This window comes from Anguilla anguilla, chromosome 2 (genome assembly GCF_013347855.1).
Source record: "Anguilla anguilla isolate fAngAng1 chromosome 2, fAngAng1.pri, whole genome shotgun sequence".
Classification (NCBI taxonomy): Eukaryota; Metazoa; Chordata; class Actinopteri; order Anguilliformes; family Anguillidae; genus Anguilla; species Anguilla anguilla.
This window is the reverse complement of record NC_049202.1, coordinates 16,452,035-16,583,999: the sequence shown is the minus strand read 5'-3', so window position 1 is coordinate 16,583,999 and position 131,965 is coordinate 16,452,035. Positions and strand designations below refer to the sequence as shown.

The following is a 131,965-nucleotide window of genomic DNA, read 5'->3' as shown; positions in this document are numbered from 1 at the left end:
ATGTTTTGTGCCTGTTAATTGTCTCGCTAATTAGATTATTGGTTTTGCTCAGTAAGCAGGTGTCTTCTCGTTTCAGTGATTGTGTCTGCATGTGTATTCTCTTTTAGTGATTGTCTGCATGTGTTTTTCCGTGTATTTAAGCTCCTGCTATTTTTCGGGTTCAGTGCCGGGTTTTCATGTTTGTCCTAGTCACTAATCCCCCGTGTCTAGCATCTTTCCTCATGTTGCCTTGTTGCTGTTTTTTTGTTTTTACTGTGTAATGAATTCAGTAAAGACGTATTATTTTACTTTCCTCTGCTTCCGTGTTGATCTCTGGGCCTGAGTTCTAGACCTTTCTGTGAGCCCTGACACACATTCATTGTTTAATTTCAAATCCAATGTGCTGGAGTCAAAAAACTAAAATTGTGTCACTATCCAAATACTTATGGACTGTACTGGATTATATGTATTTAGAAATGTAATTAATGTAAAAGAAGCAACCACTCAATTAGAATGCATTGCTCTAGAAATACAGTGCCGTGAAAAAGCATTTGCCCCCTTAAACTTGACTAGTTGCGCCACCTTTAGCAGCAATAACTGTACACTTCCTGTACAACTAAACACTTCCTATAATTTGTTATCAGTCTTTCACATCGCTGTGGATGAATTTTTGCCCACTCCTGGGTTCATGTCAGAACTTTGTCAAGGCAAACGAGGCTTTTGCATTTTAGATAACTGTCTTGCTGCATAACCCTATTACACTTCAGCTTCTGCTCGCAGACAGATTACCAGATATTCTCCTTAAAAATGTTCTGTTACAGAGCAGAATTCATGCTTCCTTCAATAATGGCCAGTTGTTCAGATCCCAAAGCATCCCCACACCATCACACTTCTATCACCATCACCATGTTTCTGTCCATAGAACATTATCCCAAAAGGCATGGGGATCATTCAGGTGTTCTTGAGAGGCTGCAGTTATTTTAATGTTCTTCTTGGATCTTTTGTGACTTCCTGGATGGGTTGTTACTGTGCCCTAGAGAAGTTGTGGTAGGTTAGCCACTTCTTGGAAGATTCACCACAGCTCCAAATGTTCTGCATCTGCTCTCACTATGGTTTGGTGGAGTCCAAGAGCCTTGGAAATTACTTTGTAACCTCATCCAGACTGATATATTTCACCAACTTTTTTTCTCATCACTTCTGGAATTTCCTTTGATAATGGCATAGGGTGCTTGTAGAAACTTTGTGGTGATTACTTCACTCTGATGGTAAAGTTCCGAGTGCGACATAGCTCAGGAGGTAAAAGCAGTCAGAGGCGTGTCGAAGTGTCCCTGAGCAAGACACCTAACCCCTAATTGCTCCCAACAAGCTGATTGCTACCTTGCATGGCAGCCTTTCACCATTGGTGTGTGAGTGTGTGAGTGAATGGGTGAATGAGAGGCATCAATTGTAAAGCGCTTTGGATAAAAGCACTATATAAATGCAGTCCATTAAGGTTCCATATGAGTCAGTGCGTTTACATGCACAGTTGAAATCGATCTATATTAATAGCTCGATTTGGCCAAAAATGAGATTTAATTGGATTATTGTCGTTGTCCCAATATACATGACTCAGAAAGAATCGATTTATTGACTGGAGGTGTGTCTGACGAAGGCTTCTTATAAATCCTGCTTCTTCCAATTTTGTTGCAACTTTTTTGAATAGTTCGCCATTCCGCGTTTTTCTTCCATCCATGTATTTTACGATATTTAACTCCTTTAGTTGCGATAGCATTAAGTTGGTCTCCTTGTCCGTCCAGAAATGTGTTTTTTTTTTTCGCCATGGGAGGGCAAAACGGAGCTTTATAATGTCACCAGCAGTGTATGTGCATGAGCTCGACAATGCATTTTTCACAGAAAAGGTTGTTTGTTGCCTTTTTTTAGTTCATTACAGTGGTGATAGAAGTGACAATAATTAAGTGGTACTGTGCTGTTAGCCTTTATTGATCGCCGTACAAGATTAATGTGAAGTAGCTAGCACAATCGGACAGCACTAACCCATAAAGATGTACTTTGAATGGTACTTGCTCAATCGAACGGTAAATGTGAAAAACATTCGATTATAGTCAGTGGCATCGAAATTTTCTGTCGCACCCTCAATAAACGGCAAAAGTCCCAGTATAAGATTGAATTAAATCTTTTAAAGTTATATATTTTCTGAAACGTTATTGATTCCGCTTGGCCACAGTAGTTGCTATGTAAATTACGAAACATGCGCAGAACGCCTAGGCCAATTTTTGGCCTATTGAAGCGTACACATGCCATAGTAAATCGACTCCCAATCGCATTATCTAGGTATGTTAGTCCAACTTAGAAAAATTTGAAGTAGTACGATTTCAGTCGGACTACAATGTTTACATGATTTTTAAAATTCCAGTTTTAGCCGGACTAATGCAATAAATTGACTTTTCAAGCATCATGTAAACCCACCGAGTGAGGTTTAGATTCAGCACGGCTGGCTGTGTTCAATCAGCTGAAACTAATCATTAAGTTTGGTTAATTGGTAGATTGAGTAGCTAAGGGGGCAATTACTTTTTCCACATCAGTGATATGGGTGTTTGATAACTTTTTTCATTAAATAAATGAAATTGTTTAAAATTCAGTGTGACACGTGCAATAATAGAGGAAATCAGGATGGGTGAAAACATTTTTCCACAGCACTGTACATTAGAAAGAAAATACACTGCTAATTGAAAAAATGGAAATTTGAGAATAGATAATTTCCCCTGCTTACTTGTCAGGCAGTGATTCAGTGGACTGCTGGATCATAATTAGACAGTAGTTCCTCATGAAATGGACAGATTACAATAAAAATAACCCTATCTAGAAGGTAGAATGTGAATGGGAGGCAATTAGCTTTATGAACGCTATATTAGAGGTCTGATTTGGCATTCAAATAATTTGAATTTCTTTGCACTGTTTCTTTGCATTTTGGAGCAATAATATTTTCTCTTCTCTTCTGCTTTTACCTGAGTATGCCCTTGAGGAGTGGGTTGTGTATGGTAATTCTGTGGGGGACGATGCCTAGTATTGGTTTTGATATAAATTTAAATTTTAACGCTGTGATGTATGGTATATTCCAAGAAAACATGTCAGATACACATAGAGACTTTTATTGGATGCTGATATGTACAGTGGTGGCAAAGTTGTGGTGGTCGAGGTGTAAGTTGATTGTTAACCAGGTGAACATCTCCAGCGACAACTTTGGACATAGAACAAAAGAAACATACACTGTGGAACCTAATCAAATTGTAAATGTAATATTAATACCATTTTGTAAATGGGTAATTCTGCATACATACCCACAGCAAAGTACAAAAGAAACATACACCGTGGAACCTAATCAAATTGTAAATTTTATTATGTAACATTAATGTGCATTTTAAATATATATATATATATATATATATATATATATTTTTTGTATACCATTTTGTAAATGGGTAATTCTGCATACAGACCCACAGCAAAGTAATCAGTACCACTTTAACAATTTCCCCTTAAACGGGAAACCCTGATGAGGTCAGTTTCATTAACTTCCTCAAATTTTTTTTTTTTAGCTGGTGATGGTTATCCACAGCAATTGACTCTCCAAACACAATGAGTCACCGTCACGTCATATCTTGAAAATGCGCCTTTAATCAGGGCACCGGGTAGTGACAGCACTAGCTGTCTGCGTTTCAAAGCAGGCAGATTTGGAGGGAATAATAATCATCACATTTTTTTCTCTGCTTTAAAACAGAAACTAGGAAGCAATGAATTCTGTTTCCTGAATTACAATGGGGGAAAAAACTGGGAACCAGCTGAACTGAGGGAATTACATTTGTTGAGCTTCCCTGTTGATGGACCAACTGTGTGTTTTATTTCCTTCTGCAAAGGTATATAATGTAATGTAGTCTTTTCTGCCCCTGAAATCCATTGCTTCTCAATGGACGGAAACAGCTCCCCCAATGCACTTTGATTCACTCTATATTTTTCCAAGAGTGAGAAACAAAGTTGCACCACACATCATTAAACTAATCGCCCTTTAGTAAGCCACTTTAGTTTTAATGATTTGCCAGCACCAGCGCAAACAAACTAGCTTTCCTTGAAACTAAGCATGCATAACTATGAGTTATTCACGTAGGAATGGTTTGGATACATCCAGAGGATCATCAGACCCTACACACCAGCCAGACCTCAGACGCTTGGCACCTCCCCCTCTTCGTGTCTGTACTTCCCGCTCGCGTCTGCTGTCTGTCCTGGCCCCTCGCTGGTGGAATGACCTTCCTGTGGTGATCAGAACAGCAGAGAATCTGACTACCTTCAAGCGCAGACTAAAGACTCATCCCTTTCAGGCTGCACCTCTCCCCACCCCTCCCTAGCCTCTAGTGTAGCTCAATCTACCTATTTAGGCTAATGCGATCACGTTAGTTTTTATTTGGCAGGATTGTTTTTGTCTGATTCTGATTAGGCAAATGTGATTTCAGTGCTAGTTTGTACTTGGCAGGATTGTTTGTTTGTTTGCTGAACAGGTTACCCTACTGGGTTGGAGTCTTGATCTATGTGGTCACTTCTGGCACTACGATCTTTACTTCACTCTAGTGTGTTTTTTCTGCACCTCTGCACCTTGAACTGATGCACTTGTTGTACATCATTCTGGATAAGAGCGTCTGCTAAATGCCTGTAATGTAATGTAATGATTGTCAAAAAAATGTTGACATGTCTTTATATTGACACGTTTTGACATACTGTCTTTGTCAAATTGATAATGATAATTTGACAATGACGATATAAAGAAACACGTCAGTTTGTACAGAAAATTTGCATATTTGAAAATGCAATGTTGCAGTCTGTTCTTGGGAGTTGCTGTCCTCAGTAAATGGAACATCATTTCAACCTTTAGTTAGGTTTGGAATTGTTCAAACCATAATTAATTCAGTTTATGATTGATTTTCGTCATTTGATTCTGCACCCAACTCCCAAACTGTTCTCAAACTGTGGCCACAAAAAGAGAACTCAGTTCAGAAAATATTGAACAAAAAAGAACAAAGACAGAACGGTGTTGGGTGTCACTTCAACAGAAACTCAGAGACAGCTGTGGTCTCGGGATGTGGTTTTGTCTTCTACTCATAATGCGCTTTTTGATACCCATTGTAAATTCCATTTTTGGGTGCAGAGGAAGTCACATCATGGCTCATTCAAACAGTTTAACCACATCCCTAACGGCATTGCTACCTTAAGAGTTTAAGGTAGTGTATTCAGTTCCCTGTAAAGTCACTTACAAATGTGATGCACGCAAATGTGCGTTTACCTCTTGAAAACAAAATAAAGTTCTTCCACAGAATCTTTTAAACTCTCCACTTTAAATTTGTCTAAATATATGTACTTTCACAAAGGTCTTTGGAAGTTATAAACATTGCCTAACTAGACCCCTGTAAAAAACCTTGTTTTTAATATTATCTTCTGGAAACAAGAAATGTTCCGCTTTGTGCCATGTGCTCAACACATTTGTGGCACATTTTGGTTTTAGTTATTTTGCATGAAATTAGGCACCAACCCCAAACACCCCTCCAGTTTTTTAAGTAAGACTTCTCTTTGAAATTGTAAGGAGCATTTGACATTCTTGACCCCATCTTCAAAGATTGTTTCAGGAAAGTGACATCCTGGCCTAATGACATTTTTTCAAAGATATTACTCACTTTTTATTAAAAACAAAAATTACTCACATCTGATATTTACCTTAAAGTGGCTGATTCATACATTCAGATAATTGCCATTGTTTTCAGGACACATTGTATTCAGGTGCATATGTACACTATTTAGCTTTCTTGTTATGATTTTGAATAAACATCACTGATAGTCCACAAATACTATTCTTGTTCTTCATTACAGTTAATAATTCCTAAATATTAAAAAAAAAAAAAAGATTTACAAATGACTATTCTAGTGTATGCTATAGCAGTGTGTTCATGCAGGTAAATAATTAATAATAATTAAACACAATATTTGTTTCAGATGGTTGGTGATGTTTTCTACATATGAATAGATGCATTCATTTTTTTTTTTTAATGTGTTTTTAGTGGTTCAAGCAGCAAAGCTACTGGAACCCTATTAGAATACTTCTTCTACATTTTATTATTCAGAAATTCTAACCCCACGTTCACACAGCAAGCGATTCATCAACCAGTTGCCGGAAGTCCATTCATTCTCTATGAAGCTGTGAGATGGCCAGCGACCCAAGAAATGTTGCCCACGGTTTATCTTTTTGGGTTATAACCTGTCAGCAGCCAATCAGAGTTACAGGCTTTCTATTTCTCCGACCAATGTGACACCATTCTGTAGCTAGCTGCTAACTTGCGAGTGATAAAACCATGTTGAAATGTCGCACTTGTATAATGTTCATGATTTGAATGCACTGTGAAGATTCAGTCGCTTTTCTGTTAGATTGTAAGATTTCAGTTTCCAATCAACCCCATTGTATTGCTGCACTGCCAGCTTCATCTTTGCACTAGGCCTACCATACAGGCCGTTCTACACTTGCTTTAGCCAACTGGTTAGCTTACAATGCTTTAGCCAGCAGGATAATAGTGGGAACACTGTCCAAACCATTTCTACATTAATAACTCATAGTTATGCATGCTTAGTGTTGTTTCTAATAAGATGTTGATATGTAAACATGACACCAGTTCTGGAACCGATGTGTTTTGATCTGTTCCCACAGCATTCAAAGGTGAACCATCTTTGGTATAAAATATTATATTAGTCCATTCTCACTATATGAGTCATGCTGAAGGCTACTTGTGTCTAGATAAAAACTAAGTACATAAAAGTTCTCTGTCTTGTTCGTTAGCTGCAAAAGAATTTGACATTCCGTCTAATTCCATTACTGATCAGCCTCCAGTCAAACAGCTGAAGCATGTAACCCAGACAAATATGGGAATAAGGGCTGGTGTGTGGCACCAAGACAGTGGGAGAAATGGTGTAAATTTAGATGTTTGCTCAGAGGCTGAGATCGGGGAGGGATGCTTAGAGCTTCAGGATGTGTCACCTTTCCTTTTCCATGGACCTCCCCCTCCTATCCCATGGCTCATAGTACTAATTCCCATAGGGGAAGGAGTCATACACTATCTACCCCCCCCCCCCCCCAATAAAAAAACAGACTGAGATCAAGAGCACAGGCCATGAGTCATATGCACAAGATTTTTATTTTCCTGTAGAGAGAGAGAGATGGAGAGAGAGAGAGAGAGAGAGGAGGGGAGGTCATTAAAAGATGGTACGGAATAAGACCTCTGCAGCCACCCCCACTACACTGTCTCCACCCAGATCTAAAATTCTAAGCTAAACTGAAAAATCTCAGGGCCTAGAAACCACAAGCTTGATGATTGTGCACTTATTAGCTGTCTAGACTGCTAAGTACACTATATTTGACCATGGTAACATTGACCCTTCAGCAATTTAGCCAGCTAAACAGCTGTGGGTGTATAACCACTACAGTCATCACAATTTACGTGGTCACCATTTACATCATGACAAAATCAGCCAGTTCGTACTTTTTCAGTTTTTTAAATTTGTGCTTGAAATCCAGCCAATGAAACATCATTGCTGTTCTGGGTTTGGAAAGGGTTAAATGTTGTATAGAAAAGGGATATATTCACATTAGGACTTAATTATGTGAGTCCAACATGTCACTGACTGTTCTTCCCACACAAATTGAATAATGTAAAAAAAAAAAACAGTGTTAGGTTGGTCGTCAGTTAAAATAATGTGCAATATACAAACATTTTAAAACAGGCATTTCAGATCATACCTGTCTGAAAGTCAGATATCACCCTCCAGTCTATATGATAAAATATATGATAAAAATGTTTTCATTGTAGAATGGGGGGTGGGGTATTGGTAGGCATATGGTGACTTTGTGGGAATTGGGTCTACTGGCTATATTCTGTAATGAATTTTCTTCTCCCAGAGCATAATTCAAACAAATACATTTGGGCAATTTAAAGGCATGTGCAATTCAATCAACCCCTCTGGATAAATCTGTCTCCTTATATCAAAAAAGACTACTTTGAGTACATTATCTCAATATGACCACCTGAAGTAGGAGCTTGTACCTATAAAAATTATTTTCATGGAGGGATTGACACACATGGTTTTGATTGAATAGCTACACAACTCTCAGCAACTCTTAAAATACCCACCTTTTTGTGCTGAAAGCTGTCTGAGTCCAACATTTTAAAGCTAAACTGTATCCGAATTTCTCTGTAGAACATAAAGATGTCAACCCATGAGAACACAGAATGTTGCAAACACAACATGAAATTTCCACCATCCATATCATTTAAAAACAAAAAAACGAGAACAAAGTGAGGACAAAGTGAACTCAGCTTGCGTTCATTACAAACATCGCTTGTTTTAATGTTTTAATCAAACAAAGCTTAAAAGCATAAAGGTTTGCATTGTGATTTAATAGCAGCAATAGCAACAACCATTGTGTCAAAAATATATTTTAATATTTTTGTTTATGAATCTACAGTTTAATTCTGACAGTTCAGGTAAATTCCAACAAAGTTAATATGGCAGAAAAAAAAGAAAAAAAAAAACTTCAAAAACAACTTTGGGGGTCCTATCATTGCAGTTGGCCTAATATAGAAAGAAATGTTCAATTTTATATCAATTTTCCCGTAATTGCTTGTCAAAGGTAACTTATTTATGTGATCTTCAGGAAGCGGAGGAAGGCTAATGTAATGACTAATCATTTAACAAGGTATAAACTGCAGTATATGGACTGTATGTATGAGGTCTGCCAGAACGTTGAACTCCTTAATCATTATTCAACATATCAGAACACCACATTTTTTATTCACCATCAATTGATTTACTGTATGGTATAGTGAAACAATATTTGAATAGCTAATTCCACTGTTAGCAGTTTAAATAGCATTTAATCTGAACAATTTATTTTGACTTACCAATATTTGTTCTCCCCTCTTCATTATTACATAAAAACAATTTTGTACACACTATATGCCCAAAATATAAAAGGCACAACTGGGAAATACATTATTTATAGCTTTATTCCTAACATGCTGCATGAATATAGTATTATGATATCACTCTATTCATTAAATTATTTGTAAACGTCTTTCTTTTATATTTTATCAATTGTATTAAATGGATTTTTAGCATTTTGAAACAGACAAACAGATTTTTCACAATGGGTGAGTTCACTTATGCTTTTAAAAACAAGCATCCCAAGCATCCCAATTTTCAATTTTCCGCACCTTTTCCTGTTTATTGGATTTTTTCTGCTCTTAAAGAGTTCTAAGGTTTGTTGATTGTATCCTAAACTTCTATACTTAAATCTGGCTTGCTGGAATTCCGTTTTCCTTTAAACAGGCTGAATGTGTTTGATCGAATCTAGGGGCTGTATTACCATGAGGTAGCGGGGGAGAGGGCCTAGCTCCTTCTGGAGTGGATTCATACAATCAAATGGCACAGAAACTTCAATTCCACCTCAGGGGATTTTGTTTCGGTACGCCCCCACAAGTGAGAGAGGAAGTTGGCATGATGGCTGGGATGACTAAATTATGCTCGTCAGTCTGTCGGTCTGTCAGGGGGAAAGCTACTGCTCCTAATAACACTATAGCCCTCTGTGGAAGGATTCATGTAGAACTGGAAGTGCTCTGAGTTTGAAGCACTATAATGTATTTCCATTGTGATTTAGGAGGCTGATGTTGTGGGTTGTTGTATATTTTTTTCTTACCTTCCTCACAAAATATTACACCTTTGCCTTCGTAGCTTGGAATAAAGTTTCTATATGATGCACTTATGAAACTGAAGGGCATAGCCTCATTTCCAAGAAAGTCAAGGTTTCTGTACGTTTACAGAACATGTGAACAATCCGCAACAGAATCTCTGCGTCCACTCACACACATTTATGCTGTTAAACCGCAAACAAATGCCATTTAAAGCAACAGCTGGTCTATTGAAGAGAAATGAATCTGGATAAGCGGGTGTTCTTACCGCAAATGACGTAAGGCATATGACATCTGCCAAAAAACAGCATATTATACCAGCAAAAAAAAGGTATAATATGAAAAGTATGACGTGTACGTAGAACACCTACAGTGGATTTGAGGGGGAGAAATGGAAAGAAAGAAACGGCCTACTCCAAAATAGGCAACTGACATTTCTGTTTCTTGCCATTTCCTCTTACTAAGGGGGGGGGGGGGGGGGGGGGGTGTCTGTTTAATGTGGTATGCTCAGTAAAAATATTTTATCTTATTTATCTTGTCTTATCTTAAATCTTTAAAAATTATTAAAATGATTAAACATTTCTAATTAGAAATCTGAATTTGAAACTAGAGGTGATTGAAAATTTCTGTTGGCTACATGTTTGGCAAGTCTCAAAATTAACAAATTAAAACAAATAAAACCCACCCAGCTGGCTTTTCATCCCGTATAGGGAGTGGGCGGTTGCGAAGACCTCCCTGAGGCAGGTGTGTGGGGGTGGGGATGGGGAGTGTGTGGGGAGACACAGGTGAATCATGTCACTCGTACTTCAAAAATAGAGTGCTAATTTTAGCCGGGCTTTTATTCTGTGGACATCAGGCATGAGCAGACCAGATGGGTTTGAGGCCCCTCCTTGTCTCCAGTGTGGCAGGGCTACTGAAATGTGAAATGGAAGTTCATTGTTTCAAAGTAATTACACTATAGGTGCTACAGCAGTGTTAAACGCAAATATTATAAATAGCTTAAATGTCCTACAGTACGGAGTTTGCTGTCTGAATAACAATATGCCTGAATAAGCATTTTCTTTCCTCCAGAATTCTGTTAATAAAGGTTACCCAGTACAAAAATCATTTTTAAAAATCTTAAATTAGAAGTACTTTCACATAGAGTGCTTATGTAACTATAATCCTTTTTCACATTATGATTTCTGAAAACTGTCATTTATTTTCTTACTTTGTTCTGCACCAAAAGTCGCAAAACTCTGCCTTCCTAATAAACTAATAAACTATGACAGTTAGATATGCCCATTTCTCACCTAATTAAAAGTCAGCCTTCAGACAGCTGTTACCTTATCCAGGAGCTGTGCTTGTACTTGACGTTTTCAAAGATCACAGACATTGTCAGCCCATCCAGGCTAGAACTTTATTTGTAAGGTATTTATTTTAAAAGCAGAATTGCTCCTGTAACAAATGTATTACTGTCTCCTGCTTGTGGTGTGCTACAACCTTTGCTGTTTATCAAAAGTTTTGTTGTCAGTTTTGTTTTTCATAGTTGGAACATTGAACTGAGAAACTGCAAAAGAACCTTTTAAAAAATTCAGCAAAATTGCACTCTCTGAATTTAAAGTGCATTGTATTTGGAGCTCTCCTTTCCTAAGAACAGAAAAAAACCTTGGAATTTCCAGCCATACACCTGTATTTCATGTTATGAAGAGAGAAAAAACACAACTTTCACACAACTAATTTGGCATCTACTGATCCACTATAGGTTGGTCAGGAAAAATATTTTTTATAATGATTTATAGCAAGCAAAATATTTATAATAATGTGCAGTCTCACCAACCTGTACTGGATCAGCAGATACCAAATTAGTTGTGTTAAGTTATATAATTAAGTTTAGCCATACAAGATGTAGATGATGATGATTATAATAATAATAACAATAATAATAATAACAATTATTATTATTATTATTATTATTATTATTATTATTAAAGCTGACATTCCCTTGGTTACTCAGAAGGTCAAATGAGTGCCTTAAAACTGTTCAATCAAATGTCAAAAAAAATTTGTTTAAATTTTTCAATTAGTTAGTTCACTAGAATTTATGATATGCTAACGTGTACTGCAGAGTATTCAGAAAGTGAATTATCATAAAGCAGATGATTCTACTAAGCTCTTTGGTCTTTAACCACCATGTGCAGATAGATAAGTCTCATAATCATTTTGGGAACATTCGTGCTTGCCATACATCCTTTCACATTCAACCAAAACCTTGTCATTTGTTTACCTTATTGGGAAATGCCACGGTGGCTGCAACATTGTGTTTTGTGTAAAAAAAAGACAATTCAGGAAGCACCTGCAAAGCAAAGGGAAGCCTCCATTGTGTCTAGGTTGTGTGGTAATTTTCGTGGAATTTACAGTTTAATCAGGAAGTCGCTGGATGGTATGCGAGCATTTGTAATGCATACAGGTCCTCATCGTCGCACAGAAAGCCCCAAGACAATGACTTTTCTACTGGGAGCCCATATAGCACAGGTCATAGGAAAAACATCTCTTGGAATGTGGTTGTGTGTGCATTTCTTCTCTATCTGTGTGTGTGTGTATGCATGTATATGTGTGTGTGTGTGTGTGTGTGTACGCATTTTCTCTTCACATGAAACAGCTAAACACCATCTGTTCAGGCCGCTAAAGCTGAGTCTTGAAAGCCTGGCCAGGAAGTGCTCAAATGCAAAATGAGAAGCCAACAGAGGGGAAAGGTGGCTCTGCTTATGTATCTTCACATAGTACTGCAAGGCCAGAGATACTAATCCCATGTGGAATGCTTCTAAATAACAAGCTAGCATACTGCACCAGTATAAAATGCATGCAAAGGACATTCGCTGTCACAGAGAAGACGTTGTTTTCATAGTCCTGAGATAAGATGCACTTGCAACAAAAAATGTTTCTAAGCTGCACTTGGTGTCATTACCATGAAAAAATACTTTTCAAAACAATTTTAGGTTCCCTGTCTTATTTTTAGGTTCACACACACACGCACGCACGCGCGCACACACACGTTGTGCATTTAAGAGTCATTCCACATCCAGAACATTCAAGACAGTCTATTCAATAGACATTTAATATACTCATTAAATAGCTCAAATTGGCAGAGGAACTTTTTCAGTGTTAGCCTCAGTAATAAAGACCCTACGAGAACAAAGAAGCCTACCATAGTTTACGAGTTCCCAAGGTTGTTGATGGGGCATCCTCACGCGGATTTTAATTCCAACCATAACTGCATTTTCTGAAGTATAATGAGCTGTTAATCGCGTCCAATAAAGCATTAAGGGCTTTAATCCGTCAAATCAATTCTCAATCAATGGTCTCATTGTCTGGAAATGTGGAAAACGAAGAATTGAAAGAAAACACATGTACCGAGAGACAAACCTGCATTGTGTCAAATCCGCTTAAGCAAAATTATATTCCATTAGCCTAATTATTTTCAACAATTAAGCCTAATTCATAGATTGTTTGCAACTAAAACTAGCATACACGAGAGTATTCCCTGTAATCCCCATACCTATTTGAAAATAAGGACGCTGGAAGAGAATTCAAATTTTATTAATGAAAAAGTCGTGGAGTTGAATCCATTGTTTCGCACAGACATGCACACCATCTCAGCTCTCTTCCTCTGTTCCACACCTTCTCAATTTCCCAGCCTGAGATTGAACCGAAACTGTTCCTAAATCTTAAAATTCTACTTCACGGTTTCTTTGTAACCCGCAAGCTAGTCTACCCTATTTTCATGTTTCCAATTCCAACAAACGTAACATACAGCGGAAGACATCACTGAACTTGCTTGCCTTGCAGGAACCTGTCGCTTAAGTCAGTTAGCGAATTATCAGATATAAACCATCGGATAGCCACATAATGTCTAAGGGAGACGGAAGGAGATAGGCTATCAGTTTCTTTAACCCTGGTGACGTCAATCTAAATGCACACATTGCAATGTACAATCACGTTTTTTTTTTTTCTTTTTTTTTCTCAATCTCCTTTCAGTTATTTTTTAATGTAGTCATAAAAAGAAAGCACTTTGCAAGCAAAAGTGGTTTGCTTGAAGGCAGGCTTACCATAAAGCCAGCGGTTACTGCTTGAGACCTGTCTTAAAATTGTATGCCATTTGCTAAGGGTTTTTGAGTTTATTCTCCATACACAGATCACTGGCCATTCAAGCGAAACCCTGGTTTGTTGTGACTAATGTGTGTTTGATTCAAACCTACTCATCCTCGCTAAGGCGGAGGCAAAGTAGCACTGTCAACAGTGGTGTAGGCGGTCTTACCTAAATCATACCTTGTCAGAGTCCTTATATGGTTCGTGATGTCACAAGCCGGAGGTTCCGTTCATATAAAATAGATAGAACGGAATCCCCTCAGACGCAATGTAGGCACAGACAAACTCAGGACTTTTGCACACTCTGCTCTTCACCGCATGTAATTTATCGGAACAAAGCAGGCTACATTTAATTTTCTCTCAGCGTTACAACACCTTTGGCAGATAAACAAAATGAAGGTCTCAAGCATAGACTGCCGCCGCCTAAGGAAAATCATTCGGAAGGAATGTGGAAGCTGCCTCATTGTGGATTGTCGACCGTACTTTTCTTTCTCGAACTCCGGCATTAAAGGTTCAGTAAATGTGAACTTGAACTCGGTTGTTGTCCGAAGATCCCGGGGTGGACCGGTACCTATTCAATTTGTCATCCCAGACGAAAGAGCCCAGTATCGACTTCGAGAAGGTAGCATCTCGACTGTTGTTGCTTTGGACGACAGGACATCACATTGGCAAAAACTGAAAAAGGACAGTGTCGCACAGATCGTTATAAATACGCTTTCACATCTAGCAAGTGGAGCAAACATTTGTTTTCTTAAAGGTGGGTATCAGTTTAAAATATTATTATCATGAATTGCAGCCTAATGTGAATAGTTAAAACTTGTAATGCTTTGTAGACTATTTGTGCTGTCCTGATATAGATTTAACGTAACTGTACAGAACATAATATAACATTTTCTTAAACGATAATAAAACGTACTCTATATATTTTCAGAGTATTCGAACACTTTTTTTGTGATATGCGTAACATGGCTCGGTTAGTGGTCTGTATTAGATCATCTTGCTTGTTGTAACAACCTACGTGAATAATTGTCCTAGGGATATTTCACCAGAGATAAACTTTAAGTGCGTCAACGTCACAGAAATGAGTCAGACCCGGAGATGTCTAGTTGTATTTAGGCTATATGACAGCCTAGCTTAGTTTAAATGCCATTCGAAGGCCCAATTTATTTTGTCATAGCTACTCTGTTAGTATTTGTATGTCTTTGGGACCCATTGACTACTTCTGCCGCTCTCTTGTACTAATAGTAAATTACATAGTGATTTTTATTCTTATTATTCCTTCGCTTGACAGGTGGATACGAGAACTTCCATTCCCAGTACCCTGAACTTTGCACGGAGATGAAGCCAATCCCACATAGCGGAACTGAAAACGAGAAAATAGCGAGCAACATCCACTGTGAGAAACTGAGCGCCCATCATAAACCGGATTACGATCAGGTACGGAGAAGAGTCGCTGTGACTTCCTTACTTCTGCACGCTATAACAGTTTCCCCTTTAACTGCTTCCTCTGTGGCAGTTGGTTATAGCTACTAGCTATAGTCCTTATAAATGTGACAGAGTAGCACAATTCTAGGTGGGCATATGGAGAAACTGTTCTCGGTAAAATAATTTTTAACAGCAAAGCCTTTGTTGCTTTGGCTCGTATGCGGACACTGCGCTTGTGAATAGGCGTATGTTCGCGTTTCCCTTTTTGTTTTAATTTTGCATGTGTAAAGTTTATCTTGAACGGATTTTGTCTTAGTTTTGCTTTTGTTTCCCAACTCTTATTAATCTATACTTTGTTTCTTAATTGTTCTATTGCTAATGACTAATACGATCCATTAGTCATATCACTCATCCATATTGCAATTACTGATAGTAACAGTAGAAATTGGAAATTAGAAATGACGATTACCATTGGCATTTTTGTACAGGGATTTCTGCTTGAGAATGAATCGCACAACTGAAAAAGGTTTAGACTGCATTTAACCGTAACACAGTTGATCTGAAGGTGTAGGCCTTAATTTATTTTTTGTTGGTCCACTCCAGAATAAGCTCGTATTAGCATGTGTGAATGTGCGTAGCACCATGACGTGATTTTAAAATGTATGATAGAAACAGCAAATTTCCAGAATTTAAAATTAAGAACTGCATCTAGGTCATGCATTAAAGATAAGACATAAGATGTGCATAGGCTGCACTTCAGTGAGGTGGTTTGATAGAGCAGACGAAAATGTGTCTTCTTTATTTGAACATTGTGCGCACACGCATATACACATGCACGCATGTACCTACACACACACACACACACCCACACACAGGCTACACAAAGACTTTTACTCTATCCTAGATTCCGGCAATACCCCACCCACATAAAAATGTCCGTCCAGATGTTTCCAAAATGTTCCTATTTAGATTGTAACCTAGCCAAGCTTTTAACATCGTGCACATCACAATTTTTCCTTTCATCTGCCATTTACCCATGAATTATCTTGTAAGCATCCTGCTTGAATCTTGCCTTTTTTAGAAACAGAGTAATATAGATAGAGGGAGACCTTTTGTTTCCAAACCCTTGGGGTGCTCCTCCTTTCTGTCTGTAAATATTTGATGTGCGGTGGGTTCCATGCTGCCCAAAAGCCCATGATCCCCCATCAAAGGAATGACCAGTCAAAGATACAAGTTCAAAGCTACTCACCTGGCTTCTGAGTTACTGTACCTCAGGGAGGACCATCTATGATCACCAAAATCATTCTCTTTTAATGACTGTTATGGAAAAGTGTACATGTGATAAGCTTTCTAATTTGTGGAGAGGTTTCTTTTCTTTGCATCCATCAATTACTGAGGATTTTTGGCTGGACCGCAACAGCTGGGCCAGCCCTACAAATGCAAATGCCTGACTGAGTGACTGAGTGATGAAGTTATGCCATTGGTTGGCCGAGTTATGAAGTTACACCATTGGTCGGCCGGATCAAGTTTGTTAGGTCTAGCCATATGCTAGTTTTTGACCTGGTCTTGTTTTTTACCTACAAGATCTCACATTTGTCATCTCAGCATCTTATGCTAAGCACAGAGGCTAACAATTCTTTTCTTCTTTTCTGTTTTTCAGGGCAAGCCTGTGGAGATTCTCCCTTTCCTTTACCTTGGCAGTGCCTACCACGCCTCCCGACAGGACTATCTGAGTGACCTTCAGATCACAGCATTGCTCAACGTCTCCCGGAGGGACACACAGCAATCCAAAGGCCACTTCCATTATAAGTGGATCCCGGTGGAGGACAGTCACATGGCCGACATCAGCTCCCATTTCCAGGAGGCTATTGAATTTATCGGTAAGTGCATCCCTCTTGGACCTATCCTTGTTAACTGAGGTAATCTTTGGGGCTGCACAGATATCCATCCCGCCACAAATGTAAAGGAACACCTTGTTTGTGGTGGTATGGTTAATTTGTAGTCCTATATGCCTGTCTCTTCACAAAAAGTTGAGACATTTTGTGATATGTTGTAGTAAAGTTAGGCCATTGGGATGTAACACTGACTAATGCTGTGCATTATATCTGTGTAAGTACTTGAGTACTTAAATAAGTAAGTACTTAAATAAGGCTGAATTGTGTAATTACAACGAGAATGAAAACTAAATGCTGTGTGTGACTTTGACCTGTACATGAAGGAAACCAACAGAATGCCGGCTGGAAGAAATTTTCTACTTCAATTTCAGTACCAAACCAAATGATAGAAAGCCATTCCCTTAATAATACAGAACAGTCATAGATAAGATGATTCCTTTTAGAACATCTAACACTTTAAAATAAGACCTTGTTTACCCATCCCTTGATGTGAATCTAAAACAGGCCAAGTTCCCAGCCTAATCTTTCTGGTGAAACTATTTTCACATATCCTGGTGGAATGAAATAGCTGTCATTCAGAAAAAAAGGCCTTGCATTCCTTTTTAGAAAAAAAAGGCTTAATGAAGCTGTCACTGCCTATTCATTGCGGAGCCTCATTACTCACTGTGTTACTGTGTTAAATTGCGTTCCCTTAGAATGTTGATGGGTTTTGGAAAGATTGTTTATATATTGCAGGAGGTTGCATGGTTGCCTGAAAGAAATTAAGCAGAGGGATTTAATCAAAAATAAATTTTAAACAAAATTTTTAAACAAAATAAATGCACACTATGGGCTATTTATATATAGCAGCCATGCACGTGCACTACTCCACATTTATATTGCAGTCTCCCTGTTGTCTTTGAGGAGATTCAGACTGCAACCAGAAATCCTGTGACTGTAGACATTTGCCACATGTGACAGGAGCGTACATAATTTGTGCAATAAAACTGTATTCGCACAAAGAAATGCATGGAGGGGACATGACTGCAAATCAGCCCAAGTGTCCGCTCCTCCAATGACATGCTGTGCAATGCACACGATACACAGTAAATTGATGCGCCGTGCCAAATAAGCAATCCTCTGTGGAGGATGATACAGCAATACGGAGGGGCATATCGAATCATTAAAAACCCGCAAGTGCGGTCAGGTGAATGTAGGCACGCCATTAAGGGCCGCTCGCTAGCACTCCTCCAGCTTCTCCTCTGCACACGGGAGAATCACACGTCTGTGATTCATTCTGTGAGTAGTTTTCAAGGATCTGCGCTGTCAGAGCGATATTGGGGTCGGTCTTCTCACACTTCAGACGCGGGTTCTGGCTGCGCCGCTTCGGTGCGAATAAGCAGCGGCTCGATAACAGTAATGAAAAAAAGAGTCCCTTTCACACGACAGAGGCGGCGGCAGCGGCGCGCTCCGTGAGCAGCTGTGCACTGAGTCACAGCTGGCGTAAGCGAGCCCCGCGGATAGTGGGCGGGAGGCGGGGAGGACGGCGGGGCGGCGGGGTGATGACCGAACCGCGAGGCTCTCTGATGCGTCCGAGTGGGAAGCGGGGATGTGCTGGTGGAGGAGGCGAGGAGTGGATATCTCATCCTGCTGTTACAACCCAGTGTGCTTTCTAAAATGAAATTGTCGATCAAAAAAATCAATCAATCTTTATTTGAAAAGCTCATTTCGTACAACTGAATTCAATGCGCTTTACATTGTAAAAAAATCACATTGTACACAATGTGTATAAACATTTGCATTGTTAAAAAAAATAGTGACAAGTGGTAAACCTAAATAATACCTATAATAATAATAATAATAATAATAATAATAATAATAATAGTAATTTATGTAGTGCATTTCATACACAAATGCAACCTCATTTACTTTACAAAAAAGGGAATAAAAACAAAAACGAAAGATGTACTACAAGGCAAACATATTTCTGCTGTAATACCCAGTCCTTTGAAAAACACCATCAGCTTAAGGTTTCCTTGACTGTTTTGAGTTTTGTGGAAAGTGAAACTAAATCCAAAAATGAGGAATCTCCCTTCACAAAGCTTTCTGTTTTTGTCTTACAGATTTTGTGAAGCAAGAAGGTGGGAAGGTACTGGTCCACTGCGAGGCAGGCATCTCCAGATCTCCCACCATATGCATGGCCTACATTATGAAGACCAAGAGCCTGCAGCTGGAGGAGGCCTTCGACTTCATCAAGCAGCGACGGGCCCTCATCTCCCCGAACTTTGGATTCATGGGCCAGCTGCTCCAGTTCGAATCGGAGGTCCTCTCCTCCACACCCCCGGCCACTCCCGCCCCCTGCAACCAGGAAACCGCTTCCCTCTTCACTAAGGAGTTTACCCTCGGCAAGAACTACGAATCCTCCATGTTCAACTTCCCTACCTCCTTTCTAAGCCCCATACCAATTCAGTCGCCAGTTCGTCAATTTCAATTAAACCCAATTACTGCACTGCCTTAAACGTTCTGTTTGATGTCCTAAATTATTTGATTACTTGAAGAAAATAAAGAAAAGGAAACAGTGACATACACCTCTTCAGTGGAGTATAAAAGAGGTGGGATTTCCTGTAAAAAAGGGAAAAAGAAAAGCAATCAGAAAACAATTAAAGACAGGATTCATTTTGTCACTTCTGTTTCCCGGAAGTGTTTACTACTGATGCTGTTGCCTTTGATTTGCATAGTAAACTACAGCACAGCAATTATACTGTAATGTCTGCCTTACATTGATAATGTGGTGTTTGCCTTTTCTCAATGCCTGAACGGGAATTCTTAATTTATTTATCATGTTTTTTAATAAACATATTTCTCTGGAAATATACATAAACCTTGTTCTTGTGTTTTTGACATTTTATAAGTCGGAACATACATTATTGAAAATGTAGGTACAACAATATTTATGATGTTTTCTAACTCAGGTTCTAAATTGACAAGTAATGCTCCAATACCACCACAAATGAATCACCAAATAAAATAATTGACCACAATAATGTACTTATTTGCAAATCATCATCAGGTACATAGCTTCTTTCATTATTTATTGTATGTTTTTATTTATTTTTTTTTTACAATTTTAGCATTGCCAATTCATACACAGTGAATTATGACTATTACAGTAGAGACACACAGCATATTCTTGCAACTACAGTACAGTAGATATATGTGAATAGATAGCAGATGAGAACAACACTGAAGTCACATGAGGTAGGTAGCTAGCTAGCTTGATTGAGCATCATCAGTTTTAACAACAAATGAGACTGCTTTTCATAAACATACCACTCTCAAACAAGTGATGCATGCATTTCTTCATAGAAAATATAAGTAATTATTTAAAGGCATACTTTTTTTGCGGCCTTGTGTTTGCAGCCTTTAATGTGTGAGAACAATGTATGGTAGCTCCTCCGTAGTGCAGCTATTTTGTGGTTTTTCTCATTCGGTAGTTAGAACTTGGATGTAAACACAGAATCGTGTGTAAAATAAGTAACAGGCTATAGGTACATTATTGCTATCTAATACATTTATAAAGTGAATGAATATCCTATTCAAATATTAGCCTCTTTGTTTTCTCAAATACAACAAAACGTGTATATGTTCATGGCTATGGTTAATTGGTACTTAATGCAAATTATAGCTACCTTATTGGACCTGTGTTCCATAGTTGTTCCAACGTCCTTTGGTATGAAGTTATTGTGCGTTGCTTCAGATAAAGCCGCTGCCAAATAAAATGTTATGTAATATTACACTGTTATATTCCTGAGGTATATAGTTCGAAATAAGTAATTGAAATATTTCAATATTTCAAGTTATGCTGTGTTTTGTCATCAGTGAACCCTGATGAGGACGGGAGTCTTTGTATACAGCTTTGTTAGCTTTGTTAGTGAAGCTGGCTACACGTAGCTAACTAGCATGCATACTGTATCAAATTCAGTTCGGGAACTGAAATAAATGCAGGTGAACTACTGATGCCTAGGCAGTTCTGCTGCATTTTATCATCAGCGAATCCTGATAAGGATTGTCGTCTTTGTTTGCAACTTTTGTTACCTTTCCTGATACCACGAGGAAAAGCGATTCCAAGGTTGACTGTAGTTATTGAACGAGCCCTGTCAGCTTGTCTTTTTTGCTTTGCTGTATCGATGATTCTTAACATCCATCACTGCAGCAGCAAACAATCTGATACCAAATGTAACCACGCCCACCCCTCCCCACACAGAAAAGAGTGCCACACCCAGAAACATCCCAAACACATTTTAGAATAACAAATACAGGTAGAAGGTGCAAGAATTTGGCAAAAAGAAAGTAAAGACATAGATTGCCAGTGCATCATAGATATGACTTTGCATGGTTATTTTATAATATTTTCAAGTAATAAAAATCCTGCATAGTCTGCCTTTAAGTGGGATTAATAAATTGTCAGAAAAACTAAAAATAACACTACTCAGCCCCCTCAGGGTCTAATTTCGCACAGCTTGCAGGGAAACACAAGCCTTTCACTCATCACTCAAATGCAGGATACTGGAAGTGAAGAAAATTGCTGCGGTAAAGAGCTGCTTAATCTCTGGTTGATTAGACTCCTTGATCTGACTCACTCATGTGTTCTGATGGGAAAATTCATTCGCACCTAGCATGAAAAAAATCTGGCTGAAATATCAAGAGAGAATGCATACTGATATAGCCTTTATTTATATATGTTATGATAACTAGAATGACTCATTTTTCATAATGACAGCACAACACATCAAATCTATTTTCATTTGCTTAGCTATTAACACAATTTGTCACATAGCCACAGATCATAATTAGCCATGATTCAGACTGCAAGAGTCTATAAGGGACCTTCTGCATCTATGACTTCTGAAATGGTAACATACAATACAAGGACACACTGTAGAACATGAATGTAAAACTTCATGTCAGTTAGGCTGATGGTTCATGAACTGATTTTTCACAGTTTTCTTTTCCAAAAAGAAAAGAAAATGTAGATGGCTGAAAATCAAATATGGTGAATGAATGGAAAATTTGGTCCAGGTAAGATTACTGCCCAATGTAACAACTTGCAAGACTCTTGATCAAATGTTACTGACTTTTTACAATTAATAATTCGCTAGGTATAGCACCATCTTCAGTTCATATTTGGCACTTTGTTGATGTTATTCTGACATACAAGCACACAGTTTCAGTTGTTGATGTTAGGAATTGATTGGACTTTAGTGGGAGTGGGAGTAAAGTGAAAGTGAATGTGGTCTTGAAAATGTGATGTTGAGTCAGCTTTTCAAAGAAGAAGTAGAAGAAAGAGAAAAGGAAACTCTACTCACTCTTGATCTGGGCTCAATGAATTGTCAACCCCAGGGGATTTTGAGTTTTCTAGTAGCTGGAGATTAAGATGAAGACTCTCCCTCCCCGCTCTGTCTTCCTTTAAAGGACAAACGGCACGTTGTCCGCCAGCTGAAGTCCTGGTTCAAGGCCATGGAAGCGGGGAAGGAGCAGTCGAGCAGAGAGATGTGAGAGCAGGTCAAGCGGAGGGCCAGGCTGGAGCTGCAGGCCAAGGACCTGCAGCATGAGCTGGCAGGGAAGAGGAAGCAGAGGGTACGGAAGCCTCTGCCTGCGTCATCATCGCTCTGCGGTGGATCAAACGAAGCGGGATGGAAAAAAAAAATCTCTCACACTGCATAGTGTTTAAAACGGGAGTGTGAGTACGTTACCCTATACTAATAAGACAGCATTGGAGGTCATAGATTGGATCAGTGCCATTGACAGGTTAGACGTTTTGATTGGCCTATAAATTCTCCCAGCAGCTCATTTCGAACTTGTCACTTTAATTCAATGCTGCCTGCCTGGGAGCTGCTTGGAAATGTTTTTATATTTTATTTTATTAGATTTGCAATTCATTTGCATAATGTTGATATATTACATTTTCTTTTCTGAAACCGCAAAAGCTTAAAATATTGCATGTACTTACAAATAGTTAGAAAATGTCTTCTTTGCTTCTCAGCACCACAAGCTATTGTTGGCTGGACCGCAACAGCGAGGCCAGCCCTACAAACGCAAATGTCTGTGACTGACTGAGTGAGTGACTGAGTGAGTGATGAAGCTACACCATTGGTAGGCCGAGTTATGAAGTCACATGTGTGTTAGGTCCAGCCATATACTAGGTTTTAACCTGGTCTTGTTTTAGCTTTGCACTGCTCAGGATCCCACCAGGTCTAGGGTACTCTGTCATGGGCCAATATTTTACACATTCATTTACAAATTAAACACTGTCTCTGAGAAGTTTGACAATCCTTCTGGTGTCTAAACAGTGATTGTTTTGTTTTAGAATATGTAGCCATTTTGGAAGGTATAACTTGCTCTTTTTTGCAAGTATATCTGGCTGCATGATGCCTGATCTATCTAAATTTAGATTGGAAGAGCTGGAATAAATAAAAAAAAAACAAACAAAAAAAAAAAAACAATCACCCTATTGAAATGATACAGTAATATCATATATTTTAAATGCTAACCATTGTTTGGTCTCACAGAATAAAATGGGGAATGGTTCATAATCGAATCCTACGTCAAAATCTAAAAAAATATATATATTAAAAAAAAATCAATATATTGAGTATATATATGTATATATATATATATATATATTTTTTTTTTTTTAATTCTTGAAAAAACTGCAATATTACTATATTACTGGCACGTCCTGAACACTGACGGCTGGTTTTAGCGCCTCATCCTTATTTTAACATGACACGCTGGGTTAAAAAAGACAAGCCACTGGGGTACCGGCTAAGCTTATCTCGCACTCCTCTTCCGCGGCTACCTGTGGAGGGGAGCGAAGGCGGAGCAGCGGGTGCTGGCTGCCGAGCGGGAGGATTTGGAGAAGGAGCAGCAGCTTCCCAGAGCGGCCACCGGGAAGGTCAGGACTTCCGCTCGGCGGCAGCCCCGCGGAGGATTAGCGCGCCTTATGTTACTAGCGGGGCTCGCGAGCCCAGAGCCACTCTGCTCACTTTAATCCCGAATCCCTGGGCGGATTGCAACGCTAAAAGAAGCGGCGGTTGACTGCGCGCTGCGTTGGTCCCGAATTGACGGAGGGCGCTGCGAGGATTCAAGTGGGTCTACTGATTGGGAATTCCGAACCGAGGCTGAAAAAGGCTGAACGGGGTCTTCATTTACTTGGCACGGTGCTGTGCTGAAGGTCTGCATCAAGTCAATCTTATGAGGGAGAAAGAGCTACCTTGTGCACGGTGACGAGAAGAGAATGTGCTGAGCCACGGCTCAGTAAGTCTTGTAATTAACACCCACTTCATCTGAGGCACGTCTGTTTGATCTCTGAGGAGGGTGCAGTATGTTCAGTCCTTGGGTCATCACCCACTCACAGTCAGTCGTGTGTCTGATTCATGCGGCTCACCCTGCTCCCCGCTGAACGCTGCATCGACTGCAGGGTATTTCTGCTGATCTACAAAACTTGAAATGGTTCATAGGCTGCTTGTTCCTCCCACAGCAGTTCAGCTGCAACGAGGCTGGCCTTGTCTTTCCCTGAGGTGAGACATGTCTATGAGGGTATATCCTTTAGTAGCACTACTTGTCACTCCTTCTGTGGTGTTGGGGGCTTTTCTAAATGACTCTTTCGTCATTGCCTCCACCCTGCCCACATCTGTCGCCACCTGCTGCTCCCCATCACCGCCACCTGGCCCCACCCATCATCTGAGCCACATCATAAACCCTATAAAACTGACTGACATGTTGGTCACCAGTCGGCACCCTGAGCCGACCAGAGGAGGATGGATTTCCCCCTTGAGCCTGGTTCCTTCCAAGGTTTCTTCCCATCTGCCACAGGGAGATTTTCCTTGCCACTGTTGCCTTAGGCTTGCTCCTGTGGGGGTTTAGGCCAGGGTTGTCTGTAAAGCGTATTGTGACAACTGATGTAAAATACACTATACAAATAAAATTTGATTTGATTGATTGAATGAAAGCATTTTTTTATTGTTTTCAGCTGGTCTAAAACTTTCTACAGTTCCATTGCAAATCTGACGTGTTTCTCTGTGATCTTAAATTCTGTTTTCAGTATGCTTTTGTTATTCCTTTTTTATAGAAGAGCACTACCCAGAAATTGTTCTCATTGCTGCCATTGCTGTTATGATGACTGTAATGCAACCAGAGTAAAACAAGTCCCCTCAATAATAATAATAATAATAATAATAATAATAATAATAATAATAATAATAAAACAGTGCTTTTCTAAAAACTGCACGCACTGCAAAGACAAATTATAAATAAAAATTGATGTATAAATGAATAAAAATTCTAAATGGCGACTAATGAGTCCTGGTGTGCTGAATGGCCTGTTCATTATCAGACGTCTCAAGTCACAGTGTTTCACCTTTTGTTTGATGAAGAAGATATCATTAATGACAGACTGATATCTCATATTTATCTACCCGGTGATGAATAAGAGGTTAGAAGGGGTGCAGTGTGCTCTGCTTTTCTGGAACACAAACAGGCGCACACAGATAATGTCAGGTTCTGTTCTGCTAAAGAGGATTAGCGGCTGTCAGGTCAGCAGAGGGCGGCTGCGTGAGTCACCGGCGCCATCCGCCATTAGTGACTGACTGAGGAGCTGACTCTCTGACGAGAGGGGTTGTATGGACACAAGTGTGTGTGTGTGTGTGTGTGTGACAGAGAGAGAATGTGTGTGAGTGTGTGTGCATGTGTGTGAGAGAGAAAGAGAGTGTATATATGTGAGTGTGTGAGTGTGTGTGATAGAGAGAGAGACTGTGTGTGTGTGTGTGTGTGTGAGAGAGAGAGATAGAGTGTGTCCGTGTGTGAGAGAGAGCCAAAGAGAGAGGGTATGTGTGTGAGTGTGTGTGTGACAGAAAGAGAGGGTGTGAGTGTGTGTGCGACAGTGAGAGAGTATGTGTGCGTGCATGTGTGTGTGTGCGTGTGTGTGTACTCACATGTGAATGTCCAAGTAAGTTAATGTGGGTTTGTTAGGTCGGCTCCCTAATCTGTTTTTCTGGTGACTCACATCAGCTAACCCTTTTTACTGCAAATTCAGGAATTCTTGGAAATTCACCACCAGGTCATCTACCTAACCTCATAAAACATCATTGTGTTTTCTGCAAAAAGGCATGCGATGCCCCTGTTCACCTATTGTACTTACTAAGGAGATGTACGTTTTTTTGGAATGGGATTGAGCATAGGGAAACAGCAGTGGGCTTTATGAAACTAGTAAACAGGCTGTGCGTGTATGCTGATGGGTGGACACTCCCTTTAGGCCGGAAACGCAGGGAAAACAAGTTCGATCAGCTGATAAATTGGAGGGAGCATATCTTGATCAGCTCCCTCCAAGTCCAAGGTGTCCATAGCATGTATTTTGGGAGAAAGGTGCCGAAAGAGAACCAGCATTCTGGAAAAAAAGAATCCGCCCTCTTATTTTGTCATGCATTCAGTTAGCAGGAGTCATATCCTGGGCGTTTATAATATTTCCCACATATTATGCTAACCTGATTACAGTGAGAGACTGGGATATTTAATACAATAAATACCTTAACCTTTAAGTCCAAAGACGCAATTATTTACAAACAAGACCCATTAATGTTGAATAAGAAATACCGTACTGTAGAAGCCCTGCGTATACTTTACACATGGCCAGGAACATTTGAAAGCTTTCGCTTCGTAGATATTTCGCAGAAAATTCCACAAAGGCACTGCTGTCACAGTCACTGAGTCAACATCAAATAGTCAAATTGGGATACAATGGAAGCACGCTCTTAATCAACCACACACTGGTGCACTCGCGCTTGCGTGATGTGTGATGTGGCTTGAGCTTCATACCGTGGGCTGCAGATCATTATCGGTTCAATGGGCCTCTATTATCACTCCTCAGTCTGCCGCTTCTGTTGAAAAGAAGAACGCCTTTCTTTTTTGTGACAATAGCAAAGGCTTTGTTCTCCATATCATGATTTCAATATAATTTATCCTTGCTGTGTTACACATTATCTGAGTCTGATTTGTATGTCCTAATTTATGCTGCAGCGTACTGCATTCAAGTAATACGTCTTTTTGTGAATCAGCATCGGACGAGTAGTAGTTTTGGGTTACTATTCTCCGAAAAGGTATTCTCTGCATGTAAATGAAAACAGTTAGAAGAAATGAACAAAGAAATCTTTAATAAGCTGTACGCGTTGCACACACAGGATATCTGTAATACATTTTCAAGTGCCCACTAGATAACACAGCAAAGATTAATGAGATGTTTATTTTGCTCAAGAAATGTGGGTCAATTTCCATCTATTATCTTGAGAAAAACAGTAATAATATGAACTAATTATAGCTCATTTTATCAACAGCAGTTTATTCAGAGGGATATAATGATATTATTTTATTTTTTCATTATTTTATTACCTCAGAGGAAGCTTATCTGAATAAAATCCATGTGCAGCAAAATGTCCAGTGTTCATTCAGTTCTAACAGAGTGCATGTACACTGTAAGTTATCACTGAAGATTTTACTCTGCAGAAGCTTCTGGAGCAAGTTAAACAGGTGAATTCTAAAGGTCCAGTTGTTGACAGGAGGTATTTGCCAGCTGAGGGCATGATGAGGTTAATGATTAGGTTAATGATTCTCCTGCTTTTTTTCGTGCAGGATCTGAAAGAGTTGGGGCAGCCAGATGGGGGCGCTGTCGCCACAGTCACCACCTGTAGAGCCTGAGAGCATTGCACACTCAAACCCCGCCATTTATCGTCTCTATTTTATTTTAGCTGCATCTTTTTGTACGCAACAAATGAGCAAAGATTTCTGGAAGCATTTCTTTCAGACAATTCAAAAAAACGTAAATGGTAACAAAGTGTATTTGAATGAGGTAATACCTTAGAGAAGTACCAGTTTCTCACACTTAAGCAGGTGTGGCAGATGGACAAATAGGTAGCACCTTAAGCAAGCAAACTCGGTCATGTGTCACTGGCTTTTTGTTAAAAGCAACACTTGAATCAATTTTGTCCAAGGTTCATTTTGGGAGGAAGGAACTGTCTGACATATATTATATGTCAATAAATAAATAAATTAAGCATTAGTTCATCTGACTGATTTGTCTTGTGATGTCAATATGAGATGTTCATTCTTGCAGAGACTGCTCTGGAATAATGTGACCTTAAAACGGTAAATAATCTCATTAAATATGTCCATAAAAAAACAACAGCTTGTCACAGTTCAGGGGTTGGAATTATGGTTGGGCTGAAAACAACCATATGGAGGGGGGCAATTTTTTTTTAACACTGCCTTGGAGACAAACCAGACACTTACTTGCTTTCGCTGAAGCCAGTAACACTCTATATCCAACCCCTACCCTGGAGTACCCCCCACCCCCCCAACACTCCCCCCCACCCAGGCCACCACACGCCACAGCCCTCCCACAGGGTGAGTCACTGCTTGTTATCTGGGAGAGGGTGTGCGGAACTGCCGAGTCGGTATCTCCCGCTCCTTTTCACGCACCGCACGAAGGTTGCCACGATAACCTTTAATCAAGGGTTATTCACTGGTAAGGATGTAGCCGCGGGAGGACCTGCCAATTTCACACCTTCTTCTCTGGCGCTGACGCTGTTCCAGACAATGTATAATTAACTGAAAACATGTATTAAACACGGGCCCGCCTATATTGTTTGCATTGCCTGCCACAAGCGTGTGTACCGTCTCATGTGATAAGTAAGGCATTTGATCGTTTTTTTTTGTTCATGTTTTTCACACGAAAAGAATTTTGTGTGAATTCTGAAGCTGGTTCTGTTCGTGAATGAAGGAGACAATCAGGAAGACCAGTCCTAGGAAGTTGGGGAGAGCACGGTGGAGTGCAAGAGGGGCTCAGGCTTCCACAACAGTATGTTCAGTATGTTCCACAACAGTATGTTCAGGATGGAACGCTACTGAACATACTGCATAAATGTAACAGTCTTTAAATTTTTAGCCTTTACAAGTAGTCCTTTACATTAAGGCTGCACATGTTCTTTGCTTTGCTTTCTTATTGTGGAATAAAGGTATAATTGTGAAATTCATGTGCATGTCATTTGGAAAACAAATCTTGTTTAACACCACCTTTCTTAAAGATAGCTTGCCCAACAGATGGCGCCAGTTCAGTTATTTACATGCTCCAATCTAAGCTTTGGGAGGTAAAAACTAACTCACAAATTAATTTGCAATAATAAGGGACCATTTTTTAAATCTGAATAGAGTCAGATCTCCTATCCAGAATAGTTACTGTATATAAGAATAAGAATAAGATTATTATTATTTATGTGCCACTTACAAAATAGGTTATATGATCATTACAGTAAAAAATAACATAAAATCTGAAAAGGTGTGTATGTTTTAAATGTGCGATGTCATGTTATATGGCCATACAGAAATATCATTCACACCCAGTATCAGAGCTGCCAAAAGGTTACTTGACATGAATTGTAAAAATGGGTCCATAATCAGTATTCATGCCAAGGTTGAGATTTGCTGCATTTATGGATATTTATTTTTGGTCTTATTGTGTTCATTTCCCTTTAGGCTGCCAAAGTAATGTTTTTTCACACTTTAACTAGAAGTTAAGAAACTCTGTTGTCAGTGACATGATAATAATTGCGCACAATAACAACCTTAATTTTGCTCTTTTCGTACAGGAACCTTCGTGGGGAGTGATGAGCTCCTGTGACGCCAGCGCCGCGTGCGATCGCGCGCTCGCACAATGGAAGATTCTGGAAATCTACGTCACGCGCCGGCACCTGGAGGAATTAAAATACATTTAGGGGATGGTAACATCTGCTATTATTCTTAGCTATTACTCACAAGCACTGCGCCATTTGCTTTTCTGTGGGCTTAAAGGTCAGTTTGACTCACTGGGTAAATCAAAAGTGCAGGCCATTGTGCCATTCCCTATTATTTTTCTGTGCCATTTAGACATTGTTGGAGGGAGCATTAATATTATATCTGTCACCAACAGGGCCATAGCGGTGCTTCAGACTCCTGTCATTGCAATATTAAAGGCAACACCCACAACGGTATGAGTCAGTTTATTAAATATTCAGACTTTTTCCATTTTGCCCCAGGCTTCTATATAACTGCGGCATGCGTGTTTTTTCTTTTTTTTTTTTTTTTTTTTGTGTCCTTCACTCTGTATGAATGTGGTTGGGTTTATGGTGATCTGTGTGCAAGTTAATTGGTTGTGGGACAGGTGCCAGTACGTGATCAGGTTTACACTGCTTCCTCTGTCCTTGCCCTGTGGTCTGGCTGGACAGTGGCAGGGAACCAAGTTCTCAGTTACACAGGGAGCTGCTGAATGAGGTCTGCTAAATAAATGTAATGAATGGCGAACAGTTGCAGCCGTCCAGCAGTTCCCTATCGGTGACCCCTCCCTGCAAATGGCAGATTTATAGGTCCTCTCTTGACCTCAGTGAAATGGGGGGGCCACCCTCTAGTGTAGAGGCATTATGAGAACCCCCCCCCCCACCCCCCAAAAAATGCTCTTGAATTTGCAAGTATTCAAGTGCTCTCACAGCCATGTTAAATTGGTACATCAAATCATGCCTCAGGATGTCCGTGGTTACATTTACTCTATTGTAAAACTTTATTGCTGAGTGTCCCTTCTTTATGTGTTGCTGAAGGGTGCTAACAGAACAACAATTCCTATAAATGCCGTAGGTATGTTGCTGCCTGAATGGGTATGTTGCTGAGAATGCCTGCATGTGAATCATCATTACCCTCTACATATTTTTCCCTGTATGAACTCTGTGTGGGAAGTGGCAGCATTCATCTACAAACCAGCGCATTGCATGGCTCCCTCTTTTTTTAAGCCCACCCTGTGAGGCCATTTGTCTGTTACATGACTACTGCGGCAATGCCAAGCAAGTATTAGGCAAACTCTCGCCGTGGCACCAAAGCCCCGCCCCTTTCTGCCCTGCCCCTCCCTGCTCTGAGAGAGCCCGAAAGCAGGGGAGAGAAAATGGACGTCCCATTCCCAAGATACAGAGCCACATTAGACCTCCAGCGCTGCACCAGCTTAGCAACAAATTACTCTGAAGCAGAGAAAACCCAAACATGTATCCCTGCCCAGCTGAAAGAACACATTAAACCGGTCTAATTGTTATGGTAAGCCAGGGTAATAACTTCACACATGCCTGTTTAAACCCAGTGCCAAATAAACAGTAATTCTTTTTTTGTGAATGCCCTTGCTCATGAATGACATTCCCAGCTGTACTGTACTGTTTCTAGAAAACTGATCTTATGAAAAAGAAGGCTGTGGACCACTTAACACTATGTAAAGGGGGCCTTCAGCCAATTACCTAATTCCACACTAATTTGTATGGATGTATTTTGCCTATATTTTGTTAATAGATTTATTTTTTGCGCTGAATAATTGTGATTGAATGATGATATGCATTGGTCGCATACTTCTTCCAAGAGCAGATTTATCACAATACATTGCAACCAAAATGTTAGGTGTTCAGGCTAAACATGTGTACATTTACATATCATATAATATACAAACTCATTCCCTAAACATGAATGAATAAATAAATAAATTAATTAATTAATTCAGAGTACTCAATTTACAGTGATTTATCCAAATGGATAAAGTATAAATCAGAGAAAATATTGGGTCAGACATACAATAATTAGCACACACCAAGTCCGGAGCCTTCAAAGGTATTACTTTTAGTTTTGCGTGTCCAAAAAATGAAATATGTATATATTTCAATATATGCTGTATATTTTGGTCATGAATAATTCCAGAAAATTTGGAATGTGGAATATCCATTTGTATTTTTATCATGTGTGCCCATTGCTGCCAAGCACAGAATCTCAAAATTGTTGTGACAGCCTCTGCTTCTTTTTCCACTCCCCAGCGTGTGACTCAAAGCTCTGTGACTCAGACGCTGAGTTGGGGGAGGACGCGTCATGTCAAAGGTGTGGAGGCAGGCTGTGGGTGCACGACCGACCAAGAGGAGTCACTGCTGAGCGAACGGGGCACGGTTGTCCAGCTGAATGGAATCCCTCCCTCGGCAACGCTGCAACGGAGTACGCTGCCACCCACAGTCAGTTCTGGTGCAGTTTGGATTTGATGTCACTGACTGTGGCTTCCGTCCACACGGATAATGTTACAGAATGAGTCACCCAGTAGCACAATGCTTGCGGTTCCTGATCGATTTATTCTCCTCCCACCCCCAAAAAAAACCCCTACATATTTCAATAAGCGTTATGCTAGCCAATATAAATGTGCAGAAAAGTGCACCAGCAATTAATCCTGTGTCCTGTTACTATTCCTTACATTCCCTGTCTTATTTATTTCTTCCTTTTTACCATTTGTCTCATATCCCTTCCTATTTGGAAGGCCCGGTTGCACATGTAAGCCAGCGGCATTGCTGCACTGTCCTCCATTAATTCTGGGAGCACATGAGCATGACGCATCCTCTGCTAAGTGTGTGACTACTGGCCAACCATCACTCCATTTCATTCTTTAGCATTAGCAGCATCTTTAGCAGCAGCAATGCAGAGACAGGCTGCAGATGCCCTGTTGACCAGAGGACACTCAGGTGTGTGATGAAGAGGGACACCCCGCCAACTGTTTCCCTCCCTCCCAGGGTGGCCCTGGGTCATTCTTTGGGTCTCCTCACCACCGGTATGGTCAGGAATTAATTTGAACAGTGGGATGTGTCCCTGCATCAACACCCAGTGTATTAGAAAGACAAGCCAACCAGAAGCCTTGAGCTGGACTGTTTTGCTGCTACTTACTAAGCACCAACAGTACACAAGAACCAGTGCTTAAGCTGGACATGCTATGCAGGGGCCCCGCAGCATTTCTAATTATGACACAAACTGCAGTAAAAATACCCTCAGCAGCAAGCAATAAACCTTATAATTAGTCGCACGGTGAAACTTAGTACCATTTGCGTAACGGTGTGTCACGTGGCGCCGCATCAATGTGTACTTTCACCATTGCATGAGAATATCGATTCAGAAAATAGACCCTTTGTGACACATTTGTTTGGCTCTGGCCGTGTCATTTCAATGCCATCTGCTTGCTGGCTGGCTAAAAATAGAATAGGGATTGTTATTTGGAGCCTCAGAAATGTGTGCACTGGGGCTCCTGTGGTTGTCAGCAAGGAATTTTGTCAGATGTTTCATGAACTTTGCCATTATTCATTTAAACAAATGGCGTGTAGATGTAAGGTAATGGCCTTGTAGAGGAACACAGGAAAACGTTTCATTTGCATAGATACTTATACTACTTTGGAAGGAAAAATATAATATTGTAGTAGTATGTTTCTATAATGCTTCTTCCAATGTGAAAGACCTTCCACCCATTTTTGTATATAATCTGAAAATATAATCCTATCAATGAAAATGGATTAAAGTAATTTTTTTCTCTTTAGTGAGTAACACCTTCAGGCAAACATTTCTACTCAAAATAGATATTTAACCATCTTGAATTATATATTAAATTCAAAAAGGGAGCTTGTAGCAAAATAAACAAAGTTTGTGTATTGTGATTTTATGAATAAGGGGTGTGAGAAACAGAGAATATGAATACCAATGCACAGAAACCATGATAACAAGTCAGGTAAACCCCAGAGAGTGTCTGTGCATCTTAAGCTCCCTGCATGCATGCAGTAGTTATTAGCCTTACCTACCAGAATCCTTAATATGACCTGAGGCAGACACTCCAATCGAACAGTTTTTCACAGGTTATTTCTGCATCACATGCTTTAAGTCCTTTGTTTCCACAAAATATGCTTTTATTTGTAGTATATTTCACTTAATCAAGATTGATGATGTGAATGTATCTTGTGAGGCTGCAAATGTAATTTAATTAAAAAAAAAGAAAGTGTAATATGAAATTCTTCTGATCTTCTGATCAAAACTTGGCAAATAGCAAGTTAAATAAATCTGTCTGCCAAATAAATGTTATGTAATGACTGGATCATATCATAATGCTTTCATTGTAAGACACATTTTTAAAGATTTTAGTTCAAGATGATGTGAACTACAGGGAGATCTTGGAATCTGAGTTCTGCAACACCCCTACGCCAGAACATGTTTCTCAGCAATAAGGTTTTGCCAGAGGTTTGTCCACTGTTTTTGGAAGGAGGCCGACATTTAGGTAATTTTGTCAGCAATTTCCTGTTCAAACAATATTACAAGCACAATATGCCTTTTTTGTATCAAAGGTTGTGCTTTTCTAGGGTATTTTCTTCTTAACATACCTTTTTGAAAGCCAAATTTATTGTTTATCATTAAAATGTGCCATAAGTGCCTAAGTGAGATATTTTTTTCCCTTGGTCATTTTTGTTTCAGGCTAAAGAGACCATAAAACGTGAGTACAAGTCAATTAATGAGCACTGACAACTAGACACTATGCACTCGTAATTAAATCAGCTCAACAGGTTGGTTGTACATAATAGAATTGAAAGGCCAGCAGTTGTTGGTTATGTGTTTGCACTTATAACGACTCTTCCCACTAAGTGATTTATAGAATGAGTCCAGGTTTTTGGCACACAGATGTGTAACCTCAGACAAATGGCCACCACAACATGTTAAGTATCTGACACTGTGTGCTGGGGACTAGTTTCAAGCCATACAGCTGCTAAATTGATCAGCAGTTACTGAGTGACTAATGGCACTTCTCACACCGTGATTTCACTGAGCTCGACAGTGGATGGTGACTGATGGGGTCGGAGTGGGGGGGGGGGGGGGGGGGGTCGACAAGCTCTTCTCTCCTGAGTGTGAGTGTCCTGGAAACTCTCAGTCGGTTAAGTGCCTTTCAACCTGTTTCCTGTCATTCCCGTTAAATTGCAGGTTTTCCCTTTGAAGAGGGCTTCTCTTGGTCTTTTTACTTTTCCTGTCGAAGAAGGGAAAGTGAGTGGACGGGAGGTGGGCGGGGGAGGGAAGGGCAGTAAGGGAAGGGGGGGGGGGGAGGGTGGGTTGCTACTGGCATCGCTGCTGTTGGTCCTGCACAGAAGTTGAAGTTAGCCAAAGTTTCCTGTGACCGCCACAGGCTGTTTCACCGGCGTTCTCCCCAGGAGAGTCCCCCCCTCGGGATTTATCAGTGGTCTTATACGGCGAAGGCAATTCGGACTATTTCTGGTGCTCTCGAGTGGGCTGGACGCGGAAATATTCTTTTCTATCATGAATCACGCCTGGGAGAAGAGTGTTTTCGAGGGTCACGTCGACGGCGTCCAGAACGAGCTAAGTAAAATGTCTGGCAAAGCACAGATGGATCTTTCAGGGGCAAAAGCTCTTTCGGAAAACATACAGAGGTAAGGATATGTCAGGCACACTTCAAACGGTCAATGGGTTTCACGTACTTAATGCAAACAAAAGAGCGAACATGTTCCTAACATTATATTTAGGACTACCACAAAACTATTATGGCATTCATAAATATGGACACTTTTTTGTTGAATATTATGCCATTGAAAGGGTCTTTCTCCCTCAATAACACTGCCCACATGCCTGTACCCAGCCCAGAAATACATTTAAATGTTAAGAATTCCAATATATAGCAAAGAAATTCATCAATAAACACCTGTCAAATAGGGACAAGCCTCAATCTACAAGGCAAGAAACAAAGCTCTTTCACTATCAGGGCTGTCCAAAACATGATGCAGGTACAATGTATAGAATATGTTATTCAGTTAACATTCACTGGGAATATACAATTGCAAAGGAAATTCATCAGCTATGTTTTGCCTTTAATTGTATGTATTTGTATTATATTCCCGATGGTAGTCAGACACTGCTCACGTACTTTGAGTGGATTGAGTACATGATCTACTTTGCTGAGATTTACATGGATGTATGACCAGATAAAGGAGACCCAGTCTACTCAATTCTGATAGAAGTGTTGGTCATGTGCAGAAGGACATGCCCTGTGTAGTTCACATTCACTGTTGTTATTTTTCATTATTATTTTCTCACCAAAACATCCTGTTTGATATCATTTTTCAAATAAAGTTATATGTATGAGCTTATGTCAGATTAATTCACAATGAAGTTGCATTTTGCTAAAGCAACAACACAAAGCAAGTGATCGTGATCCCATAATCCAAAGATTAAACAGTTTACCCAAATACAGTCAATATTCTGTTTAGCAGTTTTACAGCTTATGATGTGAAACATTTAATTTACATTGAACAAAGTGAGCCACTGTTCATTTACAAGTGGTGATGCAGTAAGGATAATTAAAATATTCCTTTATTCTGAAATAATGTGTGTACCTTTCTCTGCTAATAAATAGAATATTTTGAAAGTTTGCTTTTGAAAAAAAGAACAAACTATTTACTGCTTGGCTGAGCAGACCATTAAATGGATAGCATTTTCTCGTATACAGTAGTCATCACTTTAGACATCAAGTAGACATGCATTTAGTAGAAACACTTCCATTAATTTGTGTGCATAAAACATGTAGTGTATAAACTGGAAATATTTAACAAGGATTCCATCCAATGGATTGAGCAATTTTTAAACTAAGATATTTACAGATTTTTCTATAACTACACAAGTTACTTTACTTTGCTAAAAACAAAATATTCAGTAATGATTGTCTGCAATATTTAATACAAATATAGCAGTATTTGTAAAGTCATTATTGAGTATCAACACTTTTTAAAGAGGTGAATCACAGGAGAAGAGATACATCTGAGTGAGATTGTAGAACTTCTGTATGAATTTCAAAGAATTTCTTCATAATTTGACACACACATTAATATATAGTTTTCTTATCTGATAAACAAGAGGATACATGGCATTTTACTCAATACTACCATTGCGTATTTAAAAAAACATTTTGTATGTATCGTGTTTAAACATAAGTGTTAGGCTATGACGGAGGGGGTTAATACATTTGAATTAAGTGTTGAAGTTTGTTAAGTTTGTATCTATGGCATAGTTTGTAAAATTGCAATATTGTCTAGTGTTTCTTTGTAACGGGAAGAATGTAAATATTGGGTTTTTTATATATTATTGGAGCCACCCGTTTTTATGAGTAGTTACATCATGGTGTGTTATTGTATTTTGTGTTGGAATTTCTTGGATGTTAGGAATTAATTAGTAAATGTGGAGCACTATTTACCTTGATTTGTGAGAAACACATTTTGCACTATTTTTTTTTTTTTTGTCACTCTTGCAGTGTGTGGCATAAAAGGAAACATGCAATACAACACACTGAACTGTCCACAATAAAATATATTTACCATATTATTATGAAGCTCAACTAATGTATCCTTCATAAAGGAATAATATAATCTGTAATTTGTTGTTTGACTAAGTTAGCTTTTAATTAGAATAACAGAGAGATAAAATCCAGCAGCTAAAATATAAGAATATAAATTTTACTAAATTGAGAGTTTATCTAGATAATAATGGTGTGTTCCTAAATTCCGTCTAAAAGATTATATCCAGCTGTGCTAGCAATACTAGAAGGGGATTAAAGACAGTAGCCCATATGAATGTTGAATTCATATACGTATTGATGAATGCTAACTTTGTATATTGTAGTGCACATTGCATGTAATTCCTTTGCGTATATTGCGTGCAATTGAAACAGAATGACCGTGGAGTTTACAGTAGGTAGGAGCTGTTAGCATTATGAAGTCAAGACATAACAAGAGTTTAGTTCAGTCTATGATATATCGATTTATGATTGAACATAATTTATAAAATCTTTAGGTTGTTTAATAATGGGATTTTTGGGTATGCAGGGAAGTTGTTTTTTTGTTTTATAAATTTTTTTAACAAAATCGTCAAAATCTTACTCTGACCTAAACATTTACTGTGGGTGCTGGATATGCACTCTTTTAATTGACTTATTTTGGTCAGTTGTGCACAGTAATTACATTCATAATTGTTTGTCTGACTTTTGGCAAACAATTTAGATTTTGGCAAGCAGTGGGTAAGTGAAGGAATATCATAGCCCCACGTGTAGATCTAATGGGGAACGGCACCAGAGGATGAAAGCTAAGCAGTGCCCATTTATGGCAGTGTTCCTTGCTGCTGCTATTTTAAAACATTAACAATTTCAGCATTTATGCCACCTGCCATTCAAAATGATTTACAGGAAAAAGTATTCCTCATATTCCAAATATTTTGCCATTTCTCAGACAAACTATTTCATGTTCCGCATGCCTGTAAAGGAAAACATGGGCTATTTAATGATAAATTTGGCAAGATACTCACAAACCCAATAGCAATATGTTGCATTATTTTATGTTTTTTGTAGTAGTTTATAGCTTTTGTACAATTTCCCTGCCATTTTAAAATAACTACAAACACAAATGCAGTTCCCACTATAACTGAATGCACTCAGAGTGAGAGAACACAGTCAGAGAACTGTTTTTGCTTTTTGTAGTTTGTAGCTTTTGTGGTTCATGACTTTTTGTAGTTTATGGCTCATGTGTTTTTGTATGAACTACCTTCAGAAAACAGTAAACAGGACAATCTCAATATCAAGATATACCATTTAAAACAGTTTTAGAGGCTATTTTGCTTTGTTAATTGCATTTGTTACACTAATCTGCATATAGAAGTATACAATCTTTTCACAAATGTATAACATTTGGAGGCACCATAAAATTTATATTGTATTTTTCTTTGAATCGCAAAAAACATGTGTAGTGATGTACAATTCCATTACATTTTTAAATACATAATTTACAATACATTTACATTGTCAGAATGCATGCAAAATAACAACTTCATGGTACTAACCAGTTTAAAATGAAAACTGGCTAGCACAGTAGCCACTTTAAAATGTGGTGCCAGTTTAAAATGCGATTAAATAAATGTGATGAAATAACAGCAGTGCCAGTAACAACACCCTAATACCTTTTAATTTTAGGAGGCAGATTTGTTACTACAGAACTATAAATTACTATTTTATTAACAGTCAGTGAGTAGACTTTGACTACATGTTTTAGTAGTAAGTTTTAACCCACTTCAGCTTGTCTTGTGTCATAGCATTGTGGGTGTGTAGCCTATAGCTATATTGCTGCTAGGAGTTGTGAATTCCATTGATGCAACTCCGGCCTTTGTATCTCAATAGGGGATTCACAGTGAAAAGTGCATTATGCTTTGATAGACTGTGATAGACTATGTAAACAGATTTGTGAGTACTGGAATGTGGAAGGCATTATCAACATATTGGTGAGGCATGTGCTTTTTGTCATTGTTCCCCCGACCCCCTGCCACCCAGCTGCTTGCTCTATATCACCCGAGCGGCTTGTCACTGCAGGGAGTAGTTGCCTCGAACCCCGGATTAGGGTGTTACGATTTTAGGCTTTCCCTGATGTTTTCTGACTGTTTACCACTGTCCAGGCTCACTCGATCTCTTCTGTTAGCCCGCAGAGTCAGTTGTCCCAATGGTATGAAAAGCAATGGCACAGGAAAGCTAACAATGGTGCTAAAAAACCTGCATGTGACTCGTTCCTCTCTCTCTGGAAGGAGAATGCGCGTTCTTATGGATTGCATTTGTTCACTCTTGTGCCTGTTCTGTTTGCCAGGAGATCACGGGAATGAGGGCCCAACGCGATGGAAGTGCCAACCGGTGTTCATGTGGCTCACATATAAAGTTTAATACTCTTTATTTAGGTTCATGTTGCAATGCTGCATGACCTCCCACACGACCTTGGCGTTTAGCCGATGCAATGCTTCCTTGTGTTTCAAAGGCTATAGAAACCATTTTGAAAATGTGCGGTGAGCATTTTTTTTATAAGTCAGGGCTTGATCTGGTTTGGTAGCAATGAAAGGTATTTAAAATTGGCTGATGTATGGATTATGTCTGTGTGCCTCCTTGAATCTAGAGGTCACCCATGACTTTTAGTCTGAAATATATGTTTCTCCTTCTCTGCAACTGTGAACTGTGCTCATATTCTGGTAATATATTGACATGCCTAATAGTGGATATACAGTATATTAGAATATATAGTCTTCTTAGAATCCCAGTTTCACAATGTGCACCAAAAATATTTTTTAATACAGCTGCAAAACAGAATTTCTTTCAGTTGATAAATATACAGTATTTTGAGAAAAAAAAAAAAACTATATTCCAGCTGTTTGTTTTTGTACACGGCTGCTATTGTGACAGCAGTAATCTAGAGTTACACACTAAGGTTCTGAGAGGAAATAAAAAGAACTATGCTCAGAATAATGCTTTGTCCACCGGGCTATATTGGAAACATGAGAGAGCATGAATCTTCAGCTTCTATGATTACAAAACGATGCAGCACGTCATCTCCATTCACAATGTAGTATACAATTTTTTTTAACTTATAAAAATATTTTCTGTACATAATGATAGAGAGGAATGATGATAAAGAAAATTATTTAGTTGTCTATTTATATCTAAATTTTAAAAGTACGCTGTTGCTGTGCTTTCTCAAGAGTAATAGACAGTTTCGTAAAGTAACAATTTGAAATATTGCATGTAGCTGAGGGGCATTAAGCATCTGTTGTGCTGGCCCGCAACTTAAATTTTATAAAAATGGGGGCTAAAGTGGGATATTATCTGGTGCCTTGTGATTCCATAACTATCTTGATGTGGGGTTCATATTTTTAAAACCAGGTCAGATATCATTGAGGACAATAATATTGAGTGCAACTGCTTTTTTGTGAAGATTAAAATAGCTTAAATACACTGCATCATCCCAACCACAAGTAATCGAGGATAAAACAAAACATTGAAGACCAATAGAGCTCCCATGCTATACATTATAATCAAATAACAGTTATGAATGCTTATTAATGTTAAAAAAAATGTTTCATGCCTAAACATTTTCACGTTAAACATCTCCTTGATTATACGGCATCCTTCAGGGAAATTACTTTTTTATTAAATGCATTAATACTGAAATCATTGTATTGACACATGGAGTGTGAAGAAGGAAGTTACAATGTATTTGTGAATTAATATTTTGAGCTTACAAACTACGTAGATGCTATCATAATTGATGTCTCCCTCGACAAAACTGTCCCTATTTCCTGGCTGTGGAGTATTGCAATACTAGAAGCTATGCTGATCAACATGATTGTAACATGGACATTACCTTGGAGAAAATACAATGTTGTCCAACTGCATTAAAAGACCCTAAAATATAAATGTGGAGCTCTTTACTATTTACAGTTGTTTTCCAAGGTTTTTTAATGAGATGATAAACACAATAATATGCACTGAACCAGTTGTCTTTCATAAAACAGACATTTAAATAACATTATAACCACAAAGCTTAACTGCTAAATGTGCATTACTGCAGCCCTAATGGACATCATATTAGTAAACTGAATTAATTTTAATTATTATTTTGCTCTGCGGGGAATGTGTATTTGTTTCTGTGCTGCTAGTTGGCCCATCCTTGGAAGGCAAGTAGTTGTGTCATTTGGTGAGACAGGCTCGGTGTGACCATTTCCTGCTTAAATGAGCACAGTTTCTATGGAGACCATTTTGAAATCACAACTGACCATTTCCTGGTGACATATACTAGCTAATGAAAAGTGTGAGAAAAATTACTGAGGAGATGTCACAGGACAACTATGAGACCCTTGCAAATGTTCATGACAGCACAGGCACATGGCAGGAAGCGGTCTTATCTACTTTTAAATAGCCTAAAGTTGTGCTGTGGTGTGATGACTGAAGTGACAAGCTTTGACAATGTTGTTTGAGTATAGAGTTGTTTCACTGAAAGCATGCAGAGTATTTTACAAGACAGCCAGCAGGTTTTCTGAGGGGGTAAAAAGAAAACATTTTTTGTTTGCCTCACCGAGTATGCACGACATTTACGGCACGGTTTCTCTTCTCCTAATCACTTTTCCCAAGCCCCATTTATATTGAGGTCCTTCTTAAAAGACAGCACCTCAGGATAATAAGCAGCTTTGTAAAACAAGTCAAACACAATCACCCCAAACTACTCATACAACAGACCTAATTGCTCATTAAAGTAGCTGACTTAGCCAATGATTTCAGTGTAGTAGTTCATTCACTCAAAACGGTCTAGTCAAACAACGCTACAGCATTAAGGTAACATTTCTCCATTAACCGTAAATAGAGTATGACACTATGACAAATGTGATTTAAGATGATGATACAGCACAATTTCATAATTGGGGGACATTGCATAGACTATATTGTTGGGAGTTTTTGTTAATAAAATGCATGACAGAGCACGGTTTTAGTTTCATCGTTACCTTCTCTGCTTTCATACATCTATGTTAGCATTCTTTCGATAGGAAAAACATTGCAACTAACAACGTAAAAAAAAGTGTACAGCAGAAAACAGTCCCATTAGAGTTATGTATAGTACACACACACACACACACACACACACATGCACACATTGGCAGAAATCTTTTCATTTAATGTAAAGGAGCAATTTGATAAAGTCAAGCATTATGAATCAATGACTATCTTAACTATTCTTTTAAATATACTTATCATTGCTTGTAAATATTATTTTTATCACTTTCAGCGTTTGAGATGCCTGACCTAAGCAGTTCGCCATGTGCATGATATCCACACATAAAACTCAATAGGTATCTCAATTCAAACCCGTTGAAAAGCCATACAGAATATAAATAGGGTATTAAGCGTAAAAACAGTATGTACTGCTGCCTCATGATGAGGCTCATTAAAATGTCATATTAAAAGCAAATCACATTTACACGGATGCATTTCTAATCTGAACTTTAACTCTGATGCATGTCTGACAAGACTTTGGGTGGCCACTGCATATAACATCTAATCTAGCCATTTATTTGGCATTAAAAACATTGCATACGAAGGGAGTATCCTCGAGACAGACGATGACGTGATTTTGGTCCCGCTGCAAATTCTGACACAGAACACCGTGGAAACCTCCGGAACCATGTAACACTGGCCATGTCCGGATTGGGAACCGAGTCCTAAGCTTGCAGGAGTGTTTGACTTGATGTGCGAACCAAGCATACTGAACACACACAAATAAAAAAAATAAAACCAAACAAATTTTCGTATTATCATCACATAGTTTTTGATCTCTCTACCTTTCCATTACATTACATTACATTACAGGCATTTAGCAGACGCTCTTATCCAGAGCGACTTACACAACTTTTACATAGCATTTTACATTGTATCCATTTATACAGCTGGATATATACTGAAGCAATTTCGGTTAAGTACCTTGCTCAAGGGTACAACGGCAGTGTCCTTACCCGGGAATCGAACCTGCGACCTTTCGGTTACAAGCCCAGTTCCTTACCCACTGTGCTACACTCCGTCCGTAGTCTCAACTCCCCCTCTTCCTCAGGGAGAGGTCAATCCATTAATCCATTTTGGAAGCATGTGCACACAGGAAAACAAAAGTTGTTATTCAGTTAACTAATTAATAAGCCGTTTAAAGGTATTTAAACTAATCAGTTAGGAACCAGTTTAAGCAATTTGTTCTTTCAGACTCTTCAATGATAATGTTTTTATATAATTTAAATAAAGCATGTCAGTTTTAGGATCTAATTCTACTGTCCAGATCCTACGAACATAATGAACATGAATATAAAGATTTCTATTAATTATTAATTTATAAAACACAATTTTTTTTTATACCAATGTTTTATACCACAACAGCAATGTAATTCAAGGTTTATTTACTTGCAGTTATTAATTATCAATTAAACATAAACATATGAAATAAATCAAAATTAAATATTTTATGCTTGATTTGCCAAACATATAGTTTTTTTGAAATAATTTTTATACTTTTTACACCAATTTGATACTTCCAAACTGTTAATTTTTACATAGGAGCTACATACAATTACATCACACAATGCATATATTTTTAAATGAATGAAAAATATTCTTGTTATAAATGTATAGCAAATTATATTAATAAGGTAGTTGCAAACTCTCCTGTATTATAGTACTTCGTCTCTTGTAAATCCTGGTCAGCAGTAATTTTATAGCTGAAATGTTTTCTTTCATTCCACTAAAGACCAAATAAGAAGCATAAATTCAATATTACAACTATCAGGTTGACTTCAAGTATTTCAACTTGTTGCACATTCTTGTTTGTGCATTAATGTTTTTTGTGCATTAAATATGCTTTAAGTACATTACATTTTTCTTTATACAATGTATAATTATTTTGTTTTGCTTTAAGTATGCGAATATGTATTTTTTCCTGTTATTCCAATTGTTGATATCAGTAACCTCCTGTGCAATAAACAAGATAAGAAAAAGGTGCTAATTACATTCTCTTTATAATCTTCTTTCTTTTGCCTACATTATTTGTGTTGGACAAGAACACTCATATAAGAGAAAGCAAGAACACGCATATGCTTTCCTGTTGAGATTCATTACTTAGTCTTAAGACTTCATCCTTATTTTCTCTTAAATTAATGAAAAATATTAAGTAATTAGGTTACATACTGGAGTCAGTTCTATTTAAAAAGCACACTTGATGCTATTTAAAAGGTCTGAAAAATGCAGAACACCTAAAATCATCTTTATATTAAGATTCTAATTCTAGAACTGTGATGGTAAGTAAACTCTGTCTGCTGGATACTCCCGCACACACAAGGGGCTGGCTATCTATAGACCATTACTGGCTTGTGACCTGTAATCTCAGGCTAACAAGACCCACAGATATGATGGCAGTCTTTTGGACTTACTTATAAGACAGCTGAAGATGGATTAATAATGATCATGATACACAGGTTTAAAGTGACCAAGGTCAATTATCTAGGTGTTTAAAAACCCCAGCTTGATGGATCGCATTGCATCAGTAGATGCTTTTTGAAGATGCATGCAATTTTCCCTTATTTACATCCACATCCACCTGGTCCATCCATTAGTTGATGAATACTTCAGTGAAGGCTTAGATTTTTCTGTTTAAACATTGATACAACGAGAAGCAAGTTCATAGCTGTCTGACGCGATAAGACCATGATCCTTTCAAAGGGTCATGTGGTGGTACTTGTCCAAGGACTTGTCTGGGTGCAGTTCAATTCGTTTTTAATAACTCCAGAGACTAAATTATGAAACAACTTTGTTTATTGGTCTTGCCATGACCAAAACTTTATTGAGTTTATTCATAGATGTTCTTATTGCTGGTATTCTTATGATGGCAATATGTTGTACATTATGTGAAAAATTGCCTAGAAATGTATATGTGTATGCTATTTCATTATATGTAAATAGGAACTGGGTTCTTGGGAGTCCTTGCTGTTCAAGACTGTCACCATATTGAGCTTTATAATCACAGCTTTGGGCCTCATGCTCGGCTATGTCATCAGCCGATATGACAAAGTGCCCACAACAGAGTGACACAATTAGCCTTGTGCTGGCATGGGGTAGGGAGGGCTAAAGTCAGCCAGGGTTCCTTAGATTACTGTAGCATTAGCTCTCAAAAACATGCCTGGCACTCACAGACTATTGGTTGACAACTGTGAGTGACACACCTCTCTCCCAATCAGTGCAATCTTCCTCCTGCAGTGATGTCTGGACTGTGAGGTATAAAATATTCACTGGTTCTCTTATGAATGCGCTAGAGGAGGACATGCACTTTAGCAGTAGTGCTAAAGCCACTGTGTGTGTGAGTGGGAGCCATGTAGCAGTAACTTAAGATTTAAAAAAAAATAAAGGGGTGGGGGGTGGTTGAAATTTTCAACTAATTAAAAATATAACTAAAAACTCCATGCTGTTCAGTTTCAAATAGCAGTTATATGCAAAAAATAATATCTTTTTAGTTATTTATACATTTTAAATGACGTCTGGAAAAATATAACCTAGGTACCAACTATTAAAGAAACAATTGTGCTGATTTGAATATTCACAGATATTACAAATGAAATACCTGTACTTCGACATGAGATTCCATGTTAGAATTTCTGGCACAAAAATATACTGCTACCATGTATAAGCCATTGTGTACTGAGCTGTACGCAATGGCTTATTGGATCGCATGTAAAAGATACCTATCAAAGTTGAGTGATTGTCTAATTGTTTCCCTGCAAAGAGTATGCAACAGTTTTATTATAAATTTATATTGCATTATTAGGGTATGCTCCTTTCCAAGTAATAATCACGTGCATCACACACCAATATTTAATTTGTGGAGAGAAACAGAACATGTTTCCACATCAGTTTTAGCTACTTAATGGGTTAAGCACTGGTGCACTAACAGCATGTACTATATAGGAGAAATATTATATATATATATATATATATAGATCCGGGAGCAGGAGGATCATGAGGGGAGTGTGCTGGGCATTCCTCCTCTCTGCCCCTTTGAAAATGAGTGAAACTAGAGAACCGTATTTGAAAAAAAAAAAACACTCTTTGTCAGCAGACTAATCTACCCATTGCACTGCATCATGGGTAGAGATCTGGCCAAGCCGCCTTGCAGTGTTCATTTAAAGTATGTTGCAGCTTCTAAAATAAACAACCCCCTTAAGGTCTGTCCAGGTCTGTTGTTGCCTGGTGTCAGGCTATCAGCAATTCACCCGTTTAAAACTGGTACTAAATTATGACACGGACGCAGGTTGCGTTGGTCTCAAACATTCTACAAGACATGTTAAATGGGTAATATAATAAACACAATCACCCAGTAGCGAGTGAAAACAATATTTTCGGACATTTTCTTGGGGATGGGGGGGTGAATGTAATGGTATAGCCCATTTTGGTGATGGGGGTGGTGAGTGAAATGGTATAGCCGACTTTGGGGATGGGGGGGGGCAAGTATAATGTCATAGCCCATTTTAGGGATGGCGGTGTGGGTGTAATGGTATAGTTAAGGCTGATTTTATGACTTGGTGATTTTTTTTTTTTTAATGAATAAACTGATACTATGGGAATAAAGATAATATTGAATCTGATATTGAAACTTTGCCTTACATCCCTTTTATTTGTACAAGGGAATGTTGCCAAACCTAGATAGAGTCGTAATCACAAAGGTTAGTCAAAAATATATAGTCTATTTAAAAGGGAAAGTGGATGTTGTTGAGGGCCATTTTTTGCGTGAGGGAAAAAGTATTAATAATTTCTGTTCGGTGCTCTGTCTTTTGTCATTTGTTGATAGCTTTCCATTTTGGTCATCCAATCAGGAGTTAAAGCCTCTGCCTCTACACACAATGCAGCTATTAATACCTTCCCATTCCCTGTATAACTGCTGAGATCACACAGCAGCTGGAATTTGTCAAGGTTTGATTCCAGAGCCCCTGACTGAAGCACCACACCTACCATTTTTTGGCAGAGTAAAGTCATTGTGCTGTACACGCATACGTTCATACGCACAGAATCAGACAGAGCAGATGGTTGGAATGCTAGACGCTACTAAAATGTGCGACTATAAAGTGATTGTACTTTATTGTAGTTCACACAACTGCCTTTATTTTGACAAAAAGTTTGTAGAGTCAGCAAAGCACGGAACAAGTTTTGTAGATCTTTATAATGTAGATATGCCTGCATTTTAAAAAGCTGCACTTTTCCATGCTATGTCATGAGTTTGTGCTATCATACCGTTCGGTTACTATATTTTGTGTTTGAAGGATATCGCTATTCATCATGAAAACTGAGGTTGGTAGTCCATGATAAAATTGTTGTTACGGTTTCCTGGATTTATTGTCTTGGGATTTCTTGTTCCCTTCAAGTAAAAACATTCTTCAAGTAAAAGGACATGGTGGAACATTATAATAAATTGCTCCAAAATTCTGCAGCTCTGTCCCATAACGTATTCCAATGTATTTAAGCTTAACCTTGACCGATGTATGACTGTTTCTTCCTGAAAGCACTTTGAGCCCCATTGAAAAGAGGTACTATTTTAGCCTGAAAACCATCTTTAGGGTCACAGGGACAATGTTTAGTCTGGTATTCACCAGGGCTCCACTGGCTAAAGGATTACGGAAACCTTATGCCACTGGGGCATGGACTCACCCGCAGGTGGGCGGGGGTAAATACAGTTTTATAAGTCCCCATTTGTAATTTTAGATACCACATTAATGTTAAGGGACACCAACGTCTGATATTCGGTATGGGGGGTTTGGTATGTCACCTGACCTAGTCAGCCTATGGGACATGAGCAACATTTGGCTGACATCTTGTTGACTTGTTGACAATCAAAAAAGGACATTTCTCAATGTCTGCCCAGGCTTTCACATGCTTTGTCTACAGCTGTGGGTTTGAAATAATGACAAAAGCTGGGCTCAGATTGTTAAAAAAAAAAAAAAAAATCTTCAGTTATGTCAGCACTCCTAAACTTATAAATATTAATTGAATTCATGAGAAAGATCCATTTTCCCCCCGAAGTGTAGGATAGAATTTAATGAGCCGTGAGGCACTTGGGTCTCACACCAGCTGTTCTGTTTGAATAATTAGGGGCAAATTTGAGTCTTTCTTAGTTCATTGTGAAAAAACTGATCTCAGAATGCACGATTCATTTTCCCTGATTGTGCTGTCTGCCTGATTACACAAGGTGATATGCGCATACTGTACAAAAAACTTTGAGTTAAACTTCACCTTGGGTTACAAAGAATGTGCATATAAGTTCAGCTTTAAAATACTGTTTAACCTTTTTCTTTATGGGTGAATTGGACATTAATTGTACTGGATATAAAAAGTTTCATTAATGTCACACACTGTATTACTTACTGTATTTTCACACTGACTCATTGTGTTGACTCGTTGATTCATTTCCAACAGATTATGATTGTCATTACATGTACAATTTAACAAACTGTCTGGGAATAGTAAGGAGTAAGAGCAAAAAGAGAATCATAAGGGAGCATAAAGAAAATGAAATATGAGCAACGTAGAAATGCACATGAAACACATAACTGTACTCACACTTATATGTAGAATATTAATACATACTTACGAAGCATTACATCAGCTATTGCTTGCTAAAAAGTCTCCCACATCTTCCAACATCATGGTTCTTGAGAGAATGTTTCCAGACAGCGATGCATGCAGTTTTGCAGTGGATCTTTCCAACAGTGTTATGCTGCAGATGGTAGATGATGCAACCACTTAAAGATTAAACAGAAAGCTGAAGTAAACAAATGCATTATTTATTTATTTATTTATTTATTTATTTATTCATTCATTCATTGTGGCAGTAAAAGCTGGAAGAAATAGTGCCCAATTTGTGACTGACAGATCCAAACTGAAGTTTGTGACCGACAGATCCAAACTAATGATGTTTAGGCAAGAGTGGGATTATCTTCAGTCCCGACTGTCAGTTAAATTAAAATTCTTGCATAGAGAAGCATAGCTTGATTCACGGTTTCCTAAATAATTACTATTCGATCCGACTTTCCACAGAGGAAACCCAATACTAATGTTCATGCTGTGATGTAGTGCTGAATAGATCAGCTGTGTCAGGTTGCAAAGAATCCCTCATATTTTGGCAAAAACTCAACATGAACACTTGGCACAGTTCAAATGGAAACCCTTTCTCAAGAAAGAATGATGTTTGATGGCTGTGATGTAAGTGGAAAACCTTGGGTGTGTAGCTTTGAGCCTTTATTGATTTCCTTATAAGACGGCTGCTCTATGTCTATATCCAGATAAAGGTCTACTTCTAAAAGCAACTGATGTTCCTTCTCATTTATTTATTCATATGGATGCCAGTAGCAATAAGCTTTAATTAAATTAATGTAAATAGCACAAATATTTGCTATGTTAATGCATTTTTTTCAGCTGCAGTTCAAACACCTTTGTCTTGCCTTTGATTTATGAAGTTTTTGAATTTCAAATCTCTGGATGCTCAAAATGGAATATTGCTCAGTGTGAAATGAGTCATATGACAGGGTTTCAGGTGTGAATGACTCAGTTCCTCCTACGGCACACACAACACTGAATAATAATGATTTTATAACTAGGCTGACACCACTGTGGGGGTATATAACTATTGCAATACACTTAAGAAAGTAGGCCTATAGAATTCATCTCTTCACTGGAAGCACTTTTGTCCACATTTTCTGAATTTCACCACAGTCATTTGGTGTGGTTAAAAGCATTAACATAGTTACAAGCATTAACTTTGTTTTTGTTCACATTTGACCAATCTCGAAGAGCTTTAAATTAATAATTTTTAGTGCAATATGATATTGTAAGATAATGTTTCAAGTACAATTTATTCAATTGGCTGTTATGCCTTAGAGAAGGTAGGTTATTACAAGCTCATGTTGACACTAGCTGAAGTAATAGCATTCTCTCCAGATAATAGGAGACTCCTTGGTGCACAGGACATAGTTTTTATTTCTAGTTCTCGCTATCTCAGAGTATGTACACATTCCTTCTATAGAGCAGAGGACTTATCAGGATAAGGCATGTTAATTGCCTTCTGCAATGCAGGTGCCATGTTATGGAGGACGGAGTGGGGAACTGGACAATATCCTCTTGTCATCCACTTGTCATAACCCAACCAAAACAGGCTCTTGTCAATTAACCCCCTGCCACAATTGATTGGCCCAGAAGGATCACAGGGGCCATAGCTAATGTGCCATGATGATAGGTGGAATTAAGAAACCGGCTTGAAAATGGACCCTGACTGTGAATTCCGTTGCCACGGTCTAAATAGCATGTGTATTTGTGTGTGAGTGTGTGTGTGTGGGTGTCTGGGTGTGTGTGTGTGCATGCGCGTGCATGCAGGCATGATTGTGCAATTGACTGAGTCAGATTTAGACTCTTAGACTCTGCTAACTCTGATTTATTGACTATAACTTCCCTTTTTGAAAAATGAATTATGAAAAAAGAGCTCAGCACGATGTACTAGCATTCAGGTTTTTGTTTCATTAGCTTCTGAAATATGTCACATACCCACAGAAAAGTCTGATGTTGTTACTTAGAGGTAGTTAGTCAAAAGTTCAGACTTGTTTCCATTTACAGGTCAAATTTTAGGTAAATTTAGAGCTATCTGTAACTTTAGCTTTTTAATATGTTAGGTATTTTTTAAATTTTTAAAAGAACAGATACAGCGTATAGGCCAGACCAAGAAATAACACAGGAACAGCCACTTCACATTAGCACTCTATTTAGCACTTGTGAAAGATAACCTGGGTGGTGTTAGCAACTCATGTGTACAAGCATCCTGCCAAGTCTTGGAACAACAACAAAATAAACTAAACAAGCCGCTGGCTGCTTGTGTTAGTGCAGACTTCATCCCCTGCTCATAATTTGTTTATTTATGTCTGGAGTTGCTGCAGTGATACTATGACAGTGACACACCCATTGGCAAATCTCATTCCCCTCATCTTAACGACTGCAGTGACTCATATACACTACATGGCCAAGAGTATGTGGACACCTAGTTGGCTTTTCCAACCCCAAAGGTGTTGGATGGGTTTGAAGTCAGGGCTCTGTGCAGGCCAGTCAGGTTCTTCCACACTGTTCTCGACAAAACCATTTCTATATGGACCTCATTGTGTGCTCGGGGGTATTGTCATGCTGAAACAGGAAAGGGCCTTCCGAAAACTGTTGGGAAGCACAGAATCATCTAGAATGTCATTGTTTGCTGTGCAATTAAAATTAGCCTTCACTGGAACTAAGGAGGCTAGTCCAAACCCCAGCCCAAGACCAAGAGGTGTCCAGATAGTTTTTGGTCATGCAGTGTATGTCAAAGTGAACTTCTTAAGACCCTGTGTGACAAATACTATGTAAAACAAAGCAGCAGCCAGTGATAATCATATTAATTAATATGAATTCTCGTTATTCATTCTCATTAACATTTTGCGGTGATTATTTTGGAGGCTTCGCAGGTTTTTTTTTACATTTGAGTTTTTTAGACATTTAAAGTTTGTGAACAAACTTGATTCTCTGCCTGGAAAAAGATGTTCAGACATGAATAGCAAATCACTGGAAAAAAATAAAAATAAATAAATAAAATGACAAAGAGCCTTTAACACACAATTATACTGTAGTTTCTTGTTGACAGTGATTGCAGCAGGGACTGTGAAAACTGTTAGATTGAAAATAGTTTAGGCCAACTGTTCCTTTTCACACTAGTTTCTTTTTTGCCCCAGCTGTCTGGAACTGTTGGGTGTTCTTAGCTGTTTATAAAAATTTGGCAAAGGGTGATTTGGCTTCCTCACAAATCTTGATTGCAGTTGGATGGCTTCATGCAGGATTGCATATTGCGGGTATTTTTTCATCACTGACCTCTCTGTTTGCATGCTGTGCTGTGTTTATTATACAATTATTAATTTACTTGCTTGGAACATATTTAATTTCCATCTGTTGCATTTCAGTATATTGCTGCTTTTTTTCTTAGTTTAAAAAAAGGCATAATTTAATATTGGGACTGTCCCCAGTTTGACGCAGCGTTTCCGTAAGAGTTTTCACGCGGTGCTGTGGCGCATTATACGGGCTTGCATTCCTCAAAGCCCAACTGCCGTGATTGGCAGGGCCTGTAGCTCCCAAGAGTATTAGTTCAAACTTCAGAAGCGGAAAATGAAGATGGATATCATTGATATTTTTCATACATGCCCCATTTCATTGCCTTTCCCGGAGGATCTCAGAGGCTTTACACCTAATTTGTAAAAATTAGCGTCCTCCAGCACTAATAAACACCGGTTATCCATGGGATCCCCTTGCGCTCTATGGTTCTCAGTGTAGTGCAGTGCAGAACATCTGGGAAAAGAATAAAGACAATGAATGTTGTCTGGGCAGAGGGCGTGGCTAGACATATACTATCAGATGGAACCTGGTGAAGACAATAGTTCAATTTAAATGTTAGATTAATTAAGTAAATACTACTTATCCATAAGATCTGATCCCTTAGCCAGTGCTATTTGGAAAAATTCTGACAGTGTTAGATGAGCATAATTAACATACATATCGTGCGTTGGTGCAGAACAGCAGTGTTTATGTGTTTTCGTCTCATATATAAGATTTATTGACCACTTAGGCCTGTGCAAGGCCAAAGACTCTTAAAGCAGTCATGCGTTAAAAAAAATTATCATTGGGCCACAGCTGACTGGTGATGCATGCATGTGCTAATATAGTGCAACCCAATTGTAAGTACAGCATCCATCCTGGATGATTTTATTCATAAATGTGGTACTTTCATAGAAGCACAATGAAGTAAAAAGAAAAATGGAACAAGTGAATTAGTGTAAAGAAAATGTGTCAACAAAATGTGTTAATCACATAGCAATAACATATCAGATAATATATGTGATTATGTAGTATTTAAGAAAATTAAGTAGTAATATTACTGCATAGTGAAGAAAACTATTTTTTTTAGAAATGAGGCTATCCCATTTTTTAGGAATGAGAAGTTAGCACACAAACCAAAATTCAATGCGGCACTGAATTTGTAGGCTAAACATCTCAGCCACATGGTAGCACAATTAAATTGAAACTTCGATAAATATTGAAATTATCATCTTATTTTGACCTCAGTTGTTTTGGGGAATGAAAATTATGTTTCTGGAATGGCAGATTATTTTTAAACTTTTTGTGTTTAGGTAGCAATAGACATAGAAACCTTACTCAGATTACAACAGAGGATATTATGTCTCAATCTCTAAGAACAGGGCATGGGGATTCAAGTCCATTTGTCCAAAGCCCTATGAAAAATGTTGGTCGTGACCAGCATTCCATCACAGTCGAGACAGTAGGGCCACAACTGGGCCGCTGATATAATAAATAAAGTCAGCAAGATGGGCTTGACTAATGGTGGACTGGCTGCAGTGGAGACTTCTGGGGCAGAGTGATGTACTATGCATATCAAAGACGAGTGATTTGAGGTAGGAACTGTGCGCATCTGTCCAGAGTTGCCATGATGTCATAGATGTCAAGAAATACATCTCCACGGAGCTGGGAAAGGAAGAGTCACTTTCAAACCACTGCTGTGGTTCCCGGCAGGAGGCATACTTTTCCATGTGTGGACCAAGGAAGTGGAGGAGAGAGAAGGGCCTCAGCATGTGCATGTGCTGGGCGAGCCCCGCCCCCCTCCCTCACTTGGCCCAGGCATCTAATCCAGATCATGTGACGGGCTGTGATTGGCATTCGCAAGCTGACGCCGCTGACAGATGGTAATCTGCTATGCTTGCTCTGAACCTAGCCCGCGTGAGGTGGGGGGTGGGGGGCAGGCGCTTGGCAACAGGAGTGTCACGCAGCATCGAGAACACACCAAAAAGGGCCTTGTAAATCCTGCCCATTTACTATACTCTGAAAGGCCCAAACCTTCACAGCCTCATCTGAGTTCCTTCAATTTAACGAGTTGCTCTCTGAGAAATGATTAAAAACCTGCTTAATAACTGCCACCATCAATATAACCTGGTGTGGATTCAATCAACATTTCTCCTTTAATTCATTCATAATAAAATGCAAGTGTTAATTTCTTAAATTACAAATACAGTTTCTTGAGTTCGGCAAGCAGACAAAAATGACGAACGTTATTGTGAAGCGCCACATTACATTTATAAGTTAAGAACAGACAACGATTGAATTTAGACAGGTGTCTACTTAGAGGTTGAAATCGCCTTTTCAAATTTTTTTTTGGCCAGAAGGAGTAGACAGGGGCCTGAATGATTTAGGTGTGAGAAATTTGCCCACATGCAAAGAACATAAGTGAACAGGGGCGTCACAGTGCGGGGAGGGGTGTGGGGAGGCCTGGACTAGTTTGCTTTGGTCTACAATTTTAAAGGGGCCCACAGAGACTGTTCATGCACGGGGCCCAGAATTTTGTGCTACACCCCTGGGCATGAATAAGTATGGAGAAATGTTGGTGCTCAACACTTATTTTGGCCATTGGCCTGACTCACATTAATAGTGCCGCAGCTGTTTTTACAAATGAAGTGCTTCACTTCGTCGTTCTGTACGTGAGTTCCCCGTCGCCCAAGGGAGGGCCACGGCACTTCAGAAATCAGTTTGACAGATGCTGTCAGCAAGCTACAGGTATGGTAACTGTACCACCTTTCTTGATGCTTGTCATCACCCCTGAACGAGCACACTCCAGTTTGCATGTAATTCTGAGATCATGGTTGATAAAAAAACAAGGCTCTAGCCAGTATTAGAGCTGGACTTCTCTGCGGTGGCTTGTGTCTCAATTCCAAGACGTGAATCGCAGATTGCTTGAGATTGAACATAAATGGCAGCTGGACTTTTTGGATTTTGGATTGCAGGAATCAAATCAAATCAAATCCAATCTTTTGAGATAGATGCTGTGGTCATCCTCAGGCAGCCCTGTCTGAGAGTTGAATCATTTTTCACCAGAAAAAAAATATTGAGTTTGAGCTTTGAAAACAGCAACTTAACGAAGCAGCTGTTGCGGAGTTTAATTTGGCTCCACAAGCTGTTCCATTCAGGATCACTGGGCAGAAACGTTATATATGCAAGGCACAGTATGAGGTGCCTTTGATACACTATCATTAAAATCTCCAAAACCAATGCCACTGTTTGTGCGCCTGGGCATTTGAATATTGTTATTTCTCCTTTTTTTCACACAGCTCATCACTCATTAGTTCTGCAGAGGTTTGCCCTTATTGTGTTAAAAATTAATTGTCAACAGTTTCTTTTCAGTTTAGTCATTTAGCACAAGCGTTCAGCCAAAATGGCGTACAAAAGTGCACTTTACACAGTAATGCCAGTATCAGTTGACAAATGTGGTGAAATATTCTCAGGAATGTAATGGAAAATATGAAAATCTAAAATTCAGTCAGTGTGCTACTATATGTGTGAATAACCAGTTGCTTTGCAAAGATGACTGCACATCATATTGGTTCAGGTTTTGTCTTCTTGGTAGTTGTAGGTGTGACACAGGTTATATTGCCCTATATTATAATCTGTAAGTAGCCCTGCATGATGACATCTCTACAATAAGTAAATGCATACGTCCAGGCAGACGTAAAGAGAGCTACTATTACCACCACCATCACCACCACCACCACTACTACTACTGCTACTACTACTACTATTAAGCACAAAATATAATAATAATAATAATAATAATAATAATAATAATAATGGTTATTATTATTATTATTATTATTATCATCATCATAACTTTACAAGAATGTCCCAAGTTTTAAGGGCACAGAATTGCAATGGGGCTCACTTCTTGCTTGGTCAAAGCTACTCTCAATGTGCATAATAAACCCTCATGCATTACGCAACACAAGGTCAACCAGGCCATCGAGGTGCTGAGTAAGAACATCAGGGGCCGGTGGGGAAAGAGGAACTGTGTCAGATAAGAAGGGGAGCCATCCTTTTAGCGCTGCACACACTCATCACAGGGAGATTCGGGATTTTAATTTTACGTGGTTTAATAAAACTGTTTTTATTGCCTCTAATAAATTGTGCGTTTCTCTCATTTTGCCATGGAGAAGGCAATCGAGCCTCAAGGCCCCATCTGCGACTAGTGTCGCCTCGAGTCTAAACCCGTGATGCTGATGCCCACTGCTCAGCTCCTGTAACGGTGGGAGTGGGGGGGGGGGGGGGGGGGGGATTTGACGATAAATAACGGCGTCTCTCAGCTGTCCTGGATGCCGTTTGGTACTGATCAGCAGCTGGGCAACATGATCTCGCCCTCTTTGCACCTTATGATTACTTGGCAGTTTGATGTGACCTGCTTGATTTGTTGAAAAGTAGTCGTAGTCCCATTTTTGCTAAGATGGATTGGCTTTTCCTGGTGGTCGTGTCTGCTCCTCATTAGTCTTCACTTGACAGGTCAATTCTCAGCAGCAGGGGACCCTAAACAATGAAATCTTAATGTGAGAGATTTTTTATTAATTCGTTATTTTTATGTGCAATTATGTATTTTTATATTGGAGGCAAAATTAACTTGCTCATGCACAGTATTCATCCCATTGCATTCATTTCAGTCTGTCTGTCTGGCTGTATGACTATATCCCATTCATTGCGTTACCATTCAAACTAATAGTACATGCATTTAAGGAATAGGCAAAAAGTTGTGTTGTTTTCCTGACATATAAAAAGTCATCGGTTCCTGACTTCAAGTCACTGCCCTATCACACATTTGTACATCTTATATTTCACAGCTTCCAGGGTGACTTGACAACTGCACACTGCCACACACATTTCAGGATTCTATTTCTAAATTATGCCAGAAACTTGTTACTTTTGCTAACTCCAGCACTCATTTTCTTATCAATGGTTTGAATGTGTGAACTTCTATTTCCATGACATAGCAGATCAGCATATTTTCTGTCTCGCGCTTTTATAATAGACTTTATATAATGATTCTAAGCATGGTTACGGTGTCCATGGCCCTCATGCTCAGCAGTAAAGGGGCTCAGCCCATAGCCAATGCTCCTGCGTGTTCACAGGCAGGTTGTCGAAACCTGGTTGTAGCCTGTGTTTCCAGACAGGTTTGTGCTTTTAAAGGTTTGCTTACTCCAAGCGATAATAACATTCCCCTGCTGAACTACAGTGAAATAATAAATGTCCACAGCAAAGTGCACAAAGCCCACAAGGATCTGGTTGTGAAAGTCTTACAAAACAAAGCGCCAACTGTGCTGCTATTTTAAATATGCTATATGGTGCCCTCAGGTGGCAGTTGTATTATTGTTTACTGAGACAAGTTGGAAATTCTTTCAGCTCCACCTAGTGGGCTGAAATCAGTCTTCAACTTCCAGTTATTTTTAAACCATTTATTTTGTATAATCAAGGGTATGACGCTTATTTTAAAGCTCTTGTTGCAGCCTTACCAATTAGCAAATGGATGAAGTAATGCAGTGAGTTGTATGTACAGAAAATGCTTGCTCATGTGATATAACAGAGAACTACACTGGAAGTGGATTCCCGGCTGTTGTTTTGCCACACAAAAGGGCATCCTTACACCAACGAATATTTGTCAGAGTCTGTGGTTGCTATTGTCAATTAAAGTGCATTATGGAAGTGAAGTTCCACGACCTTTCCCTTACCAATGTATTGACTGGTACACCGCAGGGCTGTAAATCTTAGCACAGTTAGGGGGCTGATACTCTGCTTGCTTAGAGTGTCTGCGCTGTTCTCACATATCATAAGCCTGATGTTGGCCTTATGTAGAGCTTAAGTGTCAAAATGCACAGTTTCCCTTCACTTAAATTGCACTGGGTGATCATTTATTTTATGGTCTGTGACTATATGAGTGTGATCACTTGTGCTTTAAAACTGTGAAAAGAACTGCCCACTGTTCTGAGTCATGGCTGATTGCATGTGTTAAATGCTGTTATGAGGCATCACTCTTATTTCAATGTCTTTCTTCCTTTTAAAAACTGTGGTTTGTGGTGAATTATCAATGGAAAAGAGCAGTTTCTCAAATTCCGTGTTTTGTAACTACCTTAAGAAAGACTTACCAAAGAGTTTCTTGCTGACACTGTATTTTTGTAGTATGTAGCTGCATGTACTTGTTGCAGACATTTTGCATATTCTCCAATTCTGAGTTCATTTCAAGCCTGTGACCATGGCAATGTTTATTTATACATATATTATTGCTACAGAGTAAATAGCACATGGTTAATTCAGCTCTATCAGAGTACATATGTGTCAAAAATGGACCATACATACCCTGTAAGAGTTGATTTAACACAAAACGTTTTACTGTGTATACACAGTACAGAAATGATTGTTTTCACTAAAGGATTTCAGCAAATAAGCTATGTTCTACCATGATATTCATGCTGAGAAAGAGGGGAAAAAAAGACGTCTTGAAGCATTTTTTCTTCATAAACATTAAAACATCCGGACACATACTGAAAATCACATTGCATGAAAGAGGTTCACTTCAATGGCACAGTGGCCTAAAGTACAGCATAAATCTCATGAAAAAAGGTTAGAATTTCAGTGAAATGTCCTGAGTGATTTAAGCGTGCCTTGTAATGGTAACTCTGATGCAGAAATGAAACATCCCATCCTGGATTTCCACGGCGACCAGCAGAGCCGCCGAGCTCGTGTTCGCTAAGTCGTGGTGCCGTCTCATCATGTCAGCGGTGCGTGGGGCTACTCACGGCAAGTTCAACTTTAAATGGTTTACGGCTTGGTGGTAGAAGCGCACGGATCTAAAAGGGGAGAGACGTCGGATGTGGGCGGGGTTTATTTCCCCCCTCTCTCGCTCAGGTTCTCCCCCTACCCCCCCTGCCCTGCCGCGAAGCCAACAGATGGGACTGCTGTAAATCTGTCATACCGCCACCTCGCAGGGAATCGAATGCCTGTGTGCTTAGGTAGAGGAGGACTTGTTTATGGCTAGCGGTAGCAGAGCTGGACTGCTCAAGCTTCAAATGTCAGGGTGGTTTGTCAATAATAACCACCTGGCAAAGGCCCAATGTCAAGCCAAAGTAGGCTTGCTAGTCCTTCGCGCTTTTAATGACGGTTCTAGCTTTAGGGCTTTTAGCTACTGGAATAGAGGGGAAAATCGATGAAGCAATCAAATGCCTCTCCTGTTGCATGTGTGCAAGTCATGACCCAAGAACTGGCAGGTTTCCCATCCCTGTCGGAATTTAACATGGAGATGTACTGTATTGTCACCAAGTTTGTTTACATTACATGTCAATTACTTTCATTTTGTCACACCGAGACATATGAGTGTCAGTTTCATATTGAATAAGCTTGTCTTTACAAGTAGATATTCGTTTCCTCAGACTCATTAGCCAGAGCTCTAGGGCCAATTTCAAAGGAAGTGCTTACACGGTTGCTTATATTACACACTTTCAGTCACAGCAACCAAGTACTATGCTGCTGCTATTTGGGGGCATATACTGTTGATCAAAGCAAATGCAATGTAATGCTAAACAGAGTAATAGGCTGTGTTTTTGGTTTGCAAAGACCTGTCTCAGATCTAGAAATGAGTGGCATCATGAGCTGGGAAACATCGGGGGCCTGGCAGAAAGGATAAATAACTCAGCTGTGGAATTAGTTAGTTCTGATGCCAGACAACAGATTTACCATAGAGATATTCAGTTGGGAGCTTATCCATTATTACCTATCAGATGAAAAAGAATATATATCTTTGTTGCTGCTGCTGATGCTGCTGCTGCTGCTGCTGCTGATGATGATGATGATGCTCATCCATCCATCTATTATCTATACCTGCTTATCCACGGCAGGGTTGTGGGGGGTGCTGAAGCCTATCCCAGCGTGCATTCAGCAAGAGGCAGGAATACACCTGGCACAGGCTTCTAATCTATTGCAGGACACACGCACACCATTTACTCACCATTCACACACACACACACACACACACACACACACACACACAACTATGGGTAATTTAGAGTCTCCAATTAGCCTCCCTGCATGTCTTTAGACTATGGAAGGAAACCAAAGGACCCAGAGGAAACCCATGCAGGCACTGGGAGAACATGCAAACTCCACACAGTAAGGACCAGGCTGGAATGACAATTATTATTATTATTATTATTATTATTATTATTATTATTAATAATAATAGTAATAATAATAATTTAAATAATAATAATAATAATAATATTATAGTAGGAGTGGTGGTAGTAGCAGTAGCAGTTGCACAGCAGTAACAGCAGCAGCAGTAGCAGTAGTAGTGCAGTAGCAGCAGTAGAAGTAATTTGTAGCTGTAATTGTAGTAGCTTTTATTTTATTATTTTATTATTTATTATATTTAATCTTTTTTTAATGACAGGCAATGGAGGCAGACAAAAGGCAAGCAATAGTCAGATAACAATGACAAAACAAGCAACATGCAAGTACAAAATGCAGCAGCAAAAGCACAAAACTAATGACAGCGTAACATACATCATGCATGGCAAGATTAGCAGCAACAGATATTTGGCATTAAAAGACTATAATGATCAGTATGAATAAAAAAAACAGCATGTTTCTGAGACAGAGCCAATATGGAAGTCCCTGAAGGCAGGGAGAGGGATAAAACTGGCATTCCAGTCCCTAGCAACTGAGAAACTCCAGGATATGTGACTCCATGAAGACTCCAATGAATTAAGTGTCATTAGTTTTGTTTGATTAAATGGTTGGTTGGTTGGTTGGCTGATTGATTAATTGATTGATTGATTGATTGATTGATTGATTGATTAATGCGTTTAACTTTGGTGCCCAGCCCATTAAGGCTTATCCAACAATGATACAGCAATACATGCACACATACTGTTATATTGTATTTCAACAGTTTTAGACATATTATTCCATATTATTCTTAGTGAAAACAACCATAACAACAACAGCAACAACAACAACAACAAATAATAATAATAATAATAATAATAATAATAATAATAATAATAATAATAATAATAATATCCTTACAAATTCACATGAATTATTTGCAGTCATCAGCATTGCAACGTCGCCAAAGTCCATCATAACCTGGCATGACATAAAAGAGGTTGTTACATTTGTAGAATGCAAAGAAAGGTCATAACATCATTCCAATGACTGCGGTTAAGTTAAATGTTTATTCACGGCTACGCGGATTAGTTCTGTATGTGGACACCAGTGCTAAAAAATTGTCTCATATCATGGTTATGTCATTTGGCCTAAAATTGAAATATTACAAAATAGTGCCATCTGGTGACTCAGGGGCGTAATACGTGCATTTTGAAATATTCATTTATTTATTTATATATGTATTCATTCATTCATTCATTTAACTACATAGGTTTATTTTTATAATAAATATTTTCTTTCCAGATCTACACCCATGCCTATGCAACGTAAGTAAATTAACATGTTACATATTTTACCCTTTGCAGTCTACACAAATATACTGTACAACAATTATCACCGTAGATGCAATTAATTGTCCATTTTCGTCATATTTTTGGACGTGTAGGTAGTGCACTGCTGAAACGTTAGTGCTCAGATTCTTCCAGAGCATGTCTATTCCCGTAGTCCATTTGATTTAGTTTCATTTGACAAATAACCTACGTAAGGCCTTACTGTAGATTTGCATGCCTTTACCTATCGTTTTCTTTAAAAAGTGTTCAAAAAAATGAATAAATAAAAATTGAAAACCCAAATATTGCGCACACAAATATTACGCTTGAAATAATAACAGGAGCTATGTGTTTTGACACCTACCTAATCCATCCTGACCATGTTGGGGTAGTGTTGGTCACGCTTGAGCATCAGCGCAAAACTGTTCGGCACTTTGATTTGTACAGTAACGGGGACAGGGCGCGTGGTTGCCATGCAGTAGAACGAATAACCAAGTGGCTGTGGGAGTTTTGTGAAGTTGGGAATGCGCTTTTCTTAGAGGGGAGGTTTGGTAACTGCTCGAGGAATACATCAGTAGCCTATTATAGAACATACTAAATGCACCAGATAGCTAAGCTTCCGAAAAAAAAACGAAAAGACTAAAGGTAAGGTGTTATGGCAAGGTGGAACTAACCCATATCAAAAATATGTTTTTATTCAGACGCTGTTATGCGTGTACAGCAATCAAATGACGAATCGAGAACGAATTATAGCCTATACTGTTGACCAGGCTATTCCAAACCAGAATGGACTTTATAGTAACATTTAATCTGTCACCAAAAACATTGATAATTTCGCATTTACAACGTTTCTGAAGACGAATACTTACATGTAATTAAATATGTTTCCAGTGACAGAACAGGTGTCTTATTTTCACCAAATGTACAGCCAGAATTCAGCTCATTGACTGAATTTTATGCAATTCCTTACGTGACCAGTAACGTAGCTGTTTGTTGTTAAGTATGATGAAAAGTGTTTTGTTCATAAATAAGTAGGGTTCTGCATAATTCTTGCAGACACTTTTACACAGCCAGTTCAAGTGGAAATATTAAGTTATCTATTTAAGTATATTCAATGAATACTCTATGATTCTTTAAAAGACAACAGTAAACCACTTACTCATTTTTCAAGTGCAAAACCAAAACGAACAGTTTATTATTCAAATCGGAAAAAACTCGGGTTTATATACAAAGTTAATTATTATTATTATTATTATTATTATTATTATTATTATTGTTATTGTTATAGTGATTGTTGTTGCTGTTGTTATAAAGTCTTCTTTTCCTCTCATTCTTATTCTTTATAACCTTATAGAGATATAATTTGTATAATTTATTATCAGTTCTCTCAGTCACAGTTGAGTAATAATACAATATTTAGCAAGTGTAGCTGAGTATTATTATTGTTATACGTGTGTTACGAGATTATCAGATATATTTATGTTTAAATAATTAGTGCTTTACTTAAACTCATTGAAAATATGATTATGTTGTTGAATGGGTCACCAAATATTTGTAAATCCAAAACTAACAAAGGTTTCTTACTGTACCTAGTTCTATGAAATCGCAATGAGTTTTAATTTAAAAAATAACTAGAAATCATTTTGTATTCAAATGAATGCCATTCTATAACAACTCATAGATGACAAAACTTTGAAACATATCACTATAATAATATATTTACATGTGCCATTGGTCTGGATTCAATCCACATGTATAACTCAAAAGTAAATGCAATAATACACAATTTACAAGGCTCAGTCTGGTGAGCTCCATAAGAAGTGGAAATAAACAAATAATACATAAATTAATAAATAAATGTCTTCAATTGTGAGTCAAACTAAGGATAGGTCTGTGCCTATCAGGTAGCACAGTGGATCAACCAGGGCAATTAAAAGAAATAACAAACTTGTACTTGCATATTTGTTTGACATTTATTGCAACACAACTTCACTTAACTGAAAATAAATTGCATCCTGCTGTGTTACTGATGTCACCAAGTCACCAATCGCAATAGATGATTTCAGTACTTCAGAATATTTTATGTGCATATATAAATTATTATATATGCACATAAAATATTCTGAATATTTCATTGCTTGCCTTGTCAAAAATGTGTGTGCGTGTGTGTATGTGCATGTGTGTGTAAAACATTCAATATTAATTGAATGTTTTACACACACACGCACATGCACACACACACACCCACACACACGCACACACACACACACACACACACACACACACATTTTTGACAAGGCAAGCAATGAAATTTTACACAAGCCCTTTGTCCGGTTAGCGTGCGGTGTAGGGTTAGCAGTCCGTCGTCTGTGTGCTCGGACTTAGCACTTGTGGCATTTCGTCACTCCTGTCCCGTCTGCTGGGAAGCGAAGGCGGGCGCAGATCCCTGGCCGCAGCGGGACCAGACAGAGGGGCTATGAGAGGGCTGAGGGGAGAGGTACATATTCACGCACAGAAAAGCTCGTCCGCACTGGATCCCCCCCTCAGGTGGGTGTTGTTTTGTGTTCATACTTCCGAAATATGAATGAGGAGCAGATTGGATCGGTGAGACTGTTTGCCTCCAGGACGGGTCCCATGTCGAGCACTGTGGCTCTGCGTCTCGTTTAGCATACATCTGGATGAGCTTCTCCATCTGGCCTGAGCCACTGCCTGCCTCAGCTTTACTTCCGATAATAAAAACTTCTTCAGACCAGTAAGGCATCCTGAAGACCAGAAAACATTTATTTCATCTTCTATGTTGCAGTTAGGTACAAGTGTGAGAAATTGTATCGAGGATGAGAGAAAGATTGCTGTCAGTACTCCACCCTCGAGTAGTCTTTTGTTTGGTGGTAATGGATCAGGAGGTAACAAACCATTCCAATGGTTTCATTTCAGTCTGCTGGTAATTATTGGTGACTTCAATGTTGTAATTAACTTTAGCTTCAAGTTTGGATTTTATTCTTTGGCATGTGCTGCTTTACAGAATGGTTTGTGTTTCTTGTTCTGGTTTATATGTAAACTTCTTTATTGTATGGTGATTTGGTGGAAAAAATGTTGCAACTTGTCCTTGCCCTTAAATTAACTTGTTGAACAGATTCTCAGATGGGTGCCTGTGGCGCTTTGTCTCAAAATTATTTAATTATCAAAAATGATATCTGAACTGAATTTAAAAATAACATTGGATGACATTTCCAGTATAAGATTACATTTTATTCAAGATGTTGTGCACTGTTTGTAGGTAGACCACAGCATTGTTCTTCTAAATATGCAACTACAAAATAATGAAAACAATATTATTTAATGATTACAGGTAGAACTATATAAATTAATCCTAACTCTAAATTTCTTGAGCAATTACAAAACCATGCCAATAAATAATATATCAGGTGAATCACCTTTTATCTTATTCTTCTGTTTTTCTATAATTGGAAGTCAAGCTAATTAAATGTAATCACCGCCATGAAAATCTAGCCAGAGCAAAACACCATTCCATCATAATGCAAGCCATTTACAATTATTTTATGAGTAGGTCAATTTGGTGCTTATATATTCTGTTTTTCACAAACATCAGTGCCCCATATATGCATAAGTGCATAAATATAGTTTTCTTGACTCTCACACATCTATTTCAATTCCATAATTTGTAAAGCAAGTCAGCACTTAATCAGCATCAGTCTTGAAGGGGTAAACAAGCATGCTGTCAAGCATCAGCAGTGTTTTGAATGGTGACGAAAACTTCGAGCTAGACAAAATGCTGGAGCGCAAGTGGCTGGAAGCTCGTTTTGAAAGCGGAAACCTTTGGGGAAGGAAGGCAGGTTTCATGCTAACATGATAGCACAACAGATGACCGGGGTTTTTTTTGTCAGTAGTTGTACTTGCCATTTATAATTTCAGAATCTGCTTAAGTCAACCCAAAATAAACCATTTGGGACATTGAACAAATGCAATGTCCAAACTGACTTCTCTTGATGCGTTGTTAAGCCTTACAGAATATTATCAAATTGATATTTATCAATTTAGTCATAATTTAGCCCTACACATTGCAACCCCTGCTCCCAGAACAGCTCCTCAGGGTTAAAACATTGATAACACATGTTACAGAGCCACATTTTAATACATCTGTTTCAGATTAGTTGATTTACTTCACTATTAACAATGTTCCAATTTCCAAACTAAAATATATGTTACAATTTTTTTTGTAGTTTTTACAAATCACAGTATATTATTTTCTTAAATGTGGTGCTGATTAATAATTATGTCTCATTCTGCGCCACATCATTCATTGATTACCAAGGCATTTTATTTTTTTTCAAACAGACCTAAGGCATATTTTAATTGTAACACTATTATGAGAGAAATAATACTGTTATACACTGTTATGAGAGAAATCAATAAAAAGAAAAGTAAATGTCCAAAATAAGGCACTGTGGAAGCCAAGCTATTTTGGTTTAACTTTTGTATAAGTATTGATATGTACTAACTCTTTAGCTTAATTAAGATAAAAATACAAGGTACAAGGCCACCATGCAGATGCTAATGTGCCAACACAAACAAATCCATGGCTTAGCCTAGCATACATGGTGTGTTAATGATTTTTTTATTGGGGTGTTTGAGAAGCTTTGGCTTGACTGGCAGTGCAAAGGCATGCACCTCCGGGCCCATATCATCCTTTTTAGCACATTTAATCTCATGACCTCCCTGATGTAATTGGTAATTCTGGTGAGGAAGTGATAGCTGGACTTTCCAAAGCTAGCAGAATCACAAGAGTCACTTGATTGGCCTTAAGCCCGGCCAACTCCCTCTGAACCCATATTTGTCTTTCAGGGACCGTGTGTCAGTGTGGAATATTTTTAGATATGAGTCATCTCCAGGCTCGGTGTAAACATAATCTTTTTACGAGCATGTTCATTCTGAGGGATTACAGGCGGTGGGGAGTTATTATTATCACTATCATTATGTTTTATGAATTCCTGGGTTCACGGCTGGACTGACATAAAGCACACAGTTCAGCATTGTAAACACCTTGTAGCCCATTTGTGCAGCGGTAGTTTTACTGCACTTCAATGCATACAAGCTCGAAGGTGCAGCAAAGCTGCCTCAGAAGTATTTGAGTTACAGGGTAGTCTCGCGCTGTTCCACATTGCACACATGGTGAGATGGGGAGAAAGTTACTAAGCTGGAATGCCAATTCAAGAATAGCTATTAGAGAGACAACACTGCAAATAATGTTAGTGCCCGTTACAGCAGTTGGAAATGTGGCATTGGTGTTTTTATGAAAGCTAATTTTAATTACTTGTTCATTTTAACTTTAAAAAATACTGGCTTTCCTTTTTTTAAAATCTTTTTTATGTTCCCCATTGCTATCCAAACACTCTTCCTAGTTGCCTTAATTAGTTATATTGTGTATTATTACTATTATATGTGGCAGAACTCAAATAGTTGTTTTACTGCCTACAAGCAGTAAAACAGGACTTTAAAGAATTAAAACATTAGGACAACTGCCGTCTGTCATTTTCAGTAGTAGCCAGAAATGTAGTAAAACAGCTGCTGGTCAGAGCCCTCTTGTGCTAAAGGCCTCATGGGGTTTTTTTCCCTGCATTTTGCAGAACTTATTTCCTGCAATAAGTTCACTCCAAATATCCATCATTCATCACTTTGAGGCCAGAATTTTCTACAGAATAAGCTTACATAAAAATCAAACATTTCTATTTTAATTACATCAGCCTCTGTGAAAAAATAAGTCAACAAAAACATTAGATTCACCATAAATGTTTTTCAAAATATTTATCTTTATTTTACACTAGACTGTCAGTGACCAGATTTTTTTTTTCTCTTTCCCTCTTCATTTACAGATGCATGCATTTTCCAGTGTTACAGGAAGTATTGAAACGGATGCATTATGGAGATTATAGTTTAAATCAGCTGAACAAAAAGACAAAAATGCCACTGCATTACTTATTGTTGGAATAATTCTGAATTCTTGTATCTAAAAATAAATATGTGCATTCAATTACATCAATACTGCAAGAAGGACAATGGACAACATGCTACCCTACCAAATGTTTGTACAAATCCCCTTCAACTCTTTTGACAATAGATTTGATATTTCACCTATGGTCTCCTTGGTATTACACAACCAGTTACATATTAGAAAAAAGCCATCATTTGGTCCCTGCACCTTGCATATGTCATTACCTTGCAGCATGACATCATCAATTCACTGAATGCAAGCACAAATGTCAGTTTTATCATGCATTGCGAAAACAAATGATGGCCAGATTCTTTGTATAATTAGCTTATTATTTTAATTACAAAAGGTTTTGAATTAATACGAATTCCTATTTTGTCCGTTAAACCATATCCAATCATAATTAGTTTAAATCTATGCATAGTACAGTGCATGGAAAATATTTTTTTCACAATATCGGTTACGGAAAGAAAGGCCTTGCTTTTCATGACTTCATAAATCATTTCTTCCTGTGACATGAATATAAAACCTCAATATTACATGTTGACTTTATGAGTCGGGAATGTTCTTGTACAACAACAGCGTAACTTAAGGAACAAGCAGCGGGCGGATTAGAAGGTGATAATCCTGTCTAAAGATTCAATTGCACAGATCCACATTAGTAGAATTCAGCATTCTATGTTAGCAGTAAATACGTAGCCCCATACATTGAATGTCTCATAGAAGATTCTTTGCAGGGCTATGAGTTTAATAATCTAAAAAAGGTTTGCCTGGATTTAGATATCAGTAATCAATAGTGGCGTTGAAATAGAAAATGAAATCATCTGGTTATTCACTTTTTTAACAAGTTTAACAAGCCTGTTGATTTTTAAGGCGCACATTTGTAGAATTCAACATATCATTCTATGTGGCAAAGTTAATTACGACATAGCAGAAAATATGTCATTTACTGTAATGTAAGCAATGCTCCATGATCATAACTAGCAGATTCTTCTAGACTCTATGGTCTATGAGGCACCATTCATTGAATGTCTCATGGAAGGTCCCATCCGTACCCCTCTGAACAATGCCAAACCATGGCCTTCCATGGCTAAAACAACTTTACCTTGGGTCTTTGCCACCACTAATCTAATCGGTTTTGCAGCTTCCTCTGTGTAAAGAAGGGAAAGTGATTAGTTTGAGTGAGTGATATGGAGGGGCTGATTAATAGCATTAATAGCGGAAGACGCTAAATTTAGCCCTCATGTGAGCACATCCATCAGAATCTGGAAGGACAACCCTGTTAACCCCAGGATCATTGCTTGAAAGGGGGAATTAGCGGGAGTGGGGGGGGGGGGGGTTGTGGAGATGGCAGATAGGGGGGTGGGTGTCTATCCAGTCACCACATGGCAAGAAGCTGTTGAGAAGTATGCTGTTGTAAATTAGAGGCACTTTTACAATATGGCTGCTTTTTTTAGCGCCGGTTCGTTGGATCATCCCGAGAAGAAGCCCCTCCCCGTCGGCGGCCAGCCGAGCGGGGGCGGACAGCAGCCCTTGGTCCTGACCCCGGCCGGCCTGCAGCTAGCCCATCTCCAGGCCCAGCTGACCCTCCACCGGCTGAAGCTGGCCCAGACGGCCGCCAGCGGAGGCTCGGCCGCCGCCGCCACCGTCCTGAACCAGGTGCTGTCCAACGTGGCCATGTCCCAGCCCTTCTTCAACCAGCTGAGGGCGCCCGCTTTGATCGGCGCCGCCCACGGCCAGGCCGGCGGCCCCCAGCTGGGCCCCGGGTTCCCCGCTAGTGCGCTGGCCTTTCCCCCGCAGAGCTCCGCCCTGGGGCCTCTGGTCGGAGGGGGGTTCGGCTCCCACAACCCAAACCCTGGCGGGATGAGGCTGAACTGCTACGGAGGCGGTTTGCCTCAGCCGCCGGGCCAGCAGGCCTCAGAGTACGGAAAGAAGGCTGGCGCCCCCTTCCCCTCCGCATGCCAGCGCGGCAGCGAGGGGCCTCGCCCGCCCAGCGCCGCCCCGGCTGACGGAGGGAACCAGGGCGGCTTCCAGAGGGACTTCTTCGGACCGGATGGTCAGGGACAGCCGCCGGCCTTTGCTGGAGAGCAGAAATCGAGCCCATTCCCATCGGGCGGGCACAAAGACCAGCAGTGGCAGGGCTTCTCTCAAGCAGGGCAGCTGGACACCAACGCCAACGCGGGCGCAGGGTGGGCGCCCGGGCGCCAGCCGGCGTTTCACATGAGGCCCGAGCTCTACAACCCCGAGGAGCCCACCCCGGACCCCAAGTTCAGCTCCGGCGCCGGGGCCACCGGCGCCCAGGGGTTCGAGGCATATCAGCTCCAGCCTGGGGAGGACCCTTTCTCTGGATGCCCCGTGCCCTTGCAGCCCCACCAGCTCAACGACTTCCACGCTGTGACCCCCGCACACCTGCCACACCAGTGCACCATCTGTGACAAGAAGGTCTACAACCTCAAGGTGGGTTGGCTTTGTGTTCGCCTGACCTGGGACCTTGGAAATAGGTCTCCTGGCCAGAAATGGAAACCTCTGTAATACAACCCTCATTATACTCTGTGCCTTTCCATTTGTAAATACCAGGATTTTCCCATGCTTTTAATTCATGTTGATTTTGCAATTTCTTTGAAGGGCTATGTGTTTAATAATCTAAAAAAAGTTTACCTGGATATCAGTAATCGATAATAGTATTGAAGTAGTGAATGAAATTATCTTGTTTTTTTTCCGCTTTTTAACAAGCTTAACAACCATGGTGATTTTTAAGACACACTTAATGCATTCCTATTTTTTTAACCTATAGAATATATGCCCATGTCCCCCAACTTTATATAGTGACTTGTACTTGAAAAATAGCATTCTTTGAGTTCTGTTCTTTGCTGTAGATTACTTTGCCAACCATTCAGAGAAAATATATAATACCATCAAAAACAATGATTTTCTGGCAATGTTCTGTCCTAAAACTCAAGTCTGTCCAGTACAATGCATTTGGAGCCCTTGAATCTTTAATTAGCCAGCGGTCAGGAGATCGCTGCCTGCCCAGAAAATCACTCACAGACTGAGTCGGCCAGGTCACTCGCAGTGAATCGGTGCCTTGTGTGTGTTTCTTTTTTTTTTGCAGGACTGGGATCAGCATGTGAAGGGAAAATTACACCTGCAGAACTGCATGCTTTACTATGAGGGGTGAGTAAGGCACGCGAGATCGATTACTCTGCTCAGATCTAACAGCCGTCTGTGTGAAAGTCATTTCTGTGTGGTTTGCCCAATCAAGATACATGACTGAAACAACACAGATCAGTGACTTGATACTACAATATTTCTTCTGACTATGAACTGTCTACAACATTCCACTTCTGCCATGCTTTGTTTTATTTGGCTCATTCGTTTGCGTTGATTTAGTTCCGATAACCGCCGTTGGCATGTCTAACATCTATTTCTTTTCTGTTTACTGTCACAAACGCTATCTGTTATTTGTAACTATAACTGCTCCTGCATAATTTGTGCGTGGCAGTTTTATGTGCAAAATACATGCCCCCTGTTTATAACAAGATTTATTCTGTACTTGTATATAAAATATATCTCCTGTCCTAATGGCCAGAATATGAGCTGACACAAGATACAGCCAGCGTATGCTGTGACCAGCTGTAACTTGCTTGTCTCCTGTTTTAGCACCTCTGCTGGATCAGCTAACTTCCCCGAGTCTTCTCAAGGATGTCTGAACGCCTCACTAAATAGCTCCATGGTATACTCTTCCCCTGCTAATCAAGGTAAATATCAGATTGTCTTCAAAGCTCCATCCCAGAGACAGGGTGTGAAAGTCATACTCTGGGAATCTACAATAGTTTTTTTTTATTTTTAAGCTGGAAGGTTCTCACTTTGGTAATAGAGTGTAGGTTCTACATGTATTCAGTGGTAGAACCGAAATTGTGTTTGTCATGGGTTTTCTCTCATAATAGCATCATGTTAGTTTTATTTGAACTTTTATGTCATTATGTTTTATTTTGTGGAAATTTTTTTTTTGTATTTGTACTAAAAACAACAAAAATGTATAATCATAGTGTATAATTATAATTAATTGTTAATTTTAAGAGAAATATTGAAGCATATTAACAGGCCAACATCACAACTCGTGTTTTCATAACACTTTTCAGTTTTAAAAATTTTCTGGACAGTTTTCTGGAAAATGCTTTTCCAGTCACTTTATTTTTTCTTTTTTTCTTCAGACATATCCTCTGAGAACAACTCACCTTATTTGCAAGCTGCTCCAATGATGCCACACCCCTTGACAGGAATGGGATTTACACTGCCCTTGAGCGGGTTAAAGGTCAGTAAAATATGACATCAGTGCAGCTGGAAAGTGGAATTCATTCTGGAAATAAATTATCACTATATATGGATTTCACCTCAGTGTGGGACCAAATATTCAGAGTTAGAAGAATGGATTTGCTCGTGAATTAAACTTGGTTAGCAGTTGCGTCTCTCCAAAAAGTTTTTTTTTAAATCAACATCCCCACCTAACTCCACCCATTTTGGGACATGGATGGGTAGCATATTTTGCATATGGTTGAACTTGTATATGCATGGCCTATTTAGTCACATGTATAATGGATTTATAAAGGCAACTGGCTTCTCTATTGTACTTTAGATGCATGCTGTAGTATTTATATTTCAATGTAACCCAGAAGTAAGCTTCCACCAGAAGTAAGAAGGCTCTATAAGGCATGAGAGTGAAAATGTATTCATATGTTAATTTCTGTTTACGTGATATAGACGATAGGTGCCCACAGTGATTATTAGCCTGTGTGTAAAAATAAAATAAAATAATATAAATCAAGCTGCGCATTTGGGCAAATGAGCACATTAAAGGAATGTGTGTCATTCAAAGCCTTTTGAAGGTAGCCAAGTGTAGGTCACTAGAGGTGACTTAGTGCATGCAGTGTTCACAATGCCAATGGCAGTTACACTGCAGAAAGAGCTTTCCCCTCGTAACATCACCAGGTTCATTACGTACTGTGCGTTCCGCCATCGCATCGGCGGCCCGGAGCGCCAAAAACGCCTGGATGATGCCAAGCGCCCGGGACCTTAGAAGTGGCAGCTGTTTTTACGGACATTCGTAGACAGTCATGTGCTGTACATGAGTGACAGGAGGTGCTGAAAATGTGCAGGCAGAGGGGCAGGCACATGCCTATTGGGAACAAGAGCCCTCCAACCTCAAGGGCACAGATGCAGTGGACTATCCAAGACCCCTTCCACAGGGCAGTGTTATAGCTGCAGGTGTCTTTATTTATGTATCTATCAATATTTTCTTTTTAAATAATGGAATGATCTATTGAAATATATAATCTTGAAAAAGTAAATTGCACCCTCAAAACATTCATTCAGGGGGGAAGGGATCCCATTTCACGGCAACATCCATGTCATTTCAATCATTTGAGCAGTTCATACATTGACGGAGGCTTTGGGAAATGATTAGGATCTGTGAATTAACATACAGAGATTGATCAGTAAAGTGAGCATCCACACATCTGACAGTCAAATACACTCAGGTGCAGCCAAGATGAGAAAGTATGTAGACTGAGAAAAATCTTTGGCATGGTAGGATGAATTGCAAGTCTCTTTCAATACCACCAAGCTTTCTGCCGGTCAAGTTTTGTCAGAGCAATGCTCATGCGTTTACAGTTCTTTCAAGATTTTTTTTCAAGTGATTTACATCCATCATGAAGTCTACATTAACATGTATTGAAAGTACTGAGTATACCTTTTGTACGATGCCAGTTCGGATTATTAAAGAACTTTAAAAACTGCATTTTCCTCTTGTTATATTTCGAGGGCAGAAACAGGCAGCACATGGTCTATTTCTGTCTCGTCTTACAGAGCCAAGCTGGCTGTGACCTCTCCTGTATGTTCTTTCAGTGAATTTAGTCTTTTGTGAGCCTGGTAATAAAATCACTTTTATATCTATAATCATTAAAACCAATTCCCAGGCCAAAAGCAACTTTTCATTTTGACAGTCAGGCATGGGTGATTAGAACTGCACTTAGACCGTTTCCAGAGGAGCCCAGTAACGTGTTTATCCTAAAATGCTGCCGTTTTAATTCCGTAAAATTGCATTCAAAATACTGTTTAATTGAAATTCATCGTTGTAGAGCTTTATTTTTGTCTTTCCTTCCCTGATATAGTTGGTCATACATTTATGATCGAGTGCGATATTGAATGTCATATTAGTTCTTGGTGCTGTTTTAATTTGTACTGTGTAAGTTAATGCGCTTATATTTTAACTTTCTGACAGCATTTTATGAGTCCCCGGAAAAGGGAAACCTTTTAAATCAGAACCTCCAAATCATCCCTGTAATTATGCAGCATATTATAGCAAGGTGGTCTCTGCCTGCTCTTAAGATATCTTGATGGTTTTAATAATCCTTGTCAGTATGTAACAGAGTCAGTATCTTACGAAAAGACGTTCATATTAGGGTAGAATGTGTAGTCATAAAACTTTTTTTTTTTTTAATTAAGAAGTGGTAAGAGATCCCCAATTAATGCCTTGTAGTTGGCTGAAATTTAAATGCTATTTTAAAGTGTGTTTAACTCAATTACTTGGTTAAGCCACGTTTAGTTCACTCAGAGTTCCTCCAGACCTCGAGCTTAATCACAGATGGTTCCATTTTGTTGTACCGCGTACCTATGTGTAAATCTGCACGCGGCACGAGGTTAAAAAGTGCCGGATGTCACAGCATGACTGTGAACACGGCACGCGGGGCTGGGATGACTGCCTCGCCCGTTTCTGAAGCCCAGTAGCTGTTGTGAAACCGTAGCGCTCTCTGAATTTCCACCTCAGAAATCCCTGCGTAAACTTTGACCCCGACGCACTGACCCTCGGGGGCGCGGGCCCCAGGGTGTCCCGGCAGATGTCCCTGTCAGTCAGGCGGCTTGAAGAGTCTGTGGGGCCCCCTGGACCCCGAAACATCAGTCCTGCTTTATATGAAACGTTGTGTGCAGGAATGAGCTGACTGGATGAGATGCACTCGCTCAATCTTACAACACGAGCTTAATGGGGTGGAAGAGGTTAATTCATTAAAGACATTCAACAAAATTTTTCCTGACACCTGTCACTACTCATATATTAAGATGTCAGGTGAATACAGGCTGGAAGGAAACATGGATATTTTTGTAGGGTTGGATTCTTTTTAAATGGTAAGTAAATATTTCTGTTCTGTTGAAAATATTTGGTCCACTACATTTCATGAGGCTTTGCTGTAAATCCAGCAACTGTGCCATTTATCCAGGCCTGTACAGTTCTTTACAGTCCTCAGAGTAGACCTGAATGAACCTCTATGTCCTCTGTCCTTTCTACCAGCATATACTCCCATAATCTATTGCCTTATCAGACAAACCCAAGCACGGAGGTACCCACAAAATATCAATTTGCAAAAACACAACCACCTTGCGCAATGGAATTCCTCTGTTCATTTACCTTGTTAGCTAGCTGTAAGAGTAGGATGCCCTTACTTCCATGTTGGTTCTCATGGCCAGCTAGATGGGAGCTTTGCAGTCAATGCCAGTTGCTATACTTCAAGGGGATTACTGATAAAATAAGGGGTGGTTGTCAGCTGATATTTTTGATAAATACAGAAAAGAAAATGCTTATCACTATCATAATTACAGAGAGATTTCATAGGTTTGGAAAACCTAAAACAGGCAAGACAAATGCAACAAAACAATAAGAAAAAAAAAAAAACAGGCCACAGGTGAACTGATTAACACCAACAATAAACCAAAGATGCAATCAATAAAACACTTAGGGAGCCCTCTGCTGGAGAACAGCAAATACCATAACACAAATTGGATTGAGAGGAATGTGGTGATGCAAAAAAGTTTTTTGTCTAATTAACTGGTTGCCACACTATCCAAAATATTTGCATATAGGCATATAATAGTTAACTATATACTAATTAATGACGATTATATGACTATTTTGGGTATCGTAGATATTACATAACAATACAAGGTTTTACAGTACTCGAGAATGTGTAAAAACTGAATACTGACAAGCGAATCGTTTTGTATTGATTTACAGCAATTCTAATTATATCCAGTTTGGCTTAAAAATGGCGGAATGCCAATGGTTACGCAACATTTTTACTGGAGCTGTTTGCACGGACACCAGCATCTCAAGCTGCAACGCTGCTCTGCTGAGAGGTGCTTTTTCTTTTTTAAATTTCAGTTTCCTCTGAGGAAGCCGGGTCCAGGTCGAGTCGTGCACATCTGCAATCTCCCAGAGGGCAGCTGCACCGAGAATGATGTCATCAACCTGGGGCTCCCATTTGGAAAAGTCACCAATTACATTCTCATGCGCTCCACTCATCAGGTAATGACAGACATTAGCTCAGTGGGGTGAAAGGGGGCAGTTATACTTGGTCTAAATGGTCCAAATGGTCCAATTATTGGCAATGTATTTATTTTTTAAAAAGCATCATGGTAATATTATAACGTTCATTCTTAGTGCTTGACGGTCCACCATAACTCTCATTAAACCTTCTTTCTTGTGGATATTTTTGAGGATTTGTGTGGCTCTTATTCATAATCCAGAATTATTTCAGGCTAGTGATACAAGAGCCTTGTAAAAAAAACGCCTCATATTGACTCCTCGTTGTGTGTGTGTGTGTGTGTGTATGTGTGTGTTTTTCACAGGCCTTTTTGGAAATGGCCTATGTTGAGGCTGCTCAGGCGATGGTGAAATACTATCAGCTTAATCCAGCCACAATAAACGAGCAGAAGCTTCTGATCCGGATGTCAAAGAGATACAAGGAGCTACAGCTGAAGGTAGGCTTGCAGCTGCAGTGGTCAGAAAGTGCTCCGAGGTAATGTTCGGCGATTCGGGTGCTTTCCTGGGATGGTCAACTTCAATGATTCATATTTCCATCCATACAGAAACCAGGGAAGGATGTGGAGTCTATCATCCAAGATATTAATTCACAGAGGGAAAGGCATGAGAAACAGGAGATTGACTGGTAAGAATTTGTTTTTAAAAATTTGAATCTCCCTTGAAACTGCCCTGGTGAATATTCTCAAAGGAAAATCACATGCTGTGGATCGTTTTATAGCGGGTTTATTTTGGTCACTTGCCCTCTGCACAACAAATATAAAAGACTTGCAAAGACCATCAAGATCTATTTAAAAGCGCTAATGCTATGGCAGAACAGAATCATTTGGCAGGACACGTAGTCTTGCTCTGACCCTCGGTGACTATAATGTGACTGCGTTGGCATAGGCTTGCGCTGGGCTGTTGTTGCTGGCGGTGATGTGGTTTTGGGTGTCTGCAGCTACCCTCCGGAGCGAGTGAGGTCTCGCAGCCCCGTCAGCCGATCGCTCAGCCCCCGGTCCCACAGTCCCAGCTTCACCTCCTGCAGCTCTGCCCACAGCCCGCCCGGGCCCTGCAGGGCCGAGCGGAGCAACGGCCTGGGGCCCCGGCACCCGTCCTGGGACTGGTCTTCGCACGCGTGGCAGGACGAGAGGGACGAGGCCTGCTGGAGGAACGGGGACGGGGACCAGCCCGGCGGCAGGCCCCCCGAGTGGAGGAAGGCCTACTTCCAGCCGACGGACAGGGCGAGCCCGCGGACGACGGAGGAGAGGGCGGAGGGCCAGAGGGGGGGCAGGGACAGGTACACCAGGAGCAGCCCCCAGGCTCCACCTTTCCTGCCATACAGAAGCAAAGAGGAGGACTTTTACAAGCAGGAGCCCCCGTACAGGCCAGACAAGCCCTCCAGGCAGGTTTACCAGAGGCATGAGGTGAAGGGAAAGAAGAGGGACACGCCGGAGAACCACAAATCCCGACACTCGGAGCCACCGGAAGATTCCACGGACCACAGAGCCGCCGAGGACAGGAAACAGACCTCCCCAGCCGGGGTGAAGGGAAAGACGCCAAGCAGGAAACAGGAAGTCGAGAAAGTGGTGAGAGAATTTTAAAAAAAAACAATGTTTGCAAATACCAAATTTTCAGCACAAAAAGAATTCTTATGTAAAAACTATTTTAGACCTGTGTGCATGCTAAAACAGGTCACAGAGATCCATACGTGTGCATTGACGAGCTTCCAAATGGGCTGCAATAAAAAGACTACATCCTTATGTCTATTGCAAATATTCATGTTACTGTAGAGAATCTGTGATTCTTTTTAATAAAGGTTATCTTTGATAGAAGAATAGGGCTTTAGTAAAAATCCTTGGGTAAAGAATATCTTTGTTTACAACAGTATGTGGACTAGTATCTGTGGTATATAATTGATTAGAAGGTATCTGCTTTTATTTTAGAAGACCGCAACATAGAAGACTGCTATTAAATGAAAATGAAAAACTTAATAAAACAGTATCCTTGCTCCCATAGTGAAGCTTCGATCAGTGTATACCTGTAGCAGTGCTTGCGGTGAAACACTCACACAGAGGATGATGTGCTTTTCATCCCAGATTTGTATCTGATGTATTAAGGTTTCTATGGATACCATAATGATGAGTGTAAGTCTGGATTCCCGGTCAGTAGACAATGCAGGAGATCACGGGTATGATGAAATAGCGCATGGCTTTATGACATGCTGTAGCTAATCCACCAGTTATGACCACAGAGATTATTACACTACATCTGGAATTTATGAGTGAGGATGAAAGGGATACGCACAAATATAAAACAGATAAACTGGTATTATTCACATACATCACACAAATCCCAGTTGTTATCTCGCACGATATTGTTGTTGGTTGCTAGATATTATTTGGATCGCAGCATCTGAAACAGCTCTCGGCAAAACATAACAGTGTGTTGAAAGTTGAAAGTCTGTACAGCGTGTATTACAGGGAGAGGAGGCTGAAGAAAAGCAAAATAAGGACAAGTCAAGATCCCCTCTAGGTTCCTGTGAAAACGTGGAGCCCACTGAGTTTGAGGAAGGCAAAAACAATGAGGTGGGTCACCTGCCGATTCAGTTCACTTGCAACAAATTTTATTGCAACACTAAACTGCTTTTAAGAGAAAAACAAGCATTTGAAAATATATACGGTACTCACCCAAATTCAATTCACATTCAGAAGAAAAACAGAACAATCACTGGGTGCTCAAGTATAGAAATATCTACAAGCTCCGGAGATCAGGGCGAACCAACAAGGTGCTCATTGAACAAAAGGGCAGAGACATCTCGAAGGGAGCAAAGAAGGGTGCCTCAGTGCAAAAAGTATAAAACTGGGCTTACTTCAATGCAGTTCAAGGCACTCTCGTTGGAGGAAGTAATGAGTTTTGAAAAAGCCTTTATTTGAATTTGTCCATTCAAATTCAATCAATTCAAGGAAGCTGTTATTCACAATTCAGTAAATAAATAAACATTGCCAGAAATGTCGAGCACTGAAATAATAATACAATGAAGTTCAACTGTCAAGCCATGTGAAGCCTGTAGAGTCAGTCCAGTGTTTGCATAACTAGCTCAGAGTCAAGGACAAATGTTGACTGAATGGGGTTTATTGTTATATAGAATATCTAGGGAAGATATTTTTTAATTGAATGTCAATATGACTTTTTGGTTTTGAGTGAATACGCTCTTTGAAAAAAAGAAATTAGCATAGTAAAAAGCCGGTACAATTCAGTGATTATTTTAGAAGGTTAAACTAATTCCCAGGCCTCCTATTGACTTGATGAATTGAAACATTTACAGAGCATTGGCCTGTCATCTTATGAGTGAAAATGCAATAATGTTTCAACAGTCAGTAGCTGCTTCTCTTCCTGTGGTTGCATAACTGGATTTTTTTTTTTTAATCATCAAAGACATTACTAAAAAAACTCATACAAAATATGCATAGCTTGCAATGCACAAAATCATACACGAAAATAGAACAATATTACTACTATGTACTTTTCCGCTAGCACCCAAGCATGTCTGTGCTTTGCTGCTCACATATGCAAACACTAACACAAGCATCATCTCCTTGTATATGGAACTACAGCATTATATATTGTACAATTTCTCCAGAGCACTAATATCCAACAACCAAAGTGGAATGGAAATGGCTGCTCTATGCAGTCCTATAGGCTTATGCCTACAGGACTGCATATGCAAGGCCTCTGCATGGCCTGTGCTTCTTGCAATGTGTCATGGCATTACTGACGCTCCATAGCTTCGCTCTACAGGCAGAGCGCTGGGACAGCGGGGAGGAGACGGAGGGCGAGATCTGGTATCCGGGCAACATGGAGGAGCTAGTGACGGTGGACGAGGTGGGCGAAGAGGAGGAGGACGCCATCATCGAGCCTGACCTCCCCACAGAGCGACAGGAAGAGCCCGGGGAGACGACGGCCAGCCAGGACCCAAAGAAGGACCACGTTCGGAATGAGGGGACGAACCGGGAGGGGTGCGCCGACGCCCCACCCGCGCCACGGAAAAAAGCCAATGACGTGTCGTCCAGCGCTGGCTCCGAGGGCCCGGCAGGCGCGGAGCGGCGGTCGGGCACTGACCTTGGCGCCTTTGCTGCCGATGCGTTCCAGGCCGTTGCCACGGACACGCCTCTCAGCCAGCTGCCGCTGGAGGGCCTCTCCAATCACAGGGACGCGTGCGGAGGCAGCAAGCCCACGGACGCTGTAGCTGACTGCAAAACAGGAAGTCTGTTGCTGATCGCCAATGAGGCTCTTAACAAGGATGAAAATCAGGGTGAAAGAAAAGGTACGTTACACATTCATGATATCTTTAACTCCCGTCAAACAATAATATATGTGTTTAGCAATGATTTCTATTAAAACACATTGACTCTCTTTTTCTAGTTGTCTATTTTACGGTCTAAAATATTGAGGAAATTTTCACACCATTTTCAGTTTCTTGAATTCATGTGCTGAATTCTTTGTTTTAGATGTCCACGGTACTTTGCTTAGACAGTCTCCCAGACAGCTAGGTGTTGCGGTGATAACAGCCTACTCACCATCATGGGAACAGGAGAAGGTCTTCAATGAAAACGGCATCCCACTGGGTGAGAGCATTATTAAAAACATTTTTTAACTCTTTTTTAAAATTAAAAACCACCTATTTGTGATTAATGAATTATTAATTCAACTGTTGTATTTGCATGAAAACACAACATAATGTTTAAACACCCGATGAGTAACTTAATTGGCATTTGAAATGAGACCCAGAGACTGTGACACACTTCTTTAATTAGATGTACCAAGCTCACACCAACACTCTTCAAGGCAAATTTATAAATACTTGGCATGTCCAGCACTTTACTTCTTATTTATTTGAATTAATTTTTTTTCGGGGCGGGGGAGAGGGAGATTATTGGCTACAGTACAAGCCATCTCAAACTAAACAGTTTTGTTTGACCAAGCAGTCAGTGTACTGGTATTGGCGTGAAGGTGTGAAACAGCTCACTGGAAATTGTATTTTTAGTCAGAGTACACTTGGAATGATATCTAGTGCAGTACAGTCATTTGATTACATGTGCTGACTTCATTTCAGTACGATTCGCACAGAGACATAATTGTCCACCAACCTACGTACTCGCTAAATATGTGGTGATGTGTTGCTATGGTTTAATTAGCAATACTTTTTTTAGGTTGTGTATTTCTAACCTGGGAACTTGACATACTATATTGACATACACACTTGACATACATTTATGCGAGTTTTTTTAAATTTAAAAATGCATGTTCTACCTTTAACGATAGATCAATCAAGAATATATTGTTGCTTGAACATAGCACATCAACGTAGTTTTTTAAATTTTTTATAAATGCATTTTAAAGTAAAACTTAAGATATGCTGCTCTCATATCTACAAGTAGAACTCAGTTGACTGCAAATGCTGGTGTATATTATGGGCTGTTTATTTATTATCCTGATGACATGTTCAGGAGTGGAGTTCATCGTGCCTAGGAGCGGCTTTTACTGCAAGCTGTGCGGATTATTCTACACAAGCGAGGAGAAGGCCAAGACCACCCACTGCAGGAGTAAAGTGCATTACAGGAACTTGCAGGTGAGCCCTATGCTGACCAATCAGCAAACAGCATTCTGTCAAATTAAAGACTACAATAACCGGAGTTGCACTTGTTGTACGTCGCTCTGGATAAGAGCGTCTGCTAAATGCCTATAATGTAATGTAATGTAATGCTCAAATAGACAGCCCAGTAAACGGTTTGACGCAATGGATGCATTTCTTGGCCCCAGATCCCCTCCTTAAGAGGGTCTGTGCCGCTTAAGATGGGAAAGCACACATGAACGCGCTCCAGGAACTGTTTTGGTCCCCGCTGTAGATGCTTCCTGCCCACTTTTACTTTCAACTACAGCTGGGTGGAAAAGGGGTTAATGTTCCTACAGTATTATAAAAATGCCATCATCATCTGGCAATGTCCCAGGAACATTGTGTGAACATTATGTTCTAGCTGAAAATGTAACAGCGCATTAGCTATAATAGCCCTATCAATTAATGAGGGTCTGCAAAGTTGTAAATGGTGGAAGTTGTCTCTACTAGCTTAACAGCAGATTTTGTTTCAGCCTTGTTTGTGACAACCACACAGCATTTTGATGCACCCTTTTTATTTTATTTTTCTTAACACATGCTCTTTTCTATTTGAAAATATAACTAACGTCTTGTGTAATTCCTAACAGTTGTTTTTGGTCATTCATACCGAACAGCGCCAATGGTTGAACTTAATTGGTCCAAGTTTATTGTTTCTAAGGATGTGATATGGGACTGAAATCATTAAATATTGTTTTTTAATTTTTTTTAATTTAGTTTTAACAGGTTTTGACAAAGAAAACTATTATATTGCCAAGAGGAAAGAAAGATGCCAAAGTTATGTCAGTGTTTGCTACCCTATCCTGAGACAAAGCATTAGAGGGAAAAGTCAGTCAGTGACCGAGTAACTGAAACCTCTTGCCTCCCACTGGCCTTGAGGCAAGCACTTTTGGTGCAGACGTAAGGCCCCCAGAGCTCAGGCAATATCACAGCTTTAACTGTGACACGGGCTGAAGAAACTGCAGCCTGGTCGGACAGCTGAGAAGAGGGGGAGAGGGAGAGAAAGCGTGGCCGTGTAATCTCCATGGTGTCTGAAGTGAATTCGACCGACGAGTGAGAGGTGCGGTGAGCGTTATTTCGCGGTGGAAGAGCGCTCTCGTCCCCCGGTCCCTGGTGCGTGGCAAGACCAGCGGCGTGGGGGCCGTTCAGCTGCCGCTGCGGATCCCTCCTCCACAAACCCCCCAACTCCCCCAGGTCCCCCCAGTGGACCGAGGCTGGGCCGCGCACATTCTCAGCTGGATTATATTGCTCATTAGCGCTCCGGACGCTAAGGTCCGGTCGCAGCTGAAACCCCGCGGAGGAAATACTCCCTGACATTTTATGGACCGCGTTCCAGAGCGAAAAAGCTCAGAAACAGTTGCGCTGTCGGTCAAACCCAGAAGGGAGGGGCGGGGTGGGCCCCCCCCTGTGCAGGAACAGCGCGTTCTTCATCTTCACCCACGGACGTGTCGGGATTCTCCAGCATAAATCACTTGTGATTAACAGGACTTTGGAGAAAATGGTCTTTGATCCCTGTACTCCTTTAATGGCAAAGCTCCCGGACACACAGAAAGCATCTGCCTGTTACAGCACTCTCCTCTTTTTACACTTTCCACTTCACTGATTTTTCTAATAAATCTTTGAAAGTGCACTGCCTCGTAAATTGGATTAAAAACCTGCCGATGCTTATGAATAAAATATATATGAGTGGCATTTTTGTTATTTGAAAACGTGAATAACTTTCTGGAAAGATGCAGGTTCTCGTTCGCGTGAAGAGGCTGATTCACGTAGTGACAGTAACTTTTTCAGTTGTTTCAATTGGCCTTTTTACACAATGCGAGTGCAAATGTGTGGTTTACGCCTTTTCTGATGTCTTTCTGGTGTCTTCTGTCTGCAGAAGTATCTGAGTCATTTAGCAGAGGAGAGCATGAACAAACAGAGCCTGCTCACTGGCCCGGCTTCCACAGAGTAGCAGGGGACTGGCCCTGCCCCGTGACTCCGGAGGACCCAGCAGGGCCAAAATGGGGCCGTGTTCCGCAAATGGATATATCCACGGGGAAGCAGAGGACTTTGGGTAAATCAGCAGGATCATGCACTGAATCTATAATTAAATGAATGAATGTTTTTTTTTTAACCAAATAAATCTATCCCTTTCATTTAAAGACCTGAAATAAGGTTTAAATAAACTGATTTTTCTTGGTTAATATCACATCATGATGGTTTCAAAAAGTACTAGTCTAAACTATTGTATGCTTCAGGAGATTAAACCCTCTTACAACCAATGGGGATGTTAACAGATTGCCACATATTCTACAGAGTTTAAGAAGAAACAAGAAGTGTACAGCATATATACAAATACTAAAGATATTTCTGTAAATTTTATTTATTTTCAGATGTAGAGGAATTTATTTTGTTAATATCTGAAAGTGTTACATGTTGAGTTCTTTTGAATTTTAGAAGCAGCTGAAGACCATTATTATTATTATTATTATTATTATTATTATTATTATTATTATTATTAATTGTGCCTAGCCATGTCATATTAGTAGCAACACTAATTTATTTACTAATTTATAAAAACAGGAGACTTCTGAGGTTACTATTTGCTCCTGTTCAGTTTATCTTTTAATAGTCTCTTTGTTACTTCCACGGCAGACCAGTATGCTATGGTCTTAGAGGCCCTGCTTAGTTTATTCCACAGACTCTGTGATGCTCCACCCTGGCCTTTGAAGTCTGGTTCTCTCTTTCCTCACATGTTAGGGAAATCACCCTTAAATGTGCCAAAATAAAGACGGGCACAAACCTTTACTTATTTAATTTTCTTTCAGATTTACCCTCCAAAATGAAAACATGGCATGGATTCAGTCAACATTTTTCCTTAACTTTGAATTACACAGTGCGGGGCCAAGTAATTTTGGCGATTGCCGAACTTGCCAATCAGTGTATATGAAAAAAACAACATTTTCAATTCATCATGAGTCAAAGTAAGATCTATGTTGATTCAATCTTAGCCAGACTGCTTATTTTCAAGAAATGTACACTATTTGTGCCAAGTACATGTGCCAAATTTTCTTTCTCAATGCCACCCTTCAACTGCTACCATATTCACTTCTTTAACGCAGCTAAAGCAGCGAATGTGAATAAGACTGACTACTCTGGCTGGGTCCATTCCTTTTCCAGATTGTTTGTCTTTGCGATTATTAGAGTAATTCCTGTGTACCCCAATGGTAATATTTGGATTTTATGCCCCAGAATTAAAAAAATAAAATGGTATATGGTCAGTTCTCATGATGAACCAGGATTTGGAGTGAGGGAGTGGGCTGGGGAGTTGGGTATTTGCAAGGTGCCCGAATCTGCTCATGGGAAACAGAATGAAATGCAATATCTGAACTCTTTTGTAAAATTTGTTGTTTGTGGTTTCTGAAGTCATTGTTAATAAACAGGCTTTTATGCAATACGGACACCAAAAACATTCTGAACAAGGGATTACTGTAAAGATACTTGAACTGGACCATGTGCGCTTTTTATTTATTGCAGTTTAATAAATAGTAATATACATAAATATATTATTATGTATTAATATAAATAAATAATTCAAATGTAAGTGTGTGGTGATTTGGTGTAATGGGATGATGCACACTGGATTTTGACGTTGTCTTCTTTCTCTTTTATATACTGTGAAAACTCTGGGACCCGGTATTCAGCGGGCTTATTAGTTCATTGTTTTTAACAAGGGGTGTTCTTAAACACATATTTAAATAAACATTTTGAAAAAAGTAGAAGGTTGTGCTTTTATGTATTTATTTCTTTATTTTACTCACATTTTTACCCAATTTGGAGTTTACTGTACAATTGTGTTCTTCCAATCACTACAAGTTTGTGATTTAGGAAAGCGTATACATGCATGTGCCCTTCAAACATAATGTGAGCCACTGCTTCTTCTCACTCTAATGCACCACTTAAGTTTGTACAGACTCTGGGTCAGAGTGTGCTGCTTAAACAGGCACTGTGGACACTGTGTACTAGAGGGAGGCGCTGGTGCACAATGAGACAAGTCCTCCGGGAGACAGAAATCCCTCACTATCTTTGTGACACTACAGTCAGTTATGTTACGTGCTACAGGGCAGCCAGCCAGTCAGCACTGTTAGCTCCAGTCCAGATTCAATACCAGGCCGAGGGCCCCATTAAACTTATGCCCGTTTCTTTTTTTTTACATGTAGTAGAGATCCACATTGTGGCTGGAAAAAAAAAACATTCTGTAAAGATGCTAATAATTTGTGCTCCTGAGTGACATATCTAATGCTAAAACAGTAATACGCCTCATGATCTGAAATTAAACATGATCAAACCAGTGCAGAATATGTTTGGGAGACAGATGAAATGATACGTGATTGTAACCTCACCCGGAGAAGGAGGGTTTAAGTCAGAAGGATATTACTTGCATCATCATGTAAAAGCAACTCCGCTGGTCTGTTGGACACCTGTGAATGGTTATCCTTTGGCAGAGTAGCAGTGTAGCCCAGCTGCTCGATTGCTGGGTGGGAAATAGAGAAATAGAAGCTGTGTGCTAGTCTGCAGGTTCCGCAGGTGACAGAGGACACTACGTCAATGGGGCTCACCTCCGATTGCAAAGATGAGTGCAAAATCAATTTTTTCAACTACCATTATTCTACCACACCACCAGTAATATGTCACATTAAGTAAGGGCTTTTCAAATTCAGACCTGGGGACCACTGTGTATAGAATTTGTATTTATTTATTTATTTATTCAGCTTAAGTTTCCATAATTTTAGCTGTTAATTGACTCTTTACCTCTGAAGGGCCTGTATTACCAACAGCTAATTAATTCATATGGTATGATGTTATTTCACAGTCAATTGTCAAGAGCAGAGTAATTAATGCGACAGCATTGGGTTTGACCAATTAAATTTTAAGTCCTATTACTGCCCTACATTCTCAGTGGTTGGAGAAGGGGGGAGCCACTTGTTCTGGGAAGTATTGTTTTAGTTCAATCTTCTCTCATTGGTTTAGGACTTTTGGCAGTGTTTTCACACTGAAAACCTGAGAGCAAGGAGAGGGAAGTGTGAGCGAGAACCCAGAGGTGTTCATGAGAGCATGTAATGAATCTGAGAACAGATCATTTGTACGAGAGCAGAGAATACTTGAGAGCGCGCATGCAGTTTTGTGTGAGAGCGGGGTAAATTTGAGGTGCACAAAATTTTTTTGCATGAGAGAAAAGGAAATCTAGATGAGAGCTGAAGGAATCGTGCTCTTGCATTTCATCACTCTGCTCTCGACAATTGACAGGAAAATAATACCTGTCAATAATGAAGGCATTATACTACATGTTAATACATGTACTTACTTACAAGTACAAGGTTTGGGAGGCCTCAGATACTTGTAAATGCCACCTGACAGTTCATGCCAATGGTGTTCACTTATATTCTTCAGCATTCCTGTCCCTGAGATTGCATAGACCTGTCCATCAGCCAGTATCTGGAACAACAGGTAATCAAATTCACAGTACATGAGGAAGGATGAAGATGAGATAAATGTTTATATTTATACATATATATCGTAAACTATGTTATATGATGGCCCTTGGATGGTGACTAAAGCTAGCAGTATAGTGAAATTTATCAGTTGGGCCTGATGGATCCAACAACAGATTTATGTTAGCAGTAATTTTAATTCAGTCCAGGACTGTAGTTGATGTACAGGAAGCAGGAATAATGTGGAGAGTTTGATCCCCCAAATTATTATTAAAATTATTAAATTATTTTATATCATCCATAAACCTGACTTCATAAACAAGGACGCATGGAGCTGAATTTTAACTGGGCTGTATAAAAACACAAAATAAAAGCCTAATCAAGTAGGTAGGCAGGAAGTAGCGGGCTATAAGTAAAAAAAAAAAAAAAAAAAACTAAAACAGGAAGTAGTCAAGCTCCAAACAAAAGGGTTACGACAAATTCAAGGAAATTGCTCCCCCATGTGGTGATTTGGATCCCGTTTTGGCCTTTCTATTCTGTAAAGTATGTTTGTGACTGTATTTACAATAAATACACCGCATACAGTATAAACTCTACTCTCACTTTTAAATCATGCTTGTTCTTGAATCATTTGTTAATTCTTATGTGAAAAATAGAAGTAGTTTGTTTATTAATAAAACCATTAAAATCATTCTATCACCATAAGGTTAGCTCCATCACTGACAATAGATGACTACTGTCAGCAAAATGATTTGGGAAAACGGGAATAATTCAACATTATCCTTGGCATACCAATTAAATAGGTCTATTATGTTCCCTATATAACCACGAAAGTCATGTTATGATTCATTCGAAATTCATTGTGCACTGATCACGTAGACCTATTGCGAGTTGTGAACACGTGAATGTTGTAAAAATACAATAACAATAACGCCAAGAAATACAGTATGTTTGTCTCCAAATAAAGCAATATGTCGTTCAGTATATAAGCTATATTTATTTGAAGGGAAACAGTCTCAAATGCTCACAGGTTTTAAAACATCTCGGTTCACTCTACGTAACCAAATATCGTCCTCCTCCCCCTTCACTAATTTATACACGCTCGGTGGGAGAGAAGATTTTTATTATGAAACCTATCAATAATAGTTCCCTTTTTCTATCCATGTAATGTAACATTTTTTTTTTCCTCTCGTCCACACAAGGCAGCTTTTATTCGTCCGCCTTTGAGACCGCCCAACACTGAACATGGAATAGGCAGGCTACAGTACTCGGTTACGTAACTTTAACAATCCATGAAGTCATCACCATGGCAAGTCGTTGTCAATTTAAATGACAGTTTTTTCTTTTACTTATCGCAGATACTTCTTGCGTAAGCACTAAAATGAAAATAGTAACGTTAACATCATTGCAGACATCATCTGTAATCTAATGTAATGCTCGAATTTTTAAAGTAACACAATCCAAAATTTGATGCATCATGCGGTTATCGCTGGCGAACCACCAAAAGCAGATGGCAGCACACTCCAAATTGTTTTCTATCCAGCTAACGTTATATCCTGTTACAGAAATATGTAAAAAGAATCCTCCTGGGTCGTTCCCATTGGTGTCTCGCCTCATCCGCCTCCACACGTAGACCAATAAGAAATCTGAAGAATGGCGTCATATGACAGTGTTGCTGGGCAGAGAACACAAAAACAGCAGCAACACACTTCAACTTACAGCTTAGACAGGGTATTGACTGGTAAGTGATTTGTTTACCATTTTAGTTCCTGTAAAGAACATTAGTGACTGCAAAATGCATTCGTGTAAATATGATAACATTCTAGCTAGCTTGCTAACTGGCCTTGTCTACGTTCTGAATATATTAGTACGCTAGCTCGCAATTATTTGATTATTTCTATCAGCAGCTGATCGCGAGTTAGCAAAACCTAACAACTTGCAAGCCTGCCCCAGGCTAGCAAATTTCATGTGAGCAATAAAAGTTTATGCGTATGCTGGTAGTTGGCTAGTTTATTGTCGACAAAGAATGCAATATTCTGCACAGTTTGCATGGACAATATACTACGCATGCAACTTAGATCGCCAGCAAGTTCAAGATGCATTTTTTATATAACCTATTCACAAGACGTTAGGGATATTGCAGTGATAGAGTTAGCTGGCTGTCGATCTTAACTGATTTGAGCCGGAAATTATTGTTGCATGCTCTGCAGCGGGTGGACAGGGAATTGGGTGAGCTTTGTTTTTGGCATGCATCTAAAAGGATTCTAAATGGATATGTGTGGCAGTTCAGGTTTGAGTCTTGACCAGCTAACGATTAAACAGCACAGAACACTGTAGGAGCAAAATAAAATACGTTTTTACTTTGCTATTTTAGGTGTCAAGAGGTTTTTTCTTCACCGCACGTTTTTATTTTTGCTGCATTTCACTTTTTAAAACCATGGCAACTGAATGCGAGGCATGGCTTAATGCTAACCCAGTAGGTAAGTTAATTATACATCTGGTATGTTTAAAAATGCAGGTTTGTATGTCCGTCAGTGATTTAAAATAATAATAATAAAGTATGTTTCCCTAGAAAATGGTATGCCCTACTTCTGTCATGCATTGGTGACTTGTGTATATACTGGTCTAACTAGCTCCGGGTATTCAGTCTGTTCAGTACTTTTTAAGGATTGTCATTCTAGTGTAAGAAACTTTCCTAAACATGAAATATAATGAGCTAACGTTATCATTCAAAACAAAGACCTAGTTGCTTCCGTTATGGTAAGTTGGTCCCGGTTGTCACAATAAACAAAATTTGTTATGTAACATTATGTCGGGCTTAAGGAATGTCAATAAAAAAATAGAATGGCAAGGCGTGCCTGTGCTTTACACATTTATTGACGTAAAGAATTTGTCTTGATAGAGGTAGGCGTCATGAAATAAAAATAAAAATAATACATAATTGATTAGGTACATTTATGTGTGAGTCTCCAAATAGTTTAATGTGCTAGTCTTTCTGATACTCGTTCATAATTATTTTGTAGAACGTTGTGTGTACTATATTCATTGTGCATTCACAGCTTTTGGACAGTGGTATATATATATAATGGTTTGTATTAAATCCAATATGTTATACTTATGCAAGCAGTCTAGCATTCTGTTATCAGTTATCAATTGTGTTGTCATAAAAAGGCTGTTAATCCTTGAAATCTGTTTTCCTGCATGCCCGATATACTGAGATATTGGCCTACCTTAATGTTGATTGCTTCTGTCTGAAAATGGATTTGATTCACTTCTACTCATTTGTAAGGGTTTATGCTTGCAAGTATATTTGATAATTATGATTGTTTTTCTGTGTTGTCTTGGCCTCAAAACAATATCAAGGAATTCACTTGTGTAGGGAGATGTAAGGTTATTTGGGATGAGACAACTCTGACACAATTTCACCTGCCGCTAAACCGATCACCATAGAGATCATGCAATACTTTTTAGGAATTTCTAGATGTTTATTGGCCATAGCGGTGAAATTTAGAGTGCGCCCTGACGTTTCATTCCTTCCTCACGCAGAGGCGGACGACCTGAGCGACTCTTTTCTCTCCGGCGACGAGGAGAGAGGGGTCGTCCGGAAGGTTGACAACGAGATCAACGGGAACTGGATCGCCGCTCCCACGTCGTCCATTCATGAGGCCAGGGTGAAGGCCAAGGCCAAGAGGAGGCTGAGGAAGAACTCCTCCAGGGACTCTGGCCGGGGGGACTCGTTGAGCGACAATGGGGACAGCACCCGTGGCCCTCTTGTACCTCCCACCAGCCCCAAGGGCAAACTGCTGGACAGAAGGTCTCGAATGGGCAAAGGGAGGGGCTTGCCAAAGAAAGGTACGTACTCTGGAGTGATTGTTGGTACTAGACTGAGATTGAGAAAATGGTAGGATAATATTTCAATTTTGAAATACTTTACTTCTGTTGACTGTGACCTTATTTATCTTCAGTTACATTAAAACGTCTTCTGTTCAATAAGATCTGCAGTATCTGTGCAATATGCCTTTAAATGATAACTGTTTGTAGCTCCAGTACGAATAGGGCACTTTGTAATTTTGGTGTAATCTGAGTTGCCATCAAATTGGAACAATACCCACAATGTATTTGTGTGCAGACAACGGAGAAAAAAGTCCCTGCCTGTTTTTATTGGGCAGTGTGCTCAGTGGCTGTAACACTGTAAATAAAAGGAATTAAGCTTAATGATTAAGCTGGTGCAAGTGCAGTGGAAGCATTGTCAACAGATAAAAATCATCTTGCAGTTTTTTTTCACGAAGGGACTTTACCACCTGGCCTCCTTTAAAGGGTGGCCTGTGCTGTCAAATCACAACTGTTTGAGCAGATGCACCCATTTTGCTGCAGAGCGCTACATGATAAAACAGCATTTACCAGGCTATTACAGGGCGATGGCTGAAGTGCCAATTTTGTGGTTTTGAAGACTGAATTGTACTAATCTCTATAGAAAAGTAGGGCTTTCACAAAGGCCTTCATGAAACGGACAGCACACGAAGATCTAAGACAGGAGGTGTTTCATGAGACGACTGGTCATCCAGGCACTAATAACACAGGCGTGTGCCAAGTCTTGTTTATATCCGGGCATCCCCTGCTAATGCCGTCTGACTTAGCGCGGCTATTAATCTTGCTGGTTATGTAATCCCAACAACTGCAATTTGGGCCCTGTCGTGTACTGGCGAGCGTCTCTCTGAAGATTTTCTTCGACTGTAATTTGCTACCGAAACAAAAATATTCTCGGTTGATGTGGAATCTCCCCTGGCGGTGAAGGAACAAGATGTACTGAAAAGGGCCTGCACAGTTGACTGAACTAATTATAGATATGTGTTCCAGGTAAGGGGGGCCTAAAGGAAGACTAAAACATGATGACAGTTTGCTCCAGGACAGTGCTTCTTAAATGCAAATCAGTCTGTGTGTACTGGTCAGGCAAATGTTGCCTTGTGTCTCACCAGTGAAATACCTGACATCGATCTCTCCTCCTGCTTACAGTACACTGCCCCTCAGCTAATGTAGGCCAACAGTGTGTGGAAGGAGCTCTGGTTATGCAATGGGAAAGGGAGGTCTACGGGGTAAAAGGCACATATGTAAAAAAGAAAAGGTCATGGCTGCATATTACACACTATGCACACAGACTTATGTAAGGTATTTTTTTCCGCTTCACAGAGCCGTGTCTGGGTTGTCGTTTCTTTTTGTGTGCATACGTAGTGATACAGTGCGGTATCGCACAAGCAGGTTTTCGTGCTTTGCGCTGTAAAGCCAGTTACACATTTTTCTGTTAAATGGATCTTATCTACAGTTCTTTAACAATGTAGTATGGAATTCTGAGTTATCAGTGCATCACCAACAGACTGTTCATCTTTGACGTCTGTTCTCTGACATGACTGCTAAACTGAGATATTGGCCAGGGCTTCCATTTCTTTCAGGGTTTCTGTATTTTCCATAGGAGTTTATACACAATTTATTTCCTGTGCGACCCAGTCTTTTTCTATTTGTCAGATGAGGAAGTTCATCGGTTTTACTTTTATGAAAATAGAAACTTATATTTCATCTTGTTCCCTTTGCTCCCAGGGAATTCACTCTGACCGTATGCTACAATTAGGTTATTTTTGGATGATACATGGTTAAACCTACATTTCTCTGCTTATTTATGTTTGCTTTGATGGAAATGTTCACAGCCACGCTCCAGATTGCTTGTACGTTCTAACGGATAGTTCGCATGACTGATTACTGAGTGTTGACCAAAGAAAATTAACTGCACTTTGATTTTCAGAGAAAAATAAATGACTGTAATGTGGCTTGTCAAATACAGCCAATTCCGAAGTTAACACGTGATTCTGGGTAGAATTCCCCCCCCCCCCCACTTGTGGGAACTGCAGTGAGAACTTCTAGAGCTTCTTTTATGTATCCCTCATTCACAGGTGGAGCGGGGGGTAAAGGTGTCTGGGGACCACCAGGAGAGGTCTACGACCTTGAGGAGGTGGACGTCAAAGACCCAAATTATGATGAAGACCAGGTAATGTCCCTTAGTACTTGCATGCCGGCAAACAATTTGGAGATTGCACCATCTTTTGTGCTGCTAGTCTTTGCATTGCTGTACCCTAGTCTCCCCTCTCTAAGTTCACGGTGTAGTTGAGTGGTGTGTCTTTTGTGAGGTATTGTGTTTATATTGACAAATGCATTGGGTAGTTTGGTTTGCTTAGCATTTCTCAAATTAACAGATTTCATAATGGGGGGCCAATTTAAAATTAGGTCATTTTCACAGTGCTAGAATTAGGGTCACGTAAGTTGGAGCCAATAAAACACGTTTGCTTCTCCCTTCACATTACCCACAATGTCTTGCAATACCACACTAAATGTTATCATCGCCTTATATTGTTTTGAGAGCTTGGACATTGCCTGTAATCGAAAGCTGAACGTTTGTAAGATAAAAGACTCCTTATTACAGTTCGTAGTGTACCCTTGCCTACTCCTGGCAGTGTGCCGGCGAGCAGCAATAACTGTTGACCTTTAAGTGTTTACCTCCTCAGTCTTTATTGCTGACAACTTGTGCCAACTTGCTTTTTGAGTAGACCAGCACCTATAATGCTAATGGGTTGATCTGTCATGCATCAGCATGACCAAAAAAAAAAAAAGATTTAAAATCTGAAGTGTGTCAGTGTGCTTGGACAAAATGGGGGGAAAGGGTGTAGGTCTGTCCTAGGACTTGGTTAGGGATCGTAACTTTCCGTTTGTGAATTGTGCCACTGATGGATTGAACCGCATCCTAGGAAAATTGTGTGTATGAGACCGTGGTGTTGCCTCTGGATGAGAAAGACTTTGAGAAGACGGTAACACCAATCGTGCAGGAGTATTTCGAGCACGGGGACACCAGTGAAGTGGCGGTAAGTCTGAAAGGTCTTCACCTTAGATTAAAATAAATAAATAAATAAATAAATAAAAGTTTTTCTTGCCACCCTCTGGAACCAAGATGAACACACTAAAACAATTGGCAAGTAAGTCTCACTGGTGTGAAATGGTAGCCTGTGTGGTCTAGGTGTATTATTGGGGAGAACTGATGCGGGAGCCACCCAAGACACCCTGGCCAACTTAAACTCGCCCTACCTCTAGAGGGAGTCAATTGTGTCCTGCAACAGCAGGCTTCAGGTCCTAGTTGATTAAGCCCCCCCCTCGTGAGTCATAAATCTGTGCTGTCTCAGCCATGGGGCCAGCCTGCTCTTTTGGCAAGTGCCTTTACCGTTTTTAACAGCCTATATTTGCATAATGTCCACAATAGGAAGCCTTATTGTCATGTGTCACCATGACACGCGCTCGTCCTGAGGAAAACTGCTCTGGAAGGTGGGAAGGCCGCAGTAATAATGAAGCGGCGTCTCGTTATAATGAAGTGTTACCGCTCTGCCCCCGGCGGTGTGGGTTTGGGCCCTCCAGGAGCTGCTGGCGGAGCTGAACCTGGGCCACATGAGGAGCGGGGTGCCCATGCTGGCCGTGTCCCTGGCCCTGGAGGCCAAGGCCAGCCACAGGGAGCTGACGTCCCGGCTGCTGTCGGACCTGTGCGGGCGGGTGCTCTCCCTCCGGGACGTGGAGACCGCCTTCCACAAGCTGCTGCGCGAGCTCCCGGACCTGGTGCTGGACACTCCGGGGGCGCCGCAGGTGAGAGTGCCGCCGGGAGGTAGGGGGGCGTTCGGTTAAATTGATGTGACATTTGAGAGCGAGAGAGGGTAAGCAAACATAACTGGGGGGCCTCGACGCCAACACAGGAAACTATCAAACAAATACAAAACCAGCCGACTTTATTCTGTTCTGAAGGGGGGACCCGGCAGAAGGTCCCATGAAATCACTGGACTCCTCTGTCCAAAAAGTCACCCACTGGCTTGGTTAACAGTAAGCTTGCTGAAATTTGACGGCGATCATCTGGCAATCGCTTCTAGTCTAGCGGTGATGTTACAGCTCGTGATCTGTTCCTGCGTTCTGCAGCTTCTCTTTTTTTTCTTGTTTTGTTTTGAACGAATGTGGCTGTGGTTGACAGGAAGCGCTGTGAGGTCGGCTCAGCAGCGGGTGGCTCTGATGTCACTGCACCTCGGTCGGCCAGAGATGAGTTTCAGCTCTTTTCTTTCAGGCGCAGAGACGCAGGGCTCTCTCACCATTGTCTCTGTGTCAGCAAACTGCTGGCTCAGCGTAGGGAGTTTAAAGGGCCCTCTCTGTCTCTTTCTCTCTCTTGCTCTCGAGTTCTCTTTTCTCTCTATCTTTCTGTCTTGTTCTCTCTCAATCTCTTGCTGTCTCTTTCTCTCACTTTATGTTTCTTGCTCTCTCTTGCTTTCTTTTTCTCTGTCATTCTCTCTCTATCTTTCTGTCTTGTTCTCTTTCGATCTCTTGCTGTCTCTCTCTCACTTTCTGTTTCTTGCTCTCTCTTGCTTTCTTTTTCTCTGTTTTTCTCTCTTGCTTTCTCTCTCACTCTCTGTATTTCTCTTTCACTTTCTCTGTTGTGCTCTCTCTCTCTCTCTCGTTCCCAAACAGGGCGAGCTTAGTCCCAGGCAGATGCGCAGCAGTCTCTCACAGAGTCTGCCCAGAGACAATGGCAGCTGACCGCAGCCTTTGTTCTCTTCAGAATCACTAGGCCAGCTTTTTCTTCTGTCCGAGTCACTGCACGAGCGGCTCGCGGTAAACAAATAAACGCCGCCTCGTTACCAGCGTTACGCTACGGACTGCACAGGCCCCTAGCGGCTCATTTTATCGTACACATTTCGTAAAGGCCCATATTTTATTTTTTCCGGAGTAAAATGTGGGTACATTATAATAGTGTGAACCAGATTGGACCACAGAGGAGACGGCATCCTCTTTGGCAACGTAGTTATTTTGCAGTAACGGCCATAAATATTCCAGCTGGCTGTCACTGGGCTGAGAGTGCGGTAACTCGCGTTGCTGCCGTAATGTTATGTAATGCAGCCTGAAGCTAACGCGTGCATTTTCTTTCCTTGTATTGCAGCTTGTTGGCCAGTTCATTGCTCGAGCAGTCAGGGATGAAATCCTGTCCAAAAGTTACATTGAGAGCTACAAAGGGAAAGTGGACTGTGAGCATGCAAGGTATAGATTTTTCTAATATTTATCTTTCTTAGACATTCACAGCCTCGTCTCTTATCGTGCTGGAAATATGTATTTATGTAACCATGACTTTTTATTTTAATATTCCTTCAGTGCACCTCACATCCATATAATATATGGTATAACAAACAGTGAATGCCAAGATTACTTTTGAATGGCAGAATTTACTTTGATTGACAGGGCAGCGCTGGACAGGGCGACCGTGTTGCTGAAGATGAGCAGGGGGGGACTCCGCATAGACAACCTCTGGGGATCGGGCGGGGGCCAGAGACCTGTCACCCAGCTCATCAAAGAGGTGAGGGGCGTGGGCTTGCAGTGTGATGGACTGTTCATTCCCCAATAACACCTCCTGTTTATGGGTAGCATGTAACATACATGTTCTAAGTGTTATTCAAGGGTTGCATATTATGTGATGTTGATGTATGTCAAATTAAAGTTCATCTGTCAAAAAATTAATCAACTTTTGAATAATATTAGCAAAAAAGGAATGTAATGCATCAATATATGAAGAAAGGACTCCTAAAAATGAAGAACATTTATCTGGATATGAAATCTGCTGTAGACTTTTTACTTTCATATTTCATGAGATTATTTTTCATTCCATGGTGGATATTTATTATAAATATAATTGCAAGCTTGAGCATGTGACACACAAAATTCCATATTCCCACTCTCCTGAGAGCTCTGAACATTTCAAACAACTGCTTTAAATTATAATTTATCTGTTTCTCACGTGCTTAGCCCAATGCTGCCACTTTGGCTTGGCCAGGATTTGCTTACGCGTGCTTGCGTTGTGTCTGTATCAGGTTAATCTGCTTCTGAAAGAGTATCTTCTATCTGGAGATGTGGTGGAGGCAGAGAGATGTTTGAGAGAGCTGGAGGTTCCGCACTTCCACCATGAGTTTGTCTATGAGGTAAGGCCCTCGTGCATTTTTTTGGGAAAAAAAATGGATCCAGAAAATAATTTACAGCACTGGTACATTTGAACCTTAAAATCTGTTTTTATTGCAAAAAAAAAAAGTTAGATGGACTGCACTATCAAACAATTGTCAGCATGTTCATTTTTCGTAATGTGGTGGGCCTGGAATAGGTAGATGAATCAATAAATTTGACTGTTCTGTTTTTTTTTGTTCTGTTCCAATACTAGGCAATAGTCATGGTCTTAGAGTCTAAAGGGGACAAAATATTCAAAATGGTTCTGCAGTTGCTGAAGTTCCTGTGGGAGTCCTCTGTGATCACTGTGGACCAAATGAGAAGGGTAATGGCGCCCTCTTGTGTTTGGAAATTATATCGCTGTTACAAATTCTGCCAGTTGCATAATGACGTGGTATTGTATCAATTTGGTCTTCTTATCTCTAATCTGCTCGTCATTGTGATTAATGAATGTTGTTCACTTTTTAAATGCAGGGGTATCAAAGAGTTTACATGGAAATAGCAGAAATCAACATTGATGTACCCTGCGCGTATGCTGTATTGGAGCAGTTTGTGGAGAAGAGTTTCAGCGCTGGTATTATAGACAAAAGAATGAGGGACCTCTGTCCTTCTCGGTAGGTACTTTTACCCCCCCCCCCCCCCCCCCCCCCCAGTATTGTCCTTTAGGATTTTGCTGCACTGTCAATGTGAAATCAGATTGAGCCCTTGTGTGCAAATAACAAAACACAAAATGTGCCATTACATGCATCCGTATATTCACCATTTCCTGGATTATGTGCATTCTGTACAGTTCCAACAACAAATAAGGACGAACTTCCATGTGCATTCAGGATTTTTACAAAAACAAAGTTCACAGTATCCATCTTTTCTTCTCTTTTCTTTTTTTTTTTGCTTTATGGATAATATTATGACCATGCTGTCTGTGAATATTCAAAATGCACAATGCTGGAATGCCACTCTTTTGTTAAGAGAAATCTCTGTCCAGCAAATGATAAACTATTATAAAATGAGATGTAATGGCATAATGTACCTTTTTCATGAACCTTTATGGATCTGACTGAATTATATCTTTTGATTTGCAGTTTGTTTAACTCTTTGGAACCCTGTAGTGCCTTGGTACAAAGTGCGCTATGACCTCTATGATCTCAGCTTTGCTCCCCACATAATTCTATATGATCACTGATTGTCAAGTCTTATTTCAGTACAGAATTCTCATAACTATGCAAGAAATTACATCCTAATATCTGAATAATTTACCCTAACTGATATAAACATAAACGGCCCCACAAAAAATAATCCGTCCCTACAGACCCGTTTCTGAGATGTACTGCCGTACTAATCTCACGTTCCGTATGTTCGTTTTCCAGAGGTCGCAAGAGATTTGTGAGCGAAGGGGATGGCGGTCGTCTTAAACTGGAGAGCTACTGAGCACAAACTCTGGGAACCATGTGCCAGGAGTATTCAGATAACTGGAGCTCATTTGTACAATTCAGATATTTGTCATAACGGTTTGGGTACCAAACACTCCTTTCATTGATAAAGAATGTACATTTTTGGGGAAATAAAAAAAAAAATGTGGGGGTGGGGGGGTGTTCTGGAAATTAAAGGTACTTTTTCTTTTTTTCTGTTAGGAGGTAAATGTAAGCATACCTGACCGACGTCTGCAAATAAGCTAACTCAAAGTGCCAGACCTTTTCAATGACGTAGTCATTCCATGTTTTTTTTGTATTGATTTTTTTTCCCCCACTGCCACTCCCTTTTCCCTGACCGTAGTGTTTGTACAAGAGTCACTGGTTTTGTGTATAAAGCTTTATATTAAAGGGGGGGGGGCACATTTGTTCAGAGCAGTTACTCCCCTTATAAGCTGCTATTGTTTATAGATGCTGTGCTTGGAATTTTTCACTGTACGGAAGGCAAAACTGAAGGCAACAGGACGCAGAGCAAAGGAAACCAGTGAGGGTCCGTTTCACAAAATGGTGTCCAGAATGTTTATTTTTATATTTTAACACTGGTGAGTGAAATGTACCCAGTCTTGCTCGCTGTTTATGTTCAAAACATGAAATGAACTGCAAATAAATAAATAAATAATGACCATTGTGTCATGTCATGATTTTTAAATTCTGAAATTTCTTTTGGGGGAAGGTAGGTGTTTGAATTTTTAAATGACTCACAAAGAACTGTTTTGGTCAGCCACTTTTGGATACATCAGTTAAATGCTAACTATTTGAGCTGGTATTATTTCAAAACTGAAATAAGGATGTGGAAAAATGCTATGGTACTATAACGTTTTTGGATTGAATCGATTCTGACTGAGCAATTGTTGATATGAATGTCAGTTACATGGAAAGAATTGAACATGTTTTACTTCTGAATCCAAATCTGTTGCACAGGTAACAATTGCACTGACATACCCAGATTGTTTAAAACATTTTATATATTTTTTTAAAAAAGCTTCAGAAATCATATGTACAGACCTCCAAACACTAACATTAACATTCAAAGTATACATGTATTTGCCACCGTATTGGGGCCATTGCTTGAGTGACAACAATTAGTCACAGAGAGCATTTTGAGTTAAGTAGCAATATTTTCCAGTATTGAACATAACTGAGACAAAAAAGGAATAAAATGGGAAATATGGTCAGTCAATAAAAAAATACTCAGCAGATCTAATGATCTAATAACCAATAAATATACCTCAATGCAATGTTTTAATGCAATAAGGTCCATTGCACACTTTGTTCCATTTTTTTCTTCATTTTTTATACCATGTTACATGGATATGGGGAGGCAAAACTATCAAGGACTGGATTTGCCCCCTTGTTAGATTTTATCAGCCAGTACATGTAAAAGAAATTTGTGTAAAGTTATGAAATTAGCAATACATAAGTATGCTTAAAATACTGTACATATAGTATACAAGTAACTAAACTGATATATTAAAGACTACCAGCTAGTGCTATACACTCAACCTGATGGCCACCTTACACACCAGGTGGACCAGCTACTGTGATATGTTAAGATATTAGGTTGTGAGTAGACAGTTGTACGCATGTATCCCTGGTCAGGCAGATGCAGTCATTTGATTGGTGGCCCTACAGTGACTCGGGCTTGTCCTTCTGCGCCAGTTCCTGTTGCCGAATTGCTTCCTGCGCCTCCTGCTGCATCTTCTCCAGTTTCTCCAAGGTGACTGACTTCAGAGGAAGCAGCTTCGGCTTACAGAGCACCATGGTGGGCACGTCCTCCATGGACAGCTGCCCTAAAAAAGAGAAAAACGGGTGTCACTAATTAGGCTCACAGTTCTCTATTTTGTGCTGAAGACCTATGAAAACTATACATACAGAGTAACAGAAACATAACATTTCTGTTGGATGGTCAGATAGATAGATACATACATGTAGTAACTATTTCTAAACACCATTTGCCGTCCTTGATGCATTTTTCTTTGTGTATGCACTAACCTACTTAGCTGTAAGGAGCTGTGTGTAATCTGTGGTTATTTTATGGGCTAAGTGACTAAACTATCACACATTTGTCAAATTGTACATTTCTAATTATGAAATTATTAACTATGGAAAAGTGGCACATTTTTTTTTCTGTTGTAGAATATGAATTCTATATATGTTCTCATAAATAAATTTTACGCAAAAATTGATTGTGTTATTGTATGCTGCTTCTTTTCTCCTTGTGGCACAGCAACAGTTAATCCAAAGTGGTTTAATGATTCCTGCACCACTTTCTTGGCAGTGATATATGTGGAAGTACACAGTGCACAATGGAAACTAAGAAACCTGCTACACACTGTTACTAGAAAACAAGAGCCAGGACATATAGAGGGGCTTTGTATAGTCCAGAATGTTAGACTTAGCCAAAAACAACTGAAGTTTTAAAGTAATTACAAACCTGGAACATGGGCATTGTCATACAGACAAGTCAACGTATAAATGTATGTACTCACTGAGACTACAGACTGTATGTGCATATGGTACACTGCATTGAGGGAATAGGTAAGGGATACTCAATTCTGGCCCTGGGGGGCCAGTGATACTGGTGTTTTTCGTTCATCCCCTCTAATCAGGGACTGGTTTAAACCTGATGCAACAGGTGAGTGTAATATCTGGCCAATCAGTGACATTACTTGACTATGGACTATCATGCAGAAGAGAAAAGCAGCAGTACTACAGACCGGATATGAGTATCACTGGGTTAGGCCCACACACAATGCCACTTTAACGGATGGGTTCCGCAACGGTCTTGATGCCCGAGGTCAAATCAAAATATTTGGTTTGTTGGTTAAGAATGTATTTGAAATTGATTAATTCTGCATCGTCTGACGTCTAGTACCAGCCACTAGATCAGGGGCCAAAATAATTGTACTAAGTATTGTTAAAGCATAAGCCTGGACGCCACATTGAACGAGTGCCAATCTGTGTGCTGCTTAGTATAAACGATCTTTTGTAAATGTTTAAGGACGTTCTGAGAACATGGTGTTCACAGTTATGTTACCTCTCCATTGGCTCCAGTCCAGCCAAATATAAACAGTCACACTGGACGTCGAGGCAGTGTAATGTCTACTCTATTATTTCCTCTGCATTCCAGCGAAAAACATAGGAGTGGACAAAACGTATCCCTACTACAACAACCATGGATATGAAATAACAATCAAATCAGCAAGACAGCAAACAATATTTTTCTGACAAGAGTACAAAACGTGAGGCGGCCAGAAGTTATGCTTCTACAAAGTATTACAGATCCACTGCTCATTTTCAGGCAAATTTTAAATATTTGAATATTGTAATTAAATCCGGGATTGTAATCAACCTAATTGAAAAACCACGGCCAAGCAATGTGATCAGCCAATGCCAGGCTATCCAAGTGAATATATTTGGAGGTCAATTCGCTTTCTAGACGTACACATGTGATCCATTCCCAAGAGCAAATACAAATAATTGTAAAATGTTACGTAGATTTAGCCATGATCGACTGCATAAACAAGTTAGTCCGAATATTATCGTATGCCAGTTGGTATGTGAAACAACAATACAAGTAATTTATTTTACGCGAAATGGATACCTTGTTAGGGAATAAATTATCTCGACAATTTGCACGTTGCGAAGTTAGCGGTTCGCTCGAGCTGCTGATACAAACACTGCATTCTTTGCAAGTAAGCCAACTTACCCTGTTTGGGAAGCACTTCTCTGAACATTGACTTTACTTCAGGCATGGTCTGGTGTCAGTATCCGTTTTCCTCGCCAGACTGTAGGAAATGAAAGACAACATAAGGGTTCTGTTTCTTGACTGATTTTAAGGTATTTCTGTGTTTATTCATTCATTCATGCTTGGGACACGTGACTAAAACTCACTTAGCCTATGATATCATGGGAAGGTTAGCTAATGCAGACTAACACCAGTTGAACGAAAATATTGTGTAGATGTTCTATTAGCTAGCTAGTCTGTTGTGGAAAAACAATACGGTTGCGCGATTGAGCTCATAACGCAAGTGTACAGAGAACTAGAACATGAATTCGAGTGAAGATTGTAAACGTTAATTTGCTGGATCGTTGTGTCAACTGGTTTAGCTAGTCTAGGAAGCTAGTTTCTGACTATTTAGTCTACCTAGCTACGAATGTAACAGTTTAGCTAGCGTGGAAACAATTCATTCAACTCTTCAGCTGTCTTGCCAACTCATGTCCAGTTTTTTTAGATGACGATGTAATGCTTGACAGTCTTTAGAAAGCGTAATCTAACGTAAAGTTGTACGTTTCCAATCAACACTATGAAAATGAAATGTAACCGCCAGATATACTAGTACTAATCCGACAAGCTAGTCTAACATTTTGCAGAAAGCTAAATAAATTCAAATCGACATCACCAGGTAGCAAGCTATGTAACAAGTTGCATTTATCTCGGTTACATCTATGCATAGTAATGTTACCTCAATCGAGTGTTGGTACTGAACACAAAGATAGCTAACGAGAAATTAGCTGATTAACGTTAGCGACACGGAGACGCTAAAGCCTCTTAGCTACGTCCGAGCAAAACAGGAAGAGGAAAAGAGTTCTGTCTTTCCTTGGTTTGTGGTGCATGTAGTCCATCACTGGTTAACTAAGACACTAGTTAATCTGGTGTGAGTGTTGGCCCAACTCAGATCAAATAAAATAGCCAGAGATAATTAAGAACAAACGTTTGCTTATACAATGACGTGTTTCACGAATGAAAAAAAAAACTTATTGTTGGCCAGCTAGCAAGATAAGATGCAAACGTTATCTGAACACACGTAGATAGAAAACTGAATGGCTCCCTCCGTTACGTATTCGGCAGTACACCATTCTTCTGTCAAAGAGAATCAATTGTTTACCAATGCAAGCTGCCTATCCAGGGACCTTTTATGTCAAAGAAAATCTCGTGATGCCAAAGTATCTTTGGCGATACACTTGTAATGCGTACGTGTGACGCAATATACTGGTAATGCGTGCGTGTGACGCAATGTGACGGTAGGGGAGGGGACCCAGCCAGAGCAGTGTAGAAAAGGAGGAGGAAGCAAGGATGGCGGAGTCACACCTCTGAAGGTAAAACAGTTATATTGCTACATACATATAAATATGAATTTATTTATTTGTACAGTAATACATGAACGAGAATAAAGGTCCATTTTGGTTAACCACCTCTCGTGAGGGACGATGCAGTATTTTTGTATTGTAACAGGCTGGGAAAATACATTCTTTGTTCAGCTAGCTACGGAATGGCCGCTGTGTGGAGAATGTGTTTTCTTTTTTCTCATATTCAGTAGAGGAACGAAGAAAGGCGCCACGAATATTATCGAGGTGGCGGAATCCGCCTTTTGATAGCCAAGTGTCTGTCTGTAAACAAAAGAGAGAATTTACCCAAAATGGTCATCCCTCTGTCGATGTCAGTTCAGCTGGAACTAGCTAGTTAGCTAACTGCTTGTAGCGGACGAATGCATACGGACTGGTGTTGTATTTGAGCTGCAGCTTGTTTCCCCGGTTGAGCTCACTATGGCCGGGACGGTGTTTTACGGATGACAGCTGCTTCTAGAGGGCCTAGCTAGCTAGGATAAAACCCTGCGCCCAGTTCCGGGTGTGGAGTGGTGGCTAGCTTGTAGAAAGACTTGTTTTTTTGCAACCGCGGAAGACAGCGTATAGCTTTAGGTCGCTAGTTGGTTGTCTACCGTTAGGTAATTTAAGATATGATCTTAAATCGGTGTCCTTCTATTTTGGCTTCTGTGGTCCATTGGTTTGCTTACGTAGCGCTAACTCTGGTGGCTAGCTGTCCAGCGTTTGGTATATTGAGGAAGGGCGAGGATTTGTTTAGATTGCTAGTTAACTAGCTAATGTTAGTCTCTTAAAATATCAGCCATGGTTTGCTTCTTCTGTCTGCCTTGTGTTTTCTGTTGGTTTCTATTGTGCAGCTTGTGATCATTAGCAGGTTAGCTAAGTTAAATGACGAGTGTCTTTAGTAGCTGGTTAGGTAAGCTAGCTAATTTACCGATAATACTTGGTAGTCGCGAGTAGGTGAAGGGAAGATAGCAAGACAGCTGGGTAGCTAGTTATGGCTCGGTTGATGCTGACTTGCTTTGTGTATTTTTCTTTGCTAGCTAGCTACAGCGATAAGTTCCACCCAGTGAGAAAAGGTTACCAGAAATATAGACCTGGTAATCTTTTCTCGCTGTTCCATGAGTGTTCAGATTTACCAATGCTATCTATCTAGCTTGCTATGTGTGTTTTCCTTGGAACGGTTTAGGTGGCTTGCTAACTGCTAGCTAGAAAATCGGTATTGATTATTTAAGATTTTACTGTTGCCCGCTTACGTTATCATGCTGCTAATTACCCTACCCATAACGTTAGCTAGCTAGCTATATATCTCTATTGGCATTTACCAGCTATCCAACTAGCGCGATTTCCTTACCATGCAAGTTAGCATAACGTTACTGTCTCTGACCTTACTAGAAATGCTCGATTTTGTATATATATATATATTATTTGGTTGGTTGCTAGCTGTGTCTAAAGCAGTTGTTTGGCAAGGTATGCGGTGCGTGTAAGAACAAGCGTTACCCAGCAATATTTGTCTGTTTAGATAAGCAAGTCTGTTCGACAAAGAACTGGCCAGTGGTCATTGATTAAAGCCGAAGGTATATGCATTTTCTTAATCATTTTCAAGGTGCATGTTGCTTTGTAGCTGAGTAGCTAGATGCGCTCCGTGTGGGTAACGTTACCTACCAGCTTTGCGTTAGACCTAGCTTGCATTCCTCATGGAAAGGTCTTGAGGGTTATCATACTGACTAGCTGCGATTGCTGTACGGCTAGTTAGCTGACTTGTGCATACCTGTCTACATGGTAGCGTCTTTTAAGGGGTGAGAATATCACATGGTAAATAAGTGGGTTAAATCCAACATTGCTCTTCTAACGTAGCATAAATGGTTATTTAATCAAAACAATACCCAGGCCAGGGAAAAGTCATAGAGCTTCCTTTAGCAGTGTAGCCCTGAGTCCCTCCATGGAGAGAATGGAATAGACTTGAATTAATATGTAACTAGTGAACAATACCTGTTGTGGTGTGTATGTCCAGGTATTACACAAGCATTCACATTTAATTTTATAACTTGAGTAATTATTATTATTATTATTATGAATGCAAAACGAGTAATATATGGGTTCTGTGTGTATGGAACTATGGCAAAAAGTGTGAATAGGGTTTTTTATTTTTTTCCTCGGAACTAGTGATTTACCAGCATGGTCGCAGAGTGGAAGATTCAGTAAAAATTTGAAATGTTTAATAACATACTGTATGTTCTGATTATATTCCTCTTGTTTAACAAGACTGAGTGAATACCATTTCATGTCATTCAAATCAAATGATATGAATTCTTACAGTATAATATATGATTATTTGTTGTACTTACTAGCATATAGTAGTAGTCTCTGTAACAGTCACTGATAAAGTTGAGCAGTCACATTTGATATTATCATGATTGAGAATTTAATTTTTTTTTCATTTTTAAAGGACAGTCCTGTGGTAAGTGGAGGAAATGGTTGTGCAATTTGAGTTGAGATCTTAACAGTGTGCACTGGTAAAGGGACTGAATTTGTAGTCTTAAAACTGAAGTTTCAAATACAAGGTGGGGCACTGTACTCTCAAGCAAGGTGGTTCATTTGCATTACTTCAGTACAAGACATTGTAGCCCAAAGTAAGCCTTTTTTCTCTTGTCAAAAAAAAAAAAAAAATACTACCATTGTTGTTATACATGACATCATGACATTTTTACAGCCTTTAAAATATCCCCCTAGTTGTATTACCATTAGTGGAGATGCATCCCAGTTTCTGGTTTTTGAAGATTGGTATGTTCTTGTCAAAAAGTTTTATTTTATTTTAAGTGGTTTAATCATTGAGTCAGTGTGTAAACTGTTTATACACAGCTATTCTGGCCAAGAATAAAAATCTGAGGAAATTGTCATTTGTTTAACTCTCTTTGAGGAGGTGCAGATCAATGCCAGGAAAATGTAAATTCACAGAGAATTGTTGAACAGATAGCATTAAATAACTTAAAAATGCAAGTGCACATCCCAACTTGGGTTAAAGTACAATACCAGTTTCCGATCCTGTATGTTCATTCTCCCATTTTAAATTGAACTGATGGGAGTGAGTAGAAATACTGTAAAACCACAAACTAGTTGAAAATTGCAGTTTAAAAAAAAATTGTTTTACCGTGATTTAGCTTATGGTAACATAAACAAATCAAACTAATCCATATCAGATGCTTATTATACATTATATCCTTACAGCAGACTTTGAACCACATGGCGTGCAAAGCTTTAAGAAGCTTGTTAATGTCTACTACCAAGTCTTGGAGCCTTAATAGTTACTGGCCTTAACTGCAGACCTTGGTCTTTGGCTTGGAAAGGCTAGGCCTACAGTGTTTTTTCAAAGCAGACAAGAGCTATGGTTTGAAACTCACAGCAGACTCCCTGTTACATAATGACTGCCAACTTTACTGGAATGTGAGGTTATCCTTCCAAAGTTGAAAGTAGAAACTGTATCACTTGCCTCTAACAAAATATGATTTGTTGCACTGAACCATATGTGTACTTTTCAGTGCTTGAACCCATTATTCATGTCCTTGTATGAATGAGCAACATGATAAATTAGTCTATGTAAATGAAAATGGGTGTGCATTGCTTTGCACTAACCACATATACAAATAAGTGTGTGTGTGCGCGTGTGTGTAAACACACACATACGCACTTTTTTGTATATTTGGTTTGTGCATTTTTTTTAACCAAATTTTTTTTCTTACCTTTTTTGTAAAAAAGAACATTAATTTTAACCTTCAATTCCATCCTAATAGATATTTGTATTGAAAACAGCCAATTGGCCCAACTGTAGCAGTCACTTTATTTTGGAAGGATTTAAATGTGTAGCTTTGGTCTTGTGTGGATTTTAGATCCACAAGTTCAAGCTTCCAATGCAGAAGAGGCCATGACTTACACTCCAGGGCAGTGTAGTCTGAGATTCGGTGAATTTCAGAGAACAACCCTTTAAGGCTATGTTGCCACAGACTACATATTGCTTTGTCATTTGTACAGTGATCGAACCTTTTTATTATAAAGGTCACATGACCTGCGGGGAGCATAAGCTTTGAAGACTGCTCCCAAAGATTCATCTCTGTGGTATTAACCTTTCAACGGCTCTGATGTGTGGCCAAGCATGGTCTTTTCAACTGGTCAGTGTGTTAAGTGTGGAGAAGACGTGTTGTGGAGGTAAAAACAAAACACAACGGAAATGTATGTTCACATGCTGCTTTAAACCACACAATGCATGTTTTGTGTGTCCTAGATCTGGGCAAGAGTATTTGAAATGGAGCAAGTGCTCAAGTTTTACAACCCATTGGTTGATTGCTTGGAATTGGGCTAATAGATCAGCAAATAAAAGAGAGATTGTGTTCGAACTGGCCATTGAAACAAACGTTCACTCTTAAATCCTGGCATATGAGGATAAACTATACAACCCTTCAATAAGAAGAAGCACTTGTGAAACTTACATTTTTTTACAAGTCATCAGCAAGCAAAGTGGGCAGGCTTGATGGTTCTGAGGGCTTGGGAGGATGAAACCATAGCAACGCATTCATTCACTGAGCTCTCTTGAATATGGCGTCCCTTCCAAAAAGATGTACCATATGGAAATACTTAGATTTTAAAAAAGCTATGGCAGCGGTGAGCAAGATTTCATATCCAGTGCAGCCACGCCACAAAACCACTGACTTAGCGCCTCACCACATGCAATTTAAATGCGAAGATTGCAGATAAAGCATTAAACCCAACAGATGGAGGGAGGTGCATGCAACACATTTTCTAGCACTAGCGCTCGCTGATGTGGGCTTGCTTGTTTTGAGAAAAAAAAAAACCTCTCCAAGCTTGTGCCTCCATACATTTTGCCGTTAGGTTTCTTCCAGAATTAGGCTATGGTTTTTACGGTTCAGAAGTTTTTAGGGTAAGCATCCAGTTGTTCCTGTCGGCCAAAAATAAATGTAAGAAATGCATTGCTGCGCTTAGTTGTTATTTAGCTTTGGTGATGTGTTCAGTCATTGCCCTAGTCAAGTTCTCGTTGTGAGTGTCGGATTGTGTGCTGAAGCATCATCTGAACCAAACGTGTGGTGGCAGGTGAAAGGTTAGCTGTATGCAGTGCATTGTCAGTGACATCACCGAGATAGCTAATTGGCTCACAGTATAAATTCTAAACAAATATAAACAAAGTATTTCTGTTTTTAATTTTATTTGACTTTTATTAACATTTGTTGTTTTGTTATGTTTTCTTTTTACCTTTGAATCTTCAAGGAGAACCCAGCATGCAATTTTTTTTGTATGTTTTTGTTTTATATAAACAAAGCATTCAGGCATAATTTGTGGTTTTATGTCAGATTTATTCTTTAAAATGATGCTTATTAAAGTCTTGTATAGGGTAACCTTGTTAAAATTCCTCCCCCTATTATGCCTATTACAAACATGTGCTCAGTGAACTTTGTTTAAAGCCAATTTTGGAATAGCCCCGATTCAGATCGAGGTGATGACTACCTTTTGTGGCAAGCCGAGATGGTTTTATGTTGAAGCCAAGCGCTAACAAAAGCTACATTCACTTAATAAATTGGCTAAGCCAATTATTTGCACTGGTCCTTTTTGGAAACTGTAATAAGGAGTTTTTTTTCTTTTTTATAACAGTAGCTTGAATGACATAATCTGTACTTTTCTTGCCAGTTTTTCTGTCCTTCCCAAAACCAAAAACCATCTGAAACACAACTGGTGAAAGACCATTATTTTCTGCCTTTGGAAAGGTAGTGTTGTTGATGCAGCCAACCGAATTGCTGTGCTATAAACATAGCAGCTAATTTCAATCAAGGCCCTAATTTACTTTTACTACAGATTAATACGTGCTTCCTTTAGCCGGTACCTGGCTGACAAGCAAGTGATAAATAACATTATCTTAAAGGTACGTTTTAAGAAGAATTTTGACTTGCATGTATTATTACCACTTGAGTGCATTAAACATACTGTTAGAACAGTCGCTTACTATCAAATGACCCGTTTCTACTGGAACCCCAAACAAACTGCAGAATTATGACAAACAAAAATTTTGTTAGGAATATCTTGGATAGATCCTATATAAGCCAGCTTGTTTGTTTTACGATTTTCACTAAGCAAGTGGCATTTAATTGCTGGTGAAATTATGCTCTTCCGAAAAGGCCCATTATTGACTTTAAACAGTGTGGCTTTGTATGATTGGGGACACGGGCATTGGATTAGGTTAGCCATATAAAGTATATTGTAACTCCATTTAATGAACCACATTGTGCAAATAATTGGGGGGAAAAAAACTGCTAAATTGTCATGTTAAATCTATATTTTCCCATTATGACAAGATGCGACTGAGTCTATACATTGGTTTAACATTTTTGGGGGAGTCTAGCATGGGTTTTTCCTAATTGACTATGACTCAAGTTAGGAATACTCATTTACTCAAGTAAACATTCTCATCTCTTAAAATGATAACTGTAAATGAAACCAGGTTTCGTTTATCTGAGTAGCTTGACAACACTTACAATAAGTTATGCTTTTTGTGACTTTTTTTGTTTTGGAGAACACAAGACAGAAAATTATGTATTTTATCAAAACGCAGGTAGGCTAATTCTTGTGGTGCGCCCATACGTTAGTTGCGTCAAACTTACTCGCGTCGCATGGACTGAAACTTACTCGCGTCGCATGGCATGAAGCTGAAGGCTAATTCCAGTGTGAATTATGGGGCTAGTTATTGAGGGAGAGGAGTATTTGGAGGAGTAAGACTAGCAGCGAAGGTGAAAGATAGCTGCTTGCTTCTTTTACCTCTTTTACCCGCCAGCTGAGCTACACAGTCCATTGGGCCGTAGAAATGGCCATCTTTCACAGCCCGGGCTGGAAGACATTTGGCGGCAAATCAAACAGTCAGTTAAAGGGAGAGCTCGTCCTAAAAATAAACCTCATTCATACGTTTTCCTACCTTGAGGAATGCCTTTCGAGTCAACAGCGACAGCTCTCGGCTGCGTCTTTTTGCGGATTTGATGAATCCGTCAAAACGGCTCCGTGAGGCCTCATTTCGGAATGAATGGGAAGTCTGTGGAAGAGAAAGATCCAGCTGTGGTTCAAAATCTCTTCAAACGCCAAAAATAATGAAATGAATGCCATCGTTTCCTAAAAGGAGTGATTCAGAGGGAACATGCAGATACAAACATATTCATGATGTTTAAATTATCCCAATTTTCGCTATAGACTCGCTGGCAAGTTAAAGCGGCTAAGAAGTCACGTTTGACTAGGGTTGCCATTTGTGTCACCAAAAATAAGACACAGGTGTCTTTTTAAAATTTAGTCTCGTTATTTATGCGGTTGATACGCATACTTGCTATGACTTGGTCACTAAGTTTTACATTAATGCTTTTTATTGTCGTCTGTGAAGTATGCATGTTTGTGTCTATGTATTTATATTTACTTTCCCTTCATGTCCCGGCAGGGAACAATGCAAACGAAACGAATGACCCTCATGTTTTATTCAACAGCGGATCCAAAGGATGAGAGCCCTGGCGACCTTTCTCATCTGAACTCGCTTCAACCCGGGGCGAGAGAACTGCGCTGGCTTCAATCAAGTATGCGGCCGATGGTCACGGCGGCAGTCGAGCCGCTTCAGAGAGTCAGCTTTCCCATGGAGTTCTGAGCGCCGTTTCGGAAACAGCGAGGCTTTCTTTTTCTCGACTTTTTTCAAGCGCGCGTCCACGGGCGGACACGCACGCGCGCGCGTCGGAATAAAAAAGGAGCGCATCTTTTTTTTTTATATACGTTCACCTCCCCGTGTAACTTTTTTTTTTTTTTTTTTAACAAAACGAACAAGAAAAGACTTTGGGTCCATGAGCGACTCGGGCACGGCGACGTCAACATGAGCAGTACTTTAGGAAAAGACAAAGACTCGAAAGAAAAGGACCCCAAGGGTCCCCTGGGAAAAGAAAGGGAAAAGGAGGGCAAGGCCCTGAGCGGCTTCGGCAAGGACGGCAAGGAGACCAAGACCAAAGGGAAAGATGCCAAAGAAGGAAAGAAGGAGCCGGGAGGCGCCCCGCCCGCCGTGGCCTTCTCCGTGGACAACACGATAAAGCGGCCCAACCCGGCGCCGGGGACCCGCAAGAAGTCCAGCAACGCGGAGGTGATCAAAGAGCTCAACAAGTGCCGGGAGGAGAACTCCATGCGCCTGGACCTCTCCAAGAGGTCCATACACATGCTCCCGACGTCCATCAAGGAGCTGACGCAGCTGGCCGAACTCTACCTGTACAGCAACAAGCTGCAGAGCCTCCCGGCCGAGGTGGGCTGCCTGGCGGGCCTGGTGACGCTGGCCCTGAGCGAGAACTCGCTCACCAGCCTGCCCGACTCGCTGGACAACCTGAAGAAGCTGCGGATGCTGGACCTCCGGCACAACAAGCTGCGGGAGATCCCGGAGGTGGTGTACCGGGTGACGTCGCTCACCACCCTCTACCTGCGCTTCAACCGCATCACCGCCGTGGAGAAGGACATCAAGAACCTGTCCAAGCTCACCATGCTGAGCATCCGGGAGAACAAGATCAAGCAGCTGCCCGCCGAGATCGGTGAGCAGGCGCCACCTAGCGCGTTTCGAGGGGGGTGGGGGGTGGGGGGTGGGCGGGAAGACGAAAAGAAACGGGTGGGGGGGGGGGGGGGTGCACGGCCGGGCGGGAGATCGCGCCGTCGCGCTCGCGGGTACGCCGCAAATTATGGTACGCTCAGTTCGACAATATTTTTATTCGAGTGCTCGGCGTTTGTCTTGTTTTTTTGGCAGGGAGAGTACTTCATAATGAACTAAGCGCTGTTCCCAGGCTGTGTTTCACACCGCCGTAAGGAGTTTTAAAAAAAAGAAAGAAAAAAAAGAGCGGAATCGTGCCAAAAGCAGCCTTGGTCTTCTTGTGACTCGAGGCGCCAAGTTTACTTTATCTTTTTTTTGCGTTCAGTCAAAATAATTACGTGCCATGTCAGTGGAAAATATACAGAGTTTTAAACAGTGGTGAATGCCTTGAGACTTTTTTTTATCTCTTGTAACAAAAAGTGTGTACATCTCATTGTTGAACCGTAAAGTAAAAAATCGTAACCTGCCCAATTGTAACCAAGTAACTCATCAACCAAGTATTAGTTTATTAAAAAATATATATTTATTTGAACATACAGAAACATAAAAACAATTGTACAAACAGCTGCTACTGTTCTCTGCTTCTAAATCTAGGGTAAGACTGATAATTGGTTATTATTATTATTGTTATTGTTATTAGTAGTAGTAATAGTAGTTGTTGTTGTTGTATTATTAATGTGTACTAGTGTGTGATTTGTGGTATTTGATATGTGTTTATTTACAGGGGAGTTATGTAACCTTATCACGCTGGACGTAGCTCACAATCAGCTCGAACACCTTCCGAAAGAGATCGGCAATTGCACACAGATCACTAACCTTGACTTACAGCACAACGAGCTTTTGGACCTTCCTGAAACTATAGGTGAGTGCTCATGGCCAGTTATTTTTCATGGAATAAATATGCATTTAATCGTTGTTTCTATTTGTTAATATTTTCTAAACCTGGAAAGGTGTTTAATGATAATAGTCCGGTGAAGTGCTAATCATCATTGGTCAATTGCCGCAGACGTCATTTCATTTGTTAAGGACTGAAATATGCAGCTGTAGTTTCTGTGCACTCCTTCTTTGTAAATAGTTTTGTTCTGGTCTACGAGGCATAAGTCTGTCTTCTCCTGCATTCTTTGAGGTGGGGGGGGGGGGGGGGTGCATTACTTTGGATTGAGCTGTTTGTTTGGGTTCAGGAAGTGAAGTGCGAAATCCGTAGCTGTACAACTAATCTGTCTTCGGTGCAGAGTCTAGACACTCCCACAACGCTCGAACGATGAGAGAATATCTTATATATTCAACACTTATTTTTGCAGCGCTTATTTTTTATAAATACAATGCTACATTTATCCCCTCAAATGTAACGCGTCATATGTGGTTGCCATTGCTTTTTTAGAATAATATTTAGAAAAAATGGTAAGATTCTTCAGAGAATGAAGCCGGAGGGTATAGTTTAAGTTAAGCCCATAGCTGCTACAAGACGGTGGTAGAGAATGACCCTGTGGGACGCGTCCATGATTACACACACACTGTCTCTGATGTGCCGCTTGTGGTCAGGAAGGCTTTCCCGTCTCTAATGGCAGAAGAGTACGTGTCGTAATGCACTCGTATTGAGAGGAAGTAGATCACTTTTATTTTTTCCCCCGACGCTCTGATTTATAATGTAGAACTTTTAAGAGAACTCTTTGCTGAAATCAATGAAGACCATAATAATGCATCGAATAAAGAATATTTATTTATTACTGGGCATGTCTAATCAGAGCTGTAGGTGATATCAATACTGGTCTTACTTCTGTTGCAGCGAGTTAGTTCTGCAGTGGTGCCAGTTTTCACAGTGTTTATTTATTTATTCATTTTATCTTGACACGAAGCAAGGTCAACTGACATATCTGTAGTTAGTCGAAAGGTTGTGCTGCGTGTCAGATGCTGCAGTCAGTAATTGCATTATACGATCTCAGCGGCTTCCGGAGATGTGAATGACGGCGTATTACGCGTAACTTTTTAAAATGGCTCCATACCCATTCGTTCTTTTGCTTTTAACAGCTGCACCCGTTCATTGTCCCTTCTTATATGCGCGGTACCGATCAGCTTTTACATTGTAGGAGGGGGAGAAAAAAGATATAATTTGTTTGCCTCTTTCTTTCTAACGTTTCAGGTAATTTGTCAAGCATAAACCGCCTGGGCCTGCGGTACAACCGGCTCTCCGCAATCCCCAGGTCATTAGCGAAGTGCCGAGAACTGGAGGAGCTGAACCTTGAGAACAACAATATCTCAATGCTACCAGAGGTGAGCACAGGCTAAGTAATCTAATCGATTTGTAGCCTCACTGATGTTCTGTATAGATATTTATCGTACAGCATGCCTTGTATTCAATACTCTACCCCTATTGTACAATTCTGGTTTCAAAGCTGTAGTCTACGTGCCCATACACATGCAGGTGGTTAAACTATGGTTAAACTGAGTGCCTAAGCAGTGGTCTTTTTTTATATTATATATTTTCAGTTGTTTTAGGTTGTAGTATGTGCGTTGGCTATATTATGGTTTTCTGATTGTTCTCTTACATTTTGTTGCTGTTGCATTATTCTTCAGTGCTATTGTGTTTTATATTTCCTGGTTGGGGACAGGTTTTATCCATCCTGAATAATTCTGGTCAAATGTCTGCAGTCTTACTTGCTTTTCTTGCATAACTATAATATAATGTATAACTCACGTTGAATTGTAATGCAGAAATAGTGCTATGCAAACATTATTATTATGTTTGTGAAGTCTTCACTGCAACACTGCAGATTTTTTTGTTTAAAACTCACCACATTTTTGAATAATTTACGGTGCAGACTTCTTCATTTTCTCAGCGTAAGACTGAGCGTAAGATTCGCCTGTTGTCTGTTTAACCCCAGGGCCTCCTGTCGAGTCTGGTGAACCTGACCAGCCTAACGCTGGCCCGGAACTGTTTCCAGTCCTACCCCGTGGGCGGCCCCTCCCAGTTCTCCACCATCTACTCCCTCAACATGGAGCACAACCGCATCAACAAGATCCCCTTCGGAATCTTCTCCCGGGCCAAGGTGCTGAGCAAGCTAAACATGAAGGTAAACCGCCATCGCTCGCTTTGTGCTGGCTGCCTGAGCCCTTCTCTCTCTTTCTCTCTCTCTCTTTCTCGCTCTCTCTCTCTCTCTCTCTCTCTCCCTCACTCCCCCCACCCCCTCTCCCTGCCTCTCTGCGGAATCGCCGTGGTTTCGCTCCCGGCGCTCTGTCTGTAATCCCTCGCGCCTTCCGGTGAGGCGGCGGCGGTGGCGGCGGCTGTCGGCGGCGCGAAGCTCGGCCGCTCCGCGAAACCGCCTGCACAGCAGTTTCTCAGGACCGCCGTCGAATGTCAACAAAATGGTGCCCGCGTCCGTTGTGCTCGAAAAGCAGAAAACGGGGCCCAGCTAGGTGGGATACGGACTGACACATTACAGTGTTTCTTTTAAAGCTTTAATGCGAAGGCTCAAACCAAAAGCCACTGGTATTGTTCAAACCTGTCCTGTGACTAAGGAAGAAAATGTATTAGCAGTGTTGTAATCAGCCCCTAGCAAATAAATAAATGTAGAAAACTATTTTCTTTTTTTTTTTTTAGGACAACCAGCTAACGTCTCTCCCACTTGACTTTGGAACCTGGACCAGCATGGTGGAGCTGAACTTGGCCACAAACCAGCTGACCAAGATCGCTGAGGATGTGTGCGGGCTTGTGTCTCTGGAGGTGTGTTGCTCTTTCTGTCTACTACATCGTTTCTTGAAGCCTGACCTCAGCAATTCTGACTTTTCCCCACTTTTGGGGGATTGTGTATTGTTTCTGCTGGTTTGGCAACCTACCCCACTATGCCCATCCTCAGCAAAATTCACCATTCAGTAAACCACGCCATCATCACTTGCACTAACTGAGACAGGGGCACATATGAGTGCCGAAAGAGGAATTATGTGGCTGGGGTGTAAATGGGAATGCGTTTGTCTGTTAGTACCATTAAATTTGAATTAACATGACATTGTTTTGGAAATCCTCATTTTGGTTGATGAAATTTCTAAATGCATGCGAACCACATCTGTTACGTAAGTCTGCCGCATTCTAAAAATACAAGGTGCAAACGTGTCGACGGACATGTTCCTTGGAGCACTGATGTAATCCCTTCTTTAGAAGGTGCTTTCAAATTTGCTGCACCAGTGTGTGTGCATATACTGTTTATTTGCAGTTATTTTAAAAATGCATAATTATAATACATGCATGAGAATTATGTGTACAGGTCATTTATTGGTACTTTACATACACACAGTTGCCTGTTATGTGATTCTAATTTCTGTTTTAAATGGTAAGATTGTGTCCTTTGTTTTGGTTGCAGGTCCTGATTCTGTCAAACAATCTTCTGAAGAAACTGCCGCACGGCATCGGTAACCTGCGGAAACTGCGGGAGCTGGACTTGGAGGAGAACAAGTTGGAATCGCTCCCCAATGAGATCGCCTATCTGAAAGATTTACAGGTATGCGCTGGGTTATTGTCCTGTAAATGCTCAGAGAACTCACTTCAATTGCTTTTATATCGACTCCCATATACAGTGTGCTCCATAATATTTGGAGCAGAGGCTTGTTTTTCTTGATTCGGCTCTGTGCTCCACAATTTTGGTTTTGTCATCGAACAATTCACGTGGTTTTTATGCATTTTGGTTTCAACAAATATATAGAAATTTAATGAATAGTCCATCCATTTCAGGGCGCTATTACATTTGCGACAAATGGCTTCACAGGTGTTTCTGATTAGTCAGTTGTGTTCAATTTCTTCCTTAGTGCAGGTATAAGAGAGCTTTCAGTGTCTAGTCTTGATTCATCACCTTTGGAGTCCGTTATTGCTATTTGCCAACATGAGGACCATAGTTGTACAAGTGAGAGTCAAGGAAGCCAAAAAAAATGAAATAAAAAACAGAGACATAGGGCCCCCCTTAGGCTGACCAAAACCAACTGTTTTGAACGTCACTACGAAGAGATCACTGGTGAGCTCAGCAAAGGGGTTGGTAGGCTAAGGAAGACTGTTGATGAAATTCTCACCATAATGAAGAAAAACCCCCAAACACCTGTCTGACAGGTCAGATGCTCTCTTCAGGAGGCAGGTGTGGATGAGTCAGTGACCACTCCGCAGAAGACTTCACGAGCAGACGTACAGAGGCTACGCTGAAAGATGCAAACCACTTGTTAGCCACAAAAAAACAGTTTGGCCATGTTTCTAAGAAGAGTTCTGGACAAAGGTCTTGTGTACAGATGAGACTAAGATTCAGTTTTTTCAGAGCGATGGCAAGAGCAAAGTGTGGAGGTCAAAAGGAACTGCCCAAGATCAAAAGCACTCCCCCCACATCTGTGAAACATGGTGATGTGGGGGTGCTATGGTTTAAGCATCTATGGCTGCCACTGGTGCCGGCTCGCTTGTCTTCATTGATGTCATTGAATGAATTTTGACGTGTACAGAAAAATCTCATCTACTCAAGTTCAAGTAAATGCTTCCAAACTCTTTGGACGGCGCTTCATCCTACGACAAAACAATAATCCCGAAGATAAGGGGCGACATAGCTCAGGAGGTAAGAGCGGTTGTCTGGCAGTCGGAGGGTTGCCGGTTCAATCCCTGCCCTGGGCCTGTCGAAGTGTCCCTGAGCAAGACATCTAACCCCTAACTGCTCTGGTGAATGAGAGGCAACAATTGTAAAGCGCTTTGGATAAAAGCGCTATATAAATGCAGTCCATTTACCATTTACCATACTGCTGAAATTTTTTTTTCAAAGCCGAAAACTGGTAAATTCTTGGCTGGCCAAGTCAGTCACCAGATTGATATCCAGTCGAACATGTATTTCATATGCTGAAGAGAAAACGTAAGACAACTAGCCCCCAAAACAGGAGTTGAAGATGACTGCAGTACAGGCCTGGCAGAGTACCACCAGCAAAGATACTCATCACCTCACCTAGTGATGTGTATGGGTCAAGGACTTCACAAACATCAGTCATTGCATGCGAAGGATATGCAACAAAGTACTAAATATTCTACTTTTCATTTATATAACATTAATATGTCTGAAACATTATGGTACCCTGAAATGGTGGTACTATGTATAAAAAGTGCTGCCTTTTCTTCCTGCACATGGTGAAACCAAAATGTGCAAAAAATATTGTTAAATATAAGCTGAGAATCTGCATTTTAACCACATGTGACTTGTTTGATTACAAATCAAAATCATATATATATTTCTTTGTCCCAAACATTATGAAGCTCGCTGTATACATAGTGCTTATTGTCCAGTACTTGTACAGCAGCTACACTGTGGCCTTAATGCTTCCATGTATTTCTCCGATCATGTGGTCCATGTGCTCAGTGCCTGGTCAGATGGAGCTGACCCCTGTCTCCCCGATCTCTTCTCAGAAACTCGTCTTGACCAATAACCAGCTGACCACCTTGCCCAGAGGCATCGGTCACCTGACCAACCTGACCCACCTTGGTCTGGGGGAGAATCTCCTGCAGCACCTCCCTGAGGAGATTGGTGAGTGTGTGGTACTTGATGGGTTTCCCAGAGGGCTGTGCCTTTGGCTCTCGCACAAGATTTTAACTTTTTCCTTGGAGCATAGTTAAGTGTGCAAATAGTTAGCCTGTACTTCCTCGTAGAAAGATTTCAGACAGGCTGCCCTAGAAGTTACTGAATGTGGGAGTCAGATGTGCAAAATCACCTTCTTAAGGAAGTGGGGTACATACATTTTTGGCAGTGAAATTCCAACTTTTTCAAGTATTTATCAGCCATGAGAAAATTACGATAATGTGTTGTGCAGTCTAGTGGATAAAGAGGTTGCAGGTTCAAATTCCAGGTGGGGCACAGCTGTTATACCTTTTTGCGAAATGTCTGTGTGATTTACAGTTATACACCATTATGGCATACGTGTACTCCGAGAAAGATACTAAACCTGATTTATCGTGTACTTAGCAAATAAATTATTTAATGGGGATAAAATCAGATGGGATCTTAGCACAGTGGTGCGACTTTGGAACGGAGCCTCGATAAAATGCGTCTGAACCTTAATCTGTCCGTGTGCCCCCCCCCCCCTCCCCCAGGTACACTGGAGAACCTGGAGGAGCTGTATCTGAACGATAACCCCAACCTCCACAGCCTTCCCTTCGAGCTGGCCCTGTGCAGCAAGCTGTCCATAATGAGCATCGAGAACTGTCCCCTCAGCCACCTGCCCCCCCAAATCGTCGCCGGGGGCCCCTCCTTCATCATTCAGTTCCTGAAGATGCAGGGGCCGTACCGGGCCATGGTCTGATCGCCCCGATCCCACGTGTCATACACTGTAAGAGAAAAAGAAAAAGAAAAAAACGGGGGAAAAAAAAGAATTTTAAAAAAAGATAAAAGAAAACTATAATTAAATGCATTATTGTTGTTATGAATATCTTATCTGAGGAAAAAAAAGGCAATTTTATTAAGACTGCATTACATGTTTCTGCTAATAGAGGAATCATAGCCATTTAGTTCCCCACCAATCATGTGAAAAAGAGAAATTACTTGTCTAGACTTCCTTTGCCAAAATTGATACATATATATTGAATAACCATAACCAGAGCTTCATGGCAGTCTTCTAATATATAAACCCTATTGCCAACACAGTTTCAGTAATTAAAAAAACGGTTATTAGAACAAGAAGTACAATTGTATGCAAAAAAAGTTAAAACCTTTATTTTGCTGCTGCTGCTGCTGCCATAACCCTTATTATTTGTTTTTTGTTTTTTATTTCTGAATTTTTATTCCTATGTTTGTTTTATTTTTTATCACACCTGACTAAAGATAACTGTGTGCTACTGTGCAGATGACTCAGTTTGTGGAGAACAAAGGTCTGGTCTGATGGTGTTACTTTGAAGTTGTACAAAGCAAAACTAGTGCCTGTCGTGGAAAGAGAACTGGTTATTTCCTAAATGCAACTAATCTTGTTTATTTTTCATTTTAATTATTATAATTTTTTTTAATTTTATTTTTGTTTAAAAAGCATTAGCTATGTGGCCCATATTGGTTTACCGTAGGTCTTGTTTTTATTTCTTTTATTTGTAATTTAACTTGCATTTAATTCACCTAGAGAGGGTTAATACAACAAGCCGACGCTTAACCCGATAGATAAATTAGCAGAACATGGGGTTAGGGAAAAAACACGATTTACAGGATTTGCCACCTAAACAATTTAGCCCTGCTATTCACTTTTAAATTGAAATTATAACAACCGAAATGTCAAAGAAAGTAGAAATCAGTTAGTTGCTTTGATTAGTTTTCATTCTCAAACTAAAGGCCTGTTCCATCTAAGTCGAGAATAGAGCAACGGAGCATTCTGAAATGACTTGCATTAAATCATATCTCTGACCGTTTGGTCCCTGATGTGACATACTAGGCTAATTTGACTGGGAATGTTTTTTTTAAACTGTTTGTAAAAAAAATGGGTGATGGGATGTTAATGAACTACAGTCATTTTTGTAAATATACTGATTGCCTCGCGTGCAGTTCAGTCTTATCAATGTTTACGTTTGCTATAATATCTTCAGTGTTGGGCACTATTACTGTCATTATTACGAAAAGACTTCATTAAACATATCAGGCGCAGTGAAAGAACATTAAAGTAAACGAATCACGGTTTCTCCATACTCATGCTAAATATATGCCAAAAAACATTGTGCAAGATTGGAGTGCTCTCATAGATAAAGATCTTCAGAGTAAACGTTCATTTTTGGCATCACCGGATTTCAATGATTACGTATATTGAGCCCCCCCCCCCCCCCCCCCCCCAAACTGTCCCCGCCCACCCCAGTGCCACCCCCAAACACTGTCACACCATGCTGCTGTTTTTATGCACTTTTAATAGTATTGGCACCCTCCTTGAAGTTTCTTTTTACGACATTTTCATTTAAACGGTTGTGTACTTAATAGGGGCATTTTCTTTTCCATAGCTTTCCTCTCCTTTTTTTCTGATCAATTCCTCGTTTTTCAAGAGTATTTTTGTTTGCCTCATTTTGATAACAAGAAACTACAAGGTTTGGTTGCAGAATCCAAACTGTTACATTGAAACAATGTCTTATTAAATCTATGTATAGGATCTGTGTAGATCAGGTTCTCTTGAAATGTTGCAAACAAAAATTCCCGTATCATTTCCTGCACAACAGGCACAATGGTTTGTAGTGACAAAAGTATTGCTTCTGAGATCTGCAATGTTTTAACTAAAGAGCCAAATTTGAATCAAGATATTTTTTTTCTTTTCTTCTAATGACTACATGAAAATGTCTCAATAGTATTATATCAAGTGACTGTGCATGAAGATTTACAACTTTGGTTACATCCTTTGTTTGGCTTTTAAGGCGTGGCACCGCTTAAAACCTGTTGTGTCATAGCTTTTTTTCAGTCGTGGTTTTAAATGGGATTTTAACGTAGTCTACGTTTGGCAGCAACTGAAGATGGGTATTTTTGGAGGGGCGGGGCAGACCCGCGTGCGGGGGGGGAGGGGGAGGGGGGGGGGGTGGATTGCGCCCGTGCGGTGACGGATGTGTGCGGTCACGGTTGTGCGCGCGACAGAACTTTGTCCGTCACGGCCACGCGTGACGAGGCTTCTCCGCCTCCCTCGTCGAGAATCGTACGGCTGCTCGATTCTACCAGCAGAACTCGTTGCTGCTCGATGAACTCTTGGAAAACATATGCTGTAACTCTTAAGACTCTTAAGGAGGCAGATGCATAATCAGCTGTAGCCTGTGACACATCCATCGACTTGGCGCGGTTCAAGTTCGGCGGCTGTAAGAGATCAAATTATTTTGGACCTGCGAAAAAGAAAAGGAAAATGAAAATTCATACGTGAATAAGGTGCATAATTGAGCCTAACCGTAGTTACAGTACAGACTTTAACAATGTAAAAAGGGCTTTCTCTGTTTGTGCTTAACAATACACCAGAGGCAGTGCATTCCTGGTTTTGAATAAAAGCTTCAAAGTGTACATTCGATCTCTGTAATTATTGTTACATTGAACAGCTGACAGAAAGTTGAAACCATGTGAAAATGCCTTCAGCGAGTCCTTCTGATGAAATGTGCATTAGGCATACAGCAAAAAAAAAAACAAAACAAAAAAAAGAATGCTGTATTCCCTGTAATTATTTTATTTTTACTTCTCATCACCGTGCCATTTGAAAGTAATCGACAGTAGTTGGTAGCAGCTGACACCAAGACAATGATAAAGGAAACAAATATGTTTTTAAAAAATTGAAAAAAGAAAGCATTTATCAAAAACCAGGAATGTAGATTCAATGTGCTTTTAAAGATTAGTCAAATTTTCAGTCTGCTGGGGTGGTCATTTTGACTCTTATCTGATTTTTTTTTCTTTGTTTTTTCCTTTTTTTATGATCTTGTGGTGTTTTTGGTGCATCCAAATGAATTGAGACTTAGGGTGTTTTATTTTTCTATCGTTTGTGTTTTAGATCATAGAATGATAGTGTATGAATCAAGGTCATTTTTTTCTCCTTTTTTTTATAGAAAATGTCTTGTACGTCTCTCTTGCCTTGCGATGTTGTATAGGAAATGAGCATGTTCCATTTTTTAACCATGATTATTGTTGGGGATTTGGGGGAGGGGAGGGGAGGGGGGGGAGGGGGGGGGGGGGCTGTACAAAAAAAAAGGTAAACGATGTTGCTATTGGTATCTGCAAAAATGTTATTTTGAGTTTTGTACATTTCAAATAGTATCAAAAGCATTGTGCAGCAATGCCTGAACCCTACCTGTTCTTTGACAAGCAGCCTTAAAAGGTGAATGGTGTTGGTATTCCTTCCTTGTGTTTCCCGCTGCTCGAATGGCATTCGGCCGCTTTGGTGAGCATTCTGTTTATCTCGGCTGCTTTTTGTCCGCGGAGTCGGTGCATCGCGAAACTTAACCTAGCTACCGACAAATAATCACGTAGCTGTTCTCCCCCCCCCCCTCCACAAACCCACAGACAGTCCTCTGCACCGTCGGATAAGCATTATAAAAACGAACATTTATTTGACAGCCTTACGTTTACCGCACAGTTCTCTCATAAACCTTTGCTTACCTTCGTTTTTTTTTTTCTTTTTATTTCCTTTCTCGGTTGTGATTGTTTTCGAAGACGGATGAAAACGAAAAATCATCTTGATAATCAGCCTCTGTTACAGAAGTGGAAGACGTGACCAAGACTGACACAGGCCTTCCTCAGTATCCTAATCTTGGCTTTGGCATTAAGCTTACATTAGGCCCTGGGTTGTTTTTTTTTTTTTTTTGTTTGTTTGTTTTCTACCAGAATAAATGAAAACTCCTTGATTTACAGAGGGGGGGAAAGCATGTTTTGCCTCAGTACTTTGTTGCTATTATCAGATTTTATTTGGAATAAACGATGATTCGCCTACCTCCCTGCGAGACTACATTTGGTTGCGGTGACATGGTGTAATTTGAAGCTGTAATGTAAACGTATGCTTAATTGTCACGCCAGGTATGAGATGTTTAATTTTTAGAATACTTTTAACTGCCAGTATGACAATTTAGCAGACTTTGTTCTTTACGCCCAATGATCAATTTGGCATACATTTTAATTATAGGGGAGGGCTGGGTTATGATTACTTAAATTAGAGTCAAAGTATATTCTGTTCCCCTTTGTATGAAGTGTATATTGAAACTCAAACACTTGGCAACCCCAGGATTTGCCTGTACTTGTATTGCAAAATATGACATTTGCAAATAAATTATATGGTCATGTTTGGGATGTTCCATATGTACATATATCTTTTAACTGTAATAAACCTATAACCATTTACAAAATTTAAAGTTACGTGAGATATTGTATTGTGTAGCAATCTTTGCTTTTACCAAACAGTACTGCAAAATGAATGCTGTCTTTTTTTCACATATCAAATTGTTGCCTCCTTGAAAAAGAAATTGCTTTTCCTCTATATATTTTGTCATTTTGCTGTAATAGTAATTTTATTTCAACTGTACAAACACAAGAGCAGCATTCAGCCAAGAGGCTGGTTTACAATGAGTAGTTTGCAATGATTTGCACATGCAGAAAACATTGAGGCACAATTTAAAATGTTTCTCGTTAGAAAGCGCTTGGGCCTCTTGTAAAGCCTGGACGTCCAAGTCCACAAAACAAAAATGCTTTATATTGTTTTGCTTTTGCTCCTACCATGGCTAAAATTAGATTCTGGCCTGTAGGTCTAAAAATGGTAAACGGCCTGCATCGAAAACATACACCCCTCTCACGTCAATTATGTATATTGCCATTAAAACCGAAAGTGAGTTTGACTTCCTTGTGTCTGTACAAAACACACTAGACAATGATTTCTAAGCTGTTTGTGCTTTGAGAAACGTTAGTCGAGACCCCCAAGCATTTAAAAAAAAATAAAAATAAAAAAAAAATTCAATTTGTTTTCCACTTTTTAACATAGTGCTGTGCCTTTAACACTCAGACTCGGGCTGTTCCCTTAAATGTCTCTTTTGTACTTAGAGTAAAGAGACCATTTAGTGGTGATGTCATTAGCGTGTCAACTTTAAAATCTTTGTTTCGAATCTCTGATGTTTGTACCCTTGTCATGCCTGCACAATGCTTTTTTTTTTTTTTTTTTTTTTTTTTTTTTTGGTTTTTTAAAATTTGTTTTATTTTATTTTGGAGATGAATCCCACGTTGATATATGTGGAGAAAGCTCTGGAAATGTATAACTGTACTTTTAATCCAATTAATTGTAATGTTCAGTTTATGTTACTTCAATATAAAAAAGACGATTGCCTTGTCTTGATTTTATACGTGATATTGTATGGATGCTTTCATTGTAAAATTGCATATTTGTACACACGTTGCAACTGAATCAATACTGCTAGTGTTCAACCCTGTCTCTTTCCTGCCTGATTAGAGATCCAAAATCCCTAATACTGAAACACGAACACACACATTTGCTTATACACAAATTACATCACAATAAATGGACACTGACTTGTAATTAGCTAATTAATTAAAGCATTTTTGTTATATACAGACAGCTGTATACTGTTTGCATGCAGAGCATTGTGCATACTAGCATTAATGTAATTTGTTCAATTATGTGGTTTTATGAAAAAAAAAACTATTAAAGCACACATTGTACAGGATACATTACTTTATTGAAAAGCATTTTAAGATGGATGTAACGTGATAATGAAACATCTGAAGGGGAATATTTAATTTCACAATAGTACTGATGCATAAAAAATTTTAAAAAATAAAAACCAAGTTAAAGCTATTGCAAGTACCCCATCACAGAAGAGTAGGCCCCATGCAGTTAAATATTTTTTTCAAGAAAATTCTTTAGCTTACTGATCAATTCAAAATTGTATGCTTTATAGAAATAGTGGCAGCCATTTGAGCCTAGAAATCTTGGGTGTGTGTGTGTGTGTGTGTGTGTGTGTGTGATTGAAGTGACATCTATTTTACAGTGTTTAGCGAGTTACAAATTGCTTATTTATTTTAGATAGCCTATATTTTGTGTTCTGCCACGTACGTACAGCTTGTATGCTGCAGGTTGCCAACCCATAGGTTTCACTAGCTACAGGTAACCATTTTGTTATTGATATTAATATTAATAATTTCCTTCAAGGTTCTCAAAGCTCTTCGCAGTAAGTTGGGTACGCCTAACCAAGTAGGTGCACTGACTCTTAAAAAGAGTTCAGATGGGATCCAATGCCTGTATGCTTATCAGATTAAAATGTGCTATTACCAAAGTCGATTTAACACTGAACATTTTGCTATGTTTATGTACTGGTTTTTGAATATCTCGCAAATATTTCACACATTACTTGTCACAGAAAGCCCTAGTTTGGACGGTTAGGGTTTGAATTATGATTAAAGGTGAGACTGGCAGAGTTTAACAGTTCTAATCATTGCTGTAAATGAACTGGAACTGTTTTTCTCCCTGGAACGGGGGAAAGTCCTGGAACTTTATATTTCATAGCCGAAAGATTTTAGTTACTTCTGTGTTTTTGTCACCATTTCTGTTCTGTTGCATTGGTCTTCACTTGGACCCCTAAAGGGACCAGGCAGCAGCAGTCTCCTAAAGTGAGCTTGTTTCCCATTCAAAACACTTAACAATGAAGAAAAGCCATAACATTGAAAGGTGGCAAGAGATCTACACTCCATGACTTCCGGTTGTGTGTCATGTAGGTTCTGAAGCACACTGTTAGGTAGACCTTCACACTTAAACTCTGTTGTGGAATACATTAATAATTGAACAACATTTTAAATGTGGACTATGGCATTTGTGGCCATGGACGTGTTTTGGATAAAGCAACACAAACCAGTTCCAAACATAGTGTATCCAACATTATATAATGGTCATTATAATCCCTATAAAACACTGATAGGTGGAGTGCAGGTTGTTAGAGATCCTGTGCTTCTGTGCCTGCAAGCACGACAATCTGAGAAAGGGATCTAGATGAAACTTGGTGATGTGTATGTATCCACGGTGCAGTCCACAGGTATTTTGACAGTGACATAATTTCTGTTGTTTTTATTCTGTACTCCAGCACATTAGAATTGAAATGAAGTCAAAGTGTTTGCTCTCAGCTTTAATTTTCAGGTATTTACATCCAAATCAGGTGAAACATAGGAATGAAAAACCTTTTTATACATAGCCCCCCAGTTTTGGAGAAAAAAAAATTTGGACAATTGGCTGATCATCTGTTTCTTGGCAATATGTGTGCTGTTGCATCATTAGTTCATGCAAATGAAAGCAAACTAAAAGTCTAGAATTGATTCTAGGAGTTGATTTAATTTTTTAAAAATTGTTTCACTGTGGTAATAAAGATATATACGAATTATATGTATAGGACGTTGGGCTGATGAAGGAATAGCGTGCCATTGCCCACTCTTTCTGCATCTCCAAGATATTATAGAAAAGGAAATATTACAATCGAAAACGTTAACCATAAACATTTGTATTGTCGGCTATTGGGCTATTTATGGACAAACCAGACATCAGATATTGTTTTTTCACCATGGAAACGTAGATTCCAGGCTACTTTCGCTTGCTTAAAATGAGTTTATTGCATTTTCAATACCGCAACTGATACTGTTTGCCATCTGTCGACAGGTGTCACTGTATCCTTGCGCTCTGTCCACAGTGCTGAAGCGCTAACACAACGCCCGTGAAATGCAAGGCTACAGCTTCCGATCCTCAGACGACTATTTATGGGCTAAACACCTCTGAACTCCTGGAGAGAGAGTTCTCGTTCTCTATTATTTACATTGAAGGTTTGTTTGTTTTGGTTTTGAGTTTTCATGAGGGAAAGGCTTCTGTCTTAATATACCTAGACTAGTCCAGAGAAACCATACGTAGATGTGTTTTTTTATTGTCATACTGGCAGGCTTATTGCAGTTTTTGGCTATCTTGAAAGTACACATGGCTTAATTAAAATGCTTAGATTGAAGAATCTAAATGACAGCGAAACGTTAATTTTGTTTATTGTGGTCAATGAGCTTTCTCTTGCTTAATAACGATGTAGGCAACAGGCAACAAATTACAGAATCATTGTTTTATAATTCACAAGTCCACAGCTTGTTTAAATGAGAAGCACATTTTGTCGAAATCTTTCATTATAACCTTTTATAATTATAAACCTTTTACAAAACGCAAATTAGCTAACAGAAAAGCGTGCGCCAAATGGCTGACAATAGGAATAGGACAAAATGCCATGTGTAGTAATTTTCCAGATACACTCTTGACCTGTTGCATCCGTGTAATCGACTTAAATTCGTATGTTCAGCCTGATTTCCTTGCATAATACACAACCTGTAAAAATATATATATAGTATTCAAATATGTTTACTTATAATTAATGACCCTGTCCGGATTGATACGTTTCGTTCAGCAGGTCAAGGCTACTGCACAGCGTAACCACGCAAATGGACATTAACACGATCAATTAGGCTGTTCCAACCAAGGACAGCAATGTTAAAAGTTTAATTGCTCACCGTCAAACCCGGTGACAGTAGTCGACAATGGTTTGACGAAAGGACATGAGCTCACTGTGCTGGCTGAAAAATCACATTGGATTTGGCATGCAGTGGACGAAAAAAAGTAGTCTACTGAGTTTGAAGCGCTGCTTTTTTATTTCCACGTGGTTTTGACGCTGGGTGCTAAGCAACGCAGACTAGGGGCTGGTATTATAAGAGAAAGGAGTGGTGGTAGCAGCAGATAGGGGAAGCGCCCCGCTGACAGAGGCACAGGCAAATGTGATTACCGCGCTATTAGTCCCATGCGAGACACGGATCCAGATCCAACATGGGTAATTATATAGCAAGGGCCTTCATAAAAGCGTAGCTCGTCCATTTAGTAACGTGTCCTGAAACAAGCTGCTTTGTCGACCAGCGTAAAAAAACTAAGTCATGAAACTGCTCGCCAATATTTGTTGGCGTATCAAAGGACTTCTGTGACAGTCAGAAAGGTAAGGCTTAATTTATATTCACATTGCATAGATATAATAATTATTTGTAGGCTATTTGTTCCTAAAGAAAATGGACTATATTTAAGCTATGTTTAATATGAGTTTTTTAAAAACACTATAGTGTATCTGTACCTCTGATTTTGATGTTTTATTTGGGTGGATAAGTGTGCACTGCCTATAGCCTACTAAGACGGCTTGACAAAACAAACCAATTAACAAAGATGATGGCTGACAATGGACAGGAAAAAAATCGTCTGAAATTAAAGTCTTGACAATAGTTTAAATGCAACGTTTAGAAAGTAATTTTGTGGGGCGTTTCTGTTAATTTTACAGAATCCTCAAGGGGAAGCAAGGCGATCTCTCAAATGGGGTCTGACAACGTGACTAACGAAACTTTGCTTGGAGGCCTTCCGTACAGGATGGAAATCTCAATTCCCCTTACGATACTCGTGGGGATTCTTATCCTCTTAACAGTATTTGGCAATGTCCTTGTAATTATAGCAGTGTTTACAAGCCGGGGCTTAAAAGCCCCACAGAACTTATTTTTAGTTTCCTTAGCGTCCGCTGACATTCTGGTGGCCACACTGGTCATGCCATTTTCTCTGGCCAATGAACTAATGGGCTATTGGTACTTTGGTAAAGTTTGGTGTGAAATTTACCTTGCCCTGGACGTTTTGTTTTGCACTGCATCTATTGCCCATCTATGCGCCATCAGCCTGGACCGGTACTGGTCCATCACTAAAGCCATCGAGTACAACCTCAAACGAACTCCCAAGAGGATAAAATGCATTATCGTTATAGTTTGGGTCATCGCTGCAGTTATATCATTCCCTCCTTTGATTACGATGGAGAAAGAGGGTGCCAAGGAGGAGGGTCCAACGTGTGAAATCAACAAAGACAAATGGTACATAATATCTTCGTGCATTGGTTCATTTTTTGTCCCTTGCATCATCATGATTCTCGTTTACATTCGAATTTATCAAATTGCAAAGAAGAGAACGCGGACCCCTCCGGGAAAGAGGAAAAAAACAGAAGCAGACAAGAAACACAATGGCTTAGAGGAAGAACAACGCTTTCACGAAAAATTAACCGGGGAAAAGGACGTAGAGCAGAAAGAAAAGGTTGAGCAAGCTGAAGTAAATGGAGTTGACATAGAGGAGTCCTCTTCTTCAGACCATAATGTGAACACCCCATGTTCGATGAAAAAGAAGAAAGCCGAGAGCAAGACAAAACTCAGTCGAATCAAACCGGGAGACAATATTCCGAAAAGAGAGGACCGTTTGAGTGCTAAAGGATCCAGATGGAAAGGACGCCAAAACAGGGAAAAACGATTCACTTTCGTGCTTGCAGTGGTGATAGGAGTTTTTGTAATATGCTGGTTTCCGTTTTTCTTCACTTATACACTGACAGCCATATGTGACTCGTGCAACGTACCCCTAACACTGTTTAAGTTTTTCTTCTGGTTTGGGTACTGCAACAGCTCCCTGAACCCCATAATATACACAATATTTAACAATGATTTTAGGAGGGCTTTTAAAAAGATACTTTGTAAAGGTGAGAAAAAACAAATTGTTTGAGAACTGTCTCTGCAAGGACACATTTTACAATTCATTGTGTGTGTTGATCACGTATGTAACTGTAATTAGCTTACACAGCAAAAAAGGTTCAGTTAATTCAACTTTAACAGAGTTATTGAGCGCAGTAGGGATCAAACAAACTTTATCTGCGAAAACTGTATTCCATCAGAATTCATTTAACACAATGTAGTTTACTATGTACTGTTTTCCATCCTATTTTGCAAGTGAGTTAACGTGCATACCAGTGCTAAGTGCACAGTCATTTTATATAACGTATTGAGAAATGTATACACCTGTGCCAACTGGGGAAAGATCTTCGATTAAAAAAAATGACATCATGCATATATTTTCTTCTGTCATGTAATTGTTTAAGGCTATAGCCTAGTATATTACGTCAGTGATGATAAATATTCCACAGATGTGTGGTTATTGTTATTTATATTTATGGATGTATAACCCTGATATCGTCATTTATTGCGTGCATTTTTTCAAAACGTGTCGGTATTTTGTCATGTTTAACATGATGTTTTCATAAACTGCAACATTGAACAGAAACGTGTGGTATGTAAATGATTTAATAAATGCATTTTTCACATCAGCTTGGATTGTATAACTTAGGTAGCGGGACAGGACATGGCCTTTAGACTTCTTGGTTCAGTGGGACATTTGATTAACAGGAATACGGCATGTTGAAATGAATTCAGTAACAAAACAAATTTTTATGTCATACAATATCGACTGGCTGTATGACTGAATTTACCAGACAAGACTATGCTAAGCATTCCAAATAAGCAAGCAAAACAATAAACAAAAACAGAATAATTACGTATTGAAGCCATATATATATTATTATGTTGGAAGGTTTTTTTTTTTTTTTAGATGTGTGAGCTCTTAGATGAATAACTGTAAGTGCTTTAAGGACATTGTTTGATTATGCATATTCTTTATCAAGGTAGAGATAAAAAAAGTTGAAATAAGAAATTAAACGAAATTATTTGTACGGCCTAGGCTGAATGGCTTTGTTTTCTGCCGCAGTCTTAACATTGGTTTTGTTTTGACATGAAAGATTAATTTAATCAGTTCTAAAAGTGTTTGGTCACCTTTATGGTCAACATACTTGTTATTGTTCCCCCATAGTCAATGGATCATTTAGATTTCTTTGAAGATATGCCCAAACCAGAATTGCAGACTTGCTAAACTCAGTCTCTCTGCTGAGAATGAGTAGATTTTTCTTGAACGTAATGTTTCTGCATTCAGAAGGAACTTGAGACCTTATTAA

General features: G+C 39.7%; 6 protein-coding genes and 1 long non-coding RNA gene across 18 annotated transcripts; 5 read left to right on the top strand and 2 right to left on the bottom strand.

Annotated features, from left to right (window-relative positions):
- Positions 1-14,129: 14,129 nt before the first annotated feature.
- Positions 14,130-20,280, top strand: dusp5 (dual specificity phosphatase 5). The gene is made up of 4 exons (XM_035402685.1): positions 14,130-14,637; positions 15,172-15,317; positions 16,966-17,185; positions 19,303-20,280. The coding sequence occupies exons 1-4, from the start codon at positions 14,274-14,276 to the stop codon at positions 19,695-19,697; spliced, it is 1,125 nt and encodes a 374-aa protein (XP_035258576.1). The 5' UTR covers positions 14,130-14,273; the 3' UTR covers positions 19,698-20,280.
- On the bottom strand, positions 19,675-22,796 carry LOC118219496. Its single transcript, XR_004763782.1, has 3 exons — positions 22,546-22,796; positions 20,869-20,945; positions 19,675-19,801 (listed from the first exon to the last, which is right to left on the bottom strand). It is a non-coding gene; the product is annotated as an uncharacterized LOC118219496 (long non-coding RNA).
- A 12,398-nt stretch (positions 22,797-35,194) lies between these two features.
- rbm20 (RNA binding motif protein 20) lies at positions 35,195-85,650 on the top strand. 5 transcript variants are annotated; one of them, XM_035399667.1, is made up of 14 exons: positions 35,195-35,508; positions 69,326-70,325; positions 70,981-71,042; positions 71,529-71,626; positions 72,083-72,183; positions 76,081-76,224; positions 76,548-76,679; positions 76,788-76,867; positions 77,180-77,807; positions 78,690-78,806; positions 80,020-80,545; positions 80,730-80,846; positions 81,729-81,850; positions 83,769-85,650. In XM_035399667.1, the coding sequence occupies exons 1-14, from the start codon at positions 35,378-35,380 to the stop codon at positions 83,841-83,843; spliced, it is 3,333 nt and encodes a 1,110-aa protein (XP_035255558.1). In that variant the 5' UTR covers positions 35,195-35,377; the 3' UTR covers positions 83,844-85,650. The 5 variants fall into 5 exon arrangements, with proteins under 5 accessions (XP_035255558.1, XP_035255539.1, XP_035255529.1 ...); XM_035399648.1 differs by lacking the exon at positions 83,769-85,650 and adding an exon at positions 81,983-83,761 and having other exon boundaries at positions 78,702-78,806; positions 81,729-81,916; XM_035399638.1 differs by lacking the exon at positions 83,769-85,650 and adding an exon at positions 81,983-83,761 and having other exon boundaries at positions 81,729-81,916.
- A 3,306-nt stretch (positions 85,651-88,956) lies between these two features.
- On the top strand, positions 88,957-99,507 carry pdcd4b (programmed cell death 4b). 3 transcript variants are annotated; one of them, XM_035407054.1, is made up of 12 exons: positions 88,957-89,104; positions 89,738-89,843; positions 90,910-91,215; positions 93,306-93,400; positions 94,155-94,268; positions 94,813-95,034; positions 96,368-96,465; positions 96,664-96,778; positions 97,290-97,397; positions 97,631-97,741; positions 97,891-98,030; positions 98,784-99,507. In XM_035407054.1, the coding sequence occupies exons 2-12, from the start codon at positions 89,801-89,803 to the stop codon at positions 98,842-98,844; spliced, it is 1,413 nt and encodes a 470-aa protein (XP_035262945.1). In that variant the 5' UTR covers positions 88,957-89,104; positions 89,738-89,800; the 3' UTR covers positions 98,845-99,507. The 3 variants fall into 3 exon arrangements, with proteins under 3 accessions (XP_035262945.1, XP_035262946.1, XP_035262944.1); XM_035407053.1 differs by lacking the exon at positions 88,957-89,104 and adding an exon at positions 89,148-89,592; XM_035407055.1 differs by lacking the exons at positions 88,957-89,104; positions 94,155-94,268 and adding an exon at positions 89,145-89,592.
- On the bottom strand, positions 99,391-103,866 carry bbip1 (BBSome interacting protein 1). 3 transcript variants are annotated; one of them, XM_035407058.1, is made up of 3 exons: positions 103,775-103,866; positions 102,595-102,673; positions 99,391-100,675 (listed from the first exon to the last, which is right to left on the bottom strand). In XM_035407058.1, the coding sequence occupies exons 2-3, from the start codon at positions 102,638-102,640 to the stop codon at positions 100,512-100,514; spliced, it is 210 nt and encodes a 69-aa protein (XP_035262949.1). In that variant the 5' UTR covers positions 102,641-102,673; positions 103,775-103,866; the 3' UTR covers positions 99,391-100,511. The 3 variants fall into 3 exon arrangements, with proteins under 3 accessions (XP_035262949.1, XP_035262950.1, XP_035262947.1); XM_035407059.1 differs by lacking the exon at positions 103,775-103,866 and adding an exon at positions 103,486-103,730; XM_035407056.1 differs by lacking the exon at positions 103,775-103,866 and adding an exon at positions 103,352-103,489.
- Positions 102,709-125,442, top strand: shoc2 (SHOC2 leucine rich repeat scaffold protein). 4 transcript variants are annotated; one of them, XM_035407052.1, is made up of 10 exons: positions 103,877-103,985; positions 111,512-112,582; positions 113,360-113,497; positions 114,776-114,906; positions 115,518-115,706; positions 116,234-116,356; positions 116,991-117,128; positions 119,048-119,165; positions 119,729-119,964; positions 123,768-125,442. In XM_035407052.1, exons 2-9 carry the CDS (start codon positions 111,886-111,888, stop codon positions 119,935-119,937), a joined length of 1,743 nt encoding a protein of 580 aa, XP_035262943.1. In that variant the 5' UTR covers positions 103,877-103,985; positions 111,512-111,885; the 3' UTR covers positions 119,938-119,964; positions 123,768-125,442. The 4 variants fall into 4 exon arrangements, with proteins under 4 accessions (XP_035262942.1, XP_035262943.1, XP_035262940.1 ...); XM_035407051.1 differs by lacking the exons at positions 103,877-103,985; positions 123,768-125,442 and adding an exon at positions 102,709-102,725 and having other exon boundaries at positions 119,729-120,803; XM_035407049.1 differs by lacking the exon at positions 123,768-125,442 and having other exon boundaries at positions 119,729-120,803.
- A 3,217-nt stretch (positions 125,443-128,659) lies between these two features.
- LOC118219806 (alpha-2A adrenergic receptor-like) lies at positions 128,660-131,281 on the top strand. Its single transcript, XM_035403245.1, has 2 exons — positions 128,660-129,109; positions 129,443-131,281. Exon 2 carries the CDS (start codon positions 129,475-129,477, stop codon positions 130,684-130,686), a length of 1,212 nt encoding a protein of 403 aa, XP_035259136.1. The 5' UTR covers positions 128,660-129,109; positions 129,443-129,474; the 3' UTR covers positions 130,687-131,281.
- The last annotated feature ends 684 nt before the right edge of the window (positions 131,282-131,965 follow it).

Excerpts from the sequence above, each read along its gene's own strand:
- dusp5 (XM_035402685.1), top strand. The coding sequence starts at position 14,274 with ATGAAGGTCTCAAGCATAGACTGCCGCCGCCTAAGGAAAATCATTCGG. Across the intron at positions 14,638-15,171 it reads AAACATTTGTTTTCTTAAAG|GTGGATACGAGAACTTCCAT; the intron begins GTGGGTATCAGT and ends TTCGCTTGACAG. Across the intron at positions 17,186-19,302 it reads GGAGGCTATTGAATTTATCG|ATTTTGTGAAGCAAGAAGGT; the intron begins GTAAGTGCATCC and ends TTTGTCTTACAG.
- rbm20 (XM_035399638.1), top strand. The coding sequence starts at position 35,378 with ATGAATCACGCCTGGGAGAAGAGTGTTTTCGAGGGTCACGTCGACGGC. Across the intron at positions 72,184-76,080 it reads TGCCCTTGAGCGGGTTAAAG|TTTCCTCTGAGGAAGCCGGG; the intron begins GTCAGTAAAATA and ends TTTAAATTTCAG. Across the intron at positions 76,680-76,787 it reads ACAAGGAGCTACAGCTGAAG|AAACCAGGGAAGGATGTGGA; the intron begins GTAGGCTTGCAG and ends CCATCCATACAG.
- pdcd4b (XM_035407053.1), top strand. The coding sequence starts at position 89,563 with ATGCTCTGCAGCGGGTGGACAGGGAATTGG. Across the intron at positions 93,401-94,154 it reads CAAATTATGATGAAGACCAG|GAAAATTGTGTGTATGAGAC; the intron begins GTAATGTCCCTT and ends ACCGCATCCTAG. Across the intron at positions 94,269-94,812 it reads GGGACACCAGTGAAGTGGCG|GAGCTGCTGGCGGAGCTGAA; the intron begins GTAAGTCTGAAA and ends TGGGCCCTCCAG.
- bbip1 (XM_035407058.1), bottom strand. The coding sequence starts at position 102,640 with ATGCCTGAAGTAAAGTCAATGTTCAGAGAAGTGCTTCCCAAACAGG. Across the intron at positions 100,676-102,594 it reads AGAAGTGCTTCCCAAACAGG|GGCAGCTGTCCATGGAGGAC; the intron begins GTAAGTTGGCTT and ends TCTCTTTTTTAG.
- shoc2 (XM_035407052.1), top strand. The coding sequence starts at position 111,886 with ATGAGCAGTACTTTAGGAAAAGACAAAGACTCGAAAGAAAAGGACCCC. Across the intron at positions 112,583-113,359 it reads GCAGCTGCCCGCCGAGATCG|GGGAGTTATGTAACCTTATC; the intron begins GTGAGCAGGCGC and ends GTTTATTTACAG. Across the intron at positions 115,707-116,233 it reads TGAGCAAGCTAAACATGAAG|GACAACCAGCTAACGTCTCT; the intron begins GTAAACCGCCAT and ends TTTTTTTTTTAG.
- LOC118219806 (XM_035403245.1), top strand. The coding sequence starts at position 129,475 with ATGGGGTCTGACAACGTGACTAACGAAACTTTGCTTGGAGGCCTTCCG.